The 115,357-nt window shown below is 45.2% G+C and overlaps 1 protein-coding gene and 1 long non-coding RNA gene across 28 annotated transcripts; one reads left to right on the top strand and one right to left on the bottom strand.

Annotated features, from left to right (window-relative positions):
* Window positions 1-16,418: 16,418 nt before the first annotated feature.
* On the top strand, window positions 16,419-104,025 carry CD44 (CD44 molecule (IN blood group)). Of its 27 annotated transcripts, none has more exons than XM_081798328.1 (19): window positions 16,429-16,689; window positions 51,371-51,536; window positions 55,206-55,339; window positions 60,665-60,733; window positions 63,573-63,806; window positions 67,782-67,901; window positions 69,981-70,109; window positions 71,559-71,684; window positions 74,236-74,349; window positions 74,822-74,938; window positions 77,640-77,768; window positions 79,209-79,337; window positions 82,438-82,539; window positions 84,308-84,397; window positions 85,274-85,480; window positions 88,146-88,211; window positions 92,333-92,404; window positions 94,676-94,754; window positions 100,868-104,025. In XM_081798328.1, the coding sequence occupies exons 1-19, from the start codon at window positions 16,623-16,625 to the stop codon at window positions 101,070-101,072; spliced, it is 2,355 nt and encodes a 784-aa protein (XP_081654454.1). In that variant the 5' UTR covers window positions 16,429-16,622; the 3' UTR covers window positions 101,073-104,025. The 27 variants fall into 27 exon arrangements, with proteins under 27 accessions (XP_081654467.1, XP_081654454.1, XP_081654453.1 ...); XM_081798327.1 differs by having other exon boundaries at window positions 74,819-74,938; XM_081798341.1 differs by lacking the exon at window positions 94,676-94,754 and having other exon boundaries at window positions 16,419-16,689; window positions 74,819-74,938.
* On the bottom strand, window positions 96,459-100,872 carry LOC145716151 (uncharacterized). Its single transcript, XR_014138593.1, has 3 exons — window positions 100,725-100,872; window positions 98,120-98,306; window positions 96,459-97,333 (listed from the first exon to the last, which is right to left on the bottom strand). It is a non-coding gene; the product is annotated as an uncharacterized LOC145716151 (long non-coding RNA).
* Window positions 104,026-115,357: the final 11,332 nt, after the last annotated feature.

Raw genomic sequence — 115,357 nt, 5'->3', positions numbered from 1 at the left:
GGGTGCACGTACCTCTTCGGATCCCTACATTTGTATCTTTGGGGTAAATACCCAGTAGTGCAATTGCTGGATCGTATGATAGCTCTATTTTCAACTTTTTGAGAAACCTCCATACTATTTTCCAGAGTGGTTGCACCAGCTTGCATTCCCAACTTAGGGTCCTATTATATTCTGATCCTTCATTCAGGCCTCATGGACCTCCTCCCCGACAATCCCTGCCCTCTCCTCTGCCTTTCATTGTGGTGGATAATGCCAAACCACCATCCACAAAAAGTCAACTTGTTGAAAGTCCCATCGACTGTTTATAGGGTGGGAGCAAGTGCCTATTTCTCTATGTACTATTCAGCACTGTGTATTATCAAACTGTAATGTAAAAAAATTTTTATTGTGGTAAAAAACGTGTAACATAAATATCACCATCTCAACCATTTCTATGTGTTCGGGCCAGTGGCATTAAGCACATACACATTGTGGTGCAACCAATCTCTAGAATTTTCCATCTTGCAGAGCTTAAACTCTTCACCCACTGAACAACTCATTTTCCCCTCCCTGGAAACCACTACTTTACTTTCTGTTTCTATGAATTTGACTACTCTAGAGACCTCACATAAGTGGGACCATACAGTATTTGTCTTCCTGTGGCTTATTTCACTTAGCATGATGTCCTCCAGGTTCATTCATGTTGTAGCCTGTGTTGGCTCCTTTCTTCTAAGGCTGAATAGTGTTCCACCGTATATGTGTGTGTGTGTGTGTATATATATATATATATATATATATATATATATCACATTTGGTCCGTATTCATTTATTTGTCATTGAACATTTGTGTTGCTTCCACCTTTTAGTGATTTTTACCATGCTGCTATGAACATGGGTGTGCAAATATCTCTTCAAGATTCTGCTTTCAATTCATTGCCTTTATGCCTACAGGTGGAATGGCTAGAACAGATGGTAATTCTATTTTGAATATTTTGAGGAACCACCATACTGTTTTACATAATGGCTGCACCATTTTACCTTCCCACCAATGGTGTCACAAGGGTTGTGGTGTCTTCACAGCCTTGCCAACATTTGTGATGGTAGCCATCCTAACGGGTGTGAGGTGACATTTCCCTGAAGCTTTAATTTGCATTTCCCTAAGGATGAGTGAGTGGCACTGAGCATCTTCTCCCGTTTGTTGGTTTAATATCCTTAGGTTTGTATTCACATTGTTTCATTATATTTAGAGGTCAAAGAGGAACTTTTAAAGCAGTGGTGAGATGTCTCTACTCTCCAGTCTTACAAGGACTCCCCCAGCTTTGCGAACAACTGTTCAAGTCTGGAAGGAGTTATTCTTCAGGGATGGGAGGAAAGGCTCACGTTCTGATGGTCACGCTCATGGGATACCAGGTTTACACAGTACTCTGTAGTCATACACGCTATCTCAACCAACATAGCAGCCTTGCACGGTGCAGAAGGCAGAGGAGATGGAGGTTCAGAGCTGAGAACACAGAAATAGAAGGAGACTGTGTCTTTAAAATCACAACCACTGAAACAAATACCTAGTGATGCGCAAGAGACATGGCTGGCTGCCCACCCAACATCCGTTCTCCCCTCTCCCTTGGGTCAGAGCCCCGGTTTTCTTAGTGTGTCCACCCCACCTAGCTACGAACAGGTCAGAGACAATAATGGGGGCTCCATCCTCTTGCTTAGAGAGTGCTTTAGTAATGGCCAACACAAGCAGGACCAGTGTTAGGGTGAAGTCAACGGGCACTTGACAGAGCAGAAAAAGAGAAAGACCCTGAGTTCAATATCACTGAGTAATAGCGATAATACCACCCTCTTGTCATGTGAAATAATAAATCTCCATTGCTTGAGCCAATTTGAACAGGGATTTTTGGGTTTGGTTTGGGGATTTTTGTTGTTGTTGTGATTACTGACATAATCCTATTCCATGATAGATAGAATTATAAATTGACAGAAAAGCAGTGTGAAAACATGATGTAGGGGCCACCAATGTCCAAGCTGCATCCCTATCTTGGGGGTTCCAGCTGTGGGCCAACACTGTGGGCCGGGGATGGAGACTGTTCCGGGGAGTCCTGGGGAAGGCCAGGAGAGCAGGAGGGAGAGAGTGAGTCCAACCATAGCTGTGAACAGCAGTACAGGTCCAAATGGTGAGACTAAACCTGTTGTCATCACGCCCAGCAGGTCAGTAGGGGATCAAATATCAGGTCCAAAAAGAAACCTATTGTCCCCTTGCCTGATATTCCCATGCCGAGGAACTGCAGCTAAAAACACTCCTGGCCTCTCTGACCACCCTTTGTGTCCCCCTTTCTGACAGCGAGTTTGGAGAAAGACCGAACGTTCTCCACGCAGCTCCTCCAGCATCTCCTCCCTCTCCCTCCCTTCCCGATGTGCCCGCCTGCAGCAGGGTCCCCTCCAGGCTCCCGAAGACTCCCCAGCAAGTGGGGGAAGCCTGAGGGTGTTTTGGGGGGTGCTGCAAGTTCATCCCAGGGGCAGTGTTCGAAAGTCCCCTGTGGCTGCATATTGAAGCCGTATTCTTTTCTTCTGCTGCTCCTGTGAATAAAGCCAGTATCTTCACTTCGGTCTACCTGACTCCTGAGTATACTTTCGGGTCGGTTCTGAACTCAGGAAGGAAGGCAAAAGGCACACTTCATTAGACTCCTATACTTTGACCCAAACCACAGAATTAGTAAGTAGTTAATTTTTTTAGAAGATTTTATTTATTTATTTGGGGGCGGGGCAGAGGGAGAAGGAGAGCCACATGGTGTTGAGTCAGCTTAGTCTAAAGGAACAGAAAAATAGTGAGGGTGCAGGAAGAGTCATAGCAGCCGTGGGATGCACCCTCGTAATAGCTAAAATATATGGTATATACGGTATTTTATTTAATTCTGTCCTCACTACAACCATCTAGATTAAGGATTATGTTTGCCTTGTTTTACATCTGAGAAAACTGAGACTTAGAAAGATAGTTTGTCCAACGTTACTCAGCTAGCAAGGGCCAAACCTAGGTTTTTAACCCTATGGGGACTCCACTCTTAATACTAACTCCATATTGCAATCAAACTGTTCCAACTATTTTCATTCCTGATAACTTTTTAAAGAAAGAATTCAATGGAAGCAAAAAGTTACATGCATAAAAATTTCCATTAGAATGTTCTATATAATTGTGACCAGAGGAAGCAACTTAAATGTACATCAGCAAGGAAATATCAAATATACATTAAACTGTATCCAAACAATGAAATGCTGGACATAATTTTAAAATAGTAATTCTGGAGGTGCCTGGGTGGCACAGTTGGCTAAGTGTCCAACTCTTTGTTTGGGCTTAGGTCGTGATCTCAGGGTTGTGAGATCCAGCCCCACATCTGGCTCCATGCTCAGTGTGGAGTCTGCTTGAGACTCTCTCTCTCCCTCTCCCTCTACCACCAACCAAATAAATAAATCTTAAACAAAATAATAAAATAGTAATTCTGGAATGTATGCTGAAAAATGAGCACTACAGAATAAATGCCAGGGGGAAAAAAGCAGGAGGGAGAATGGTGTGTACACCACGATGGCAATAGTTAGAAAAAACCTCAACCTGCCCATATGTGACCCAAAACTGAAAGGAAAATATGCAAGAGCAAAATAACTTTTAATAACAAGTGAAATCTAGGTGATTTTTTTCTTCCTCCCAAAAGTATTTTCAACATTGCAGAGGCACTACCTTGTCAATAAAAGCAGAACAGATCTGCATGGGGCACTGCAGTAGAATCACACTGGTGGGGAGAGGGGTCACTCGGCATATTTGGGGGAACTTAATGTGGCTCAGCCTCCATCCGACCTGCAGTTATTAGCCTGCCCTTGAGAAGGTCAGTTGCACTGGATTCTCCTCTCCTGCCCCCAGGTCTCCTTTACCTTGAAGCAGACACTGAAGTCACATGTGCAGGTTGCTATAAGCATCCCACAAGGACAGGAAACTTTGGCCCCGACTCCAGACAGCTTGAATCCTGAGGCTCCACACTGTGGAGAGTTTCTCTGGTGATGTCACCGAGACGTGGGCAGAGAAGCGGGCAGGGCAGGACAGGGGAGGAGGCGGAGACATAGACACCGTAAACTTTTCTAGAGGAAATGAGATACAAATTAGTAAAGGGCAGGAAAGAGAAAAACAAATCCTGAGGTGCTGGATGATGGTAAGAGACTTTCTCAGATGGTTCGGAGAGGAAAAAGCAGTCCATCAGCAGGGTTCTACAGTCTATGGTGGCCCTCTGTGCAGTAGAATGAACAAGGGCTTTGACATGATGCCAGGTTCCAGTGTGACCACGGGCAAGTCACTTAACCTCTCTGATTCTCAGATTTTCTAACTTTCCATGACAACCGTCATTCCTACAACACAGAGTTCAGTGAGATGTCCTGAAGAAGCCCTTCTCCTGAGAACTGGGACTTCCCTTGTTCTCTAAGTCTCTCCCGTGGAAAGGGGGCTCTGTAACCATTGAGACAGCAAAGCATTCCCTGTGCCCTCCATGCCCATCCTATGCAACAACTTCCTGTCATTCTGCCTTTCTCTCTAACAAGGGACCAGAGAAGCCCATCACTGCTTCTTAGAGGAAGAGAGAAGAGTGAAGCAGAGTTGGGCGGTGACTGCACCCCAGAGCCATCCTTCTGCTCTGAGGGTGAGTTTCCAGATTACGTGTGATGAGAATGGAAACACATGAGAAGTCTAAGTCGGGCCACCAGGGACTGACACTCCGTGGGTGGGGAAGAGAAAGGGACAAACCCCGGCTGAAGGTGGGCTGATCAAGGTGAGGGGAGAGAGAGTGAAGTTTTAAGGAAGAAAATGTACATGGGAGGGGAAGCCGGTCAAGACACAGGAATGAAGGGAGGCGGGGGAGAGGTCAGGCAGGAGGAAAGGGAAGTTAAAAGGAGGTAGAGTGAATGGGGGCTGAGAAAGACAAAATAGCATCTAAGAAGCTGATAGGATTCCCATCAGCACCCCCTGCATCCTGCCCACACCATCCCCCTGTGCCCAGCGCTGGTGATTACGAATGCAGCTTTAAGCGGGGCACGCACCGGCCGCTGGACATGGACCTGTTTCCCCATGAAATGAGGCAGCGAAGTACCATTGCTGGTGGATTTATCTGTGGAGATATATACCCCTTGTCCTGGGGTCCCCCTGCCCCCCCCACTAGCCTGGGCCAGAATAAATGTTTCCATCCTTGAACAAGGGCAAGCCACGGCTTGAACAGTGCCAACCATCCTTGGTGTCGCCCCATCCGGACGGGGAAAGGGGACAGTGGTTGCTTCTGAGAAGTCCAGATTAGGTACGATGAGGACCAATGCCAAATATGTCTTCGGTCCATCCTCTCTTTCTGGGGTTTCCCTCTGGCTTTTCCTGAGTGCTCAGAGTTCCCGTGCCTTTGCCCCACTGACCATCACTGGGCCAAACTCGCTGGCGAGGAATGGTCTTCAAAATGTATTGACCCAGAGGCTAACGTGATCGAGAGGGCTGTAGAAGTTCAGATGGTAGACATTGGAGCATCAGCTGGCTGGCAGAAGAGGGGCTGATAGAAACTTCTCTGAACAATGTCATATGGTGGCCCTGCCTCCTGCTGCCCAGATTTTGTCAGCCTCCCCCGTGTCACTTTTCAGAGGCCACCTGACAGGCCATTTTACAGCACTTGTAAGAAGGGACCACATCCCCTTCAGCCCCCATTTCCCATAGGACTGGGGTCCGTGAGGATGGGCGGCACTTCCTTCCTAGTTCTACTGCAGGCAGAACGGGTCCACCCAGTGTGTGGTGGAGACTGCCCTCAGGACTAGGGTGTTTCCCCAGAGATGATGTCACAGCTACTCAGGGTGTGCGTGTGTGTGACTGCACACGCCCGTGTGCACACGCACCCACGCACCCAAGCACCTCAATACGCCGGTTATGTGGATTGCATCTTAATTTATTTTTCAAATATTACATATACAAACCTCTAGTGGAGAAAATCTGAAATCACCAATAACGTAATAACAGTATTGTAGTCATGTTATTTCAAAGGAGCCCTTATCTTTTAGAGATACATATTAAAATATTTACTTATAAATAAGATACGATGTCTGGGATTTGTTTCAAAATAATCAGGTGGTGAGGAAGGAAGTGGGAGGTGCGGATAGATAAAATGGGCCATGAGTTGGTAATTGTTGAAACTGGGTGATGGGTGTGTGGAAATTTATTATACTACTTTTCTAAAAAAAAAAAAAAAGAGTTGTCTGTGGTCAAATAATTTTGGGAAAAAATGCATACCGTGGTCCCCTCTTACAGTGTGTATTAGTGCTAGAATTTATGTTGCTAGAGAATAAGGACTACGAGGGTGTGTTGACCACAGATCCACAGTGCCTAGCATGGTGCCTGATGCTAGCAAACCCTCAAGAAATGGGTGATGTGTGAATAAACAAGGAAAAGCACTTACAGTAAGGAAACCTATTCACCTGTTTTAACCTAGTGTTTCCCAAACATATTTGCTTATGAAAAGCCTTTTATTGAGGAGTACCTTTATATTAAAATCTCTTTTTTTTTTTTAAGATTTTATTTATTTATTTGAGAGAGAGAGCACGAGCAGGGGTAAGAGACAGAGGGAGAGGGAGAAACAGACTCCCTGGTGAGCAGGGAGCCCGACGCGGGACTCGATCCCAAGACCCTGAGATCATGACCTGAGCTGAAGGCAGACGCCTAACCGACTGAGCCACCCAGGCATCCCTATATTAAAATCTCTTGAAATTAGTATTTTGGGAAATGGTCTCAGAGCAGTTTATAAATAGTATTAAAACCAGTCTCACAAGGTCCCAGCGAGTTGGCAGAGAAAGTCACAGTGTTTATAGTCTAGGACTACATGGACCATTTCCTGCCTATAAACTGTGCTCAAGGTCCCACCCAGATGGCTGGGTTTGGAATCAAGATAGCTCATGTTGGCAGCCCATTCTTTTTCTTTTTGCCCCAAACCTTCTTCTAATGTCTGCAATTGGCCTTACCCAATATTCAAGTGGAAGACAAGAAGAAAAGTGAGCAGGGCTCTTGGAAGGTGGTGGCATGTTCAGTGAGTGAGGTCAGCCTGGTGTCTCCTTTCTCATGGCTGTGGCATCGTAGGTGAAGTAAGCCTCGGGAAAAAGTGAAGAAGCAGATACAAACCTGGGTGTCTACTTGAGGAAGTGTACATCAGGAGAAGAAATGCAGGAAAGAACTCAGAGGAAGAGCCAGGGAGGAATTCAACTCCACTTTCTCCCCCTTCCCCTGGATCTACAGCGGGACTCCATTTCCCAGCTTCCCTTGCGATTAGGAGTGGCTAGAACCCAGTTCAATGAGTCCTGAATGAAAGTGATGGTCACGTACTGGGCCTGGCTCATAAAACCCCCACAAACAGTGCTCCTCCATTCTCTTTTTCCTTCCACTGACTGAATGAGGAAAGACCCCAGCAGCTTTGGAAGTCATGTGTTGAGAATTACAGAGCCTCCATCAGCCTGAATCACCCCACCATCCTATATATCCAGAAACCCTTATCTTATGAGTATTCAATGATTCAAAAATAAGCTTCTATGTATTTGAGCCATTATATATTTCTTTTTTTTTTCAAGATTTTATTTATTTGACAGAGAGAGACACAGCGAGAGAGGGGAAAGAAGCAGGAGCAGAGGGAGAGGGAGAAGCAGGCTCCCCGCTGAGCAGGGAGCCCGATGCGGGACTCAATCCCAGAACCCTGGGATCATGACCTGAGCCGAAGGCAGACGCTTAACGACTGAGCCACCCAGGCGCCCGAGCCATTATATATTTCTGAGTTAATTTGTCAGTAGCTAAAATTAGACCACAAGATACAGAAAGAGAAATCTATCTGAAAGGTAGAATGAAAAATGGGCTAGGGCAGTATCTATAAGACCAAGAAAGGATAGAATTTAAAGGAAGGGGGAGTAAAAATAATAGTAACTACATCTGGGTTTGAATACCTAGAACTTGAGACATGAAGAAGTTGGCTCGGAGACGGTGAGCTTTTGAGGATAATTTTTCTCTTTGATTAAAAGAGAGAACCTATGATGAAAGATCCTTTTCTTCTTGACTACCTCCTTTCTTCAGCTTTGGACATTGTCAAGTGAGGATTTAATGCCTGGATCTGCAGCAACTATTTTGTGACATGAGGAAAAATCATTGAGAAAGGGAGCTGGCATGTTAAGAGTGGTACAGAAAAATGAACAGATTTTGTGTCTATAGTACTATCATTGAGCTACTGAACCAACCCTGGAACTACTTTATTTCTGTACTTTTTGTTAATAAAAAAAATAAAGACTTTCTTTTTAAAAAATAATAGTAACTCCAATTTTTTGGACCTACTCTATTCCAAACCCTATGTTAAGATAAACAGATACATCATTACATTGTATACTTTAATTGTCACAATAATTTCACAATAATTATATAAAACATTAAATGAGTAACTTAAGCTCTAGGAGGTTGAGTGAATTGTCCAAGGTTACATAGCAAATGAATAACACTCTTTAAAGTAATAAGTTTAAAGAGCCAGATAAGTGCAAAGACCCTATTGTAGACTACTAGGTGGGGTTGGACTAAGAAAAGGGAAGGATTTAACAGGTTTGGAGTGGGGAAGATGGAGCTGGAGGGTGACCTTCTAATAAGTCTATCTATCAAGATCGCACTCAGGTACCCCTTCTCTATAGAACCTTTCTGAACCACACCTGGTCAATCTCACTACTTTTTGAGCTCTTTTTTTACTGACTGCTCCCCAGCCAGTTCATTACAAACTGCATGGGAGGGTTACTGGACTTTCTTTAAAGTTGACTTACGTGCTGGATTTTTACTGCTCGGTGCTTCTGCACATTTAGACTCATGGGAGAATTACCCTCCCTCAGCTCCCTTGCAATTAGATGGGGTCATGTCACTGGTTTTAGCCAATGGCATGTTAGCAGAAATGGCATGTACTGTTTCTGTGCCAGAGCGTTTAATTGCTGGCATAAGATCTTCTACTGTTCTCTTTCCCTGATGCAGCAATTCTGTTAACATGGAGATGCCGTAAAATCAAACCCCTCAGAATCACTGAGTTATTGCTTGGAAGACAGCTGCCTTGAAGAACTGCCTGGACCCACAGGAGACTTAGCATGACAAGAAGTCACTTGGAGGATTGCTTTGAGTCACTGAGATTTTAGTGATGTTGTTACTGCAGCATAACCTGGGACTAACCTGACTAATACAACTTAATATTCCATCCCGATCAGAGATGGCAGATATTGATCATGAGCCTTACCATTGCCTCATCTTGCAGATGTGACATATATTCTTAACGCATCACTGAACTCTTACCTCCAGTGAACTGTAAAACTTCGGAATCTTCCTCATCAGAATGACCTAAGCAGTCAATACTGGTTAATCAGCGCTGGAACGTGAAGGAAAACCCACCAGAATCCTACCACTGAAATCAGCACAGAATCCAAATTCTTACTGTGTACTGCAAGGCCACACAAGAGCGAAAGCTTACCCTCCTTTACAATCTCCTTTCCAACCACTTAACTTGCTCGCTCACTCGCTCACTTAGCTCCAGCCCCACTGGTCTTTTCTCTTCTTCAAACACTCCAAGAATATTCTCATCTCAAAACTTTACATTTGCTATGTCCTCTTTTTTGAAAGTGTTTCTCTAATGTTTTTATATGGCTCAAATGTTACCTCCTCAGACTTTCTTATCCACCTTATTAAATGCACCTTGCACCCTCCCCCAACTTCAGTGACAATAAAACACTGTGGGATTTTCTTGGTTTGTTTTTGTTTGTTTGTTTTTATTTTTGTTTTGTTCTGTTTTGCTGTTGGATTCCTACCACTTAGAGTAGTACGTGGGGCAAAGAAGTAACTGGCCAGCCCCCATCTAGATCTTAATCATTTTGAGGAGAGAGGGTGGGTCCCGTTCCTCTTTGGTTTTTCCTTGGTGCTTAGTCCATGTAATGTATACAGTAGAGGTCCATTAAATTCCTGGTGGATGGTTAGAAGACTTTTATTTCCCTTCATATCATGGTAGGTTCATGTCTATGTCTTTTGTCCTTCCTCCACCACTCACACACTCAAGATGTCTCTTCTTTCTCCTTTCCCTTCCCTCACCACATCCTCTCCCAATTAAGTTCAAGTTTCTTTCTCACCCACGCCATGCCTTCTAAAGCCGCAGTCTACTGTGGCTGAGCAACAGGATCCAGCAATAAAACGGGTTTTGGCCTGGCCTCACATCCAAGTTCAGTACCTATAACCTTTTCTGCAGGAGTTAACACTGAGCACCATCCAGACTTGGCTAGAGCGTTATGCCCATACATCGGAGCCCAGAAGTTTTACCCTTTGGGTGTTTTGAAGAGAAGCAGCTGTTACCATTTGCTGGCTGGAAGGTTTTGCTTTTGAAATAGTCTATGAGGCATGTTCAGGCAGAAGGGCTTTCTGGAGAAGGCCTGGGAAGACCCACCGCTCATTTGAATTGCCATGCAACTGTGGGCAAATCATGAGGGATGCCTAGTTTCTGTAACAGTGAAGAAGAAATAGTTGCATTCTTTGGGTATAATTGGATGATAAGGGGGAGGGTTTGTAGATGAGGTCAGGTAGTAAAAAGAGCATGGAACTTAGAATCAGAAGATCTGAGATTTGGAGTCAGAAGTCCTGAGTTCAAGACCCAATTGTAGGCACAACCCCCAGCCATCTGAGCCTCTCCTTACTCTCTTATAAAACTGAGTGATGCCCTCCCTCCTACATTCATCAAGGCTCTTTGGTTGCAACAGAAACCAGCTTACGCTAACACAAGGAAATAAAAAGGGTATATTATGAGGATGTCAGGGTAGGTCACAGAAGTCACAGGCAAGAATGCAGTCAAGTGTCAAGAATGGACGAGGTTTCTACATAAAGTCACACACCACTGACTCAAATTTCATCTTCAGAAATTCACATTTCTAAATTAGCTACCACCAAATTGTGGGACTTGACCTATTGGCATACTATCTTAACTTCCAAAGCTCTGTAGAAGACCATTTTGCACCTGACATGGACACATCTAGAATCCAGAGGCACCTTGGCCCCCTTGGCATTTCTAGGGTGCATCAGCCACACAGATCCCCTTATTTGCTATAATTTGAAAGCCTTAGTAATGAAAAAGCCTCAGCTCTGTAATTACACTTGGTTAGCTCGAGACTAATTAGTCATTCAATGTCATTTATGTGTCATGAAGATTGCTTCCCAAATTGCCAGTTTATTTAGACTTCACTAATAATTATTTCACAGGAGTTTTTTTTAACCACAGTTCATTTGCATGTGTAGAACTCACATGTTGAAAGTGAACTAAGAATGGATTTTTTTTTTTTTTTGAGTTAAAGTTAAACAGGAATGGCACTTTATTGTACCTTGTCAGATCGCTCCTTCTACGGTAAGCAACCCCATGCAAGAACTGAATGTTGTCCCTTTAAAAGCGTCTGGTGGCCTGCTGTGTTTATAATCCTCAAGTCCCATGATTCGGTCCCACCTCCCAGCCTTGCTCCACACACTCCTGCTCACATTTGGTTTAGATTTGACTTTTCTTTGCTTAAGAAGAACAAGATTTATTACTAGTCAGAAGCCAGCAGGCACCCACATTTAGGAAAAATAAATAAACGAATCCTAGTCTGCCAGAGTGAACCATGCTCAGGTTCCACTGGGTCTTCTGAAAACGGTCACACAGATTAGATCCTGCTGCTTGCATGTATCTAGAAAGTGTCAGCTTGTCCAAATGCTTCTATCCTTTAGCTCATGTGATTCCTGAAGTCACCCTCTGAAGTGTTTTGGGAGGAAAAGGAACAGGTCATTCATGCATTATTTAATGCTTTTTTATTGAGAAAGGTGTATCTGCCAGAGACGGGATTGTCAGGAACTGAGAGCTGGTATTCACAGTGTCTAAGACAAACAAGTCCCTGTCCTCAGGTAGCTTAGAGATTGAGGGGTCATTGAGCCCTCCCATGATGAGGCCTTCTTTCACTTACTCCCCACAGCAGACTGCGAGAGAGGTCTTATTAACCTCATTTTGTAGATGAGATAACCAGAACTCCCAGAGGTCAAGTGACCTAACTAAGGCCATCCGGCTGATCAGGGACTGAGCCATAGCTCAGATCTGGGCTTCCTCAATCCACGGGCTGCCAACTGTGTCCTGAATTCTTATCCGATAGTGTGACCTCATGTCAACTTGGATCAATTTAAGGTCTCTTTTCCAGTTTCCCACATCCCTGGGTTGGGCTTAGAAAGGTAACTGGTGCAATACACAACAGATACTGAGCCTCTCAACTTAGTGACTTTAAGGATTTAAACTTTATAGAGGCTCTAAGCGGAGCAGGGAATGTCTTTGTGAGACTGGGGGTCTTGGTGGGGGGTGGTGGTGGTGTCTGGGTAGGAAGAGGATGACGTGTTTCCTTCCGGGAGGTGGTCCACGAATTCCCAAAGGTTGGCCTTGACTCAGTCAATCGCTAGGTCAGTTTGAAATGAGTCACTTGTGGCATGGGGGCAAACAACCTCAGTCCCTCACTAAACTATCGGGAAGCAGGCCCGCAAAGTGTTTCCTCCTGGGAGAATAATCCTAATTACAACCCCTAGAATTTGCATGGCCCTCTAGAGTTTGCAAAACATGTTCACACCTGTTACCTCATCTGCTGATTATTAACTGCACAGAGGCCAAAGGGACCAAGGTTCGAGAAGACCGAGTGAAGTGGTCTTTATGTATTTTTTCCAAAGTCACCTCCTTTGTCAGAATGAAATCTCACACAGTAGTCTAGTGTATAAAATTGATGAGATTGGAAGTCATCATTGGGATGGGGACGGGGTGGGGGGAGGCACAGCCCACGCTGAAGCCTTTGCTTGGACCCCTGCGTCTGTTCCTGAGGGGTCTCCCAGGAACCTGCAACTTCCATGAAACCCAACGAGAAACAGTGTTGCAGTGAACACCCATCCCATTTCACTCGCCTCCTCCGAAAAAAGAGAGCTGAAGGCCCGGGAGCTAACCAGAGAAGTCCAAGGTCAATCCTGAGCCAGTGCCCTCTCCTTGCAACTCACCAGGGCTGCTTTCTCAGGTGGGTAGAGTCTGAAGATCTTCCTGGGGGCCAGTGTGCACCCCGGTGTCTCAGGAAGGTGTCCTCTTGGTGACAGACATCTCAGCCACTACTTGCCCGCTTTCCAGGTGGGGCTCGGGGTCACCCTGGGAATCGTGGAGCCGGCGGCAGAGTGGTTGCGGAGTAGGGCCAGTAATCTGTCAGCTCCAAACACTCTCCCTGGGAATGCAAGCAGAGCAGCCTGTGGTCAGGCAGGCTCTCCCCAACTCAAAACCTTTCGCGGAACTGGAGAGTGGTCATTATTGGCTGAACGTTTGTTTCCCCCAAATTCACATTTTGGATTCTTTTTTTTTTTTTTTAAGATTTTTATTTATTTGACCGAGAGAGACACAGCGAGAGAGGGAACACAAGCAGGGGGAGTGGGAGAGGGAGAAGCAGGCTTCCCGCCGAGCAGGGAGCCCGATGTGGGGCTCCATTCCAGGACCCTGGAATCATGACCCGAGCCGAAGGCAGATGCTTAACAACTGAGCCACCCAGGCGCCCCATACATTTTGGATTCTTAACGCCCAGTGAGATGGTACTTGGGGGTAGGGACTTTGAGAGGTAATTAGGTCCGGGGGGTGGAGCCCTTATGAATGGGATTAGTGCCTTTATGAGAAGGACCCGGGAGCAAGCTTGCCCCCTCCTCTGCCCGGGCTCAGTCTCAGTCTCCGTCTCTCCCTCCCTCTCTCCCTCTCCCTTCGTCTCTCATTGTCTCCACCCCCCTCTCTGTCTCCCTCCCTCTGGGTCTCTGTCCCTCCCCACCATGTGAGGATAGAAGACAACCATCTGCAAACCAGGAAGAGTGCTGTCAGCAGAATCCAGCCCTGCTGGCCCCCTGATCTGGGACTTCCCAGCCTCCCGAACCGTGAGAAATAACTATGTGTTGTTTAAGCCCCCCATCTGTGGTATTCAGCTATGGCAGCCAGGGCGGGCCAAGCCTGGCCAAGCGCAATTCTGTAAATGTCCTGAGGGCTACCGGCTGGTTGAAAGGGAACTCTTACTTTAGGTGTATCTTAGCACAATAATAATAGTAGGAACAATAACAACAGCAGCAACAACAACAACAACAATAATTAAACTTATATTGGCTCCCTATTTCCTAAGGGTCAAGTTCAAACTCCCGGGCACAGTCTATGACCCGAGCCGGGGCCACCTGTTTGCTGTCCTCCTCTCAACATCTTCATCTATTCGAATATTCAAGCCACTGTAAACTGCTCTCCATTGCCTGAACAAGTCATGTGCTTTCACTTTTCTGCGCTCACTCACAATTTTGCTTTTAGTCATAATAACAAACACATCTATGGTGCTTACTATATGCATATACATACATATATCTAGGGCTTAATAAGTGCAGGACGTTTGAGTCATTTAATCTTCCCCAAGTCTATGAAGTAGATACTGTTATTTAACCCCATGTTAGACATGAGACAACTAAGGCACAGAGAGGCTAATTTACTTGTTTAAGGTCACCAAGGCAAGGTATGAAGCCAGGCACTCTGGCTCCTGAATCCTTGCTATTAGTCACTGCAGAGTACTGCCCGTGGATGGTGGATGCCTTGTCCTTGCAGTTTTTCTGAAGAATTCCTCCTCCTCCTTTAAGACCTGGCTCAAATATCACCTCCACTGTGAAGCCCCCCTGGTGTTCCCCCAGGAAAGGGTGGGACTCTCTTCTCTAGGATGGCTAGCACTCTGCTCATGGGTATTTTGCAGCGCATTTCCTATTATGTGCTAACAGCCGGCTTGTGAGTCTGATTCTCTACCAAACTGTGGGGCCCCTGAAGATAGGGCAGATCTTACTTATCTTGATACCCCTGAGCACTCACTACATGTTTGATGAATAAAGGATGGCTGCATGCACTTTCTCTCAATTTTTCAATTTCTTCCCATAAATAACAAAATCAAAAGGGAATTGCTCTGGCTCAGAAATTCTATAATGGCTCCTTCAGGATCTTGTCACGGTCACTGACAACATTACCTTTTTCTGTGTACCCCACCGGGCAAGAAGGCCATTCAGCTACACTTTTGGTGGTCCACATCAACAATAAATACTGCTTTTGATTTTCAAATATGAAATCACCGTATGTTATAGGTAGGTATGAAATTATAATGCAAAGAATGATTTTTCTAACTCAAAATGCCTCTCCTGAAGAATAGGACAATCTTCCTTCCCTTTCTGAGATGTATTGGTTAGGACGGAGGAGGGAAAATGGATTAATGTTTGCATAGATAGGAGTCTAAACAGGAGCAAGAGAGGATGGGTGGATGTATGGTGGATGTGAGGTTGGAGAAAATGGTGAATGGATATGTGGATGATGGGTGGACGGACGATGGATAGATCCACTGATGAACCGATGTGTCTGGCTGGCTGGAGAAGAGGACAGTACATGGATGGATGTAGGTTTATGAAGACACGTGGAAAAGGATGTATGGGAAGGTGGAGGAGCAGTTGTATGGGAGGGTGATCAGAAGAATAAGTGGTTGGATGGATGGATGGATGGATGGATGATTGGATGGATGGAAGGGAGGAAGAAAGGATGTGTGGTTGGAAAGTGGATGGAAGGGAGGATGGGTAGATGTGTGAGCCCTGGAGGGGTGTGAGGAAAGATGGGTAGACAGGTGAATAGGCGGGTGGAAGGATGTTTGGGAAAATGAATGAGTATGGGTGACTGGATGGATGAATGGGTGGATGGACCCACGTGCCAGCCTGGGACTGGAAGCTGACACATGGGTTGGAGGAGGGAACTAGCAGCCCCAAGGCTGGTCATCCTTAGCTTTCTCTGAGCAGCCCTGATAAAAAGCAAAACTCCACCAGAGCCAGGAGAACTTCACTTCTCTTTCAGGGGAAGAAGGAGCTCGTCCTCTCCCCCTGGGAAGAACCACAAACTCCTGACCCCTCCTGCCCACCGTGAGCACGGGAGCACCCCTATCCATGCAGGACCTCCTCGCCAGGAGGCCATCTCTTCTCCCAGAATATCCAACTGCCTCTGAAACCCAGAGACATAACTCCCCAGCCCGATTCACAGAGAAACTCAGCAGAGAGGAGGGGTCGGAGGCTGAGCCTGAGGCGGCTAGGTTTCCGGACCCAGTCATCCCCCTGAGGGTCCTGAGGCCGCCCTCCCAGCGGGCCGGGAGCAGACACCGGGGCGTCCCGGGGCGCAGGGGCACCCCGGCCCTCCCGGCGCCCGCCCAGGCCGCCCCGATTTACGGTCTCGGGCGAGCTCGGGGCGGGGGCGGAAGGGCCAGCGCAGGGGAGGGCTGCTGCGTCTTTAAACCTCTGCCTGCTGCTTAGTCACAGCCCCCTCGCTTGGGTGTGTCCTGCGCTCGCTCCCTCCTCCCTCTTAGGTCACTCTTTCAGCCCTTGAATAAAAACTGCACCCAACTTCCCAGGCGCCCTCATTGCCCAGCCGGACCCCCAGCCCCTGATAGGTTTGGTCCGGCCCGCTCGCCCCGTGTTCCGCCGGCCCCCGCCCAGCGCACTGGACCCTCCGGCAGCCCCGCGCTCGCTCTCTCTGTTCGCTCGCACCATGGACAAGTTTTGGGGGCGCTTAGCTTGGGGACTGTGCCTCCTGCAGCTGAGCCTGGCGCAGATCGGTGAGTGCCGCGGGGGGCAGCAGGAGGGAGTGGCCAGGGCAGCCCGGAGGGACCCAGCAGCCACCTGGCTGAATTGGCCCCGGGGACCGGGGACCGGAGGCGAGTGGGCGGCGAGCCGCGTGGATTTGGTTCAGGAGAGCGGGGCTAGGATTTGCGCTAAGCCCTTGGAGAGTGTGCTGGTGGGAAGCACCGTTTTGTTGAAAGGAAAAGAAAAAGAGCGAGGAAAAGTTGGCTGCGCAGGCTGCCGGCGCGCGGTTTTGGGTGAGGTCGCTGGGGCCGGAGCACAAGGCAGAAAGTAACTGTACTCCTGGGTGCGCGCAACCGGTGTCTGGACGAACAGGCTCGTGCGCCCAAGGGCGCTGGGAGCCTGGCTGGGCTGTGGCCGGGCAGGGCCGAGCTAGGCGGGGCAGGGGCAGTTGGCCAGGTGGCTGGAGAGATGGTGGTGGGACGGCTGGTGGCAATGAGCTTTCCAGAAAGGGGTGCGGGCGCCCTGCAGCTCCCCACTGCGCCTGGGTTCCAAAGCTCTTACAGTTGGCTCCAGTCACTGCCTATCTAGCACTTGTGGGAACTTGAACCAGTTCTGTGAGGTTCTGGGTTTCCACGAGGTGCCAGCCTCGGGCAGGGACTGTGAGGAGGAAAGGCAGTGACTGAGCCAGCTACTCAGTCCTTGCAAACCTCCTGCTTCTGCCAATCAGTTAGGGGAAATCCAGACAGTAATGTGGCTCACATTCCCTGCCTGGCAGCCTCAGAGCAGGGAGGGGAGCCTGGGCATCGGGGTGGTGTTAGGGACCCTGGAGCTGGGGCTAACAGTACCCCAACCAAACAGGGTCTGTATCTTCAGTGGCTTTGGAGTGGGTGGCGGCATGTTAGGTATTCTGGTGAGATTGAACTCCAAGCGTTCCTTCCCTTTGTCTATATACGTACAGATAATTACACGGCTGATTTGCTTATTGCTAGCAAAATTAGTTTTTCTTTTAAGAAGTGCCAGCTGGGTCATTAAGACAGCTCAGCCTATGGTTAATTCTACTCAGCAAGTATTTATTAAACCCCACTCTGGGGTACCAAGAAAGTAAAGACACAGTCTTACCTGGGTACTTTAGGCTGGGGCTAAGTGAGGATCGAAGATTTAGATTCGTGAAACAGAAATAAAAACGATGATAATAATCATACTAATAGAAGAAATGCCAACACCAGCCCCCGTTTGCTGCACACTTTCACGGTGCTGGGCGCTGTGCTGAATCTTTACAAGCGTTAACCTTATTTTATGCTCACGGTAAACCAGTGAGCAGTGTCCTGTTACTAGCCCTGTTTTACAGGAGGGAAACAAACCGAGGCTCAGAGAAATTAAGTAACTTGTCAGTTTTCACACAGCCAGAAGGATTGGTGCGCATGTGAACTTAGGTCCATGAGCCTATGCTTAGTGGGAATATGTTAGACTGTATGTATGGCCCAGAAATACTTGGAAAGAGTTTGGGGATAGAGGGTTGAGGTGGACCAGAAGCCTTCGAGGAGGCTTCCAAGGCGAACTGAGCTCCCAACAAGCCCTTGAAAGGCAAAAATGCTCGGGATGCCAGAGAAGAGAAAATCTGGAGTGCAGGGAGAGCCCTGGGTCCGCCCTTCCCTGGGAGCTCCAGGGAAGTTTCTTTGTGTATTACCTTCCAGTGATGTCTTCTGCTTTGTTTCTGAGGATCCTGATTTCTGACTCCTTCCAACCGGTCTCCCTGATTCTTCTGAAGGGCCCCATCCCCAAATATTTGATGCTGTCCTGACCCTTGAGGTTCTCCCGGAGACCAGAAGGCTCACTCCTGCTCCGCGTTTTCATGGTCCTTTGGGGCAGCATCATTTGGAGGAAGCATGAAAAAGTGCCAGGGGCTTGGCTTTCATGTGCTTATAACGTTGTTTGGAGGGAACTGAGACTTGGAAGGGAGACGTGACTTAGCAGCTCCGCTGGGCAGGCAGAGAGGGGAAGGAGGAAGAGGAGCTGGGGCGGGGGTGTGGGCAGTACCTTTGCCCTAGTCCCCCAGTGTGGGGGGTTAGTAAGGAGGGAGGCCCCCAAAAGACAAGGAAACTTTGGAAAGGAGCAAAATTTGGGGAGGAAGAAGGGCTCCATCCTCCATCCGGAAAGCAAAAAATAAAGAAATGGCCAACATTGGACCCAGAAACTAAGTTGGAGAACAGACACTTTGAATTCGGTGTCATATGCAGGGGGAAGAAAGTGGCCCTGGGTACCGGGGGGTGGAGGGCAAGGGGATGAGCCCTCCCACATTTCCCCTCCTCCTCTCCTCACTGCTTGGGAATTGTGCCCCTGGTGTTGAGAAAGAGGGGTGCATCTGAGAGCTCCGGAGCTTGCGGGGGGCTGGGGGCCCTTCTGCTCCCTGCGAGCATGAGAGACCCCTCTTCCTGGGAGTCAGGGCTTGGGCTTTGTCTTCCCAGGTGGAGAAGCAAGAAATCCATCACTGCTGGGGTTAACATCAATTAATTCAGTTGTTCCCCAGATAGACATTGAGCATCTTATTTCCTGCCAAGGCACAGGGCCAAGTAGGTGTGCCTGAGGCTGGCAGCCAGTAGAAAAGGGTTCCATTTTCTTCCAAATTGCCCCACGCAGGAGCAGCATAGGCAGCATGAAATTCTTAACTTATGACAGATCCCCTTCTATTCATTCAAGAAATATTTCTTGACTCATTGCCGTAGACTCAGCAATGGGGACTCCAAGGACCATTTAGAGAAACCCTCCTTTTTCCCATGGAGGAAACAGATCCTGAAAAAGAGGGAGGGGTGACTTTCCCTCTTGCAGACAGACTGAGGGCCAGACCTTTTCCAGCCACGGGTCTCTGAAACACCCCTATCATCCAGGACAGTAATGAGCGCCCCCTCCCCGCCCCGCCCCTGCAGTGGACAAAACACTAGTTTCACACCTCAAATGCTACATTAAACATTCACTACATTTTTTATTTTACCCTACAATATATCCAGTTTGAGTTTAATAAAAGAATAATGATATATACTTCTTACCACAAAGCAAAGTTGCTTCTCGAAGCCTCGCACTGCTACGGCAAGGAAGAGTGGTAAGTCCCAGGAAATGCCATTTAGGGAGCATCAGCTCTGTGCCAGGTATTCAGCCAGGGGGGTTGAATATGTTCTTCTATATAAGCCTCATGACAGTCCTGTATATGGTTAGCACTTTCTTAACCCCATTTTTTAGATGAAGAAATGGAGGCTCAGGGAGGCGGCATGACAAGGACACACAGCTAGTAAATGGTGGAGTTGGGGTTCCCCGTTGTCTAACGTTGGAGTGTTAGACTCCAATGCTTATGCTCCTTTGATTCATTACCTGGGGAGTTGTGTGTGTATGTGATTCCCTCCCTGTCCCATGTGACCAGCTAACGTGAAGCCTGGTGTGAATGGCTTCTCACTCCCCCACCTGGCAGGCTGTGGACTCTTGGCTGCCCTACCCTGCCCTACCCTGGACTGTGTCCCCCCAGGCTTGGCCACAGCTGTCAAGAGATGCCAACCTAGTTATTTGTTACTAAAATAAGTCAATTGCCTTATCAGAGTACAGCTGCCCTTCTAGACATGCTCTCATTTGCAGGCTTGGGAAAAAAGGGAGAGGCTGCTCCTCATCTAAGAGACAAGTTAGGGCAATGCCCTCTGCCTGAAAATTAAGGAAGAACCCCTGCAGAGTTCCTCACCCTAACCTGCAAGCAATTTAGATGCATTACCCAGCAGGACCCTCATCACACGCTCCGTGGAGGCCCCCGGTGTTTGGCAGGTTGTACGTGGCCCAGCGAGGGAAAGCCTTGAGGACCCAGGTGGTGGGCTGACATGGTTTTCTACAAAAGTCAAGGATCTTGAACAGAAAGCCAGTGTGGAGCTCGAGGTGATAGGCGGCCACCCAAGTGAGATTTCAAATCAGTCTACGGCATCCAGGCTGATGTTTCTAAGCTGGGGTTCCCTGACACAGTTTTAGGTGGTGGGAGGTAAGCTGGGCTTCCCCAGCAGTGGGTCCTGGCTGTGGCTAGGGCTGGGCTCTGCCAAGGCTGTGGCTGGGCTGTGTTGGGCTGGGGCTGGGACCACTCTGGGCTGGGGCCGGGGCTCAGCTAGGGCTGAGACAGAGGCTGCAGTCTCCCCAGCCCCTCAGTTCAGCCAGCTCCACCCAGAGCCTGAAAAGGAAGTGACTCTTGTGCAGAGTGAGCAGAAGCATGGCAGATGCTGTCAGACAAAGCATGGTTCTCAAAGGGGATCTTTTCTGCTTCAGAAAGAAATTCTGGGGGATTGCACAGCAAGAAGCTGATGACTCAATTTCCTTTGTGTCTCTGCTATTTAATAGGAAGCACACCAGTGTTCTTTAGAATGATCAGGGTAGGCTACTGCCTCCTACCTTAAATTCAAACCCCACTTTTCACTCCCTTGGTAAGTTGAGGTTTTTCTTAAATTGCGTCCTCCCCCCAAAGCTGGCCATCAAGGGTTTGGGAAGCCAGACCAACCTGACAGTGTTAGGAAGGGGTGTTTTCTAGTTTGTGGTTGTGGAATCTGGCTTGGCATGGATAAAGTGATTGTGCATGCCAAATTTCCCAGGAAAGTCAGGATTTCCAATGTGCAAACACTCTACCAATTGACGCATAGTATATATTTTGACTAAGGGTCTCTATATTTTTCTACCAATGAGTGTATGGCTTCGTGTGATTAGGAGTCAAAAACTTTGCAAGACGTTTCGCATAAATGCATTCACAGCTTTACAACGCCTTCATCAGTCTAGGGTCCGATTAAATTGACATTTGGTTCAGAAAACGTGCAGAAATATTGGGGAGAAATATTTCATATTCCTCTGCTCTCCACTTCCTGATCACCCCACTATGTGAAGTACCAAGACAAGCTACCTATTTGATTCTTGCTGGCGGGACGTAGGCATACACACATTGTGGGTGTGTTTGTAAGTCTTTATGTGTCTGAGCCCATGCATCTACCCCTAATTGCTGGTCAATCCTTAAGCATGTATCAGGTGTCTTCTGTGGGTCCCACACTGTGCTGGGTACTACAGGGGAATTGCATGGATGAGATTGGCACCTCTGGCCAAAAACCTTGTGGTTTTATGTGTAGAACACAGTGCACCTGACTGACAGGCTAATGGCATTGTTGAGCTGACAACCAGCAAGGAAGGCTGGAGGAATCATTTGAATCTATGAAGAAGCGGGAATGGAAACAGGGTGTGACTCTTTCTTTACCCTGCTATTTATCTACCCACTCTCGAATACGTTAGTTAACCAGCCCAGAGAGTCAACAAACATTTTCGCAGTGCCCACTCACCGCGCCAGCTAGCTAGGCACTGGGGGGCTCCCTGTCAGAAGGCCACGGCCCTCGCCCCTGAGTAGCTAGTGCGCGATGTGCTATGTGGTTTCCTGGGTACCGGCTGGCCATGTATCTCTGGCTTCCACATACTAGATTCGGGTCGTGCACTGCCCCACTCAAGTTGGAACAACCCCAAATGCCTCCAGACATTGCCAAATTGGTGGTGGTGGTGGGTAAAGTCACCTCACGTTGAGAATCTGGGGTCGTAGGATGGCAGCCACTCTAGTAAGCTCACCTCTGACAATGTGGTATCTGCTTCTCATAGGGCCCCATCGGGCTAGTAGGGGCCCCCTAGCCTCACAGGGCTAAAACTAATTAGCCTTGAAGCTGCGCAGTAAAATCATGCAGGGAAGCCTTTTTCACTTTGGGGGCCAAGGGGCGCCAATGACTTTCTCGCTCCTCAAAGGGAGAACCCAAAACCCGACATGCTTTCTCTTATCTGTCTTCTAGCACTGTGGGAGCCCCCTGACATCAGGGATTATGTCACATTCGTTTTGTGTGTGTGTGGTCCCAGATCCAAGGGTTGGCCCTAGTTCCCAGTAACTGTTGAACTCAAGTGAATATCCAGAATACAGAAATAACCTGATCCTATATATGGAGGCATGCTGGACCGCACACGTAAGACAGCGAATAGGTCTGTGTGTATATATGGTAACAGTGGTGACGGCTGTTTTGCTCAGGCCAGGGCTGAGAACGGTGCTGGGCTGGTCAGCTGCCCACCACAGGGCTCATGTTCGGTCTGCCCAAACAGGGAGCTCACCCATCTGTTTGTGGTTTTGGTGGCTGCTTGCTGTGGCTGGGGACGTCTGTCTCAGGACAGGGTTACTAGCTTCTGGGGCCAAGAAGGGAGTGGGAGCCAGGCAGGATGACACCAACCCCCAAATTTAAGCCTCAAAATAAAACCCTCCCCAGCAGCGGCCCACTTGGAGGTCTGGTTATTTTGGAGATGCTGACCTGAGGTTGGACTCCTTGAACACCCCTCTGATCACCCCCCTCCCCCACCATGCCTGCTTTTGGAAGGTGGTGGCAGCTGGGAGAGAAGCCGAAGAGCTTCACAGAAGATTCTCACCTTCTCTGTGGGTCTCCTGCAGCTCAGGAAGGGGCAAGGCTGCAGGGAAGTCTGCTGTCTGCTGGGGAGCCACACCGGCAACAGCAAACCGTGTCTCCTCTCTGTAGAAGCTTGCCAAGTCTGGAGTTGCCCACAGCTGGGGCAGGTCCTGCCTCCCTGCCCCAGGGATCGTCTGTCCAGGGACACTCGGACACAGGGAGTCAAACCGGGAATGAAGGGATGGGTTTTGTGGGGGAAAAGACCATCCCGAAGCCAGATCTTCCTGAGCATGGTGTGCTCCGGCTGCCTGGGTGTGTCCACCCGAGGCAGGTGGCCCCCCTGAGTGCAAGTGTGGGCAGACAGGTCCTGAGTCACCGAGGAGGCGATTTGCAAAACTCAGGCCCCAGAAATCTTCGAGTCTTCAGCTTTTGAGAGTCAAGGTTAATTGCAAAACTCCAGCGGGGAGAGATTATTCACATTTGCTCTGGTGTCACGGCGAGTCTCCTCTGGAGGAGCCTGTCAGTTCATCTTCCTTCCCCACAACCTTTCTTGACAGTTAGAGAGAGCTCTTGTACCCTTTGCGCTTGTTTCTTTGCAGTTAGTTGTATATTTTTGAGATTACGATCGGCACAATTAGTAACGACAGTGAATACTTAGAGGGCGCTAACCCCTCTGTTTCCTAGATACTAACTTGTTTAATCCATACACCAACCTTCTGAAGTAGTGCGATTATTATCCCTGTTTTACATATGAGAACACTGAGCCATAGAGAATTTGAGTAACTTGTCCAAGGCCACAGAGCTGGTAAGTGATGGAGCTGAGATTCCAACGGAGGTGGTTCAGCTACTGGGTCCAAGCTCTTAGTCACTGCATTACTGTGTTTCTCTCAGTATGTGAAGATGTCAGAGCCCCCCCAGAAACCCGAGTGGTGATGCCTGGTAGTCCTCTGGTTGTTTTCATAAACTCCATTTGGAAATCAGGTGTGGGTTGGGTCCTAAGGTCCACAGAGCTAGTCTTGCCCTCCCTTTCTCCAGATGATGCCAGAGGAAGGGGATGGAATTGCAGATATGAAGGAGAAAGAAGTTGTCATGGAAAATTCTCCCCATTCATACTCTGAGCAGCTCATTCATTCCGATTCCTGGATAGAAGTTTTGCTCTCTTCTATGTGATGGGAAGTTGGGGAAGGGGGTAGGATTGAAAAGGATGGTGGATCGAGTTGTTTGTTCATTATCACTTCATAACTTGGTACAAGAGGTGGAAATTGCTGATGGGGGGTTTCTCCACCATCTAGGACTTTGGCTCGTGAATGGGCAAAGCTGGAAAAGGGGTCAGTCAAATAGCAGGAACGTGTTTGCCCTCAGTGCAAGGGTCCTTGGCCCCAGGGCCTTCTCTCTACCAGTTAGAATGATGAGGGAGGGAGGGAACTGAAAGAGGAGGCCGTCAGGAATCAGGCTACACTCACCCTGGCATAAGGAACTGAGCAAATACTAGAAGTGGGCCCTTCTTCCCAGCCCTTGCTTAAACCTAAAAGTGGCCTGGCTTCTGTGTGGCCCAGCAGATGACTTGTGCATGGGGAGGTGGGGGAGATGGGCAGGGTTTCCTCTGTGTGCTTTGCCTGAGAAACAAGCCACCTGGGAAGGGTGGAGGCAGAGCCCCCTGAGGACGTCTGCCTCGTCTGTGGGCCTGGGCTCAGAGACTCATCACAGATTCCTTACCCATTTGAATTTCACTTGAGCAGGTCTGCAGGGCCTTCTAGGACCCACACACCAGTCACGGATCTAGGCAGCATCTTTTACCACTTCCTCTCTCAAAGAGAACCTGCCGAGGTATTAGAGTGATGACAGTAAAGCCTTGCAGGTGTTCGTCATTATGCAAATTGAGATGCCAAGGAGAAATTAACAATGCCACGCAACCAACACCTGGTCTCCTGCCTTGGGTCTAGAAGGTGGTTTCTGCGCAGGCCCCTGGCCCCAGTCTTCACACACCCCAGAAGTACTAAATGAGGATCTCCTATCTGCCTGTCACAAATGTTGGCATGGCTGAGCGTATCCGGCTCAGGAAGCAGAGTCTAGCAGAACTAGCTGCACACTGTCTTACAGCCTGCAGGTGACCAGGTGATGTCACTGAGCCAGCCCCAGAGCCACCAGTTGGTTGCACGGTCACATTTTCCTGCAAAGGGAAGACAAGGGTTCAGGTACCGGCAAGAGTTCAGGTACCGACACAGAGGTAGACCAAACATTGGAGAGGGAAGTGATGCTGCCATAGAAATCTCTTGCCCTGAAGTTCATCTTGGCTGTGGATCTTCTGTGGCCGGACAAGTTGTCTTCCCAATGTCAGCCTTAGTGGGCAGGTACGTCCCTCCGGGCTCGCCAGAGTGACTTTTACTCGCCTCTGTTGTCTTGTTTCTCTCTGATAATTCATAAAACCCCCACGAGCATATCTCTAGCTAAAAGAATGAAGTTTAAGGGATGCCTCTGGGCTGTGTATGGCCATCTGTTCTCTTTCGCTGGTGAGCAGCGGAGCTCCTTAGGGAAAAGCTCACGCTTTATGTACATCATATATTTTTGTATTGCGGCAGCCACCAATTGTCAGTTCCCCAATTATAGTAGATGCTCAATAAATACTGGATGACTGACTGAATGGATGAAATTTCTAGATGTGGCAAAGCAATCTTTATCATTTGCCTTTTGTGATTTTTATAGATTCTGGCTAATTCTTTTTCACCCTTTTTTTTCTTTTTGATCTATAGAAACCTTTTAATTTTATTTTTTCTAGTGTCTCTTTTAGTGACCCTCAAACCTCCGTGAAACTGCTTTTCTCTGCATTCTCCCTAATGTGAGTATATCTTTCTTGAAGTTTGACATGTCAGGCAAGGCAGGCGAGGTTCAGAGCTCATTAGGTTTTGTCCAGTAGAACAGGGATCTTGATTTCCTCTAAGTCAGTCTGCTTCTATGCCCCAGCACTTCCTTCCAAATCTGGTCTCCTATATAAAAAAACCCAAGCCTCAAAATCATATTCTCAATGACACTTAGAGAAAAGACATTGGCTTTGGGTCACTCTGTTAAAAAAAGAGGAAGTTGTTTCTTTCAATGGTTTAAAAACCTTCCATTCCAAAGATCACTTGTGTGGAATCAGAGATTTCGCGTGGTGCACTGGTAATGAGGAGGTATGGCTTTGGAGGAGGGCTGTGTAGAAGGAGTAATGGCTGTGGAAAGAACCAGACCTGAGGTTGATTCCCCTCTCTGCTGCTTCGGAGTGGTGTAAGCTCAGACAGTGTGCACACGTTAAATGTCTAGAACAATGTTTAGCATGTGGTGTCTCGTGCTAAGTGTCTAGCACTTAGAGGTGCCTCAAGAATAGAAATGACTATTATATTATTCTATTTTACTTTGCTGAACAAACATTTCACCCTTATTTACCTCCAATTTTCCATGTATAAAATGAGAGGGTTGGATTCTAGTTGATCTGTAAAATCCTTTCCAGGCCTCATGTTCTATAAATCCACCACTCTGTGGGCCACGAACACCTAAGCCTCATAAAACTTAATGGAAAGAATAACATGACCATAATGCAGTGCCAAAAAAAAAAAAAAAAGTGATGCCTGGTTTGTATTAAATGTCAGAAGTGAATTATTAATCCATGCCAGAAACAAGTCTATTGACCCAGTTGTACTCTAAACCCCAGTGGGGAAGCATGATTCTTAGGAACAAGGTGCTTTGTTCAGAGGATTCAATTGAATCCTCTCAACCACTTGGGAATGGGCAGATGAAGAAGCTTGGGCCAGAGAAGTTAGAAACATGTCTCAGTCACACAGCTAAAACTGCAGGAAGCCAGTCCTGGGATTACCTGCAGGATCTGAATGCAATACCTTTTCCATAAACTGTACTTTAAAAAAACATTCCTTCAAGTGATCAGAAAAGCCAACCTGTGAAGAGGAGAAAAGATTATGTCCTTTACTCTCAAAGCTCCATGAGTAATGTGGATTTCTCAGCTTCCCTTAAGGGAATGCTGTAGCATGTTGGTGCAAAATGAACCACACTATTCAGCCAAAGCAGTGTGTAGAGGGTGGGCTGTAGTATCTTATGGAAAATAACTAGGGTGGCCATGAGAAGCTAAAAAAAAAAAAAAAAAGGCAAACAAAACAAACAAATATATTATATATATACCAAGGCATTGGGCATGGCAGACCTTTGAGATGGCAAGTTGCTGGTTCTACTGAGAACATTCCAGATTCCTGCTAAAATATTTATTTCTTTTTCATAAACCCAGAGAAGCTCTTTTTGCTCAGGAAAAGGAAAGAAGGAAGGACGGGAGGGAGAGAGAGAGATCGAGAGACAAGGAAAAAAGGAAGTCCTAAAGATGGCACTACTTAGGAGTTTGCCAAAGTGGGTCAGGGACTAAATGCCCTGTCAGGGTTCTGACCTTCTGTCAGTCCCTTAAAGTCCTTACTGAGATCACATCCACCCTGGGTGTGCCCATTTCATATCCGTTTGGGATCCGCCAACCAGAAACCGAAATAAAATACCAGAAGGGCTCTGTTCTTTTGTACGCAATGCCCTCAATTATCGCTTGGTCATCACGCCTCCAGCACATCCCGTAGACACCGCTTCTAGGAGAAGTGACAACCGCGTACAGCCCGGCGGGGGTTTGCCATTTCTCCCCCTTAGTCACAGAAGGACTGTGGGCAAGATTCGTCCCTCACGGTTTGCCTGTTTCTCCAGTTGTAACATGGTGATGAACTCACTAATTCGGCTCACTGAAAAGTGTAGTGTGCCTGGCACGGTGAAAAGAAGCAAGGGAGGTGGAAGATCTAGTTTCTGTCCTCAGAGAGCTTATGGTTTGGTGGGAGAAAAGTCCAACAGGGAAGGAACCCTACAAGATGACGTATCATCAAGTGCCGGAAGGTGAGGAAAGGCGGACAGCTCTGTGAGCGACAACTGTGGGGGCTTTGTGCAAGGAGTGGGACTTGAGGATGAGGTGGATGAGGGTGGGAGAGAAGACGGACGGAGAGGGGGAGAGGAGAGGGCAATCCACAGAAGTGCGGAGCTTGAGCTGAAAGTTTCAAGTGACTAGGAGGCCCAGCTGAGGAACAGTGAGGGATGACGTCGGGCAGATTCCAGGCGATCAAGTGTCAGTGGCACCATCGGCAAGATCCGATTCTTCTGCCCCTGAGAAGTTCCCACGACACCCTCTTCGGAGCTGCTAGACAGAGTTCAGAAGTGGGGCACCTGCGGGCACCTGTTCCCGCCCTGCTTGGGATAAAACTCGGGCAGCTCTGGCTGGGTTGGGGAGTGGCAATTGAAGAGACTCCCAAACAAGCCCTGCAGCCCCAAATCTAGCAAATAGATTTCAGCTTACACACCATCTCCCATCGATTGCTAGAGGCTGCCTGGAGGGCTGTGCTAAGAAGCCAAGCCTTGGCTCAGCCGCAGAGGGTGCCGTGATCCATTAGTGATGTCTGCCACGGGCACGGGCTGGAGGAGTCAGCACTGCAGCACAGCCATACAGTACAGTACAGTTCTGGTTTTCCTTTCTGGTAGCTGCCTGTAACTGGGACGTTAGCCACTCAAATCTAGTGAGCAAGTCATTCTGTAGACTCCACCTCCTTCCAGAAGTGTATAAATTCAGTCTCTTACCCAGAGGAGTTCGGTGGCTTGAGCCTTCTCCTAGCATTCATTTGCACTGTTTTCCCGTTCACCCCAAGTGAAGTTAGATGCTGGGAGCCGGAATCTCCTCTGTTTGAACCAGAGCCAGGCTCCTTGGCAGGAGGCCCCGTCTCCACATCAGCTTCTCCGTCTGCAAACTGAGAAGACAAAAATGATGCCTCACCCATGGGGGTGATAGGAAGAATAACTAGCTAATGTGAGTAAAGCCTTTGAAGATGAAAGGGTTGTATGTGCACGTTAATTACAACTTTTATCAGCCCTGGAGCCTCTGCATTCTCAGCTGCCACTGGGGGCTCTTCAGGGCCTCCCAAGTGCAAAGAGCACCAGCATTCCACAGACTGGCCCCTCTGGGTCCAGCTTGCAGCATCCAAGTCAAGTAGGCTGGATTCTGAGCTCAGGCTGGTAAGCCCATCCTGGGACACTCAAGTTTCCCACTACTCATGCCCAAGAGAAAAAGCCAGCTCACTACCTGGGCAGGTAAGATAAGATAGAACCAAGGTGTAAACAAAAGGCTCCACTAGGAGTCTACTAGAAATAGCCCCCAGGTGAGATTAGGATACTGTGCTCTAATTCCCACCCTGTTAAAGCCTAATTGTGTGACCTTGGGCTACTGGCTTTATCTGTCTAATGCTTCAATACACTGTGTGAACCACCTGGGGATAATAATCCCTCTGCCTCCCCTGGACCTCTCCACCTTTGCCTGCTGGTGTGAAAGTGTTTTGTGCTGTGAGGCAAAAGCACGTGATGTGGAACCACAAGGTCCTATTATTACCGGAGGTAACTTTCACCTTTATCTCTGTCTCCCATTGCTGTTTGACCCCAATCACTGAAATTGTATTCTTCGGAATGTTCACCAATCTCTTCTGAGCTCCCATCCCCTGCTGGGCAGTGCTTATCTAGGAAGACCTGCTATGTGGTCAGGCTTCCTGGTTTTGCCATGTTCCGAGGTGTGCAGATGCAGTCGAGCTGGCAGGGGCCTGGGGTGCCCTGTCAAGTTGAATCACAGTGCCCTTGCTAGGGTAACTCAGTAAAAGCACTGGAGGCAGGGGTGGGAGGGGTTTTAGAGGCTTTGCTAGGGCTTAGAAAGTGCCGGCTGGCCTGGGCCCCTACAGTAGCACCAAAGTATGGATCCAAGGAGGGAGGAGAGGAGAAAGGGAGGGAGGAGCCTAAATGAGAACTTATCATGGGCTGGTGACTCGAAGCCAAAGACGATGGCATGTCAGAATGGAAAAGGATGCTAGAAATTCTGTAGAGCACTTGTTTATTGGACAGATGAGGGAAGGGCGTCTCAAAGACTGTAAGTGACTTGCCCCAGGTCACGTAACTAGCTAGAATCAAAACCCTGGTCTTCTGATTCTTGGTCCCGTACCCTTTCCATTTCATGCTTTGAGATGAGAGAGGGAAGGCACTAAAGGAGACAAGGCTGGCAAGAAGACGGGGGGACAAAGAGAGGAAGCTAAAAGGGTACCGCGTTTTGGGGCACAATGGGAAATGGTGTAGGTGTTTACACGCTGTTGGCACCTTTATTGTACTTGGACCTGGTTTCCTGTGCCATACCTTGTATATCCATATTTGGTGTTCATCTCGATCCTTTTTGACTTAATGAGCGTTTGGAAACCAGAAAGCCCAGTGCAACCCGGCCTGGCTTTTGCCCAGCCTCTCTGAGCAGTTCTGTGAGCTGAGTCAATAATCAGTGGTTTTCAAATGATTCATTCGTTCACACCACACGTGTTTATTGAACTGTAACATGTGCCTCATGTTCTGCCAGGAACTGGGGACACAGTTTCTACTCTCATGGAACTTCTAATCTAGCTGGGAAGATGGAGAGTAAACAAGTGGTTATGCCCTTAGGGAATGACAGGGGTGTATGTTGCGAGAGGAAGCAGAGGGTCTTTGAGAGCCTGTCACAGGGAGACCTCATCTGATCGGGAGCATCAAGGGAGCCCGGTGGGATGAAGAGCAGCAACTGTGTTTACAGGATGTCCCCACCTCTTTGGGGGCCCTTGTTGTTGAACTTCTCTACCCCACCAGTGCTCGGGACCAAGAAGCAGTCTGGTGGGTGGGCTCAAAGCCCATCAGCAACTCCAGCCAAGGCTGCCCCTCTTCGGGCTGCCTCACACTTGGCTCACTGAGTAAGACAGCAAGAAAAGAAAGTTCTACTCCTCAAAATTCTGAAAGCGCTGGTTTATCATGTCTGCCCTGAAATAGACAGTGGTGAAAAGGAAGCCATGAGACCCTCCAAGCTGGCTGAGACTTTTATTTATTTATTTATTTTACTGAACGAGACTCTTAGAAGTATGTGTTGGGGGAGCAAAGGAACCCAAATTCTGGGAAACAAAAAGTGTCATTTGATGTCAGAGTTATTTTAAGCCATGGGAAAAAATTCATAATTTACTTAGGAATCTTGGATGTTAAGCCTGGGTTTAGGGTCAGATCTCACTGATTTTATTAGAAGTTTCTTGGTCTTTTGGGGGGAGCACTTTGTTGATTGGAGCTTGGGCTCCAGTTTTGATCAGTGTAGTGTGTAGGGAGCGATTTGCAGGATGACTTCCAGCAGTCATGCAGGTGTGTCTGTTGGGTCTGGGCAGCAGGAACGGGCAAGAACCCTGGGGGTACAGATGTCCAAACGTCTGGCTACAAGGACCTCACTCATTTATCTGCTTTGTTGCCGGTAACTTCTTGGAGATGACCTGATGATGTGTCCCCCATGTAATTGCTATCTGTCACATGTTTCTTGGTATACCCATATCAGCACATGCCACCTGTATATCTCTGGAAGTAACAGAACAATGAAAGAGAAACCCTCATAAAATGCCATATCCCATAACAAGAAGTCTAGAGGTAGGACAATTTTAGGAGCTCAATGATGTTATCAAAGACCCAGTTTTCTTCTAACTTTCCACTCTGCCATGCTCATCATCTTCCTACAGGTTAGCCTGCTCTGTAGTCTGACATTGACTCCCAGAGTTCCAGGCATCCTATGAAAAAAACAACAGTATCCAGCAGCAGAAGGAGGAATGCTTATTTACAATTTTCTTCTAGAAAATTGGAGGAATGGCTTTTCCAGAAGTCCTTAATTGACTTCCCTTTACTTTTCATTGGAAGAATGGGGTCACATTCCATGAAATGCTCATGCAGAGCCAATCATTCTAGGAGAACTCTGACCACAGTGCTTGATTTAGACCAGTCATGATTCACCCACTGGAGCTGGGAGTTGGGGCCTCACACCCCCCGAAGCACAAGTTCAGGATTTTGAACAAAATCAAGATTCAGTTAGGAGAAGTTTGTTGCATTAATAACAATGTCTGTTACAGTAAGTAAGGCCCCGGAGGGTGTCCACCCACCTGGTACAGTTGTGGTTTGAGACTCTATGTAAAGAAAAAAAGCAAAGCTAAGTTCTTGTGTTCCTAAGCCACACCCTCAGCCTTTTCGTGAGAAGACAAACTTAATGGATGGAGTTCACATGGGGGACACACTGCATTTTGAGACTTAGATGACTGTGACTTATACTCAATCATAATAGCTGTAACTTCGGGCGCCTGGGTGGCTCAGTTGGTTAAGCGACTGCCTTCGGCTCAGGTCATGATCCTGGAGTCCCGGGATCGAGTCCCGCATCGGGCTCCCTGCTCGGCAGGGAGCCTGCTTCTCCCTCTGACCCTATCCCCTCTCATGCTGTTTCTCGCTCTCTCTCTCTCAAATAAATAAATAAATAAAATCTTAAAAAAAAAAAAAAATAATAATAGCTGTAACTTCATCCTTTTCTCTCTCCCCCAAAAAGCATATGGGGGAATAACCTTAAAACTGTTATAATTTATAAGAAATAATCAATTGTTGTGGGCGCCTGGGTGGCTCAGTTGGTTAAGCAACTGCCTTCGGCTCAGGTCATGATCCTGGAGTCCCGGGATCGAGTCCCACATCGGGCTCCCTGCTCAGCAGGGGGGTCTGCTTCTCCCTCTGCCCTCTTCCCTCTCGTGCTGTCTCTCATTCTCTCTCTCTCAAATAAATAAATAAAAAATCTAAAAAAAAAAAAGAAATAATCAATTGTTTGCATACTTGAGCACTTTATTATTAGAAACTCATTACTGCAACCCATCTCGGCACCTCTGGAGCTACACCATGCATGAGGACCACTAATCTGTAGTGATCCATTTTAAAAGAATGACTATGACCTTGAATGAGTATCTCTTCCTGTAAATTATAAGATGATCACCCTCAAGGGAGACTGCTAGCTTCCCTTTTCTATAACTACACTCCTAGAGTGTTTTAATGTGTGTGAAGTGTTTTCAGCTCCATTATATAACCCAGCCCTCACATTAACTTCATGGTTAGCATTATTATCCTCCTGTATAGGAGACAAGTTTAATGACTCTCTTAAGGTCAGATAGCTAATTAATGCAGATTTGGGATTTGAACCCTAGTTTTCTACTCCCAGAGCTGATGTCCATGTCACCACATGGTGTTGGCTTCCAATGGACCTGACTTCCTTTCAAGGAGTCTGAAATTGACTCTTGAATTTTATATTAATAATTGCTCTTTCATAAGCAGGAAAATGCCTTCCTAATAGTTTCTTTGAGTCTGAAGTTCAAGGGTCTAGCATCTTAACATTTTAATAAGCCCAAAGATGAACAGGAGGGTTTTCTGGGACAGTACTCTGCCTCCATGCAGCTAGCTCATGAATCTAGTGGTATGGGAGGGAAACTTTGGGATTTTGTTTGATTGTTTGTTTTCCATTCTTTTTTTTTTTTCACCCAATATCATTAAAGGATTTATGATGACTGCATCCAGGGAAGAGAAGCCCAAGGGATGTTTAATGTGGACCTCAAGCATATGGTCCTTTCTTACACGGGAAGGGGACTGCTTGTTTTTGGTATCTAATGATGAAAGAGCTAGAGCAAATGGATTCTATTAAACCAAATGATTTATGGCTTATTCTGAGGGTGAATTTCCTGACCATGAGGCTTGCTGAGCATGAGACTCACTGGCTAGTTCCCAATCCACCTTCAGTTCTCAGCTGAAATGTCATTTCCTTGGAGAGATATCCCTTGGGGATAGCAAAGGTCTTGGAGAAGAAAGGCTTCCCTTTGGACTAATCACAGCACCCTGTACTTATGTTACAACATTTATTGTGTCGTGTTGTTAACTTGTTTAATGTCTGTCTTCTCCTCTGGGCCATAACCTCCACTGGGACAGTGACCTTGCCTACCTTGCTCAGTGCCCTGGTCCGCATGCCCAGCACATGGGGGCTGAATGAAACCTTGTTGAATGAATGAAGTTGGCTGGAATTCTCTTTTCTGAAGGCCTGTATCCACTTCAATGTTGGGGTGGTTTTGTGGGATTGTGGTTTACCATGATGGATTCAGGCTGTAATCTCTAAATTTGACTTAAAAAAACAACAACACTGTCTGTCTGTCTGTCTGTCTGTATCTATCATCTTTATACCTACCTATCTGTGTATCTATCTACTTACCTACCTGTGTATCTATCTATCCATTTATATATCTATCACTTATCTATTTGTGTCTCTATCATCTATTGAAAAATCTTTCTATTGGAATAGGAGACAAGCGCTTAAAAGCAAAGGAGGGTCAGCAAGCATGCCACATTTCTCATTCTCTCCTTCATCTTCATTCATGGTGCACACACCCCCAATTCCCACCTCCCCTCCTTGGCTGGCATCATCCAGTCTCGTCCATGATTTCCTGCAAGGGCACCAAACGGAAGCTGAATATGTGGGATGTCTGGCCACTCAAGGCGGATGTGAAAGATGAGGGGGAAACACTTTCCGTTTAAGCATAGGAAAAATAAGGCAGGGCTCCGGGGAAGCAAGGCTTGGGTCCTCTCAGCTCTTCTCCCTGTGGCTCCCTCTGGGACATATCTGGAGAGGCTCTCTCTCCTTTCAAACAAGTGTCACCAGATGAGCCCCAGCCTTCCTAAAGGATTGTTTCTCAGTCATCAGGAAATGTACCCTATTATCTGTTTGAGCATCCTGTCCTTTATATTGTTTGGGAAGCAAAAGTCAACAACCATGTTTATATTCTGCATTGTTTGCATTGTTAAAAACTGGAAAATTAATTTGGTTTCTTCTCCAAATGAGCTTCCCATTCCTTCTGGAAGACATTCAGAAACAGACTTCACTTCAAACAGGCCGACAGGAAACAGTGTTTCTTAAAGCCAGGTTTCTGACCTGCTTCTAAAGGCTGGCTTTGACGATGTCCACTCCAGTTCCCAGGGTTCAGGGCCTGAGGCAAGCACAGGCTGTCAGGGATGTCAGGGGAAGTTGAGTCTGGTGTCCTGCCACTCAGAAAGCAGTGTGGGTGCTAGAGGTTGGCCTCGGTTGGAGTCCTGCTGCTTACCAATTATGTGGCCTTAAGCAATTTACATAACGTCTCTAAGCCTCAGTCTTCTCATCTTTACGATGGAGTAACAATACCTACTTGTCGGGTGGTGTAAGGATGAATGCAATCATTTGCGTGAAGCCCTTGACAGAAGGACTGGCATGAAGAGAGCGTTCATCAGTAATCCTTGTGATCATTGTTATGATTAGACCTGGGACCTCTCCACCATGCAGCCCTCACTTCATTCCTGCTGCCCTGCTTGAGAAATGCTTCCTGCTGCCTTTGGAAGGTTTTCATTCCATTTCTGGGCAAAACATCAGCCAGGGTACTCACATTTACTTTGAGGAGGAGGGCACACCAGAGAGCTGACCCCCTCGTGTGCTGACTGGAATGGGCCGTGGCTGAGCCAATCCAGCAGGATGGGATGTTCCAGGAACCTTGGCTAATGCGGTAGCTGGTGAAAGCGAATGGGGAAATGTACCGCAGGTCTGGTCTTGCCTCGCAAAATGACAGTCAGCCTCCCAGGCTGCTTGTCTCAGCAGGATCAGCCTCTTCCTGCCTTCGGTCCAGGGAGCTGGTGGTGGGGCTGTTGGAGGAGGTGGTATTTTCCTCCCTCTCAGGTCAAAGCGTCTTGCAGTGCTGTTCTCCAGCCTCACAGTATGGAAGGGCTCTTAGGGGCAGTTTAAAGCAGTAGCTTCCTTCTCGTTCTGGAAATTTGGGAGTTTCTCAGAGCCCACTTCCTCCGCAGAAACCCAAGCTTGGAATTTCCTCATTGTGGATGAGGGGAAAATTCAAATGCATGGAGAGAAAATTCTGAGTGCATAGAGTGTCTGGCCATCAATTACTTGGGGGGGGGGGCGTTGCTTCTCTCATCTCCAAAAAGACCTTTAATTGCCTTTAATTCTGCTTAATTCTGCCATCCTCTAAAGAAAGGAAGATCTGGCCACTCCCAGCCACACCTGAGAAGTGACTAAGGCTCTTGCACCCTTTAATGGGAGCATTTGCATTTTTGTTGGATTCTCGGTTTGCTTTTAATTTCATGAGAGTGTGACTGTGGACTGTTGTTCGGGCTGAAACAGAAGATTATCAAAGCACAAATGGTTTTTCATGGTGTAAGGACATCATAAGTTAGAACCTAGGGATGTCCACAATGTCAGGGAGAGCTGGGGCCAGTCGTCCAAGATTTATGTCCCTGTGGGAGAAGGAAAAAGACTGACATGTACTAAGCACCTGTTAGGAACCAAACCCAATGCTGCTGCTTCATGTATATTTATTATGTAACTCCCACAGACTCCTCCTTGAGGTATACACATAGCAAATATCCACTGAGTAAATGATTGACTGAATTTTCATCAGAGCCATTTTACAGGCTGAGAAACTGAGGCTCATAAAAGTGAAGGAACTTGCCTAAGATGGCTCAGCTCTTATGTGGTGGGGCTGGAATTCAATCCAGAGCTCCCTCTCCCTTTCAACATTATACCACGAGCTTCCACTCAGCTTTATGGGGAGTTAATCCTGTTCTGCCATCCCCAGGGTCTTGAAAACTCAAAGCATCTCCTTTTCCCAAGAGTCTGGATTTTTCTGGCTCCTTGAAAATGAAGGGCCTTGAAACAATTTAGAACTACTGGGAGCTCTAGGAGGTGGTGGGGACTTCGTTCTCTTCCTTTTTGGCCGGGGCAGTGGGACCTCCAAGACCACCAAAGATCGGGGAGCGCCTCGCCTCCCACTTGTGCAGGTGGGGGCTGCTGAGAGTGCCTTGCTTGAGGATTGTCTCACAACTGAAGAATGGTTTGAATTGGCCCGTGACACTGAAATTCACTGTAGGGAGCACTTGGGCTGTTTGTAGTAATTTGGGAGGAGGGTCTCTAAGGAAATCAGTAATTCTGCTGTGTTTCTCTTAATTGAAACCATTCTTTCCCTCCAGCTTTGATAGGGTAGGGTCTAATCTCTGTGCGCTGGAAGCGTTTATTTGGTGTAATCTGAGAGCAGGATGCTGGTGACACTCTCTTGTGTTGTCTATTGTCTCTGCGGGCCATGCACCCTGCCTGACGCATCACGGTCACACCGCCGCTGCCTGGATTCCAGAATGCAGTGCTACTGTCCCATAGGCAAGAGGGAGCCACTCAGGTTCCTGGGGGAATTCAGGGGAGCAAGTTAGAAAGAAGCGTAGATTTCTTCTAGAGATGGGACTGGGTCGGTTGGGGACTTAGAGGTCACCAGATCCAAACTCTTCCTTGTCTGATAAAGAAACTGAGGCCCAGGCAGATAAAGTGACTTCTCCCAGGACTGACAGCATATCAGGAAGAAGCCTAGTTCTAGACCCCAGGTCACTGGACTCTTGGCCTAATGCTTCTCCCACTAAAACCAAAGGGACATTTATAGGACACCACACTATATATCAGACAGTGGGGATATAAAGATGAATTGGGTGTCATCCCAGTGGACCCCACTTTGATATTATGGCTTAGCCTCACTTGAGCAGTCTCCTTCCTAGGATGATGCTTTACAAATAGACTGTCGGACAGCACACAATTATGTAGACGAAGAGCCACGTCTCTGGATAATTAGGCTCCTGGCTCCTGGTTAGCTGGAAGTCCCGAGCAGTTGTCACCAAGGATACAGTGGGCGGCTGACCAGTTAGTTAATCAAGAATGAAGTCAGAGTAAGAGGCACTTTATATTTGAGCTACGCTAAATACACTTTAATGATGATTGGATAATATTGACCAAGTACCAGGCACTCGGCTAGGTGTCAGTTCCGTTGCTAAGTGTTTGGTGATTTCCTCATTTAATCCTTAAAAGCACCTCATGAGGGAGGCATTACCTTCACTTTAGCAGCAAAGAAACTGAGGTTTAAAGATTAAGAAAACGTGGGGAACCTGGGTGGCTCAGTCGGTTGAGCGTCTGCCTTTGGCTCAGATCATGATCCCAGGGTGCTGGGATCAAGACCGGCATTGGCATCGGGCTCCCTGCTCAGAGGGAAGCCTGCTTTCCCTCTCCCTCTGCCCTTCCCCCCCACCCCGCTCGTGCTCTCGCTTGGCTCTGTCTCTGTCTCTCTCTCTCTCAAATAAATAAAATCTTTAAAAAAAATAAAAATAATAAAGGTTAAGAAAACGTGGTGAGCCTAACATTCCACGAGAGCCCACGCTGGGACTTGGAGCCAGGTCTTTCTAAGATGAAAGACTGCGAGCACACCCACTATGCCATCCTCCAGTACCACAGGGTAAGTCACACCAGTGCTAGGTACCAGCAACTATAAAATAAGGGACGCCGGAGAAGCCGGGTGGCTGGGAGGTCCTCGTAAGCTTCAGAGGGCTTGAGAGCAGACCCATCACTGTTGCACTCTGATGGCTGTTCCGTCACTGTGTTTGCTTTGCCTTGAAGTTTGGCCTTGAAGTTGAGGCCAAGCGCTGGAAGAGACAGGTGCACCCCACTTCCACCAGCTCTGTCCCCAGCTTAGGACCCCAATGGAACTCTCATCTCAGAAACCAGATCATTCAGTTGACACAGACTGTGCCTTCCAAGCTTCTCTTGTCCACCTTACTAAGTCCAAATCCTAGGGACATCTCTTATGGACCCTAGAAGGCAAAGATGAATTCCAAATCCGATTTTATCTGTGTGTGTGTTGGTGGGGGGTAGGGGGAAGTAGTATTTCCTTTGGCTGGGTATCTGATCACACCCAAAGCCCCACAAAAAATGAGTAAAATGCATCCATAAGTTTATAGAAATGCCAGACCACACTGCCTGACAAAGCAGCCCCCGTCACGCTCTATTTAAGAACCCCCTTTTATTTTTTATGAGGCACTATTAGTACCCAAAATTGCCTTATCTATATATTAATCATTTACCTATATACTGTCTGTCTCCCCACATTAGAAGGTAAGCTCTTTGGATGGCATGGACCTTGTATGTCTCCCTAGCTCCCAGGGATCATATCTGGTACATAACACTTGTACTTTCTAGAAGGTGTTTTGAATTCACACCTTGCGCCATGCCCTGGGGATACTAATGGTGATTTGGGAGGCCGCGATCTCATAGGAAGAGGCTCAGTTGTCCTTACCCTGATGTTTCTAGAGCACTTCTTAAATACCCGTCGTGAAAGGAGCTTCGGCCTTCATCGGGTATGGTCTCTTGCCATGTCTGATGGCCATTTATTTTAAAGAAAATCAAGTCTTATTTCCTTTGGTAACTTCACAGAAGGGTCATTTGTTACTCCCTCCACTTTCAAGGCTCCTGGATCTGTGTATGGGGCCTGTTCCTTAAAAGCAGGAAGTTGTCTTTGGCCCACCACAGCTGAACATGAAATGGTGAAGATTTTGGTCCAAACCCCGTGGCTTGAGTCAGATTTAAAAGCTTGTCAGAGGGCGCCTGGGTGGCTCAGTTGGTTAAGCGACTGCCTTCGGCTCAGGTCATGATCCTGGAGTCCCTGGATCGAGTCCCGCATCGGGCTCTCTGCTCGGCAGGGAGCCTGCTTCTCCCTCTGACCCTCTCCCCTCTCATGTGCTCTCTCTCTCATTCTCTCTGTCTCAAATAAATAAATAAAATCTTTAAAAAAATAAATAAATAAAATAAAAGCTTGTCAGAAATAAGTTCTCTGGAGCCTGGCGTTCAAGACTGGCATCTGTTGTTACAGATGAGATTTCACAGATTGAAAGCCTAGGAAGAGGTGTGAATTACAAGCTATTAGCTCACGGAGCAATTGCAACTGTACCGATCCTGGAAATCTGTTTGGCCCAGATTTTTAAAAAATATCCCCACAATCCAGCCTCTCCCCCCATAAGGCTTCTGCTTTGAAACATTTGTGTTACTCTTAAAAGCATCTGAAGAATAAACAGGAGTAGGGTTCTTGGACTGGGAAGGAGAGCCTGCCTCCTGTGTGTGCACGCGCATGCACACAAACATGCACACACCTTCTCGTTTTAGCATCTTGAGACGGAGACAGAGCCAGCGAGAGAGAAGAGGGAGACAGAGTTGTTAAAATGGTTAGGTTAAAGCCCATCAAACTAAGGGGTATGTGAACTGTCATGGGAAGAGCAGAGCTCGTGACCTACTATTGCAGCCAGGCGGAAATCGAGTCCGTTCATCAAGCCTGTCCTCTGCCTGTGGTCCTGGCGTGGTCATCTCTGTCTGGTGCACAGGCTTCCTAAGTCCCAGGGCAGGATCGATTTTTCTGTGAAATTTTCCCCAGCTCATTGGGTCCATGAGTTACCCCCTTTGGAGGAGACAGTAGTAAGAGCCCCCATCCACCAGGTCTATCTGCATGACACTAGCAAATATTAGCCCAGTGGCATGCAAACTCTCTGGCAAGAGGTGTTATCCGGAAGTTGGCCTGGAACTTCCTCAAGTTAATCAGTGTGGCGGCTAAGAGACAAGGGGCCAGGCTGCCGGATCCACCACCCGTACAAACGTGGGATGGGTTTCTTAACCCCTCTAAAACTCAGTTTTCTTATCTGCAGTATGGTTCGATGCTAATAATACCATGCATCCCATACCTTTATTGTGGGGATTCAATGAGACAATCAGTGTGAAGCCCCTGCACAGATCCCAGCCCGCAGTAGGTGCTAACTTAGCGTTAATGTTACTGGGGAGGCCAGCCAGAGGCTCAGCAGGAGGATTTGTAGGGACTTGTGTCCCAACCACACCCTACAGCACGCTTGCATTTCAGGCTCCCCCCAGTGTGACCGTCTTTGTGTCCCAAGAAGAGTGACTCATGTCAGAGACCAGGTGTCATCCCCGGGCTTGACTCCTGCCCCTGCCACTTCCACGGTGGGATGTTGGGTCAGTTGTGCTCCGAATCTCACTTATTTCGTCAGCAAAATGGGGGTGATAACTTGACCTCTCGAAGGTGCTCTGGGGATCACATGTGTAAAATCTCTTACGGCTCCTGGACTAAGGTCTGACTCAGACTTGCAGCTCTATAAACTCCAGAACCTTTCCTTTATCACTTGTGAAGATGCTCAAAGAGGTAGGCCAGAGGAAATAAAATCAAAGTTGGAGAGGCACTGGGCTGTGTGGTAAAATGCATCCATAAGTTTATAGAAATGCCAGACCACACTGCCTGACAAGGGAGTGGTGGCAGTCTTGTTCCCCTCCATCTGGATGGCTCTATCTTGAAGCACAACAGCTTCACCTTCGTGTCTGACTCTATAAATCTTGTCGAGCACACTGTTGACCAATTCCATCCCTGGAGAATAGGACTGGAAATTCATACTGTGCTGTCTCCTCTCTACAGGGGGCTTGGGACAGCCTTCATGGAACTTCACATTGAGAGGTAAATTTATTCTTGAGACTGAGAGGGGAAGAAAACAAAAATAGTCATACTAAGCCCGTATCACTTATAAAGCAGTTTTACACAATTGTGTTTCACTTGGACTGCAGCCTTTGAGCTGTGAGCCTGGGCTAATTACTTAATGCTCCAACTCTCTGTTTCCATAGCTGTCACGAGGAGTGACTAACCCTCTTAGGGCTCCAAATGCTTTGGAACCCCTGGCACATTGCAGGCCTTGCTGAGTGGTTATCATTGCTACGACTGGCCTGTACTGCCGTAGTTTCCAGAGCATTCCAGAGTGAGTCTCCTAGAGCTTTGTGGAGGGCGTCAGGGCCATTGATGGGATGGCGTGGGGGCTGGGCAAGAATGAGCAGCTGGTGGATCCAGGGTCTGGGGTCTGACCCTCCGCCTTCACTCCCGCTCCCCTCCCCCCCCCCCCGGAACAGCTCTGCTTTTACCCATCTTAAATACTATGGCTCTGCCTAAGACATCGTGGTGGGGGAGGGGGCGATCTGAAAACGATCGCTCTTCTCTGAGCATGCACCTTTCTCCTTTGCTTGTTGACAATACAAGATGGAAGTCAGTACTGCAGAGAATGGGGGGAAACCAGAAGAGCTTGACAATCTGAGTTGAGGTCTGGGTGTTATTCAAATTCTGTAGAACTTTGAGTCTCTGGATCTCTTGTTCCTTAGTTTCTTCATCTGTAAAATGGATCCGTGGTATCTACCTGCTGGCCGTCACAGAGCTGCTTTGGGATGTGGAATTGGAGAAGGAAGCCACCCACGTGGCAAGATCACTGAGGCTGGCTTACACTTCCATCTGCCTCTTTCCCAGGGCTTGGACCCCAAATGTGTCTTAAACTGATACTGGATTTTTGAGAAGCTATCTGAGATTTTAATAACATCCCTGGTGTGCATATCACTCCTCCCCCTTTTATCCCACAAGCGCCAAGTGTTCCCTAAGTCCTTATTTCGTCCTGGGAGGTAGGAAGGCGAGGTGTGAACCTGGGAGCTAGCGTGAGTTACTCAAAGTCATGCAGCTTATAATTAACAGGATTTAGGCTAGAACCCATTCCTCCTCCCAGGTGGGGGCCCCGGGCTCAGCAGTGTGTCAGTGGCCCACTAACCCCGTGAAATGCAGCTCCCAGCTGTGTGTGACAACCTCAGTCCACCTTGGAGTTCATGAAGTGCTTCCCTCAGACTCAATAAAGTGAGTTCCTCAAAGTACAGGCAGCAGACCCGAGCAAAAGCTGAACAAGAAATGAGGTGATGTAGCCGGAATTGTTAACTACACCAGGAAGAGCAAATCTAGTTACCAGAGTGGGACCCCTTTTTGCCCCTCCTTGCAACAGGAAAAACCCCATGTGGGCCCCGGTGATGCTTTCTCATTTCATTTTACCACATCCTGGCTTTGTGTTAGTCAAAACACAAAGTTAGTGTTTTGTTAGTGTTTAGTTAGTGCTAAAACTGATAATGATCAGAAAAAGAAGAAAACAAAGGTTTCAAGGCCAGACCTGAGTGTTTCCTGATCGTCATGGCAACACACAGGTGTACACACTGGTTTCTCTCCCTCTCTCTTCCTGGAGACTCGCTCACCAAAAACCACTTGACCTTACAGAGTTGTGTACTGAGATGACAGTGCTGGGACACACACTCTCCTTTGCTGGAAAGATTCTGTTGGCTCCAGGATTGGGGTGGGAATGTAGACAGGCTTTCTCCACAATGTCCCCTCCCCTTGTTCCCATCATCTTACGAGGAGGCAGGGCTGGGGTCTTCTTCAGACTGTGAAAACAACCCAAGAGCTCCACTGGGTCAGTCCTGTGGAGGCCTCGATGGAAGGGCCAGGATAGTGACTGAGAAATCCCTTTGGACTCTCCTCTGAGAGAGCAGATGGAATGGGCCCTTGTTGGTTTGGTGTTGGCGGCCATGACAGGCTCTATGGTCACGGACAAGAGGCTGAAAGGTAAGGGCGTACAGCCAGGCGCTAAGAAGTTGGGGTGCATTTCCTTTCTAAGTGCCAAGAGATGAATAGCTTAGTTGAAAGCAACCCAGGACAGAGTCTGGAGGAAATTCTCTGGGTATGATAGTGTATGACTATTTTCTCTGCTCATTAAACCCTGACCCACCTCCGGGGGCAATTCCGGGAGAGACTGAGTCACCCAAGACTCATGGTCTGCACTGGGCAGCCAAAGGCGATTCGGCCACTGAGTGTGATTTTGGCCTCATTCAGAAGTGGATGCTGAACAATAGATCCTTTCACCAGGCGCCCATCACATGGATGTCAGGGGATGGGGGCGAGTGACGTGGGGGCAGCAGGAAGGCTGCCAGCCTTCTGGCCTAGCAGGCCTGGGTGGCAGCAGGGGCTCTAAGAGCAGGGAAGACTCTCGGATGGGAACTTGGGGGCTTTGAAAACATCAATCAAAGAAATGAAGAATAGAATTGTTTCTTCGGGGCCCGTTAAGACAGTGGATTGTGGCTTTATTGGGAACAGCTTGCTTGGGCCTCTTATAAAAGCAGTTCAGGAGTAAGAGCACTGGACGAGGAGTCAGGAATCTAGCAGTTATGGACCCCTGAGGCCCTGCTTTTCTCACAACAGGCTGGGGGACCATGCTCAGTCATTCTGGATATTGTGTTCTCTTTGTCTCAAGAGAATTTGGTTAGAAACTGTCCGTTGCCCCACCTGGCTTTAAACATAGATGATCCAATTAGCCATCATGCTTGGGGAAAAAAAAAAAAAAACGCCTTTTCTTTCCCTGCTTCTAATCAGAATCAGTTCAGTTAGGTTTGTGAGTTATGTAATCTTTTTTTAGACATGAGCTCAGCAAATCAGAAGACAGAAACAGAATCCTGGCTACTTCAAGATAAACACTATGAAAATGAAAAATGTGGGGAACCCACTAGTGCTTCCAGCTGCCACTGCCTGAGAAGCTTGCCTGCCACCTCCAATGGGGTTGGATGAAGTTAGCCTGGAGGGCCATACTCCAGCTTGATTGGCTTGGCATTTTAGCTTGGTCTGTTGAGATTTCCGGGCTGGGCAGAAAACATCTCAAAATGTCACAAGGACAGCCTGCGGTCTGGTGTCCCAGCCCTGGGCCAACGCTGAGTCCCAAGATCCTCTCTTCATTTGCCCTTCTTGATGGGCCAGAGGCTATAAAGGGCAAGGGAAGCCTGAGGCTGTAGCTCGCGTTGGATTCTCAGGTCCCAAGGGGATCATGAGACCAGCACAGGTAGAATCAGAAAGAGGTAGGCAGCCCACTGTTGGGGCAAGCCAGTGAACACGGGGACCTCCAACTCTTCTCCCCAGGGAGAGGGTGGACGTTCCATGCGGGGGCTGGGGTGGGGAGCAAAGGCCCTGCCCTCTTGAGTTTTATGGCCCAGAACAAGGGACCTCTGATCTTAAAATAATATTCAGGAAGCTCAAATTCCTCTTTCCAGAGCTCTCTTGTAGAGCTCACTCCTCTGCACTTAAGAAACCCCATGGAGGATAAGTGACCTCCTATAGTTCTAGCATCTTCCCCACACACAGTGTGATCAGCTAGACCGCCCAGTCTGAAACCCAGCCCCTGCTTATGAGTTCCAGTCTCTCCTGTCTTCTCCGTGAATCACTTACCTCCTGCCTAAAAGGGGAATAATGAAGGTGCCGGCCACATGGTGGCATGGTGGCAAGAATGAAATGAATTCTGAGGTGCAGATACTGAAAAGCTCGCATGGCCCCGTGTCATCACTGGGTGAGTCCCGGCAGTTGTCTTCATGGCCGTGGGAACTGTACCAGGCCCTGGGTCCCAGGAGCTGGCCCTATTCCCAACTTCAAGAAAAAGCAACTTCCCCCAGACACATAGCCAACTCTGGGACCAAATCAGCAGGGGAAAAAAAAAAATCCTATTCTGCCTGATCCCTCTTGGGGAGATGACAAATATGAACCAGGCACATCTGGGCGACTCGTGATGGAGAAGCAATGAATTCATTTGGGACCATCTGGAGAAGTCTGGTTTGGAAAACCGAGAGGCTCTGGGCACAGGATGACTATACGTCATCTGCTGGCCTCCACCTGGTACGCAGCATGGCTATCATCCTCTCTCAGGAGACCTGAGCTGAGAAATGGTCCTATGACAGGATGCCCATTGCAGAGATGACAGCCAGAATTCAGACCAACAAAGCCACTTCCAACACTGAAAGTGGTCTCTGAGACATTCGCTTCCAGGGAAAACAGCAAAGGTTCTCAGAAGCAGATGCTTCTGGTGAAAGACATTTTAAGCGTCCGACAGGGAATTCTCAACAAGGCCCAGCTGGTGATTCTTTATCTGTCATGTGGGGAACGGACCTGAGAGGTGTTCTCTTTGCACCTCACAGGTCTGCTTGTCCTGAGTTTTGGGGGGTGGGCTAGAGTAGCCACTCATTCATTCGTTCATTTAGTCATTCATTTGTTCAACCTGTGCCTACTCTGGACAGTACTCTGTGCTGAGTACTGGGGACACAGCGGGGAGGGAGACATACAGCCCCTGTTGTCAGAAGGCCACAAGGAAGTTCCGAAATTCCAGAATCCTGGAATCTCTCATTACTGAAGAGACCCTGGTGATAATAATTCCTTGTAAGTCTTTACCTGTTCATGTCACAGACTTCTTTGAGAAACCACTGAAACCCGGGAAGCTGTCCCAACCAAACCCCTCCACACACATACACATACACACATAGGCTTACACACAACGTCACAGGCTTATGGACCCTCCCTGAAGACCAACTGGTGGATTCGGGGTGAAAAACCTCTTGTCACTCAGCTCCATCGCTAGTCAGCTGTGTGACCACCCCGCCCCCACTCACCTCTCCGGAAAGTTTGCAGACACGTGGATAATGGCGAGTTAGGGAAAAATTACACAGTGCTCTATTCTCAGCAGATGGTGTGATTTTCTTCCCCTTGGGGGGAGTGACTGGGGCAAACCATTCCTCTCCGGCCTTGCAATCTCGCTTGGCAAGGTTCTGAAATGTGCTGGGCGGATCTTACTAGAGAGACCTACTTTCCTTGATCTGTGGCTTAGTGGAAAATATAGGTAAGATTAACGGTGTTATATGGGTCAGCTAGGATTTATCCAAGTAAGAATGAATTTACCCCAGAACCCTGCATAGTTAATTGGCAGCCCAGCACAGAGGTTAGATCCCCGCCTCTCCCACCTGGATGACTGGGGGCAAGTTATTGAACCTATATGTGCCTCTGTTCCCTTGTCTCTAAAATGGGTTTGGCAATAGTGCCTCCTTCGTAACATTTTTTGTAGGAATTAAATTAACTGACGTATATAGGCCGCCTAATAGGTATCAACACTATGGACTCTAATTAAGTGCCAAACACCTATCAAACTCTGACCGGTTGGTATCGTCATCCCATGGAGAAGACTGAGTGTCAGAGAGGGCAAGGAACTAACTAGCTGTGTAAACTGGAACGAGTGGGCAAGTGAGTGGCCATGTCAGGATTCGAACTCAGCTGTGGGAGGGTTCTCAATACGCTGAGCTATCAACCTGCATGTGAGTCTGGTGCCAGGGAGTATGGTTAGACAAGAAGGGCACTCTCGGAGAGCACCTTTTTCTAGACTTCCTGACAGGTTCACTGGCAGACCTCTTCCCCTGCGGGTGACGAGACCCCTGGGCGCTGAACCCCATGATCCCACTGTCCCTCCTATAGTCACGAGCACTCCAAAGGCTCAGGTGGCATTTCTCCCCCCAGAGAGACTACTCCCTGAGTGTGAAAGTGGCCTTGAACAGTTAATGTTGCCTGTTGGGTCTCTCAGAGGGAGGGACTTGGGACAGTTTCCTTGTTACATGACGCAGGAGATTTATTGGAGACCAGAGGGCTCAACGGAAAACATTCTTGACTTACTTTCAGTTGGAAACGCTTGTTTGAGAGATGCAACTGGCCATTCAGTATTAGCCTCTTGAGTCACCACAGATCCCGAATCACAGAAGCCTCTTTCTCAGGAGAGAGGCACACACATGTGGGAAGTCCTGCTTCTCTGGAAGGAGTTCATGGTGTGGCAAATGCCACGGCCAGTGATGCTGGTGCCCTGTCCAGTCATCTGTGGTCCTTGGCTACTCACGCCTCGACCTTGCTCTAACTTTCCCTGAACCTTGGGAATATTCTCGAGAAGCTGTGCACTGGGGAGGTTGGGAGGTCATAAAAAGTTACTTCAATCAGGGTTGGCCGTAGTAGCCCAGTGGGTAAGTCTGACGGACGCATGGCGTCAGACTGGCTGGATTTGAATCCTGGCTTCATCATTACCAGCTCTGTGAACCTGGGCATGTTTCTTCCCTTCTCTGTACCTCGGTTTCTGTATCTGGAAAGTGGGAATAATAATATCACCTACCTCATAGGGCTGTTTTAAGGATAAAATGAGTACTTGTGAAGTGTTTAGAGGGGTGTCTGGCATATATATATATATATATGTATGCACAGTCTGTATTTGCTACTATTATTGCTGCTGGTTATTATTAGTATCCTTTGGAGTCATAATTGGGGTTTGCATCAGCGTGAAGGAAGCCTGTTGGAAAGTCTTCATAAAGTATTAAAGGCTACACAGCCCTGAAGGCTTGGTCCCTGTGAAGGCAAGAGGGAGCCAGAGAGGAGGAACTAAGAAGGCTCGTGCGGATAGCTGACCTGAAACGAAGTTCCGGGCACCATCTTTGCAATGCCCGGGTGGCCAAGTTCCATCCGGGTTAGGAGCTGGACCTTGTTCGCTGGATGAAGACAGACGGAAGCCGTGGAGCTTCGCCTCTGCGTAGAGCCGCCCACCCGCTCGGCAGCCCCCGAGCCAGCGTCCCGGTGCGGGGGAGGCCGAAGGTCGAGCTCGCCGGGCCCTGGCGCTGGAGGCTGCCGGCAGGCGCGCACACGGCCGCGCTCGCTGCGGGCGCGCACGCGGCGGGGGCCCCTCACACTGCGCGTGCGCCTTTGGTCTCCGAAGTCCCGCGGCCTGCAGCTGTGGAACTCAGGGCATTTTATACAAAAGTCTCGGTTCCTTTTGCATCTGCATGTGCTGGGGGCCAGGTGGTAAACGAGAATGAATTTTCATACGACAGAAACTGCTGTTCAGCTCCAAACCACCGTCTGGGCCTCAGGCTTTATTTTTAAACCCGGGAGGGACAGCGGCCCTCTGGCCACGCAGTGACAGGCCGTTGGCCCCTCTCCCGGCGTCTGCTGCCGCCTCCCCCGAGCAGCCTCCCCTCCGAGAAGCTGATTGCGAGGCTGTGTTTTCCTTTTGTAGGCCTGGGGAGGAAAGCCGCCGGAAGGGCTGTCCCCGCCGCCTGACAGCTTTCCCCGCGTGAAGACCGGCTGACAGAGGCCAAAGCTGAAAATGTCAGTGACAACGAACAATATTTCCAAAGGGCCTTGTGCATTTCCCTCCTCGCTGTCCTCCTGCCTCATCAGCCAAGACTTGTGTGAGCGGCTGAAGAAGGACACCCGAAGGCCTCCAAAGGAATGAATCACATGTGCTCTCCAGGCCACGCAGTTCTGATGCGTTCAAAAAGCACCTACGTGCTAATGATACAAAAAGAGAGAAGCAACCGATGTGGGCTTCTGTCTTCTCGAAGCTCCATTTCTTGCTGCTGCTTTAGTGTTTTCAGAGTCAAGGAAGATCATGCGGAAGTTTCACCGTTCTCTCATCATCTTATTTTGCAAATCATCAGACACCGTTTCCTGGTGGTTAGAACCTGCTTCCTGCTCCGAAGGGAGAAAGCAGTTGTTGTCCATCGAGCTCAGCAATACCGACCCTGCCTTCGTCCTTATGTGGCCGTTGTCTAGGAGCACCTCTCCCCTTTAGAGGTGACGCTCGCACTAATGACATGGAAGGATCCTAGGTACACAGTAAAGTGGTTTGGAGGGTGGGTTTTGGTGCTACCCGGACCCGAGATGGGGGTTCCAGCTCTGCCACTGGCTGACTTGGGGAAGTTGCTTAATTTTTCTGAGCTTCAGTTTCTTTACCTATAAATAATACATACACACTTGCATACAACTCACCTGTCAGCGTTCGTGGAAGATGATGTAACACAGAACGCCAGAGGTGCTGGGGACCCAGGGAAACTGCAGTAACAGGCCTCCCCTCCTCTGGCTCTCAGCTCAGAGCTGAAGAACAAAGCAACTGAGAGTCAGGAAGTCAACTACAGGCTCTACATAGAAGTGCTGACTTCCTGGGGCAACTCATTTCTCTGAGCCTCAGTTTTCTCACTGATACATAAGCAGGATCTTCTGACTCCCCCTGGACCTGCCCAAGGGAGGGATGGAGTCTGAGTTAAAGCCAGTTCTGTCTGAATCCAGAGCTGGCTTCTAACTAACAACATGGCGCCTGGCCTGGCACGCAGGCCACCCTGTGGTAGGCCCAGAGGAAATGTCAGTGAGCCTTTTCCTTGGCCAAGGACTGTGCTTGAGGCTCTAGGACATGCTCAGGAGGAATCACACTCAAACGGGATGGTTTCAATGACGTCACACCTTTCCATGCTGGCGTTCGCTGAGTGCGAACTGGGGATGATAATACAGTCCCGAAAAATAAGGAGTTTTCTGTTAAAGGTTTAGAAGCCTTGTGAAATGGTTTCACAGGATCGGGTGGATAATTCTTCAGCTCCTTATTGAGATTTTAGATTAATGTCTGCAAAATTCACAGGAGCCCTTGGATTAAATCATCCTTTAACCGGTTGATAGCCATTAGGCTTCATTTTGAATGCCATTAACTCTTGGGAGCCAACAACTGGTCTTGGCTCTATCTGTCAATATGTTGAAGGTGTGCTTTGTAAGAAATTTTAAGGAGCCATTTATTCATTCAGTAAATACTGGTTGAGCATCTACTCTCTGTCACACTCTTGTGAGAATTAGAGAAACACAATACACAGGTAAAAGGTCCTTGCTTTTCTTGGAGCTTCTATCACAGGAAGGGCGGATGGATAATAATTAAATGCACAAATAAATAAACAAGTTGCTGTGGAGACACCAAAGCAGGGTGAGCGAGGGAGACATGTGGGTTGGAAAACAGTGCTCAGGAAAGGCCTCTAAGAGGGGGTGACGTGCAGCCAAAACACAAAATGTGATGATCTGAAAACAGAACATTCCAGACAGAGGGCACGGCAGATATGTGTTCTAAGGTGGCCAAGAACTCAGAATAGCCAAAGGAACTGAAGGCAAGTTTTATGCCTGGAGCAGAGTGAGCTGCTAAAGTTTCAAGAGGGAGACAGAAGCCAGCTCCTCCTGTAGGTCTTGTCAGCCATTAAGAGGACATTTATTCTGGGTGCAGCCAGAAGCCATTAGAGGTTACAGGTAACACCACTTGATTGTGGGAAAATGCTCATGGTATAAGATTAAGTGGGAAAAAAGGACGCCCAAATCTAAAACTGTATATTTAGTCCTGCTTTAACTATGTAAGTACATAAGTATACACACACACACAGATTCAGAAAATTGGAAGAAGATACAAAATGTTTAAAGCGTTGGCAGTAGTGGTGACCTAGCTTTTCCTTCGTTATTTCCCTGAATTTTGTCGGTTTTCTACAAGTTGTATTACTTTAATAGCCAGAAATAGGTCATATGCTTTTTAAAAACTCATTTGTAAGGGTGCCTGGGCGGCTCAGTCGGTTAAGCGTCTGCCTTTGGCTCAGGTCATGATCCTGGGGTCCTGGGATGGAGTCCCATATCGGGCTCCCTGCTCAGCGGGAAGCCTGCTTCTCCCTCTCCCTCTGGCTGCAGCTCCCCCTGCTTGTGCTCTCTCTCACTCTCTCTGTCAAATAAATAAATAAAATCTTAAAAAAAAAAAAAAAGCTTGTTTGTAGAGCGATCGATGGAGACAATACTAGAGTTATGCTCCTTTACTGTGTCTTAGCTCTGAGCTGAGCTTAATGTGTGGTGCTTTGGAATGCTGGACTGAATGTTGAAGGCTCTGGCCAGTGGAGAAGTTTTGTTTTGTTTTGTTTTTAATGAATCTACCCTCAAACAGACTTCTTACCCTTCCCAATAAGTTATGCAAAAGCATCTACCATTTCTGTTTCATCCCACAGATTTGAATATAACCTGCCGATACGGAGGTGTGTTCCACGTGGAGAAAAATGGTCGCTACAGCATCTCCAGGACAGAGGCCGCTGACCTCTGCAAGGCTTTCAACAGCACCTTGCCCACCATGGCCCAGATGGAGAAAGCCCTGAGTATCGGGTTTGAGACCTGCAGGTAAGAGAAGGAAAGTCGGGGGCGGGGCCTAGGGGGCGGGGCTTAGAGCTCATAGGCTCCTCCCTGACAGCTGATGGATGGTTGCCTGAAGGGCCGGTCCCACCTATTAATTTGGCCAAGTCAACCTGGAACCTGTACGACAAGTGGAATTTAAAGGCGGCTAAAGACACCTTTGTGAATCATAGTGGGGTTGCCCAGAGGAGGCCATTAAGGGTCAACGGTCGGAATCCTCTTGCCTGAAGTGCTTCCACAGCGCTCTCCCGGCTTTGAAGCAGCATGCAATATCATTGTCGGAACCACAAGAAAACGTAAACCAAATAACAGTGTTTAAAATAAATATGTGCCTGGTGGAGTCTTGGCTCTGCAGACTTGGCTCAAAGCAACGTTTTCAAACAACTCCCTCTATCTGTCTCTCATGTGTTGGTTTCTCTTCTGTGTTCCTCTGGTTTGAGCCTAGAAATAAAAGGACGTGAAAATTATTAAGATGTATTATTACAATGAGGGGAAGTGGTCCAAGGGACCCAGGAGACCTCCTGAGAGACTTTGTGCAGGACATCACGGTGCTCCCTGGACCCCTGCTCACGCCATTCTGCTCAGGGCGCTCACAGCAGGCAGCGGCCCCGTGTGTTTGAATCTCTGATGAGCCTGTGGTGAGTGGTGCTCATGAAGAGCTAACAGTGGTGACAGCCACGGTGGGGTGGTTTGGTTTGGTTTGGTTTGTTTTCACTAGAAGAGCTCCGGGTAATCTGAGCAACTGCTCTGAAGTTTCCAGCCGGCCAGCAGCTTCCCCCCTGTTTTTGCAACATGAGATAACGTGGTTCCCCTCCCTCTTAAAGATACATGCACACGTGCGAACAAGCTGCATTTTTAAAAGTCAAGCTGCAGGAGCCTTTATCCAAACCATGAAACGTAAGTTCAACACACCCATCCCGGCCCTTGGTTGCAGAGGCATGCACCCTACATTAGGAATGGCAGCGGAGGCTCTTCGGCTGAAAAGGAAAAGAAGAATCTTTACTCCGACACTGCACTGAGAAGGTAGCCACTAGCCCCATGTGGCAGTTTACACCGAATTACAATGAAAGAAAATTCCACTTTGGTTCTTCGTGGCACTGTTGACATTCCCGTGCTCGGCGAGCTCCAGATGGCGAGCGGCTGCCAGATTGGAGGATGTATATTCTAGATAGAACATTTTCATTATTGCAGAACGTTCTACTCAGCAGTACTGCTCTGAAAGAAAGGGCAGATGTGCACAGACGTCTGTGTGTGTTCAGAGCTAGGTCTGGGAGAACCCAAGAGGAGCAGAGGAAGAAGGCTGCGCCGAAGGCAGGCTGATGAGCAGATCCATGTATCCCGTTCCCAAGGCTAATTGTTTAAATATGGCCCTGACTCGGCCAGTAGCCTAAGAAAGTAGACTTACTAGACTGAATTTGGATTGTGAAATACAGATGAGACCGACTTAGGAAACACAGAAATGTTCCCATCTGCTGAAAGCGAGGGGAGTTCTTTCAACTCCCACTGGCTAACCTTCGCACACTTAGAGGTGGGGCGCACCCTGCTGCCCACTCGCCCACATCCCCTTGATCCTCAGACTGCACCCGGGGTTGATCATATTCCTCCACTTTATGGATGAAGCAACTGAGGCTTGCAGAAGTGCCACACTCGCCCAGGGCCACATCGCTTGCATGGGGAGGAGTCTAGATGCCAGTCCTGCTCTGTCTGAGCCCAGGGTAAGAATTTCATGACTGTCCAGAAGGACTGAGAGCGAGGGGGAGACAGAAGCATGGCTCATAGATTTGCTGAGCATTTCTTTCCACCCTGTGAACAGCAACCTGCTGGGGCAGTATATACACACATAAATTTTAATATCCCAACTCATGTATGGTGGGACACATACAAAGGGCAGTCGGCTTGTTGTAGCAACAGCTCAGGCATAACTTACACAGGGAATGCAGATTCTAGAATGTCAGTGTGACACAGATCTCCCGAATGTGATGGAGGCGGGGTGGGGAGTAGGCTCACCAAGGAGTGTTGTCATTTAAAAAAAAAAGAAAGAAAGAAAGAAAAACGGTGCGAAAGAAACCTATCCTTCCACCCATAGTGGGTATTAAGTGTTGCAAAACACATTTCCATAATTTCACTCAGGCGGCTGTGAATCAGATCTCTGCCATGGGACAGGTGGCAGAGGCTCATAGGCGCGGATAAAACCTTGGCAGCCACTCTCTTCTGTCTGCCCACCCTGATTAGTAGCATTTCCCAGATAGATGGAAACTTATTAACATTTAATTGCCCTCTTTCTCCCCACCAAGCTATGGAGTCTTTGGAGAAACCAGTCTGTCCTTTCAGATGAGGAATTAGTCCTGCGAGCTATGGTTGCAGCATAGACCTAACGAGTTCTGTGTGCTTAGAAATTTCAAACTTACAGCCATTTCCGTGGGTCTTGCAGGTTGATACACTATATACTGTTGACTCTGGCAGCAAAGATTGAAAAGGTTCTCCGCTGTGCATTTTAGCCAGCATTGCATTTTCAGAAACTTGCTGGATTTAGCTTCGTCCTCTCTGCCCTGCCCCTGCCACCAACCCTTTCTCCGCCCACTTCTAATTTTTGGAGGCATTTATATTCGGGAAAGATTGTGCAGTGAGTGAGCACTTAGTGTCCGTGATGCGGATTGAAGAGGCTGGGTGCTGTCTGTTGTATCTGAAGGGGCCTCCGGCTCCATCATGCTCCCAGAAACATCTTGGTGAGGGACAGAGGGGGCTTACGCACTTCTCTGACTGAACTGCCTCTGGAAAATTCCTGAGCTAAATGAGGCACCACTATCTACTTACTTAATCGCTATTACTCCCATTTTAATGACAGTCAGTTTACTTCCACTGGCAGTGGAAATTATGCCTGGGATGTTCATGAAGAAAATGTACTGTGTTTCTAGCATATAAACAAACAAGGCTTTGTGTTTACAGTAATGGAGCCTGGAGCGAGGGAATCACAGGAAAACGTGAGGCAAAGAAGGAAGAGTAGGGGATGGGAAATAGGCGGGTCTGACCTGGGTGGACTGAAACGAAGAGCCACCTAGCCCTGTCTTCTGGGAGCTGGTCATCTCATGTATTTTCTGGAAAATATGAAGGTGATGGAGAGCCAGAGTGGATCTCACCTCATAAAGTGGTTGTTCTTCCCTCTTAAGTGATTCAGACTTCCCTCCATGTGTTCAAACTGACTTGACACTGCTGCCCACATATTTTATTTGGGAAGCCAGTTTTTTTTCTTTTTGGAGCGCCTGGCTGGCTCAGTCAGTAGGGCGTGCGACTCCTGATCTTGGGGTTGTGAGTTCGAGCCCCACGTTGGGTGTAGAGATTACTTAAGTAAATAAAACTTTTTAAAAAAAAAAAAAAAAAAGCCAGTTTTTTCTTTCATGAGTCTTTTTTTTCTTCTAAAGCTCTTTATAAGAGCTCTAAATAAAATCACCTTGTCTCCCTCAGCCTTATTGGTCCCCTTCCTTCTCTCTCGGTTGCTGTTTCTGGATTTCACATAACCCACTTGTTGAAACCTCTAAGATCCTCAGAGGTGAAGTGAATGAAGTGAATGATGCACTGTGTGAGATGTCATTTGACGGCATGTTACAAAATCCCCATCACAGCCCTGCAGGTGGATAACCTCTCGCTTTTCTTCTGCAGGTACGGGTTCATAGAAGGGCATGTGGTGATCCCCCGTATCCACCCCAACTCCATCTGTGCTGCAAACAACACAGGGGTGTACATCCTCACATCCAACACCTCTCAGTATGACACGTACTGCTTCAATGCCTCAGGTTGGTTCCAAGTAGATGGTTTTTGCATTTGGGGTGGCTTTTGGCTCGTGGCCTCTGTCAGCGTGGCTGACGGCACTTTCAGTCTTGGCTTCAGTGGGGAGTCATGGAGCTTCCATTCATGTAACAGATGCTCACTGAACATCTCCACAGCAGAGACAAGCTTCCTATCTCCAGGGCGCTTACTTGCTAGGCAGGGAGGCTGGCAGGAAACAGAGAAATAGTCAAATCCTCATATGAAGTCAGAGAGTGATGAGTGCTATAAAAACAAAGCAAAGAGCAAACCTCTTCCTAGTGCTTGGGAAGCTTTCGTCTGGGAAGGTGGCCGGGGAGGGAGGGGCGTTTGAGAGAGAGCCCCAACTGGTGTCAGGGAGGAAAACTACGGGCAGAGAGGAGAGCAGTGCCAAGCCAGGCATGGGGGAGCATTGTGGCTTATTCTGAGGACACCGAGGAGGCCAGGGTGGATAAAGTCTGGCGATCATAAGGGGGGAATGCCAAGGAATGAAGTCAGAGAGGTAAGCAGGGGCCAGGTCCCATAGGGCCTTGTAGGCCATGGTAGAGAGTGTGGATTTTATTCTCAGTGTGATTGGGAAGTCACTGCAGGCTTTGAATAGGGAAGTGACATGAACCCAATGATGGTATTGCGGTACAAGCCAAATGGCTTGGCTTAGAGGTTATTTATTCTATGATGGGCCTGGAGACAAAGCTGGAAGGATATACGGTAGGCCTTTGACCTTCTTGAGTTTCTTTTCCCAACAACTGAGAGCCTTGACAACTAGAGAACAAGAAAGCCAAGTTCAGATGTGTGTGCTGGGCTGAAGGCCAGGCCCCTCTGCCTGTCAAAGGGACTTGCTTCACAACCACTGCCCTAGACACTCATGCTTATTAGTCTAATTCAGGCTCCAGCAGAATTCAAGAATTCTATGTATCGTGTATCTTCAGGGTCTTTTGAGAAGGGTCAAACACACAAACGTCAAGCTTTTGAATGCCAACAGTCAGATGTTGTTTGACTACTTGCTTCTTCTCAAACTGGGCCTTCTGTTCCTTAGGAAGGTCTGAGGTTGTGTGGAGGGAAGATGGAACCATGAGGTAAACTCGACATGTCTTCCTGGCACATCCCTTTTCCTTAGAGATGGGAAGGAGGGTGTTAAATTAGCTGGAAAGTGGTTAAAGGCATTGTATGAGACAAACACAGATGTTATTCAATAATGACGTAAGGCATTGTTTGCATGAGACAAACACAGATATCACAGATGGTGGTAGAATATAAAATCTGCACGGGGTTTTCAATGCAAGTAGAAGCATCAAAGTAATTGCGAGATTACGTCAGTACCTTTAGGCTATGCCGGCCACCCACTGTGGCGTGAGCAGTAGGGATGGGAGTGGGAATTCAGAAGAGGAATCTAGAGATTAGGAGAAAGAGAAAGTTTCAGGGTTGATTAGTTGAAATGGTGTGTGTGAAGCCAATACATTATGTCAAATATAGGCAAGTCGCTAAATCTCTGGGGGGACACTCACAACAAGGAGAAGAAAACTATAGAGTATTTCTTCTTCCCTGGTATATGAGTGAGGAATGCAGATGGAGTTTAACCAAAAAGAGGAGAGTCCCCATGAGACTAAACGGTACATGGTCCCTACCCAGTTCCATACCCATACCCAGAATGTCCGTTCTAATGACATGATAATGAGAAAAACCACATGCAAATAAAAGAGAAGTAGACACAGAGCAACATGTGGTCACAATAGCTTATCTTAGTGCGGAAGGTCAGAGGGGGACTCTGAGAAGACTTCGTGTTTTAGATGAAGGGGCTGATGTGGGACTGAGCTAGCGTGGGGCCTCATACTAGAGAGTATCTGGGTACTACCCCTTTCTTGCCCCACTGAACCTTGCCGAGCACATGGATGCAATAAATTATGTTGTTGCGAATCCACATGGTCTCACCTGTTTTACAAGTTAGTATCACTTCCTGGAAAGAACTTTAACTCAAAAAGGTAGAAGCTCACATTGTTTTATAGCCGGGAACGGTAGCCATCCGGACAAGTTACTACTGAATCTTGTGTCCCTGCCCCTTAGGTATGCCTGTAAGGTTGGGTCTAGCCTCAGAGAGGAAGTGAACCCTCCTGATTAACTTTCCTCTTCTTTTCAGGGGAGGTGTTAATCCAGCTGAAAAGCTGGAGAAGTTCTGGGGGTGTATTCCTACCCAAATGGCTGTCTTAAAGTAGTAAATTTTAAGGAGAAGATTTTTCCTTTTCTTTTATCCAAATTTACTTAATAGGAATAGACTGCTTTTGTAATTTTTTCTTTAAGTTTTAAAAAGAGTATTTATGGATCAACTATATGCAGTCAGGACTCTTCTGGGCAAGTAGGACGAGAAAGAACCAGTGGCCATATTTCTTGTCTTGGGAGGTAATCTCATTGAAATGATGAAACAAAAAAATAAAGAAGCTCGAGAAGAATGTTTATCTGAGGATAAATAAATTCCAAATGTCTTGGTTTAGAGTCAGATGATAGAGGTGCTAAGTGAACTATGGATCTTGATAACCTTCTGTTCTAGGCAGAGAATCTCATTGGAAAGGTCCTTGAGTTCAACTTAGCTTGAGAGTTGCAGACAGGTGGTCAAGACCCAGTGATGTGACCTCCTACAAACCTTTTGGTCTACAAGGACCAAAGCCAGCTCAATCTTAGCAGATAGCTTCCATATGCTTACAGTTTCAGCAGTATTTTTGTAAAACATGGCCTGTGGTTTACAGATGAAAATATGGCAGACCCTGGAAAGGCCCTGTGATTCTGATTTTGATTGCCTCATGTCTCATTAAGGCCCAGCACGAGCCTGGTGACTTCTGTGTTAAGAGCCCAGAGAACTGGCTTGAATGTGTTCATTTCTTGAGTTTGCCTCCAGTAAAATGCTTCATTCTCTGTTGAAGGAGGAATTTAGGAGATGTTACATTCATTTGTCTATCCATTTGCTCATTTATTCAACAAATATTTATTGGACACCTAGAATATATCAGGCATTGAGGAAGATGTCTTCCTATCTGGCACTGAGTAATTGGCTAGACTGAATAATTAACATTGCTCTTGGCTATTTTGGGGCAGTGGAGACACAGTTTAGAGATGCAGCCCACCAGGAAGCCCACCCCAGAGTCTTTCTAACAAATCCTTAGGTTTAGGAAAAGCTCACCAGGCCCGATGCTCCTAGTAGTGCAGTGCTCATTAAACAGAATAAAAGACTGTCAGTGAGGCCCTGCTATCTGACATGGGAGTGTGAATGTATTAATTGCACATTTGGGTCACCATTCATCATAGTGTGCTTGCCAGATTTGGTGTTCTTTATAAAAGTTAAGGGGAACTGGAGCATGAAGAGGCTCCATTTGAACAAATGCTCTAATGATTTCCAAAACTGTCTTAGTGTTTTTTACATGATGCCCCATTCTATTACAACCTAACCCTTAGAAATTCCTTCCCAGGGCACTACTATTGCCTGAATTTGGGGAAAGTTGTTCTATCCCTGCCACGAAGAAGTCATAATCCAAGACCTGTTTCTGGGTCTGTGCAACATAAAGTATCAGAAGCTTCTCATGGGTCAGGCCGGTTGCTGGTGGTGTTACCAGAACAGACAGGGTAGATACTCTTTAAGATCTCCCAGGGTGGCCATTTGCCCTGCTTTTCTTTTCTTTTTTTTTTTTTTTTAAAGATTTTATTTATTTATTCATGAGAGACAGAGACAGAGAGAGAGAGAGGCAGAGGGAGAAGCAGGCTCCCAAGGAGCAGGGAGCCCGATGTGGGACTCGATCCCAGGACCCTGAGATCATGACCTGAGCCGAAGGCAGACGCTCAACCATCTGAGCCACCCAGGCGCCCCTGCCCTGCTTTTCAAATGAGGAAATCATTGGGAACATTTTTTTGAAAACTGTAAAAATCTAAAGAAATATTAATTGTTATTGTCTCCCACGACCTTGTGAATTCCTTAAAAGCAGGGACAGGAACATGTTCATCTTTTTGCTCCTTTTTTTTTTATCTGTCACATGAGTAATGCTTAAAATGCATAAATAAACTGATATATCTTAAACTTTTTAAAAAGAATTTCTTACGGCATTGCCATTCATGGTTTATCTAAACATTTCTTGACCTGTTTATCACTGCAGACCATTTGGCAGGGGGGTTAACATCTTAGGTATGTTTCCTGGAAGCATGGGCCTGTGGGAATTATACTGGTACTTCCTCTTTCATTCATTCAACAAGTATTTATCGAGTGCCTCTCTGACCCCATCACACATAAATGTTCTGGCCAAGATAGATGAGGTCACTACTCATCACTACTCAACTTATATAGTTCTTCAGAGGTGGGTGGGTAGCAGGGGTTAGGGGTTGGGAGATGTGCCATGAACAGCCATCAGGTAAAATGAACAAGATGATTTGAGACAGCAGTAAGCCAGAAGGAGAACTGCAAGCAAAGATGTGATGGTGATACATGGGGGGGATTGGTAAGGGGCTGGTTGAGATTGGATGGTGAGGAATGGCCTTACTGAGGAGGTGACTTTCTCTGAGATTCTCTTCTGGGATGTCTTTTACTTAGCCTTTGCAAGACTGACTTTTCCTAAAACCTACTTTTCTCCAGGTGAATATAAAGCTGTCAGTTTCACAATGAGGCCAAAGAAATAGGCAGGTAAAGGGACATGCCTTTTACCTGTAGGAAAGATGCTTCTGGGACCTGGGAAGCAACTAAGCCCTGTTTTGTTGAACTTGTGTTTCTGTCCAATGTTATGAGTACCTAGTGATTTATGGCAGAACACTTAAAATACTTGTGGTAACAGCCTTCCCTGTGATAGCAGTCTGCCTACTGGCCTCCATCCATCCATCCCTCCATCCATCCCTCCCTCCATCCATCCATCCATCCCTCCATCCATCCATCCCTCCCTCCCTCCATCCATCCATCCATCCATCCATCCATCCATCCATCCCTCCATCCATCCATCCACCCATCCCTCCATCCATCCATCCCTCCATCCATCCAACCCTTTCTTCCTTCCTCTTTGTCAAGAAGCAACACTGAGAGAAACCAACCTAACAAACAAGTTGCCATTTTGTGCACAGACAGTAGGCACATGCGCACATATGCACACGTACACACAGTATAAAAACTATCATACACAAATGGATCCATTCTTCCTGCAACAGCAAAGCCAGTTTAAAGCTCTCTGAGTTTTTAAGGTCTAGTTACCAAATAGAGCTTTAATAAAGCCCCATCCTGACCAATGGAAATGGGCATCAGTTTTGCTCCCATTTTTTTAAAAGTTCTCATGCTTTGTCTCTTTGCTACTCCACAGCTCCACCCGAAGAAGATTGCACATCGGTCACACAGCTGCCCAATGCCTTTGAAGGACCAATTACCATAAGTACGTATCTCTTCTGACTTTGATAGAGTGTCCCCATTCTTGGGAAAGAGATCAGGTGAACTTTCTGTCTGTGCTTCATATTTGAGCAGGAGAGCAGTCATTTGCCCAAGGCTGGGGACATTGGCTGTGATTCACTGTCCCTTCCCCTTTTCCTGCAGTGACTTGAAGCTGCGATTCAGTCGACCCCAATACATTGTTCCTCAAACTGCAGTTTTTTGAAAACCACTTGCACTTTTTTGGGCACCTCTGTGTACATAGCACAATCATTTACTTGCTATTTTTCACTTAATTGGCCTGTTCTTTTCTACTTAAAATATGTTTATTTAAAAAAAAAAAAAAACCTTTAAGGGTGCCTGGGTGGCGCAGTCGGTTGAGTGTCCGACTCTTGATTTCGGCTCAGGTCTTGATCTCAGTGTTGTGAGATGGAGCCCCGCGTCAGGCTCCACGCTCAGCGGGGAGTCTGCTTGAGATTCTCTCTCCTTCTCTGCCCCTACCACTCATGCACACTCTCTCTCAAATAAATAAATTTTAAATAAATAAACAAACAAACAAACCCCTGTGAATGGAATCCCTGGTCATAAGCAGAGGGTATCCTTAAAAATACACTTAAATGTAGGACAAATTAAATAGTCTTCTTAAATTCTAGCTGCTGAAGGTTCTGAGTCTGAGGCGTGTTCTCTCTCATGGGGGAGATTAATTAGTGTTAGGGGGAGATGCATTCAGGCCCCCTAAATTTTCTGTTTGATTATTTGTGTATTGGAAGATAATTCCAAAGGGCATAAGCTTCGTGGTAGGGATTTCAACATTATTTATACCACATCCACCTAAAATCATCTTGATGATCCCAAGACGTAGGCATCTGGCACTGTATGAAACAAAAAAGCTCAACCAAATTTTCAAAGAGGTCAACTTATTAACCCTGATCTTCTGGCCTCTGAACCTCGCTTTTTTTGAGAAGTGTCATAGTGTTGAAGAAGCCTGACTTCTGCCTCCTAAGAGCCAGACCCCTCAGTGTGCAAGGGAACAGTGGTGTCGGGTGGCAGAGAGATGAGAATCACCCTGGCCACATAAATCCAGCCCCCCACTGTTTGGCCAAAAATTGTCCCTGACCCGTGCCACATGGAAAGGGAGGACCACAAGGTGAGATGTGCTGTCTCAGTCAGGCTTGGTTGGAAATCTTAGTTCCTTACCACCTGGGTGATCTCAAAGGAATGACTTACTCTGAGCCTCAGTTTTCTCATCTGGATAATGGAACAACATGTGAGATTTGAAATGAAAATGAAGAAAGATAATATGTCTAATGCATGCCAGGACCATAGTCATGTTCAGTAAATGTCCCATTTCCTTGGTCCCCACCAATGCCTTTCAAAGTCCAGACCTGTACAAGTTGGTCATATTTTTTTTTATCAGATCTTCATCTGCAGAGATTATCAGGGTGTTTGAGACTTCGCGATATTTTTTAAAAGATTTATTTATTTATTTATTTATTTATTTATTTGAGAGAAAGAGAGCAAGCGAAGGGAGGGGCAGAGGAAAAGAATCTCAAGCAGACCCCCCTGTTGAGTGCGGAGCCCGTGCTAGGCTCGATCTCATGACCCTGAGATCATGACCTGAGCTGAAATCAAGAGTTGGACGCGTAACCAACGGAGCCACCCAGGCGCCCCTGCAATATTTTTGAATTTATGTATTACTAATAGTTCTACTTGGGCAAGCCAGAGAGGTGGACAAAAGGAACATTTAGCCCAGTGCAATATAGCAGAAAATAATTTTAGCTAAATGCACACTTATGCAGTGAGTGGCCCAGGCTTGAAGGCAGCAAATCCTTTCAGGGAGCAACAATGAATGAATTCGGTCTTGCTTTTCCTTCTCCTGTCCATTCTAGATATTTGCTTGTTTAAATCAAAGATTTTGATCTTTACATACCTCTGTGCCTCTTAATTTCAAGGTTGAATCTCACGGAGGATGGGCAGAGTCTCTGTCAGCATTTAGGCATGCTGATTTCTTAGCCAGAGTAGGGGTTATCTTAGACTGACAAAATTTGCCCCTTAGAAAAAAAGCCTCATTCTTCACAATGTGCAAATATATATTCCCTATTGAGTCAGCTAACCTCTTCGTTTCCTACTTCAAATCCTTTCTAGAAGTAGATGGAATTAATAGCAACAGATTTTACATGTACTTGAGAAGGGAGAATAGGAACCAATGGGAGAATTATCATTTATTGAGACCAACTCACTTTGAAATCCTATGCTAAGCACTTTACAAACCATGTATCATATAGTGCTCATAGCAAAAGGTAGTAGCATCCCCTTTTCACCAACGACAAAACTGAAGCTCGGTACCAGCTTTGTCTAGGGGCACATGAAGCTGGGATTCAAACATGGGGACTTCCAAACACACCCTCGTCCCTCCTCCCCATTTCCAGGGTGTGTGGGTGGGCTGGGGAGGGTAGACTTTCTTAGTGCATCACCTACTCCCCGCCCCTGTCCACTAGACAGATAGTTAGGTGTTGTTTTGCTTAATAACGAAGAAAAATAGCTTTGAAGTCACTGTCTTATATGATAATCCATAGTCTTTCCTATACTCAGAAAATGTTAGGGTGCCTGGGTGGCTCAGTCGATTAAGCGTCTGCCTTTGGCTCAGGTCACGATCCCAGGGTCCTGGGATCGAGTTCCGCATTGGGCTCCTTGCTCAGCCTGGAGCCTGCTTCTCCCTCTCCCACTCCCCCTGCTTATGCTTTCTCTCTGTGTCAAATAAATAAATAAAATATCTTTTTAAAAAAAGAAAGGAAAAAGAAAATGTCAGCTGTCAAGTTCTGAAAGTGCCTTCCCTTTCTCCCCAGCCATCGTCAACCGCGATGGCACCCGCTATAGCCAGACGGGTGAATACAGAACGAACCCTGAAGACATCAACCCCAGCAGCCCCACTGACGATGATGTGAGCAGCGGATCCTCCAGCGAGAGGAGCACTTCGGGAGGCTACAACATCTTCCACACCCACCTTCCAACTGTATACCCGACCCAGGACCAAGACAGTACCGGGGTGTCTGACAACACAGAGCATACCCCCATTACCAGTAAGGAGAATGAATCACTGTGCTTTCCGATGGCAATTTGTTTACAAAACCGTCTCTGATCTTGCTGGGTGATCTGCACTCCCTTGTGTGTTGATTGTCTCCTGTCTCGAGAAGTTGGGGACGACCGTTGTTTGGGGAGGGAGGCTATTATGGTAGCCCATGCCCTGTATGCATAGCCTGCTACTGCTTACAATTTTTTTTTTCCACCTGTGCCTCTGTTTTGCTTCCCTGGGGATGAGAAGTTGCCATACTGGAAGTCTTATCGCAGGGATGTGGTGACAATTCAAGCACGTTACAGAAGGGATTTTTACTTTTACATGTTTCCTTCTTGTTCTTTTCCACCTTTGGATAAGATTGTCTTCATAAAGTTGGGATCCTAATGGATGCATACCATCACATCTGCTTTTTTCAACTTCATGTTTTTATGTTTTAACTTGATTTAGGCGATATTATTGATGGTGCAATATTCAGCCCTACTCATCACCCCTGGTTTACTAAACAATTCCTTTGTTTTTGGTCTAAGGAAGCATATCTGAAGGAGTTATCTGATCATATCCAATCTGCTTAAAAGTTGTCTGTCCCAGCCTGGAGGGGAGGGCTGTTAATACTTGCTTGGTAACGTGGATAATTCATGACTTGAGGACTCCGAGAGCAGAAATATGTCAACATTGCTTTCGATTTCTTTGGGGTTTTGCCCTTTGTGCTCCACTTTTCACTGGAAAGTGTTTGCCTCTCCCTCTGGCCTCCTTCTTCACTTCCCGCTTTGCTTTTTCCCTATGGTTTGTTTTAAAACAGGTTTCCAGATTGGCTGCATTCCTTCTGTGGAGGATTATTCAAACCGAAGTAGGGCATCTGCCTCTTGAGCAGCTTTCCTAGTATGGTGTGGATTTTCTTTTGTCCTGGCTCTGGCTCTTTAGAGGGTAGGACTCTAGTCTCCAAAGAGTGTGGCAGACATTCACTGGTTTGTGAATGCTCAGCATAGGGCCCTTTTCTGTGCCTTGTCACCCAGAAGCCAGGGCAGCCTTCAGAGCACTATGATTTAACCTAAGGTTACTTGCTCAACAGTGTTTTAAATTTCTATGAGCAGCTTGCTAAGTGGGGGAGGGGGGCGCAGTACAAAGGGGCCCAAAGACTGGTCATTCTCTGCAGATCCTTTGAAGCATTTTCAGGAAGCAGATGTTTTCAAACTGCTCAGGCTTTCCCAGATTACTGGCTCTCTGGAGAGTGTGTCACCTCGTTGTCTATCATCCCACGGACGACCCTTCTGGAGAGGAGCTTCTGCAAACCCAGCAGGCCGTCCTGTCGGCTGCTGGCTGCTCCTGAGTCCCCTGCCTTGCTAAAGTAACCATGTGGAAGGCGCCTATCATCAGGGCATGCAATTTTGTCAGATGTCGGCAAACGTAGCAATTAGTGGTCTCAGCGAGAGACAGATCGAGTCTACTCCAAAGTACTATTTCCTACCAAAGAAGAAAATCGTGGCAAAATATATCTTTTAGGAACTAGGTGAAATTCACATTGAAGCCATTATTAGCCTATATCAAATAGTGAGTATTACACATGTACTTTAGAAAGGCAACAAGGACAGTTAATGAACAGTCAGCACATCTTTTAGGATTGTACATTTCCTGCCCAAGTTAGTCAGCATACAGATTTTGAGGACCTAGTATGTACCAAGCCTATTCTAATGCTGGGGATCCAGTGGTAAGTACCAGTAGTACTGAAAGGAAATAAGGATTTGTAAGCTAGTAACCAATATTTGAGGTCTTCTCTATGCTGGTGCTCTAGTTACTGGGCACTCAGAGTTGGACCGACCTTCATGGAGCCCACCTGCTGTTCAGAAACCAAGGAGAAGGAATGCTTTGAGATTTCACTAAAACATAGTTCAGGATTTGGGTTAAGGAAAGAATTGTGCTTTTCTCTTTCCAAAGCACTTAGCTAAGTTTCTCTTAGTAGTTGGGGAAGAGACTCAGTGGTCCAACAGGGTGAGTCCAGGGCTAACCTGAGAGTCATTGAAGTGCCATAGCATCCAAAACGGCCAATGGTAACTCCAGATAAATCCATTCATGCAAAGAAGAGTGTCGGAGAAAAAAAATCGGGTGGAAACTTGAAAGCAGCCCCTGGCATATTAGAAAAAATGACTACTGGTAAGTTCCTGAATAGACCCCAGTTTCTGAGCCCAGTGAGGAGATTCCCAAAGCTTCATGACTATCAGACTGAAAGGTGGGTCTTGGTGGGGATGAGTGATTGCAAATCCTCCCTAATGCCTGCAGAAGAACAGATGTCAAGAAGAGGTCTGGCTGAGGACAGAGAAGTGCATCTTAGGTTGGCTGGCTCATTCCTTCCTTAAGGGTCCTTAGTGGATGGCAATAGGGAAAGCCAGTAAGAACAACCATCTTGTAGGTTTTGACTTCCAGCAGGCTTTTTATTATTAATGTTATTTTTGGAAGAGGCTTCCTGGAGGCATGTCGTCAGCCTCTTTTCTATTGGTGATCTGGTGTTCTCTGGAATCCAGAAACCTAAACTAATTCAGGAAGCAGAGACTCCTACCTTGGAACGCTCTATTTCCTTGTCTTCTGGGTGTCAAAGAAATATATACATATATATTTTTGGTCTGGCATTGCCTACTTGGGTGGGGACAACTGGAAACTCTGCTGGCTAGACAGTAGCTCCTTCCATTTTCCCCAAATCTCATATGACTCCTTTCAGGAAAATAGAAATAATTCCTATTTCTATCTTGCTCTGGTATGTTTACTTCCTGTTGGTCTCTTCTTGGTCTTCTATAGGGTGAAGGTGGCAGGAGCTCTGTGTCTTTAATAAAGTTTCTGAGGGCAGGAGGGGGTGCCTGAGAATTTTTCGGGGGGATGCTTGGGTTTATCTGGGGGCATCATTGGTGAAATTGGCTCCCATGTCTCTATTTTCTATTCTTTGCCAATGTGCCCTTTGTAACACAGAGCATAGTGCACACGTTGTTGACATTTGGTGTATCTAGAGTCAAAGTTTTTAACCTGGTGTTCATGGACCTCCAATAGGTTCAATAATAGGCCATAAGGCTTTCAAGAGCTTGAAATAATATGCAAAATTTTGAGAATGTGTATGTGTCAGATCACTTTTTTGAGGACAGAAGTCATAACTTATATCAGATTTTCAAAGGGGCCTATAACTCAAAATGGCTTTTAAAAATCTCAACTGGTTTAGATGTTTATCCTGACGATTTTGCTATTCTTCTTCCACGGGGAAACATTCTGGCCTCAAGTCCTACTTGAGAGTCAAATGGGAAATTTCAAATTGCAAAATATCACTGATTATCCTTTCTCTAATTTGAATAGCATCCAGAATTTCTCTAACTTGTGCAGTTTTGTTTCTTTTCTGGAAACACATTCTGAATTAGAATTACAAGTGACAGAAGGTGATAGATGGAGACTTGACAAAGCTTTATCTGATTTCAACATTTTGAACACAACCCTTTGCAAGGTTCCTGCTCAAGCATAGAGCTTGAGTTGAAGTTCGTGAGTGTGGGTGGAGCTTTGAAATGCCAGTTGTCATCATAGGCTACCGGCATGAAGTGATAGGCCCAAAAGATACAAGTAAGAACCTCTAAAGACACTCCAAAAACAAATGAATAAAAGCAACTTCATGAAACGTTGCATCAAAGACCTTCAGTCCATGGCTGGGTCACTTCATCAAGTAAATATAAAATCTCTTTTCCTTTACAGGTTGTTAAGTAGCTACTTGATTTTGCTCTGAGCCTGTGTCCAGAGGGTTCTGTTTGAAGAATGAGTAGCTCTGAATTGATACCCATACAGAATTTGCATTTCTCATGTGAGACTTTAGGAGACTGGAAAGATAAAACCAGGCCTCAATCTTTCTTTTCTAATCTTTGCTCTATAATAGAGACAGACGTTATATATACATAGAGCTGAGAGTAAGGGTTTTGTAGAAAGATCTCACTAAATGGTATTTTCATAATTGATCCAGTTACTTCAACTGTGCACTCAAACAGCCACGCAGCAGTTCAGGAGCAAAATCATTGGATGTGGTCCTGGTTTGGTAACTCACAGCCTAAGACTCAGGATCACACAGCAACAGCAACAACAGGTAAACTGCTATGTCTTCTGCTTATCCATTGTCCTGAATGCCAAGTTTTTCAGTATAAGGAGAAGGACATCCATGATCACATTGAAGTTTCGCACTGATGTCCTGTCTTGATCCTTAGGGAATTGGGATCTGGTACCATTTTGTTTATCAGAGAGGTCTATGGATCTGGGGATACAACTGGATACTCCTCTGTGTTCTACTTGTTTTCCTTTTGGCAGCATGCACATAGAATCAGAATTAGTTTTCCTTCAGGAGCTTTAATTAGGAGATTCCTTTAGAACAAATCCTCTTGAAAGAAGTCTATTACAAAATGGATACTCCTACTTTCTGCTGATCTAATTATCACAGTCAATAACAGTAGAGGGAAATACCGACTTATGGGTGGAAAGTGTAGGCCCTGTGTACTTGTTTGGACTTCTCAATCCTCAGCTGTAAAGTGGAGGAGTGACCTGTTATTTTCCATCAGAATCTAGGATGCCTGGATGTTTGATGATTAATTCTAAATCCCTGCAAAGTATTCTGGACTGCGAGCTTATGTGGGAAGAGTTTCCAGGCCTATAACAATGGGAGATTACAGGCATATCTTCATTTATTAACTTTTGTTGATGAAGGATATGGCCATATTTCAAAATAATTGGGCATTCTTTCTGCAGAAGGAGAGTAATAAAAATGGTCCTTAACACTTGTTTAGTCGAATAAAGTATATTTTAACAAATATTCATGTAAGGAAAATAGTGCTGATGTTATGTTGTGATTTCATATCATGGTGCTAAAGGTCATGCTGGAGGGGGGGATGCAGAATAAAGAATATGCTATTTTTAAATGTTAAATTACAATGCTTATCTTCATAGAACAAATATTGTGAAGAAAAAGTCTTCTTCTCAGTGCTTCATCCTGGGCCATTTCTGGGCTTTCTTGAAAGCTGAAAAAAAAGAAATCTAATCACAAATACTTTTGTATTTGGGGATTTAATGATGGCTTCAGCTTCTCTGCTTCAACTTTTTTTTCAGTTTTTTATCCACTATTTAATATTCTTCTGGTGCACATCATGGTGGCAGAAATGGCGGTCTTGGGAAGTTTTCAAACCAGGGCTCTTATTTTCTGATCTTATTTGTGAGATCCTTGGGTCACTTCATTTCTGTGCATCTTTCCTGATTGATTACCACCTTTTCAAAATGGACTCAAAATGTCCTGTTCTGCTTTGCAAAATATAGTTTTGGTATAAAAAAGTGACCATGGGCAAAATTGCTGGAGGATCTGGACACTAAATGGAAGAAGGTGGAAAGGCATCTTTTTCTATCTTCCCCTTCATGTGGCATTCCTCTGTGTGTTGGGGATTGCTGGGATTATGTGTCTGGGATTGCTGGCAGAAATATCATACCCTAAATTCTTAGAGAATGATATTGGTTGGCCAAGATAGAGTGTGTAGAACATGAAGGGCTAGGACTCTGGAGAGCTTGGTTTCAGAAGCATAGACTCTCAGATTTGGAGAGGATCTTCAATAGCCTAGCTCAGTCAACACTTCTAGTCATTTGATCTACAAAATTTTCCTGCTAAGTGATCTTTCTGATGGTGGGGAACACAATACTTTATGAAGAAGTTCATCGTTGGATAGTCCAGATTATAACCTTTTAAATCCAACATTTGGGAGAATATTTGTTCCCCTTACAATGATCACCACAGGCCCTTAGTTTGGCCTTTTGGGAGCACAGACAAAAATTTAATCCCTCTTCTACATTATAGTTTTTCAAAATTCAAAGACTGCTGTCATGCTCTCTGTCATTCGGCCTTTCTGACTCCAGACAAGGCAAATTCCATCCAACACAGTTTTTTCCTCTTTAAGATAAGAATCATAAACCAGATGGTATTTAAGGACTTTCCATTTCTGACATTCTATGACCTGCAGTATGGGCCTTGAAAATAAAGTGGGACTTGTGTGCTTTTTCTGTTTCTTCCCACCATCTATATGAAGTATAGATGACTCTCTTGAGTGGTAAAAGAGTAGAAGCATATACAGTGCTGTTTCTTAGGGATTGATAATTAACCTTTCAACCATCGATTCAATTATGGTTACAACAGCTTCGATGAGCTCTAGTGGTACAGCTCCCAAAACAGCGACCAAGAGGCGAGAAGCCCAGGATTGGCTTTCATGGTGGTTTCAACCATCAGAGTCCAAGAATCATCTTCACGCAACAACGATAATGGCTGGTAATGAGTTATTATTATCTTATTTCATAAGATCTCTTGAGAGTTTCAATAGTTCATTGACCTCAGGGATACTAAGCCTGAAGTCCATTCTAGTTTCACAAATGTTTTTGATGACTTGCAAAGGATCATGAGCTTGGAGACCCATATGTTTGATTTGATAGCATTAATAAGCAGATTTCTTCTTTCTATTCTATAGAATTAATACAGGCCTGGAGGAGGCTATTAAAAGAGCACTGTGAAAGGAAACCAATCTTTCTTGATGACAGAACAAAATTTTGGCTCTGAAAGATATTCCAAAGTGACAAAAGTCATTAAAAATTCTTGACTTTCTGGGGCGCCTGGGTGGCTCAGTCATTAAGCATCTGCCTTCGGCTCAGGTCATGATCCCAGAGTCCTGGGATCAAGCCCCGCATCAGGCTCCCTGCTCTGCCAGCAGCCTGCTTCTCCCTCTCCCACTCTTCCTGCTTTTGTTCCCTCTCTCGCTGTGTCTCTCTCTGTCAAATGAGTGAATAAAATCTTTAAAAAAAAAAAAAATTCTTGACTTTCCAAGAGAAAGTAAAATAGCATAGCTAGAGCTAGAAAAATATAGAAACTTTCCATCAGTGGAACTATTCTTGGGGCAGCCACTGATAGTAAGAAAAGACAAATGGTCGCTCCAAAACTCTCATTCAAAGTATAGGAAACCCCTTTTCAGGAAAGAGACTCCTTCTACAGCAACCACTGAGAAGAGGCAGAGGGTCTCCATCTTCTTTTTTGTGATGTGTCCAGAAGGGAAAATGTGAGAATTTCTCAGAATCTTGGCTCCAGTCCACTTTAGCTGACCCTTTTGGTTGACTAAGAAATGCCAGGCATGGTTTCTCTGTGAAGTGCCTAACGTCATTATGGCTGGGTGCTGCACTGTTGTTGGGGTGGTAGCTCAGCTTGTGCTCAGAGCTCTGGTGGTGTGATGCTGGAGAAGTCAACAAATGAATTAACACACCGTGAATACACCCATGGGATTTTAAAAATGACGGACGTGTTTAGATTGTGAAAGTTTTCTGCAGGTGGCTGACAAAACAAATAGGCACGTGTGAAACCTTTCCATTCTATTCTTGACACCCTCGCTTTAAGGGTACGTGCTTAATAAGTTAATAATATGAAAGCATGGGAGGGGGGAGTGTTTACTGGCCTGTTTTTCTTTTGTTTCTCTGGTTGGGTTTTGTCCATATTTATTCTTTTTACTTCTTAAGGAGATTGTTCAGTTGTGAAGGTCACAGCCAATTGTCTTTAGATCTATGCATTAGCTTTCAGAGACCAGGATATAAGAATCTGGGAGTACACAAGTCAGATGTCTCATTTTCTTCTTGAAATGTTGGGAATTCCATTATACATTCTGTGCCTGATTTTCTTCCTTTGTCAAATGGGTTGCTTGGCATCCAGTTCAGCCACTAACATAAGTCACCACAACAGGTACGGATTCAAATATCATCTCAGCAGGCTGGGAACCAACTGAAGAAAATGAAGATGAAAGAGGCAAACACCCCAGTTATTCTGGATCAGGCATTGATGATGATGAAGATTTTATCTCCAGCACCAGTAAGAATAATCAATTACAGTAGAACCATTTATGCAAGGCTTACTGATTAATCTGAGTGATGCCCAACAGTGTCTACCTTGGGAAATAGTTAATGTGGAAAATGAGCATATACCTATGACTGATCACACTTTAGTTATATCTTGGTAAGATTATGAAGGAAGAAAAATGACTTTAAAAAAAATGGAAGTCAAAATGTTTTTGGAGGAGAAATGGGGAAAATATTTATAAAACTCCTAATGCCTTAGGTTCTTTCTGTTTCATGTACTTATGTGGTCTGCTGCTGCAGATTCTCCTTGAATTATTGAGCTTTGTCGGACAATAGCATAGTAAAACATTACAACAAGTATTTATTGTGTACCTACTGTGCTTAGTGCTGGGAACACAAAGATGAAAAAAGCCAGAGCTCTTGCCTTCAGACTGGTTTACTGAAGCAATAAAATGTGAGTGGGAGGATATTAATTAAAAGTTGTAGATGATTCTACATTGAAGACTTAGATGGCCCTAGAACAGATTAAAGTTGGGAACCAGAATTCAAGAATAATCATCATCAAAACTTGGTTGAAATCAAGGAAACAAATCTAGTTTTAAAAAATGAGTAGGGCACCAATATAACAGAAAGACATTGAAGGGAAGGACAAACATCAGCTGAGCTTTAATTAAAACAGTGCCAATTATTAAAAACAAATAGCGAAAATACTGCATAATAGTATACAAATTTGTGACAGTTATAAAACTTTGAGAACAGAGATGGCAAGCGAGCTGAAAAACATCCCTTAAAAAACATGCAAAGGTCAGTCTAATATTTAGCTAGATGACTGGATTTCCTAGACATATCTGTAATGATCTGAGATGTTGCTGAACAGAGACGAGAATTCCGAACTGACTCCACCATATCATTCCATCACTCCTGTCCTTAGAGAAGGTTGACCTTTGCAGTGTGACTGTATTCTCTCAGGTCACTGAAGTTCTGACTGTCCTCCTGAAACCCGAGAGGACTGTCCCCAAATGGACAGCACCCAGGAAGGGAGGAGTCCAAAAATATAGCTTGGGCTTTGAGGCATCTGACTATATGGCATCAATACCACAATACTCAAGATGAACTAGATGCTTTATATCTAAGCTTTTAAATGGTGTATTCTTTAGCCCAGACACCACTGCAGAGCTTGGTCTATAAAACAAGGAAACTCTTTTTAATAACTTCAGAAAGAAAACCAAATAACCAAAAACACTGGAGCTTTACTGTCACACTGTCTTCTGGGTTCCGGATGTGGTCCCATCTTCCAGGTGGGGCCATGAGTAAAGATATGGTCTTGATACTTGAGAAACTCAGTTTTCTTGGGTGGCAACCCAAACAGATCAACCTGAAAATAAATTGTGTGATCAAGTTCCCGGAGGAAAACGTCCCTTGGTGTTTTTCATCTCTGTGGCATATTTTCCAATTTCAGTTCACTTTTCTGCTGGGCGCCTGTGCACGTAATTCAGCAGAATGCCTTCTTTCTTCTGTAGGGGTAAAGACAACTGCCGCTTTTTCATGCTTATTAAGAATGTGGATGATGATTCTAAACCCAACTTGTTTCACTTGTGAAGTCAAGCTGATAGTATTACAGTTCCGAAAAGAATTTTGTATTAGTTGGGTATCAAAATTAAGTTTGAGAGAATTAGGATGGGTTTGTACATAATATTTTCACAAGAGCAACTGATCCTAATTTTGTCATGATCCTTCTGTCAGGCGTGTCTCCTATTCCAGCTCTATCATTTTGGGTGACAGTATCAGGCCTCTGGTGGATGTATGCCTCTTTTTTTTTTTTCCGGGAGCTGCCGTAATGGTGGTTGGTGACCTATGGTGCTTTTCTACTGAATGTATGAATCTTGTTTTTCTCTCATTGGCTATGAATGGCTTGCTCATGAAATGCTTTGTATTTGATGAGAATACCATAGGTGTTTGCTAAACATTCAGAAATGTACAGCTAGATCATATGGCTGTTATAGGTAGATGTTCTTTCTTACAATCATCTGTAGGAAATCCATGGTTGCTCAGAGTATGCCTTTCCCCACCAAAACTACTAATGAAATAAAGTGATTATATCATCATGGTATAATGTTCAGGTATCTACCTCTTCAGCCTAAGGATCTTGCTCTAGCACACTTGCCAGTGATACCAGTTCCTTAGGCTTTCAAGCGCACAGGGCCATTATAGACTGCATGGATGGGCAAAAACTCTGATGTTCTTGGTTGTCCTCGGTGGAGGGCTGGTGTTTGCAAAGCTGTTCTTCCTTCTGCTGCAGCTCCTTTGGCTGCTTTCTCCAGAAAATCTCATGTTCTGAGCCCAGTGTATTCTGTGACAGAATGCAGAGGACACTGAGGTGCTTAACAATATGGCTGAATCAAGCTGAAATCCTCTCTGCTTTCCTTCCATTTCCACTCAACCATCTATGCAAGCTGGTATAGATGATTCACTGTGTAGACCAAAGAAGGGAGAGATGTGCAAAACAAGTGCTGAAGGCTCAAGAGCTAACATTTTCCTAATTGCTTCAATCATCATTATCACAGTTCCAACCACACCACGGCTTTTTAACCACCCAAAACAGAACCAGGATTGGACCTCGCGGAGCCCCGGTGAATCGAATCCAGGAGTATTACTTCAGGCTACTACAAGGATGACTGGTAATGGGTTATGCATACTTCATTAAAGATTTTTTTCCCCCCTTCAAAGTCTATGATGCTGCAAAGGTCAGTCATCAGGACATGGTGGGAAATGTAGTTCATGTCTCATCACAAATTCTTAACTTTCATGAGGATACTCAGTTCAACCTAGGAGTCATTTATCAATCATACCATCTGGGCACAAGATACTTTATGTTGCTTTATTATAAAAATGAACACATTAGCATGGTTTACGGTGCTGCCCTTGACAAAGTGATTATAGTAGAACAACAGGTGATCATTAAGAAATTTCCTGCCCATTGATTTTTCTCTTGGGAGAGATGAGTGGAGTCACTCAAAAGTATTGAGCATAGATGCTCGGAGGTCCTATTTAGGCATGGCACTGTTAAATAGCATGCATTTTAATGGAAGAACACAACACCAAAAGTTGGTTGATAAAAAGTCACAGTGTATATAACCATCATCACAGCAGATGTGGACCAAAGTGGCACCAGCACTAAGGGAGAGGCCTGGCCCCGCGAACCACACTCTCCTCTCATTCACCATGAGCATCATGATGAAGAGGAGGCTCAGCATCCTGCAAGCACAAGTAAGGAGGCTGATGGTCAGCTGTGCTGGTGTCCATGACTTAATGAAGTCCTTCTGAAGAATAGGGAAGACTTTGTTTAAGACATTAGCCACATCTTCTATTTCTATACAGTCATCTCTTTTATCCACAGAGCATGCAGAGCTGCCAAATCTATATACCAGTTTTAGAAATTGGGAGAAAAATGCTAACTGGTCAGGTTGCCCAAAAGGTCAAAATGGTGGAAAGGTTAAAATGTTTTTAAAAGATCTGAGATATGTTTGTTTTTTGTGTTAGAGATTCCTCGAGGTTCCATTTGGGTGATTTGTGTGTGTTTATGGAAGTGTGTGAGGAAGATGTATCTTTTGGTGCTGAGCAGTGGGGCCTGGAAAGAGAGCTTGACAAGTGTGATGATCTTTGGAATCCTTCTTTTCTGTGAAGATCTCTGGTGAATCAGTTTCTTTTTTTACATTCTGTTCCTCACTGCACTGTAGAAAGGCATCCCTTGTATTCTTTGGAGGAAGGTCAGTAGCTCATAGAGACTATATCTGAATTTCTGTGACTGTTCTTTTTCTGCTTTTAAGCCCAGAGTAACCTGGGGAAGGCTTTGATGCTGTTATTTCTACTTACGTGCCAACATCTCAGGTTTTCCAAAACAATCTCAAGTCTCACTACTGGTCTGTGAGGATAGGACAAAAAAAAAAAGTAAGAAGTATATACTCTTCTTCTTTCACCTCTCTCTTGGCGATATGCCTATCATGTTTGGAATAAAAGAAGCTTTAATTTAGGGTAACACCTTGTAGCATCTTTAAAACTATGGTTTAACTATCATTCTGTTAGCCTTGGATACTCCTAAAGCAAGAATGTAAGAAGCAGCCACTTAGAAACCAAAGGGAGACGCCAGAGTTTGAGGGATGCCTTCAGACAACAAAAGAACATTTCAGACATCAATTAGGACATAGGTTTTAAGTCCTGGGCATTGTACTGAATACGCCCAACAGGCCTGCATCTCATTACTTATCCCAGTAAATTTTATTTTTGTGTGAGGACTATGGATGTAGTTAACAGGAGTCTTCTGATAGAAGAAGGCGATGAGAAGCAGAAGTCTCTTCAGAATGGGATTCCGTACCAATCCCCTTGGAACCTAAGAGTGTATCTTAGAATTTAAGACCGTTTGTACATAAAAAGGAGCCAGCTACATGAGAGGCTTGGAATTAATGAGCCCATTGTCAGAAGGTGGTGTGTGGGTGGGGGGGGCATCATTCCTGGAGGGTAGTTGAAAAGCCAGATATGACAGAACCTCACAGAGGAAAAGGGAAAACAGTAACCACTACAATTCTCTTATCAGTACTTGCAAACATAAAGAGATTCTGGTTGGTGACCTCTGGGCTTTATCAAAGAACATTACAACTCCTAGAAGAGAGTCAACTTTCTTACTTGACAATGGAAATCCTATACTCTGCTAATCCATATGTTGAAAACAGCAAGGGTTACTGGGTATTTAAAGGATCATTACCTTTATAAAAAGTGTGTGCATGTGTGTGCGCACATGCGTGCATTTCTGTCTTTTTTTTTTCTTTCTTTTCTAAAAAATTTTGAAGAAGCAGTTTATGTTTGGGTCCATTTCCCCTTTTTTGTAATTAGGCTCATAGTTTTTCTAACTTCATTATTGTCAGGAGGTAGTGATTTAGTCAGTGGGAGGTAAAACTGAAGATTTCGGACTTCTTTTTCCTCCTTCTGGATAACCAGTTAACCCCAGGAATGCTTTGGCCAGTGCAAGGGTAAAATGAGGACACAAGTTTTATTTTTTAAAGATTTTTCTTATTATCAAATCACACGTATTTTTTTCTAAAATTTTGAAATACAACCCAGTTTTACCAGTTGCAAAATATACTTTGGCTTGGCAAGTTTATAGGCTCTCATTTTCTTGTTGAACTAAAAATTTGCTATTAGTTGCTATAAATGAAAATGACAGTGGCTTTCTGATTTTTCCAAAAGGTACCCTGATACAGTTTTATTCCATTCATTTTATTCTTTTCAAAACTGGACAATTACAACCCCAAGGGGTTGGCATTTTTAGCTTGCCACACGTTCCTATTGTTTATATAATGCCAAACACTGGCTAGAATAGTTTTCTTCCATTGACTTAATTTTGTTAAAAAGTAATTTTGGCAATTTTGGATGCCACGTAGACATAACCTCGTAATGTGCCAGTCATTGTCAACATCTTTCATGCTGGGCAAATCCACTGCTGGTGCATTTCCAGTGCATGTGATCGTGGATTATGTGACCACCATTTGAGAAGGCCTCCCACCACACTGATTTTGTCATCACTTGGTATATATAATACAGTCCTCCCCCCAAATCACAGCAGCAAAGAGGTTAATTCTTTGAACACACTGCTCTCTCAGACAAGGATATATGAGGCCATAGAGTATGGTAAACTAAGAACCTAAGAATCATACTGGGAATTCATAGACTGTGGTCCAGTCCTAACTTTGTGCCAATCTGAGCAAAACTACTTTAGGTCCCAGTTTTCCTATCCGAAAAATTGAAGGATTGGGCCACTGATTTCTAATATCTCTTTCAGAATACCAATAATCTCTCTCCTTGCTGCTTTCCTTTTCTACCTTTTCTCCCATGTGTATATGGCCTTAAAGTATTAGGATATGTGTTGTTAAGGAAGTTGGACAATCATGGCTCACAATTGACATTCTTCTCACAGCTCAGGCAATCCCTAGTAGTACAATGGAAGAAACAGCTACTGAGAAAGAGCAGTGGTTTGAGAATGGATGGCCTGGGGAATATCCCCAATCACCAAAAGAAGACTCTCATTCAACAGCAGGGACAGCTGGTAATGGATTGTTTAACAAGCAAACTTGGGTGGAAGCTTCCTCTTGGGTTAAATGTTGAGCATTGAGGACACTGAACAGAAAGACATTGAAGGAATTGTCACAAGATATTAAGTTTCCTTAATAAATTATGATGTGGCCAACACAGAGCCAACCCTTAGATGCTCATAACAAATCACGAAAACAGGAATGATATAGCATACAAAGGAGACACAGAGAATATGTCTCTTGCGTGTGTCACTTTCAGATCTAGTTTTGGGCATCCCCCAGTGAGACTGTAGCAGAGACTGATCTGACCAAATATTCCCTCTTGTTTTATAAAGGAATCTACAACATGGCTTTATGAAATACTGGGCACATTAGAAAGCATTTGGTTAGAATCCTAATGTTGGAAGAAATGGAGCCAGATAGTTAAAAAATACCTGTGTGATGTCATTAAGCCCTTTGGTCATGTCTATTTGGAGATTTCTCTTTGAATGCTCGGTGCTTCTTTTCTTACATTTACAAAAACACACTTTCTCTATTCTTGAGTTGTGGGATTGTGGAACTTGGACTCGAGTTCTGTCATCATCTCTAAGTGATGCCAGATAACTTTGGCTCTGCAAGCTGCTATGCATGATTCTTTTGTCTGTGTGGCAGAAACACGGAAATGCATCCTGTCTTGTAAAAGAATGTGAATTCCGTATTCTCACTTGGTATCAGAATAGTCCCCTGTCTCCATTTGCAACATAGAAGATAATGCAGAATGTCCTTCGGATGGTGGCAGCTTCTGAATGCCTACCTGCCAGAGCAGTGGATTCAGTGACTGGCTGTGTGGTGTGATTGGTGCTAAGAGGCTACTACTGGAATCTTCTCTACCTATATATCTCCACTGGCTCAGAATGATGCAAAAGCACGTGTTGAATTCTTGTATGTCCCTTGAGCTGTGAATCCCATTGTTAGAAGGTAATGCTTCTAATGGATTCCATTCATGCTTTTGAGGTGAATGGCATTTATTTCAGGTTTATCTTGTGGGAAGCCTGATTCCTTCTCTAAATCACTGCCAGCCCAATGTGCATTTCACTGGGATGTGGTTGTCTCGGAATGACATCATGTGCTTAGATACTTCCTCCTTTAGGGCATGGTGGCCACATGGCGTGTGGTTCAAGAGCCACTTCTTTATCTTCACATGATGACTATAGCTCATCCTTTATTCATGCAGGGGTCATTAATGCTTTTGTGGCCTCTACTTCCCATGCTGATTGCTAAGTAAATGAGCATGAACAAACCCATACCTACTAAAACATTCTGTGTTTACACATCTTCTTGGCCCTCTATACCAGGAAGATGCTTTCATTGTCTTGTCTAGAGAATAAAGTCTTTTTAAAAGTATCAGTGTATGTATCCCTGGCCAGATGTCAACTAACACTTTGACATTTGCTTGAACTACATTGTCACAACAGCCCCAGCCCAAGACAGCCATCCAGACCAAAGAATGACAACTCAGAGTCAAGAGGACAGCTCCTGGACTTATTTCTTTGACCCAGTCTCACATCCAATGGGACGAGATCATCAAACAGAAAGATGGATGGGTAATAGCCTCTGAGCTTTTTTATATATTCTGTTTTTGAAAGCCACCCAATGGCTATTTACTTAGAAATGTGCCCTTGATTTTAGACTGCTTCCTAAGGCACCTGAAGTTTCTTTAGAAATTGGTTTTCTAGGTAGGGGTGATATGGACAGTCATCTGAATATGAAATCCTGGGCTGAGACTGAAGAATTCAGCCAGAGGGATAAAGAAGAATTAGTTCTAAGATGGTGGGAGTGGAAGTTATTTTCTCTGAAGAAGGAGCAGTCTCAAGGTTTCTTTTCCACTTACTTTTAAGTACAGGGTTTTAAAAAGAGTGAAGTGATCGAATTCAGTTACTATTGTCAGTGTAGACCCAAAGATGTAACTTGTCTTTGGGAGAGAAAACTTAGAGATAAAAAATTGGTAAGTACTCATTTCAAACAAGTAACTAAAAAGCTCAGAAAACGTTATTCACTCTTGCCACATTGAGAGAGAAATACAGTACCCAGTGACTTAGGATTTAGACCACTCTTGGCCCTCAATAAATGTTTGCAAATTTAATGAATGGACAACTTTTATACAGGATGGAATCCCTGTTTTCTTAAATACCATTCTTATTTACCTATTAGCAATTAAAAACAGAAATGAAAGAGTAAAAAAGATACTAGCTGTAGTTGAGCAAGAATAGAAGATTGTGATTCTATTTGACCAATTTTTATATTCAAAAGGAATTCTTTATCAGAGAGAATCTGTAGGAGTTGGCAGCAGGTGGTGTCATCCCTTTTCTCAGTCTTTACTAAGCTGAAGAATCCATGCTCCTTACTATACCCATGAATTGAGTTACTCAAGTTTTTTTTTTTTTTTTTAATTATTCGACAAGATGTCTTGATGGCAGAAATGTCACATTCCAAAAAGGGAGATAAACCAAAAGAGTCAATAGAAGGATGTGAATTTTCAGTCATAGCATTGAATATATTATCTGGATCCAAACTGCCAAGGGTATGCATAACATAAACTGTATTGAAATGTGTTCTAAGACACAATGATGATGTCTCTCAATATTGAATTGAACAAAATTATCTCCAAAATGAATCCCACAGTTTCTATGGCTTCATTTCTTTAAAACATCCTATGCTGTACCCCAATGTTAATGATTAGATATCCCTTAAGCTACAATTGTATTAAATATCTTCTAATGTGCAATGCATTATGGCTACACAATGTTCCATGACCTTAGCTGATTTAAAATTTAGCTAGGAAAAGAAAACATTTATCATCAATGATAAATCAAAATGTATCTAACAATACTAGATGATAGGTAATAGATGTCAAATGAATGTTGCCAACAATAAACACAAAAATTCAGAAGACCCTCCAGAGAGTGTCAGAGAAAGATGCATCTGATCTGTTTTTTTTCAAAAATGGAAAAGAAACATGGATGGTCAGAGAAAGGAAGTCAGGGAAAGTTTTTCTAGGAAGGAGACTCATGTAAGGAGAGGCATAAAGGAAGGTAAACCAAGGAATCAATTTTTCAGAGTGACTGGGTCCATGTGTCATAAAGGAAGATGAGTTTGAATGGCTATGTTGTGGCCATTAGGTTGTGGGGTTGAAGTACCACATGCAAACCCAACACACATACATGTTCATGCACATGACTGCTGGAGGCTCTGGTATATCCATGGTAGAAAGCCAAGCCAGTAAAAAGCCTTCTGGATCAATTTTTTTTTTTAAAGATTTTATTTATTTATTTGAGAGAGAGAGAGAATGAGAGAGAGCGAGTACGAGAAGGGGGAGGGTCAGAGGGAGAAGCAGACTCCCTGCTGAGCAGGGAGCCCCATGTGGAACTCGATCCCGGGACTCCAGGATCATGACCTGAGCCGAAGGCAGTCGCTTAACCAACTGAGCCACCCAGGCGCCCCTTCTGGATCAATATTAAGCCTCCATACTAATGAACAGAAAGAGAGCCCATTACATTGAACACGTCAAGGGCAACACAATTGGCTTCAACCATAGAACAGTGCAAAACGTCTTGAAGGAGTCTACTTATAAAAGGGAAGATGAGCAAGAGTGTCTAGACACTTTCAACAGACAGGACGTTTCTGGGAGAATATCCATTTGGGGTTTTGATTTGGGTTGGCCTTTCCTCCTTTTTGAAACCTGGAATAATACAGTCAGCCACGTTTTGTCCTACAAAGATCTTGATTGTCTTTTCTTGTATGTAAAGGCTTCAGTGTAGATGCGAGTGCCCAGTATTCAAGTGTTTCCTTCTGGAGTCATCTGGACCTGATTAAATCTATCTGGATGCAGCAGTGTGGGTGAACTTTGAGCTAGAGAGCCAGCAACAGCAATGGGGCTCTTGGATTGTTTGGTCACTGTTTCCCTCAGGACTTGTTATTCCAGCAGCACGGATTCGTGATATTTACTAGAAACAGCACACTTAAATGTTTCAGTGACACTTCTGTATCACTCAGCATTGGACATGTTAAATTCCAGAGACACCTTATACTTATGTTTATGTGGAGAATGATTCACTGACCTCTACCGCTTATTTCTTGCCCCCAAATACTTCCCGTGACTTCCATGTAGGTAGTATTGGATGATAATTTTATGTGTTATATGCACATTCACTTTGGGAAGCAGAAAGGACCAAAAGAGAGAAGAGGGTTGTAAAAAAAAAAAAAATCTTTTGCCAGGTGAGGGAGATGAGAAAAAATGGTGTCCGAACCAGTACATTTTGTCTTTTCTCCATGATCCAGAACACATGTGTCTATAAGGGAAGCAAGCTGTATGGCATGGGACAAGTCACACGCGGGCTATGTTTCTGTCTTTTTGCAAGGCTTGAGAGGCATGTCATGTGCTTATTTAGTGTCCTTGCAGACTCAGCAAAAATAAACAAAAATTGCACCTTTCATACACTTAGCCTTTAAATGAAAGCCAGTTACTTCTTGTGATACTTTTTGAAGAAGTCATAATTTGTTCCAGTTCTGGAGACATGAATCAGTATGTAGTTTTTTTCCCTCTAGTACAGGTTTTCATATGAAAATAGTTTGTCTAGAGACCATAAACCACCCTCAGGGAGTAGCTTAGTAAATCAAGCATTAACACCAATTTGATTCCTTCAGATATGGACTCCAGCCATAATACAACACGTCAGCCTTCTGCAGATCCAAACACACATTTGGTGGAAGACTTGGACAGGACAGGACCTTTTTCAGTGACAACTCGTAAGGATATAACAGCCCCTCTGCTGGCCTGTAGTCCCGCTTTAGCTCTTGCTCACCCTGGCCCGGATGCAAAGCTTGGTGGTAGAATGGTGCAGTTAGGGCTACGTGGCTCAGCTCAGCCCAGAGTATGAAAGGGTCGTCATTGCCTATATTTACTTGGTGGGTTCTTTAAATCTGATTTTGCCTTCATTCTTGGTGATTTCCAGATGCAATGACTTTATGTTAAGGAAACTAAAAGGGTTGTGGGATTCTGCCCAACCTGATTTTCCTTCCCAAAATAGTTATGTGAGTGAAACCCAAGACCACGGCTAAGACAGTAGTTTCTCTATGTTTTAACCATCTCCTTTTGGTTCCCATCTTTCCTCCAATCAAGGCAGGAGAGGAGTAGGGTTGCTTTCATGGTTGTGAAAAGATATTTTGGGTCCAGATAATTATACAGAATGGGGAAATTACAGCAGCCCACAAAAGAGGGGCAAGACATACTGTTGACCATTAACAAAGGTGCCGAGGCCCGGGAACAAAAGAGGAACATTTGCTAATATCTCTTCCTATTACTAAACATCTGAAAGAATCAATGCTAAATTGCCACTGTATGGACAGGGCTATCCTAGAGATCAGACTGAAGTCATCTGCAATTTCTTGACAGAATATGAAAGAAATCCAGAATTAAGAGGGCTTCATTTCACTGCTTGCTACACATACTGGGCAGAGTCCTTCATGTGAGCCCTTCTAGGCAGAGGAAAAATAAGCAAGCATGTATTGATCACCAAGAATGTATGTAGCACAGTGTTACACATCAAAGAAGATGGAGGGAAGCCTAAGACGGTCCCCTCCAAGGGAGGGTCTTGTGTTTCCACTTAATGTCCCTGCTGACTTTTATTCTGACACTGGGATTGGGATTTGGTGAATGTCTTTCTCCTGGTTGTCATGTGTACTTGGTGGTGGACATGGCTTACTGATGTGCTTTATGGAAGGCTTGCACCTGTAACTCAGAGGTCAGTACCTTTCTTAGAAGAACACAAAAGAAATCAAACCAAAACAGTCAAAGTGATTTCAGATATGGGCAGTGGTTCAACCTCAAATTGGTATATGTCAGTGAGGGCCCTGTGTTTGCCCAGGCAAGCGTTTCCTGACGTTTCGGTGCAGTGATGAGAATCCTCATTCACAGACAAGATCAAAAACCTAATAATAGAGTAAAATGGTAACTTTAATTTAATATTCTTTAGAAGGGACTTAAGATTTCTTTGTGCAAGTTTGATCTGAGTTATTTGAGCAAGTTGTTCTAGATTCTAGAGCTTCTTCCTCTTTTGTCATGAGAATTGTGCTACCTGCTATCCTGGTATTCATTTCCCTACAGTCCCACTTCTCGACCCACAGCTGGGTGCTCTTGATTGTGTATAGGAGCACCAGAATTCAACCATTCCTTTTTCCCTGTCTCTGCGTTCCCCGGTTTCCTAAGTGACTAGAAGCGGTGCTACAATTGGGCCAGGATGGTCCAGGGTGGACAAAAGTTTTGGTTCAGGCTTCACCTTGGCACTTTACCTTTGTTGATTGTACTGAAAAAGAGGTTCTTAGGGCCAATTAGGGACAAAACAGAATTCTGTTGTACATTTCTATCAATCAGAGGAGAATGGTATACCCAAACTTCGGTCTTCCTAGGCACCTACCTGTCTGACACTACCATAGCTAGATCCTTCCTGTCAGCAGATAACAGAGGATTTGTTTCATGGTTCCAAAGTAACGCTGGATTCCTCCCTCATTGAAACAGAGCAGAGTCATACTCAGAGCTTCTCTACATCACATGGAGGCTTGGAAGAAGATAAAGACCATCCAATGACTTCTACTCCAACATCTAGCAGTAAGGATTATAAAGCCCAGTTGGCTTCAGCTCTTGATAAAGATCCATAAATCATGGATGTTTGTACCGTGTCTTTGGTGGAGGTACATCACTTGGCGGCTATTATGCTGTTATTTCTGATCAGAAGGTGCGGCTGGTGGTGGTTCTTGGATTTTTCTGCTTTGTAGGCCTCTTAGAAGCTATTGTACATTAAGTGCAAGCTGTATTTCTTAATCTTAAAGGTCAGCTTTCTTAAACTCTAAAGTTAGTCGCGTGGTTTTAAAATCGCTTACATATGATTTATAATTGGTGTAAAGGTCTGAATTCTATCACTCTCTGTTTTCCTTTCATCAACATATTATTTTGCCATTCATCCTCTGGACATACATCCATAGTGCTGGTGACTAAGAAGCAGTGCCCCTATGGCAAAGGAAAAAGTAATGAAAGCCCGTGAGGGCTTTGAAACCTGGCATTTACGGTTCCATTTGCAGGCAACATAATTTTACTTTTCAGTTCAATGATGTGTTTTCTCCACTTCATCAAAGGCGGGTCCAGTTGAGTAAGCGCTCAAGATTATCTAGTACCTGAGTTGACTTCAAGGTCACAGTCGTAGCGGCATAAACCTAACTTTAACAATCCAGGCAGATGTTACGACAAATCCCTTTCTTGGGTATTGGGATCACCAGAATCTTTTCCATTGAATCATGTCCAGGTGGTGCAGATTGCAAAATATCACTTTGGTTCAGTAATAGTAGGAATGAACTGCACTGTCTTTTGCTCCAAACTCATGAATAACAAGTGGAAAGCTTTTGCAGCACTGGCACGTTCTGAAGACAAGCACCCGATGGGTGGTGGCCTCACAACTGTGGGCTTACCACTGATCCCACCTCCACACAGATAGGACTGATGGCAGAGGCGGAAAAAGAGGTGGACATCTTCCTAAAGACTCAGCTACTTCAGTGGAAGGTTCTACTTCTCACTCACCAGCCACGGGGGAATACAGGACCCTCATCCCGGTGACCCCTGCTAACACAGGGTCCCCTGGAGTTACTGAAGTCAATATTGCTGGAGATTCCAACTCTAACGTTATTCGTTTCTTTTCAGGTAACTTGGCCATTTGTTATCCGGTTGGATTTCTCTACAGAGAGAAACAACACGTAATTTCATACTATAGGGGGACATTTTCTGTGTGGGCTGTGATTAGACCGATTTGTGATATGGGAATGGCCTTTATCCCAGGTCATCATTCTAGTGCAAATAAAATTAGATTTATTTTAGATAAATAGTGTTTTATTTGCCAGTTTAGTCTCCGTTTATTTTTGTGACCTTGTTGTTAGGGTAGAATTTCTTTCTTTGTTCCTAATCTTGTGGTATATTAATTTGAGCCATATGAAATCAATGCTTTTGTAGGTCAAAGTAGTCAAATATTAGCAATTTCATTTGATTCAACTCAGATATGCTACCTGTTTCATAAGGTTTTACCCAACATGTGACTCATTTCCATATGCTGATATCTTTGTTCTGAAATTATTTTCTTTACTGGTGATGGATTAATGAATTTTACTTCCGGTGAAGGGCTCGTGGCTAAACCTACTTATGATTCACACCTCAAACTTTATGATTTAATCTACTAATAATGAATAGGCATGACTTTTCCTATTGCAATGGCAAAGAGATGACTAAAGATGACTTATTGAATTAAGTTGGACATGGACCTAAAAGGAGAGCGAGACTTCTTTTCTCAAATAAGCAGTCTTCCCTACTTCTCCCTTTCTTTGTTCTTTCATTTGCATTAAGAAACTTACATTGAAGAAAAATGAACTGGAAATACCTACTCTGGATAAGAAATGAGAATTGGAATCTCTCCTCCCCGTGCCAGTGATTCAAGTGTTTCTTGCCACTCAACCATTGAATTACATTAAAGATTTGTGATTTTAAATATATATGGATCTGTAGCAAGGTCTGCCTCTCCTCCCCTGCAAAAAGAATAAGTCTTATGAGAACCCGGTATATAAAACAGATGACATCTGTGATGCTCTAGTTGATATGGGGACAGAAGACTCAGAATGCCAAGTGCTTGGATTCTTTCCTCTGGGCTGCTCACCCAGAGCTTCCAGAAAAGCAGTTTTTAAAAATACTAACTTTGGTGATATTGGCAAGACAAAACTCCTCACACCCTTTGATTCATTATTCATCATGGTTCTGCCCTCAGTTATTAAACATCCCGAGTAGCATTGTCCATTTTCTTCCAAAGAAATTAATCTTAGAGCACTGCCTCTTTTCTCTTGGCAGAATAAGGACTGTGGTACAATCAAATGAATTTAAATTTTAAATGGCAATTTTAAAAGTAATAGTATCGTGGAAGGGTTACATAGCCTATTTGTTAGTAAATAAAATGCTTTCTACAAAATTGATACTCACAGATGCTGATTCCTTCTATAATTCCATGATCAAACAGATTTTCTGTGGTTCTTCATGGATTAAATGGTTAGTAAGTGATTCAACTGTCATCCTTGGTTTTCTTCCAAGCCACTCAGATAAAGCTGATTTCTTCCCATACGTTTTTCTCTGTCTTGATGCTTCATGTTAAGAACTAAAACATTCACCATTATGGTGGTGGTTGCAGTGCTGGCGGTGGTGGTGGTCTTGGGGGTACCGGTGTTGGCATTTCAGCAAATGCTGTTTTCGAGTATTCTAACTAAGGAACAAAGCAATCTGTCTCCCCTGTACAATTACACGAGAGATGACAGGACGTCTACCTCCGCCTTCTCTAATCAAGGAAATGGTGATGATCAGATTACTATATTTTCCTTACAGGTCTTCATAATGGGTGACTGTAGCCATTTTATGAAACCATTATCCCTTTCCGTTGTTATTGTTGTTTGTCTTGTTGTTGTCTTGTTGTTTTGTTTTGTTTTTTTTAAGATTCCAGCACATTGGAAAGTGTGTGGGGAAGAGGGAGAAGAGCAGGGGTTTCCATAGGCTGAATCTGAGATTTGACCTGCAGACCCAGATTTGAGCAGTTCATGAGCTTGTCTCAATCTAAAGCCTTTTGGTGATAGATATTTGGGAAGATGGGATTATATTAACTCTTGGTGTTGAAAATACAGATTTGAATTTTGAAAAATGTTATTTTTTAAAATATATTCTAATAACCAGGTCCACATTTTTTACATGTTAACACGCATCTTCTTATTCCTTTTTCACTTATCTTTAGGCTCTTTTTCTCTAAATAAGCATTTGACTTTTCCCTTTGAATTTTTACATAATTCAACACCAAGATCCTTTACTGCACACCAAAACCATTTTCTATTTCCTGCCTCAGAGAAATCTCTTTAAGTGGCTCATGCTCTGAGTCAGAGAGTACACACACTCCCAGCGATCCCATTTGTGTAATTCAAAACATGGAGTCTTTATTTCAAAGACGCAGTATCAAGTTCCAACCTCAGATCTGCGAAGACATCATGATATTTTTGTGAGAGTGTTATGTTCTTAGATTTCTACCAAAACCACACTTCCTGTGGTCATCCTGGATGGTCTGTGCTGTCCCAGTTTCCTTTATTGTGATTAAAGCCCTAACCTACTCATCAGTGGATCCAGCAATGAACAGTAATTAGTACCATGGAGCCATTCAAGGTTCCTTGCCATTAGTTTTTTGATGACCTTTTACACACTAAACTTGGTGATAGGATGTCTGAAATTGCAAAAGTGAGGAAATGCAGATTGCAGTGGAACACCAGTAATGAACCTTTCTGATTACTCCTTACAGAAGACCAAGACTCATCAGTTCACCCCAGTGGAACATCCCATATCACTCATGGATCAGAATCAGCTGGTGAGTTTGAGCTACTGTAGTCATTTACTGTTATCATCACTGAGCCTACCGATGATTAATAAAGCATGAGTCAGTGTCTCAAGAAGAGTGGTTCTCAGACTTTCTTAGCATGCGTCACTATCTTGGAGAGTGCTTATTAAATCACACTGGTGGGCCCCATTCTTAAGGTTTCTGATGCGGTAGGTCTGAGGTGGAGCTTGAGCATATTTATTTCTAGTAAGTTCCCTGGTGATGCTGATGCTGCAGAGACGGGGACCGCACTTTGAGAACTACCGTGTTGGAGAGAGAAGTCTTCCATGTGGAAGGATCAGGAAGAATTCAGGCAGGGTCTCAATTTAGCATTGTACTACACCAGCCTGATTAAGAACATGGGTCTTGGAGTAAGAATGGCCTGGGCTTGATCCCAGCTCCTCCATATACTAACTGAGGATGTTGCTTAAGGGATTTGAGACTCAGTTTCCTAACAATTAAAATTGGGATAATAATAATTGTTGCAGGGCATTGTTTTAAAGACTAAATGATGAAACAGGTGTAAAGGTGTAAAGCACATGGCACTGTACCCTAGCATTTACTGAGAATTTACTGCGTGCTGCTGGTGTTGTACTAAACACTTTCCATGTAGTAGGGTAGACCAGATGAAGCTGCTATTTTTGTAGGTCAACAGTTGAATATCCACGATTCCATATGGTTCATCTAATATTACTTTATATAATCATCCTACAAACCCTGTGACCTATGAAAGTATGGTTAGCATCCCTGTATTCCAGACAAGGACACTAAGACTCTGAAAGGGCAAGTACCTTGGCTGGGTTGACATGACTGGTAAGTTGAGTGGTGGAGCCAGGTTTCAAGCCCCGAGGTCTCATATTGCCTCTATAAGTATGTTCTTTTTTTTTTTTTTTAAAGATTTTATTTATTTATTTGAACAGAGAGAGACACAGCGAGAGAGGGAATACAAGCAGGGGGAATGGGAGAGGGAGAAGCAGTCTTCCCACAGAGCAGGGAGCCCGATGTGGGGCTCGATCCCAGGACCCTGGGATCATGACCTGAGCCGAAGGCAGATGCTTAACGACTGAGCCACCTAGGCGCCCCTATAAGTATGTTCTGAAGAAAACACTCCATAATGACCATAATTACTGCCAGGCACGTATTATTAAATGGATACATGTTTGCTGTGACTCAGATCACACCCCTGGAAACATTACTGCAGGCACCAAAGTCTCACATGAGGCAGGTTTACTTGTGACCAGTAACACTGGAACCACTGAAAGTCCTGCCGATACCAGTGGCCCCATGAAAACCAGGGAATCCATCTGGACCATGGTCTTCCCCCCATGCCCAAGTCAGGGCTGCAGTTGCCTCCAGGCCTAAAGATTCACACACTTAAAGCAAATATGAAGACAGATATTTACATGGTGGCTCAGTAATAAGCTTTCATGCAAGAGCACAGGATAGAGGGGTTCATTAGAAATGCTTCTAAAGTAAAGCCAGAAGTCCCAAGCTCTTTAGGTTCCTTGGCTGGGGCATTTAGCCTTTCCCAAACTCAGTTTCCTTTATAGTAAAAAAGGTGATCAGGACACCTGCCTCTGTTACCTCCCAGAGTTTTGTGAAGAATGGGAGCTCTCAGGAAAATGAAAAATTTTGGGAAATGATAGGGAGTTATTATTTCAACCATGCTCTCTAAAATCAAGAGACCCTAGCTACTCCAAGTGTGGTCCTTGGACCAGCCACTGGGACATCTCCTAGGAGCTGGCTGGAAATGCAGAATCCCCAGCCATCCCAGACCTACTGAATCAAGGTCTGCATTTTAACTAGACCTCCCCCCACACTGGTTGTTTTGTATGTGCACTGAAGTTTGAGAAGCTCTGTCCTAGACTGTTTTTCTCACAGTCAAGGCCAGTTGAATTATCTCTGTGCACACGTCTCAGGTTGGATCTCATCTCCAAATTACAGTGTCAAGTGTCCGTCTTTGCAAAGCTTGCTTTCCCAGCCAGCTCTACCCTGGCTTCATTTGCAGACCTCTGGAGTGCAAGGTGAGGCCTGCTGTATCTCATCCATCTTCTCTGGCTTTTGCTTGAAGTGAGAATCAGGTGGGCGGGAGCCGTCTCTTTTGTTTGACTCCTGTGCAGGTGTGTATTGTTCAAGTGGGAGGTTTCATCTTGTTGTACACACACCCAGATCTTTCCTTGCTGGGAGCGCTTTTTTTGAAAACCAAAATAAAGAGATTATGATCCATTAGTGGCCTCCTTTTCAAATATCAAAGGCTGCTATGAGTCAGAGAAAGACCAGGGAGAGTACCTCTACTGCTTAGATGGCTTTCAAACCTGAAGATCTCCAGTGTAGATGGCCAGCATCTCATGACCCATGCAGGTGAAGACGTGCCAATGACCAAGGACCCCAGGGGGCAGCTAGGAAAAGCACCTTGGACTCCCAAGATTTGCAAAGTACAAAGGCCACTGTCAAAGTGGCATAAGAGGTGTTGAATGGCCCGAGGTATGGTAAGAATTTGTTTTGTTCCATTTCAAGTTTAATGAAAACATCAGATTGCATAAACAGGAGTCAGCCTATCCAAAATAACCATCATCATCAAAATTGTACTGTCCACTGTCTAAAGTTTGACTCTCCGCAGACATCTTCCTTTAATTCAACCCTGGCCATCTTCATCCATTGCTTAGCCAGACAGACTGCCCTGATTTGCTTTTTCTTCCCTTGGTAGACTTCAGAATTTTACAGTGGGTTCCCCATGGATAGGAGGGAACAAGTTCATTTTTGTGGGATATTTTCAAATTTTGTTTTGAAACGGAGGAGGAAGCATAAAAAACACAAGCAAAAGATGAAGCTTTAACTTAGGTGAGTCTCTTCATGAGATGTCTTAGAAGTTTCTTTTAAAACAGGATGCCTGGGGAGACGAACCATGAGAGACGATGGACTCTGAAAAACAGACTGAGGGTTCTAGAGGGGAGGGGGCTGGGAGGATGGGTTAGCCTGGTGATGGGTATTAAAGAGGACACATTCTGCATGGAGCACTGGGTGTTAAATGCACAAACAATGAATCATGGAACACTACATCTAAAACTAATGATGTAATGTATGGTGATTAACATAACAATAAAAAATAAAACATGATGCCTCCCTCATTTTGATGAGCCTCCCATACGGAGTTATGGATTCTTTTTTATTTTATTATGTTCAGTTAGCCAACATATAGTACATCATTAGTTTTTGATGTAGTGTTCAAACGATCAGATTTGTGGATTCTTTGTCTTGCTACGTCTCCTTCCAGTTTGAGATGCTTTGCTTGTTTCCTTATTTTGTTTTGTAGTGGTAGAAAATATTCATTCTTCTGAAAACAAGGCATGTTTCAATAACATATTACAGGGACTCCAATAGGATGATTTTCCCTGGACAGAAAGGCCATTGCCCCCTAAGCCCTTATTTTTTAATGTTTATTTTTGTGTCTGTGAAGGCACGGATGAGATTGTTAGATTTGCTTTGGACTTTCCAGAGCATTTGAATCCTCTAGGGATCTTGTTAAAATGAAGATTCTGACTCAGTAGGTTTGGGGTGAACCCTGAGATTCTGTATTCCTAGCAGGCTCCCCTGTGATGCTGATGCTGCTGATCCAGGGACCACACTTTGAGTAGCAAGGTCTTAAATCAGAAATAGTACAGAGCAACTACACACAATTCCCATTTCTTGTGCACTTCTTTAAACTTCTGTAAAATTATGGTGAAGTGGATTTTATTGTTATCCCCATTTTCTGAATGAGAAAACTGAGACCTGGAGAGGGTAGCTTGACTCAGCAGACGTCACTAGCAAGAGGCAGAGGGGGGACTGCCTGGCTCTGGAGCCCGAGGTCTTAAACACTGCACAGTTCCACTGATGAGAATTCTCATGTTCTTGATGAACAATGACATTTCCAGACACTGGCCTGAATCAAACCAACTTTTCTGGGGAGATATCTTTCGTGTAACACTTTATAAATATCTGCGGCTTGAATCTATAAATAGCTTCTCAGTGATGCAGAGCGTAGAGAGGTTGGCCCTGCGTGCTGCTCTGTAAGGAACTGGTCATTATGCATTCCAAACTTTGATTGAGAGATATTGTTTTTTTCCCCTTAGGCCACTCAAGTGGGAGTCAAGAAAGTGGGGCAAACACGACCTCGGGTCCTGTGCGGAAACCTCAAATTCCAGGTAAGTTTCAAGCTGTGTGGCAAAAAAAAAAAAAAGGATACTAAAAAAGTACATTCTTTGCAAGCTAAAGGGTGAATGAGAGCACTTGGTAGGAAAGAATGGAACTTTTTTTTTCTGGGTCCCATGAATTAAATGTCTGTCCCTGGCCTGTCCCCAAGAATTGGCATGTTAGGTTCTAAAGCTTCCTTCCCAGATGAGTGATCCATCACCCAGGGGACTCTGTCCCATACCCAGGTCCTTCCTATCCCTGCCCAGTTTCTCCTTTCTATCGGGGTTGGGGCATGGAAGTTTCTTCTCACATTGCAGACAGTGAGGAGATATAAGGGCCTTTGGAGGGGGTGGGGAGTAAAAACATTCTTCTGGTCCCCAAACAACTGTTTCTCAAGGGACAGTCTTTCCTGATCCAGACAGAAGAAAGTGTCCTAATGAGTCACATCGTGCAGTAGGAGGGCTGGGACACCTGGCTCTCCTGAGCATCAAGATTTAAGGTACTTGAGGCAAATTCTTTATGTGACTTGGGCTCAAAATGGAGCATTTCTAAGGGGGAGTTTACAAAGAAGAAAGGGTTTTCCCAGGGTTGTAAATTCTCTTTTTAACTTTCCCCTCTTCAGAGGCCTTGGAGCTGAGCCTCCCTCGGGAAAAGGGAAGAATGTAGGGTGCACCTCGCCCCCTTGCCTCAGCTTGCCTGAGCACAGCTGGGATAGGAGCAAGTGGAGAGAGGGAGTGGGCTGCCAGGGAAGGGGGGGCGCAGAAATGCAATATGCAACATTCTTCCCAGCTCTAGTGAGAGCGAACAGGAGAGACCAGAGAAAAGAACAGAAATGGGACCACCTGTTGGCCTCCCCACCTCCTGACTCCACCTCCCTCCCCACACTCACCTAACTAGGTGGAGGCCAGGCAGAGGCGATCCTGAGCAGGAAGTAGGAGGAAATCCAAGACTCCCAAGGGGGAATGGCCAATCGATGACTTCTTATCCTTCTTGGTTCTTGAGCTAGCTCATTGCACAGATATACAACCCACGTGGCAAGAGAATGGATTCAAGTTGTCAAATCATATTTTTATCCTATTAAAGCTTGATTGTAAAACCTTTATATAACATCTTATCCATAAGTGATACATGATAATTGGAGACATTTGAGAAAATACAAACCGAAGGACAAAAATGTAAATCATTTATTAGCTACCCCACCATCTGGAAATGCCATGGTTACCATTTTCATAGATGGCTTTCCCATCATTTTATTTATTTTATTTTATTTTATTTTTTTAAAGATTTTATTTATTTGACAGCGAGAGAGGGAACACAAGCAGCGGGAGTGGGAGAGGGAGAAGCAGGCATCCCGCTGAGCAGGGAGCCCGATGCGGGGCTCGATCCCAGGACCCTGGGATCATGACCTGAGCCGAAGGCAGACGCTTAATGACTGAGCCACCCAGGCGCCCCCTTTCCCATCATTTTAAAATGTAATTTATATACAAAAATGTAATTGCAGCATGCATGCTGTTTAGTTAACCACCACCACTCTCAACTGGCTGCCCACAGCTTTCCAATGTCAGTAAATATTCTTCTCCTGTTCTCACCATGCAGAATACAGTGGGTATGCCCTAATTTATGTAACTGATCCCTTACTCTTATATTAGGTTGTTTCCAACTTTTACTATTATAAATAGCACAGTAATGAACATCTTCGAAATGAATTCTGAGGTCCTATAAATTCTCAGAAGGGGGAATCAAAAGCTGAATCAAAAGCATGCACATTTTGAAGGATAAGTTTTGCCAAATGACCCCCCCACCTGGGCCTCGGTTGAATGTGCAGAATTTCGGCCCTCCACAAGGGTGTCCTTTTCCCACCCACTAGTGCATGGCCCCCATTTGTGTTTCTTAATAAAACGTAAGGTGGATGCTCTTATATAGGAGAGGAATGTTCCTTTCAAGGGAAACATAAATTTCCTTTAGTCTCCTTAATAATACTGCGCCAAAGGCATTTACAAGTTTCTACAGGTCATTCTACGCTTTTTTGGAGACATGCTTCTTCTGGAGGAACTTGAAAATTCTGACTGGTGATAAGAGTTTAAAATAAGAGGCCTGTTGGGCAGACACCTATAGCAGAGTTGTTCTGGTATTATCGGCCAGTTGGCAGGGCTATTTGGCTGGACTCATCCAGGATGCTGAGTATAGTTCTTGTTTGGACCAGGTCAATTTATAAAGTCATTTTTGTTTTTACAAAGTGTGTTTCCCAAGCTCACGGGTGTCTTTTGGTTCACTCTCACCAGAATGGCTCATCATCTTGGCCTCCCTCCTGGCCTTGGCTTTGATTCTTGCTGTTTGCATTGCTGTCAATAGTCGAAGAAGGTAAGGGGATGCACCTCGGGGTCTTTGCTTTGAAAGGACATCACTTAAACGTGGGCTCCATGAACTTCCAGAGTGTAGCCCCTGGAACCAGCAGCCTCGACATGCTGGGAACTTGTTAAAAATGCAGAATCTCAGGCCCTACCCAGATCTCTTATATCAGAGTCTGTGTTTTGACAAGATCCCGGGGACTCGTGTGTGTAGTACAGCTTAAGAATCCCTGCTCTGGCACATTCTTTAGATAAAAGAGACACTGTGATTATTTGGACCATCACTTTTAGGTAGTGTTGAATCTTTCGAAGTCCTTAAATTCTTCAGGGTTAAACCCATGGAGACACTATCTGATGAAAGTTATAAAATATCTCACCCAGAAGGCATAAAATTGTGTACTCATTCATTGATCAAACAGCATTTAGTAAGTGCACTCACAATGCGCAAAAACACTGTATAAAGATCTAGGAATTGGTCATCCCCGTTAGCCTGTCTGTGGCCTATGGAACCTTCTAGAACCCTTACCTAAAGTAGGCCTTAGGTTTCTGTGGGGGTTTTTTGTAATGATACTATTTTGTATTTTCTGGAAACTGTATTTGAAAGGATTCAGGTTATTGCTTAGGAAGAGCTGCCCGACAGTAAGGCCTATGAAATGATGAAGAATTTTCCTTGCAAAAGTCTGAATAAAGACAGTCAAACAGCGTATGGGCTGTTTTCATATCCTCAGGGGTCCCTCTCTCTCCTCACCTCAACCAAGGCCTGCCACGTTGAAGTTATTTAAATAGTACATGTACCTGCCTGATCTGTGACCAGGCTCCAGACATAATATACAACCTAAGTGGAAGGAAGGAAAAACCTCATTCTAGCAACATGAATTTTGACAGCGCACTCCAAAGTGTGAGTCTAAATTTCCTGTTCAAGATGCTCTAAAGGTGCACTGTTTTCTTCTGAGCCCATGCAGAGGAGCGTTCCACCCTTTATAAATGTTCCTGGAGCTTGCTTCCAACAAGATAAAAGAATCGTATTTCCAAGGAGGGCTCCCTTTATTGTATCACTAGATCATCTGACGGTCCAGATGAGGCCCCTTGGTTGGGGGAAGACCCGGAGAACATGCTAGAATCTTTCTTGTTGGCTTTTGGAAAGCAACGGCTAATTCTATGGCCACGTGCAGTGAATATGCGGCATCTCTGGTTATCTGAGGAAACTAGATGATGTCACTTTACGCTGGTACAAGTTAATAAAAGTGCTATATTAAAGCCAAATAACTGTTGTTACCTGTACCTTTGAGAGAATAATAAAAAAAAATTACACATGATAGCCAACTGTGTAAGGAACAAAAACTAGGAAAAGAAATCAGAAAGACCTTCTAGGAGGTTCCTATGACTAAATGGAAAGAGATTTTGTTTGCCGAATTTAAATAACGCGACTTGAGGGAGCCTTTACAAAGCGTCTTTATACTTTCCCTCAGCCTTCTTGTTTTCTCTTAGATTACTTTTGCTCAATTAAAGATGAATTTGCTATTGTTGGAAATGAGTCCCTTTGTTCCAGGGCCTAGACTGCACCCCTTCTGCTCACATATACAGTCCATAAGCTTTGCACACGTCGCCATAGAAACGTTGGCCCCGGATGCTGGCAGTGGGGCCGATTCCTCCGAGAAGCCTCTCAGCTGTCCCCCAGAGCAGCTGGAGTCTGTTCCTCGGGGCTGGTTAGCTCACATGGCGCTCCCCAGCCTGTCAGCCGCAGAAAGGGGCCCCTCGTCCCAAGACCAGCCATCACCCTAGCAACAGGCAAACAGGGACACGCGGGATCCAGCACAGCGAGTATCTCACCGGGAAAGTAGCTGCTTGGATGCCGTAAATTACTATGTCCTGATTTGATCATCTAAAACAGATTTGCCACGCAGCTAATGGGTGGTTAACGGCTCCACGGGCCCCTTAACGTGCCCTGCGTTTCTAAAGCCGCAAGCCCATTTCCAATCCTCTTAAAAGGCTGGGCATTTTTGCTTTGAACATTACATTTTAGAGAGATCCAGAATCCTATTTGCATCAAAGAAAGTTTGGTGGAAAATAAGGACCCATGGCAGGCTTCCATTTCTCCAGCAAACATCTTTTGAGTGGCAAGGAAGAAAAGATCAAACATGGAAAGGGTGCCATCCCAGCCCAGAAGAACCTTGAGGTTTAGCAGCAACGTTGACTTGTTGGATTTGAGTCAGACGATCTTTACTGAGAACATACTCTGTGCCAGGCACTGGTGTATGAACTTTGGTTAAAAGACGAAAGAGAAAAGCAGTCACTGAAGTTGACGTGCAAGGCTTGACCACGGGCTTCCAGGACAAACTGACCTGTGCGTCATGCATCATAAAGATGCCAGTGGAGTGGTCCTATTATTTCTTTAGCTTTTCCCATCCCCGTCATGCCCATGTCATCTTACCTTGCTGTTCATAACCAGGTCCTTGAATTTCAGCTTTCCAGTGGAAATCCTACTTCATTCCATTTCCTTAAGAGCAGACAATTGTCTTAGGAGTCAGTTGGGTTGGTAGGTATCGGATGAGGCCCAAGAGGGGTTAGGTGCCCTTCCCCTAAAGAATTGATCTGATTTGTATGAAGAGGAGAAAAAAAAAATGTGAGGACCTTATGAGAGAAGGTTTCACAAAGCTGGAATGATTCAAGGATGTCACCCTACTGGCCATGCAGAAAAGGCCTTCACCAGCTGTCAGTCTCATGGGAATAATCGTGTGATGCACCCCCCCTCCCCCCCGCTAGGGTAGTCATCCCCCCTCTGCTTGGTAGGTCCCCTCTGTAAAGCTCCATGATTTAGAAATGCCTTCCTTCTCTTCAGCTACAGTCAAGCTCACTGTGATCTATCTTCACCCAACCTTGTTCTGTCCTCTAGAACAAAGCTGTCCAATAGAACTTTCAGCAATGATGGAAATGTTCTACGTCAGCACTAACACAAAACCTTTGTGGCTCCCAAGCACTTGAAATGTGGCAAGGTTGACTGAGGAGGTGACTTTTTAACTTTGTTCAGTTTTAATGGGCTTAAATCTAAGTAGCCACCTGCGGCTAGTGGCTACCCTGTTGGGTGACACAGCTCCAACACAACACAAAATAAATCTCTAAATATCTTTAAGGAGTGTCAGGTGGAAGAGACAGAAGACTGGTTGTTGAGTTACTCCCCCAAGTCTTTCAAGATAAATTCCTCCATGCCCTAAATGTGTGCTACCTGGTTTCTCACCCCCTCCAGCCTGCCCACCCTCTCCTGGTGAGACCCCACTATGGCTCCTCCCGTATCACGTGGTCACTGCTCAGCTGATTGATGCCTGAGATTTAAGGAGAAAGGAGGTGAAGATGGGATGCAGTTTGCTGGAGATCTCTGACCTTTGGAGTCAGAAAGTCTCAGTTGCAGATACTCTGTTTATTGCCGTAACTAGTCGTGTAGCCTCAGATGATACCCTTGACTTCTTGGACTCAGGCTCTGGTTTTACATAATGAAGAGGTTGGCTGGGCAACCTCTGAAGTCCCCTTGCTCTTGTGTTCTCTCGTGTTCTTTCTGAAAGTTCTATAACTAAAAAGAATGAAAAAAATTAGAACTTGTCTTTTAAAAGTAGTTAGTAATGCTTCTGAGTTGGTGACTACGGGGAGGTTCGGGGAGATTGGTGCTCTCACAGAGGCAGGGGATCTCCACACCCTTTCCTCGGCCCTTGCCCTGTGCATCTCTTTCATCAGGCTGTTCCTGGGTTATGTCTTTTTGTAATAAACCGGTGATGTAGTATGTAAAAAAAAAAAAAAAGTAATTATTAATGCCTGGAGCAACAAATATTGGACTAGTTGTTCATGAGAATCATCCTGTCCTCCTGAAGAAACTTAGATAGCAGAGACACAGAAATCCAAAGGGAAATGGGGGCAGGACAAACCCAAGCACCATATTTCTGAGCCCTACGGGTTCAATGTTATCCACTTTTTAAATCAGCTTTTTTTAGACTAAATAACATGAGTCCCTAGCCCCCACCCATGCACCAACATTTTTTATGATTATTAATCACTTTCCTACAATGTAGTCATTCAACTTCTAAGCCATCCATTAGGTTGGCAAATGGGAATTGCTTTAATAAGACCCCTCCCCTCCAAAGAACACCTGAGATATCCATTTGAGAATTTGAAAAAATACAAGCAGACTTCCGCCTTCAGCCTTCTGGGCCATCTTCATAGTAAATATAATGACTAGGTGGAGGCAGTCAGAAGACAAGCAAATCCCAAACTCATATGGCTCTGGTTCAATGAACAACTAGAGCCAGTGTTTCTCGAACATTTACTGTGCTCTGGATTCTGTCCTAGGTGCTTCTCCAAGGCCTTGGCTGCCCCATCCCATTGAGTAAGAGCAACAAGTAGTAACAACAATAGACTCATGTGTCAGTGCTGGGCTGTGTTTCAAGGGCTTTCCACAATCCTGTGGGATTGGTACTCTTACTGGCTTGATTTTATGGATAAGAAACCTGAGAGTCGGAGAGGTTAAATGAGTTGCCCCATGCCACACAACAATAAGTTCTCAAAACCAAGCCTTCGCAGCCCCTACCCTTGTTTATGTGGACTGCGCCCATTGTCCCAGCCCCACAGACTTGCTCCAAAGTTCAAGCAAACTTCCCTCCGCCCCTCGTCAAGCATCATGCCAGAGGAGACAGGATCTACCTCCTGTTGAGGAGGTATAATTTCTGTTTCCCCAAATAAGAGATTAAAGTTTATGGCCTTGGCAATTCTAGAGGGAATGGCCCATAAGCATGAATAATAGAGGCTTTGTCTCTACAACTCCAAATATCCAGCGGCAAAGTGCACAATTCCGACTTTACACTGTTTCCAAATCTCCAGATGGTTGGCAGCATGAATAGAGCTGGGCAGAGCCCAGGCTTCTGGTCATAAAGGCATAGATTTGAATATTGTCTCTGTCTGTCTTACTAGCTATGTGACCTCAAGCTAGTTATTAAACGTTCCCGGACCCCAGTTTCCACTGCTGTATAGCTAGAAAAGCAGCTGCATCGCAGGGTTTTTGTGCAGATTTCATGAAATTATACGTAAAGTGCCTGGCGTTCAGGAGGTGTCCAATAAATGCTAGCCCGTTTCCCCTCTTCCCCCACCCTCCCCCTCCTTGTTGCCCCGTGAGGTTCTGCAGCTTTGCTACCGTTAAGCAACCTGACTTCTAGATGTGCAGCAGTAGGCCTGTGACCGGACAGAGGAAGTATTGCATCAGGCTGGGTGGGGGGAGGCAGGGACACCATCAAGGTCATGCTCTTCCATAGAAGACCTCCTGCGTTCGAATCTTGAGCAATGTTACTGAGAACCCTTGCAGTAACAGTGAATAGCTTTCCTTATGTAGTTAAGCCTCCTACATCCAGGGTTATATGGAAGTTACCCAATGTTAACTGATGAAAATCAATACGACCTTACACATCTAGAATAATGTTTCATTTTTCTCCGTCCATGCAGTCAGAACCCTGATAAGGCCAACAAAGTATCCACTGGGAGAGGAAGTAATGGGACTTGGTCGAATACACAAATCAGAATGATTTATAGTCATCATGTTCATGGTTTATCTAAGTCTACAGGAACAGCTAAAGTGCCTAAAAAAGGCAAACATTGCCATCTCTTAGGTTGAGGAAGGAGAATTAGAACTTAGGAGTCAGACACCAAAGGGCTTGAATCTCAATTCTTTTATTACTTGCTGAATAACTGGGGCAACTTACTGAATTTTCAGAGCGTAAGGCTCTCTTCACCTGCAATAGGGGGACAGTGCTGGCCCTGGCATCCCAGAGTTGTGACCACAGATGCTCAAACTCAGCTGTGCATCAGAACCCCCTTGAGGGCTTATTAAACCACAGATATTAAACCCACTACTAGCCTTCTCCGACTCGGTACATCTGGGGTCAGGCTGAGAATGTGCATTTCTAACAAGTTCATAGGTGATGCTTTTGCTGCTGGTTCAGGGACTCACTTTGGATGGTTAACCATCAGTCAGATGAAACATGCTCCGTCAGACCATCCAAATCTGTCGTGATGATGTTGACAGTGGTGACGACAATGAGGATGATTTGAGTCATCAGAGCACCTTCTCATGTGCTTTTTTAAAATCATTAGGTGTGGGCAGAAGAAGAAGCTGGTGATCAACAATGGCAACGGAACAGTGGGGGACCGGAAGCCAAGCAGAATCAACGGAGAGGCCAGCAAGTCTCAGGAGATGGTGCACTTGGTGAACAAGGAGCCCTCAGAGACTCCAGATCAGTATATGACAGCCGACGAGACGCGGAACTTGCAGAATGTGGACATGAAGATTGGGGTGTAACACCCACGCCGTGGTGACCTTGGAGAGAAACGGCAGTTGGAGACATAACCATGATAAGGAGCTGGGACACTTCACAGATGCAATGTGCTACTGATTGTTTCATTGGGGATCTTTTTTTAGTATAAAATTTTCTACTCCTTTTTGTTTTTTGCGTTTTATTTTTTAAAGTCAGGTCCAGTTTATAAAAACAGCATTGCTTTCTGAAATGAGGGCCCAAATGATAACCTGCAAGAATTTGACTGCTCCAGTTCCCACCTAGAAGCCTCCACCCCTGAGGGCATGCTCTGGATGGCTTCTAACAAAAGCCACAAATACATCTTCCTGATCCCCGACCTTCCCTCCACTCCCCTTCCCAGGCAACAGTGGCCAGCTAAGGACATGCCCGAGGGCTAAGAGGGATTGGTCTCTGGGGAGGATATTTGAATGGGTCCACATCCCTCCCCTCCTCCTGCAGCCCAATCCCTGGGCATTTCTTTCCAGTGGGGTATGGGATCAGAATGTACTGGTTACACATCCCCTTCTACAGACCCCCTGGAAATTTTTCACATGCTTCTGGGAAATACCCAAAAGGTGAAGCTATTTATCTGTAGGAAGGTATTTATCTGTGTTTTTGAAATATTAAACCCTGGAGGTCCTTTGATCAGTATGATTTTTTTTTTTTTTTTGGTTACTTTGTCAGAGGCATAAAGGGTTTAAGCTGATTCATAATAAACATCTGTACTTCTTCCACCTTAACCCTTTGTGCTGTGATCCTTCAGGTTTTTTTTCACCAGCAAGGTCTGGTTCCCAAAAACTCATCAGGAAGATGTGAGAAAGCCCTCCTTGAAAGTCCATCTCAGAGCCACTAAGCCCCCCGCCACTGTTCAGGCTCACTCAACCAAATCTCAAAGAGAATCAAGGAAGACAGCGCTGTGCTATCTCTGGGGCTCCAGAGCTTTCTCCTGTCCTAGCACCAGAATTGTGAGGGGAGGAACCTCAGCTGCTTTTATGTGAGAATGGCCACCAGTTCTCTGCCCTGAACGGCTGTGAAAAGTCACATTACATTGCATGACCTACCATTTGTGACACCCCATTTATAGACACTGACCCTGCGAAGTGATGTCCAAAAACAATATGGAAGTACCTTTTGACCTCTTGTAATGAAAAGAGAAGCCAAGGGAAATGAAAGAGAGCATAGACAGTAGCAAACTGATTGCCACAGGTTGGGGAAGGGGGAGGCAGCTGTGTAGATCCTATTTGAGTATTTTTATGACTGTATTTGTTTATACTTTAGCAAGCCAGCTGTCCCTGACATAGTTGCTACTCAGGGTATGTTAAGTGCCTGGGAAGTCCCTCAGAAGGTTACAGGGCTTTCCACCCTTGGAATCTTAGCACCAGATAGGCAGGTTTATGACCAAATAAGAGAATAATGGCTTTATCCCTTGCTTGGCAAGTCCTTGGTCTTTATTCATTAGTTCAGAAGTCCCATTGGTCCTGAAACTTCCAAAGATGATTTGTAATAGAAGAAATTGAATCTATAAACTAAGGACTCCTATTAAATGAGACTGCTCTCCTTATGCCCATAAAAAGTCATCTGTTGCCTAAACTGATAGGTTTAACTGGTGATGTTGCTAAGACCAGAGAGAGAGAGAGAGAGAAAGAAGAAGAAGGAGGAGGAAGAGAAGGGGGAGGAGGAGGAAGAAAAGAAAAAGAAGAGGAGGAGGAGAAGAAAATAGGTCCCACATTAGTCAGGGCTGGGCTTATACATGGGGCGATTATGAAGGATCTATTTTTAAAAGAGAGGCCCACTTTCTGCACTCATTTCCAACTTCTGTTCTCCCCTATCCACCCTCATAACCTCCTCCCAATTATGATCTTTGAAAACTTCCTTCTCTTCTGTGAACTTCATTGGCCAGTTCCATACCCAGCTGTCTGATTTTCTTTTTATTTTCAAGCGGAAAGAAAAGAAATGGACATCTAGTCACTCCGTTTCATAGCCACTATGTCCAAGTGCTCCCTGCTTTCCAAGAGCTTTCCTGGTCTGCTGCAGACACGCTCACTCCGGCTCTTTAGCCACTCCAGGATCCAGTTCATGAGGGCTATGCCAGGCTCTATTCTGAGATTTTCTTCAGGGTCATGGATAGTCTTACAAGTCTCACAGCTAGGGATGGTTTTCCTTTTCTAGAGATTTCCAATAAATAGGCTGAGATAGGTGATTGTTTTCTATTTTTAGAATTTAATACAATCTTTACTTTTATTACTGTTGTAGTCCCTCACTTGGATATGCCTCTGTGTTCTCAGATAGGAATGAGAGAGGTCCAGAGCTTCCAGCCCTTGGATGCAATACCCCTCCAATATTGCCCAGAGTTCATGGAATAGGATGTATTCTCTCCCATTTGAAATAATGGCATAGAGAGCTTAAGATGCAATTTTTCCTACAATTGTAAATCTTTTGTGTCTCCTGAGGGCTGCCTTTAAATTAGCACTGGGTGAAAATAAAATGGGACAAGAGACTCCTTCATATCAATATTTTGTAGATTCTAGCCTGGCAGAATGGAATTCTCAAGCAGAACCTCTCAAAGTTTTATATTGAGATCATGATGCCAAGAACTGATTCCCTAGCCAATGTTCATTCAATACTGGTACAGCAGAGGAGTGGGAGAAAGGAATCTCTGACTTCTCTAGAAATGTCAAGTGTACTTAAGAATAAGAATAACGTGGTCCATTTACCTTTATGTCATAGGTATGCCTTTCTATAAATCACTTATGTTGAGTTTTCAAAGAATAGCTCATTGTTCAGCATGTACAGTAACCATAGTTACTTTGATTTGTCACAGCACACCCTTCCTCTGATTTTTGTATATTTATTGATGGCCCAGTAGTAACGAGGAAAGTATGATATGTATATTGCCCAGTTGAAAGCACTTATTGGAAAATACCAAAATGCCACTATTAAAAGGCTAAAGGAAACTGACTCTGGAGTCTCTGATTTAAAGGGAATGGAAGTCTGGGAGGGGCTGAGCTGCAATGATCTGGCTGGCTGAGTAATTTAGAACCACAAGGTTAAAGTTTGTGAAGTGACTGAAACTTTACACTCACTTTTTCTAAAAAAAAAAAAAAAAAAATCACATGGACTTCTACCACTTGAGGGTCTTCTTTGGGAGAAAGTTTAATTTTATGTAGTAAGTGGTCCACATAGCTCAAACTAAGTAAGATATCTTGAAGTGTTAGTTCTTTAAAAGCTGAGTACTACTCCTGGACTTCCAGGCAAAGAGAGAAGAGTGAACATACTCACCTCCATTCTTTCATGCAGGCCTCTGAAAAGACAATAAAGAGATATTCCAAAAAGGTGTAAACCAAGGGGATCAAAGAGAATGGAAGAAGAGACAATAGGAACAAAAATTTGAAGCTGGAGAGTGACAGTTCATTGGTAACTGAGCAAATCTGGAGAAGCTGAATCTTAAGCCAGCAGCAGGGAAGTTGAGACAGGTCAGTTGCATTTGTGAAGCAGAACCCGCACCAAAGGCTCAGAAATTGGTAGCATTAGCTACCTCTGGGATGTGCTGGAGGAGATGGGGATAAAATTAGGAGGATGGCTTTGAAGTCTATTTAAGATGTAGTTAGAACCCCAGATCTCCTTCTTCACTCCAAGTAGCTGAGTGACTGTTCTTTCCCAATCCCAACCAATGACCATTCTCTGAAGAGGGCAAAACAGAGAGTTTCTGAGGGGCAACAAGGCATATCCGGCTGACATTAGAAATATCAAACCGAGAAGTGAAAACATGCATAAGGAAAGTTGAGACTCCCTTGCCTTCTCCGCCTAGCTTGGTTTCCAGAATGCCAGCAGCCAAGCATGTATCCGTCAAGCAGAAGTTCAGTCTTTCTGGGGAATCTGATAAGTCTGAGAGAAAACTCTGAAGATACATGAGCATTCCCCCAAGGAAATGGCCCAGCAAAGCAAGCTGCAGTGAAGATCACATCTCAAGCCCTGCCAGGCACACAGGGCTCTTAGCTTCCTGTAGCTCCCTCTTACACATCAGAAGTAGAGATGATTCACAGAGAAGAAAACTTTTAAAAACATCATTAATAACCTCCTTAAGGTAAGAGGAGATCATTTATCAGTGGAACAAGAGCACAATGCTAGCATAAAAAGGAACATTGAGGGAATGCCTACAAAAAAGGAGCTCTTTAAAATTCAAACTCTAGGGGTGCCTGAGTGGCTCAGTCAGTTAAACGTCTATCTTCAGGGTCCTGGAATCGAGCCCTGAGTCAGGCTCCCTGCTCAGCGGGGAGTCTGCTTCTCCCTCTCCCTCCCTCCCTGCTCATGCTCTCTCTCTCTCTCAGATAAATAAAATCTTTAAAATAAATAAATAAAAAATAAAATAAAATTTAAACTCGAAAGCACAAAGTAAAAAATAAACTCAATAGAAGGTTTGGAAAATAATGTTGAAGAAATACCCCAGAAAAGAGAGAAAAGACAAAGCAAAGGAAACAGAGGAGAAAAGATAAAAGTAGGGAACCATTCTAGGAAATCTAACATGCGGATAATAGGAGTTGCAGAAAGAGAAAACAGAAAATGAAAAGGAAGGATTCATTCAAGAATAAATCAAGAAGGTTTCCCAGAATTGAAGAACACAAATATCTAGACTAAAAGGACCAAGTGAGTGCTTGGTACAATGGGTGAAAACGGACTCACACTAAAGCACATCATCTTAAAAATTTATCACAGTTGAGGCAAAGAGATTATTCGATAAGCCTCTGGAGAAGGAAGATTGATAATACAGAGGATTAAGAATCAGAATAGAATCAGACTTCTCAACAGCCACATAGAATACCATGAAATGGTGCCCTCAAAATTCTGAGAGAAATATTTCCTAGCTAGAACTCGAATTTAGCTAAACCACAAATTGAGAGAAACGGTAGCATGAAGGTGTTTAAATATGCATTGTCTCCAAAACTATCCATCCATTTTCAGACAACTCCCACAGGATGTACTCCATCAAAACAAGGAAGTTACCGAGAAAGAGGAAGGCATGGGACTCAGAGAGCAAAGTAAAGGGAATTCCTGCAATGATGACAAAGGGAGATCCTGGGACGGCAGCTGCATAGTGCTAGGGATCAATCCATCCAAACTGAAGTACTGACAATAAATGAATGGACCTCTAATTAAGAAGAAAATTACATTTTTGGTTCTAGCAGTTAGCTATCTGTGCATTAAAAACCACTCCAAAAATGCAGTAACTTAAAACACAAACATTTATTATTTCTTGGGAGTCTGCCCATTGACTGGGTGCTGCTGCTGATCCAGGCAGAGCTCAGGGGGGCATGATTATACTCACAGATGTGTCTGTGGTTAACAACAGGTCAACTAGAATCTATGATGGCTTCATCAGGCATGGCTGGGAAGATGGGGGGTGGTCTCCTCCTATGTGTTGTCACATGCCCCCAGCTGCCTGATCTAGCCTTGGCGGGGATCCAAGTGATGGTAGATGCCCACAAGGCTTCTTGGGCCTAGACCCAGAATTGATTCTCTATCATTCCACCATATACTACTGACCAGACAGATCGTAAGGGCAGCTTGGACTTAAAGGGTGGGAAACAGATTTTACCCCTGAATGGGAGGAGCTGCAAAGTCACATTGCAAAAAGTGTGGTTACAAGGAGACCAGTGATTGGGGTCATTAGTGTAATCAATCCGTGACTGTGGTTGAAAGATGCTTGTGCTTGAGGGCACCTCTCATGTTTACGCTTAAGTACACACACCATCTTGGCCATGTTGGCAAGAGCATTAATTTAGAAAACCGTAAACAACTTCATAAATGCCACGTTTATTGGAAAAGGAAGGAGCAGGGTCCTGTGTGAATCTATGTTCCAGAGATTACCCGATACAGTAGAAAGAGCATGAGCTTCGGAATCAGACAAACCTGGGTTTGAAGACCGACTCTATCACCTAACTGTGCAACCCTGTTCACACATCTTAAATACTTGGAGTCTTAGTTTTCTTATCTGTAAAAAGAAGAACCATGAAAACTCCACAGGGCCACTCTGAGGATTAAATGAGGTAATAGTACCTGACAGGGTCTGGCCTACATCAGGTCCTCAAAAATACTAATTCTTAGGTGAATATCAATTCATCTCCCTTATGCACACAGTAGGCACTTAACTTCTCTCTTCACCATCCCCTCCAGTTTCCAGAACTCTAATCAGCTTTTAAGCTCTTAACTTAGGATGCCTGGAACCAGAATATCTTGGACTCCAAACCTCTTCGATTTTCACAGAAAGGTTTTTTGCTTCCAAAGCCAGACTAAAGAGCAAGCAGTCCCAGAAGCCTATTAGCTGGCATCCCTTGATGAAATCTTGGCCATTCAAGCTGTGGCTGTGGATTAACCAAAGTTATGGCTCCACCCACAGCTTTGATCAAGATTTCCAGAAAGTTGCCTCACCACCCCCCTCCCCAGGCCAAGCCCCTTCCCCTCCCAGTGCCACCCCTTTACCTTGTCCAGGTGTCATCGACACAGGTCTTACTCTGTCACGTAATTAATTGGCCCATGGGCCTGTCTTTTCCACAAGACAGCAAGCTTGAGGGCAGGATCCGGCTCTGGATCTCCAATGCACAGCAGAAAGCCAAGATCAATAATGTCCTCAACAGTTACCCTCTACAGAGCACTTGCAGATTCCTGGATTTCACCTTTGAGTTGTTCCTATAACCCATGAAGGAGAATTCGCGTCCTGTTTTTAACAGGTGAGGCACCTGGGGATGCAGAGAAGTTAATTATTGTCCCTAAGATACACAAGTAGAAAGTGGTAGAACCTGGAATGGAGCTCAGCTCTGTCCAGAGCCTCTGACCTCACACACTTAGTTGCCTGTAGTCAGAAGTTTGGTAAATTGAACTTGTCCAAGTTAAGAGGTCATCTTCGAATGCTGTAAACCAGGTCAGCATGCCCTCATTCTCTGGGCCCAGTGGGACTGAGGGAGGCTTCCAGAAACCACAGGAAGGGCTTGGGAATGAGTAGGTGAAGGTACACTCACCATTTAGGCCATATTGGTGATAGAATTAATTTAGGAAACTGTAAACAACCTCATAGATGCTGTGTTTATTGGGAGGGGAAGAAGCAGGTCCTATGTCAATATGATTTTTGCCATGCTGCCTGGGCAAAGGGTCAGGGGAGCAGGAAGTCTGGCCGAGCCATCCTTCTTCCTCAATAACCAGCACCCCAGCCTCCAGCCCCATTCCTTGCCTGTGTTGACATCTGGGCTTCAACACCGGTAGATTGCCCGTCAGGGCTCCCCATAACCCGCCCCCTCAACCCACTCCCTCAGGCTTCCAGACTGTTTGCCTCATCATGTGATGACTACTGTTTTCCAGAAGTCTAGTCCAAACCACTTCCTCTTTCCTCACTCCCTACAGAAGAATGGCAAGAACCTCAGGAAAGGCCCCTGAAGTTGAGTTAGAAAATGGCTGTCTTTAAAAGAAAATTCTGAGTACAAATCTAACCCTACCCCTTACTCCCTGTATGACCTTACGTAAGTTTTTGAATGGCTCTGGGCCTCGGTTTCCTCGTCTGTAAAATGGGAACTGTCATTATTACCAGAAAGACAGATGAGCGATTAAATGAGATAATATATGTAAAAACGTGTGGGATATAGCAGATGTACGTAGTTTTTTTCCCCTCTTTCCTGCCATCTTCAACATTTTTCTCATGGGAACACATAGTAGGGACCTAGATAGGCTATGAACCATGGTGTGGGGGAAGTCAGGGGTATTCTAAGAATTTCTGAGCCCTTCCCACCCTTCTAAGAATTGGGGTCCTAAAAACCCTCCCACTCTGACATTCCCAAACACCCATTATAAAGGAAAAGAGGTTCTCCCTCCTGTTTTCTGAGGAAGGGTGGAGCATTCAGGCTTATTACTATCAACATCTTACTACACGAAGATCCCGCCAAAGCAGGGCTTCAGGGTGGCTTTTAAATGAGGAGAGAGAGGAGAGGGGGTTGAAATTCTAGGGGCCTGGCTCCAGAGAGCCGGGCCCACACCTTGGGAAGGTTTCCGTGGAGAAGTGGAGAGACAGGTTTTCAGCGGTAAAGGCTTACAGGCAATTCAAACTTCAGGCAAGGTTACTAGAGTTCAAAAAGAACTGTACCTTTTATTTTCTCCTCCTCCAAGGATTCTTTAAATCTCATTAAGAAATGAAGAAAGAAATGTCAGGAAAAGCTGTCGGAAGGATAAAAATAGAATTAAGAAGAGTGCAAAGAAGAGCAAGACTTGAACAAAGGTAGTGAAAGCAAGTTAGTACTTTATTTAATAAGGCCTTTCTGTATATGGCAGAGAGAGAAATCCTAAGAGGTATGAAGTCATCCCCAAAGAGTCCCAATAAGGACAGCGTCTCTCCTGTAATTCCCAGTGAGGCTGGCTGGCGGTGCTTCCAGGACAGGTTGGGTTGGCCACACACGGCCTCTCTGCTCTTCCGCCCTCTGAAGCCAGTCTCCGTGGGTGCTAGTATCCAGCACCTGCAGCACCATGGGGTCTGGCCTGGGGGGCAGAGTCATTGGCAATGCTGGGCTCCGTCTAAGGGCAACACCAGGCTGGGATATCTCTCAACAGGACATCTCTCAACTCCCTGACCCTCTGTGGTGGATCACTTTCTCCTTCAGCAAAATTTCGAGCTTTGTGTAAAACCTAATCAAGAAAAGTCCTACGTGTTCATCTGGCAAGCCAAAAATGGGATCAATGGGAATCTTCCCATCTGGGTTCACATCCTTTGAGATATTGTTACTTTCCCTGTTGTTTAACCAACTTGTTGGCCTTCTCTGGCCTGTTGATAATGCACCCCCTAGTGGATGTTCCAGAACATTCCTCTGGTCCCTGGGGGAAATTGGGTCCTACTACCTGACTTCGGTCCTTGACTCCTCAAAGTAAAGCCAGCAAAAAGAGGGTGAAGGTGGATGTCCTTGCACCAAAGTCTTAGTGTAGAGTGGGAGTGGAACTGGATCGCCTTCATGGTGGGAAAAGGATTAGGGTACAACTGATGGTCCACATTTTCTTTTTAATCAATATGTTGTTTTGAAAAGGATTCAAAGATCATAAAGAGAAGGAAATATTAATTAGTTGCCATTTAATCATAGTACCAAATACCTCCTATGTGCTGAGCACCGTGCTGTGTGCTGGGCTCTACATCCTCGTCTGAGAGACACAAACAAGTGAGTAGAGTACCTTCCATGACAGGGGATGCAGAGAAGGGTATCTACCTGCATGGCTAACATTGACTAGGTGCTTGTTATCTTCTAGGCGTTGTTTAAAACCTGCTGTGCACAGTAACCCAGTTAAGTGATTTAACCTCTCTGTGGTTAAATAGATCATAGAACATAGCCCATAGAGTTATCAAAACTAAACGAATCAATATCTTAAGGCTTTAGAGCAGTGCCTGGCACAGAGCCCTACATAAGCATGTGCTACAGTAGGAAAACTAAAACAAGGCTCAGGAGATCCACATGGAATAAAGTACTTTATTATCTTTATTTTACAGATGGGGAAACTAAGGCACAGGGAGTATAGTCCCTCAGTAAGTGACAGAGACAGGATGCCAACATGAACAGTGTAGAGCCGGGGACTGCTCTCCGAACCCCTACACCGTACTGCTTCTGCTCCAACATACCGATCCTTTTAATGGGAATGATTTTCAGTACAGTTTCCGAAGAGGGCTAGCATCAGTGTTGATGAGCTATTAAATGAGTCTCAAAATCATCTGGGACTTTAAAACAGTTTATGCCCATTAGTTGGTTCTAAATACAGCACATATTAAGTGGTCTGTTCGGTGTTTGGGGAAAAGTTCAATTCTATACCAAATTTTGGCTCTATTTGATTTGGAGTTATTCCTTTGGCTACATGGATTTGTTGAAAGAATCTACGGCTACTCAAAGAAGAGATTGACTTATTTGGTGTCTTTTTTTGTTCTGTAAAAAGAATTTAACATTAAAAATACAAAATTAGGGGCGCCTGGGTGGCTCAGTCAGTTGAGCGCCAGGTCTTGATTTTGGCTCAGGTCACGGTCTCAGAGTCCTGGGATTAAGCCCTGAGTCAGGCTCCAAGCTCGACTGGGAATCTGCTTGAAGATTCTCTCTCTCCCTCTCCCTCTGCCCCTCCCCCTGTTTGAGCTCACTCTCTCTCTTCCTCTCTCCTCTAAGATAAATAAATAAATCTTTTAAAAAATACAAATTGAATGATCTACTCCATTTCTAGAAAAAGGTAAATAGAAAACTAAACATCTGTTTTCTGCAGAATTCTTTATTCCCCAAAGTTTTAAGCTGGAGATGTTTTCTCTTCCAAAAAATATCCTCTAAGTTTGGTAACCAGCTACACAAATGAGCTGAATTTCAAATCATATCAGTCTGACTGGATAAACTCATTTCCTCCTGCTTCCAGAATTTAGAGAAACATGATTTGAATAAGATGTTCTTTGTTGTCCAGTAAGAGTAAGGTGTCTGATAAATTACCTTAGCCGTAAGGCAGGTACAAATGCTCTTCAGGCATATTAAGTCCAGGGTATTCATTCTGCTAGGAGAACTGTCAAGATGAGTGGAGAAAATAGTATTTGTTATTTAGGTCAAGACGGGGGTTCTGAAAGAAATGATGAGGTGTGTTTGATTTTAGGTAATTGAGGGGAAACCCAGCCACCACCTAGGGTGACAATCTCTCACCAAGTTTTTCCTCCCATCCCTCCAGTTCTCAGAGACAAGGGCTCACTTCTGGGGAATCCAGAGGACATGGAGACAGAGCCCATCATTCTCTGCGGCTCAACTGTAACTTGAAGAAGGAGAAAATCAATCGACATCCAACAGGGAAGGTTGGGATTGCTGAGGGAAGTAGAAAGAGCCGAAAGGGGCAGAGATTTGATTATTTCTGTGGGCAGGGCTGGCGGACACTGGGAGAAAGGATTGTGGTGATATCAGAAATAGATGGGGTTCATGGAGGAGAGATAAGGAACAGGAATGAAAAGAAGATAGGGAAAATCCTAGAAATGTGCCTCTCACATTGCCCACCCCAGAAGGAAACTCTCTCTCTCACACCCACACACACACCAGCTTGTATCGTATGGGGATAAGAAGTTAGATCAGTTCTACTTCTGAAATCAATTATACACTATATGTTAACTAACTAGAATTTAAATAAAAATTTGAAACAAACCAAAAAAAAAGAAGGTAGATCAAGTCCACGATATCTCGTCTCCCTCTCCCCACTCCATTCTTACAATTGTGTAAGACTTTCAAATAATCAGTAGCTGGATATATAACCTTCATAATAAGCATCGTGTTTCCTGCAGCGTCCTCTGCACCTAGAGGAATGCCCTGGCCCATAGTAGGTGCCCAGTGATACATGCTGAGTAAAGGCCCACATGAATCATAGAAAGAGGCACGTCTTATATGGCAGAAAAAGAGGAATCTGATTCACTGGTCATATTTTGGGCCTTTCCAGAGTATCTGAATGAGGAAATGATGTCTGGTTACTTCCAATCCGAGTCATAACCTAGCATTAAGCTGGGAATATATCCCCCAGGCCAGCTGCTAAAGATTTAGCACAATGTCACCAAGATGTCGAAGGGGAGCTGGCCAGCTAGCGGGGCAATGGTGCGTATTAGAGTTTCTTACACGATGGTCGATCTAAGCAAGGGATGTATGCCAGGCAGCTTAGTGCAGACTTGGCACTGCCTGCTGGAAGGGGGTGCAGCATGCACAATTGTGCCATTCGAGAATGGATCTTCCGTCTCAGACTTTCGGGTTAAGTCAACAGGTTGAATATATTCATTTACAGATTTTCCTTCCTAAGTCTTGCTCAAATGATAGCAAATGTATCAAAAGAGTGTAGGCCTACAAATACAAAAAGCGTGGAAGAAGAAAGCACATTAACAGAAAATGAGAGCTCAACAGATTTTGGAAGACAGAACGTAAATGGTGAAGGCATTCCTGGTCTCGCCGGCGTGGAAAGCTCTAAGCCAGCAGGTGCGCCGAGCGAGCATCTCTGAGAGGAGCTCCGGCAGAACCCATCTCCCATAGGAGACGCCTGTGTCCTGACTCAGCAAGTGGACGGAGTGGTGCTGAGGAGCACAAAAGCATGCCTTCAGCTTGAGCTAGACAAGCTTGGTCCGAAGGGCCCCCAAGACTTTGGATCTTGAGCACATGGCACACAGACAAGTGAGAAGTGGAGACAGGTTCACAGCTGTGGGAACATCTGGTGGTGGAGCTGGTCAGTGGAAGTCGCTGATGGCAGTGTCCTTACAAAATTAATCCGCCTCCCAGCCTCTAAATATCCAAGAGAAAAATAGAGGCAGGGTATCCTTCCCTTCCTGATTACTGATAGCTGAATAAACATTATGCCTGAGGGCATCTTATTTAACATATTTGGGCCTCAGTTTCTTCATCTGTGAAATGGGGTCAATGTGCCCCACTAAGCAGCATGAGCATTTCCCCACAGCAAGACTGCGGCTGGACCAAGGGAAGTCCATCTTCCTGACTCATCTCTTCAGAGGACAGCTAGAGACCCATTCCGTGGGGGCAGAAATAAAGATAATATATCAGTTTGGGTTATTTTTTTTTTCATCATTTAGCTTTCAATAACACAGCTGTTTAGAAAAAAAAACCCTCACCTCTAATTTGAAGTTGGTGCAGAAAAGAATAATTTCTAAACTCTCCAAGCCTCGATCTTAGAAAAATGATACTCTTATATTGTATCAGCCGAGACTACTTTGATCTGTGCTGTCTTTTCCTCCAGCCTGCCTTCAGAAGCCTCTCTGGTGACTGAGTTCCCTTTTCCCAGTTCAGGCAAACATAAATCATTTCCATAGGCATCATCGGATAGCTACTGGCTCATAAGGAGTGTTTAATTTTGCTTCCAAATGAGGCTACCACAAAGAGAAAACATTTAAGCCGAAACCCCAGAGTAGGAGATACATTTCCCTAATGTACCAGGTGATTGTTTGCAGTACAAACAACTGCAAATTCTCTGTGGCCCCAAATAACAAAGTTGATTGCCCACTCCTGCTATATGCCCATCGTGGGTCCTGATAGGCTCCGTCATCATGGACCCTGAGACCCTGAGTGGTCAGGGTGCAGTCATTATCTCAAATATTTTCATTACTTTGAGATTCTAGAAATATGAACATTTGTAGAGCTGGAAGAGGCAACTACTTCTCAACCCCAAACAATAAAAGATAAAATAGAGATGTGCTATGCACTAACTCAGTCTCAGAAGAAAATCAGTTTGAGTACATGGTCATCCTATCTATTGCTAAAACCTCTGCAGGAACTAATGTGGCATCCAGCATGTTCTTTCATTCTAAAAAATGGCTCAGAGAAAAAGAAATCTGAGGATATGGCTCTCTGCCTCAAGCCTGATTGGCTCAAGGTCCCCACAATTACGAGAAAGGGATGTGTTTCTAGAAGGACTGAGGGTGTGGCTATTGGCATACGAGGCTGAGTAGAGTCAAACTTAAAAAGCCAGTGAAGATTTTAAGAGTCATGATGTCCAAGAAACTGTGGACCTCAACTAGAAAACTCTGTACCTGATGAAGAATTAAAAGGAGCCCTGAACCCTAACTTTCTATGAGCAGAAAGCAGAGGCTGTTGTTACAGGAGAGATTATTCCTATATGCTTGTTTCACACGCAGCAGCAGAGTATAATGGAGAAGGTGGGGCTTCTGAGGAGGTGGAATGAAGGGTCACTGGGGGGAGATGGGCTGGGGAAGCCCTCCCAGGGAGCCAGATTAGGACCTAATTAAGAAATGTCCCTTATTCGAAGTCAAGGGGGCCCTCTAATGTCTGCCCACCAGGATTTCTGAAATGCTATGGCTCAGTGACTCAAGTCTTCCATTTGTCCCCTTTCCAGATGGGAGTATGTATGGTGATTAAACTGTCTCTATTCTGCCATTGGAGCATGTATGTGTGAAAGGGGGATGGGAGGACGGCGGGGGGAGAGGGGGGCGCTGCAGAGAACTTGCATTTTGTTTTCACCGATTTCTGGGCCAACAGGAGCCACATCTGAACTATATATAGAAACTTACACGCAGCACTCTGAGATCCTGGACTTTGAGCTTGATGCCATGAATGAATGAGACTTTGTGCAGACCCCCATGGGGAGGAGGTCTAAGTACATTTTGCATTTGTAAAACTCTGTGCACCAAATATTGGGTGACCAGAGAGGTGGACTATGGTAATTTATTGGCGCACACATTTCTGGGTCTCCTCCATCCTGAGAATGGAGGTGGGATTGCATTTCGTTCTCCCTGGAAGCTGCATGGAACCATGTGGCTAGTTCT

Source organism: Leptonychotes weddellii, chromosome 11, assembly GCF_054177405.1.
Source record: "Leptonychotes weddellii isolate Sample4059 chromosome 11, ASM5417740v2, whole genome shotgun sequence".
NCBI lineage: Eukaryota > Metazoa > Chordata > Mammalia > Carnivora > Phocidae > Leptonychotes > Leptonychotes weddellii.
The sequence above is the reverse complement of the archived record's forward strand: the minus strand, read 5'-3'. Positions and strand labels throughout refer to the sequence as shown.

What these genes read in the sequence shown, in the direction of transcription:
- CD44 (XM_081798327.1), top strand. Translation starts at nt 16,623, where the DNA reads ATGGACAAGTTTTGGGGGCGCTTAGCTTGGGGACTGTGCCTCCTGCAG. An exon ending in TGAAGGACCAATTACCATAA is followed by an intron (nt 60,734 to 63,572) that starts GTACGTATCTCT and finishes CTTTCTCCCCAG; the next exon opens with CCATCGTCAACCGCGATGGC. An exon ending in TCAGCATCCTGCAAGCACAA is followed by an intron (nt 74,939 to 77,639) that starts GTAAGGAGGCTG and finishes TTCTTCTCACAG; the next exon opens with CTCAGGCAATCCCTAGTAGT.